This window comes from Electrona antarctica (genome assembly GCF_951216825.1).
Source record: "Electrona antarctica genome assembly, chromosome: 9".
Taxonomy (NCBI): domain Eukaryota; kingdom Metazoa; phylum Chordata; class Actinopteri; order Myctophiformes; family Myctophidae; genus Electrona; species Electrona antarctica.
The window spans coordinates 56,449,608-56,593,786 of NC_136790.1; the positions used below are offsets into that span (position 1 = coordinate 56,449,608).

General features: G+C 42.0%; 3 protein-coding genes across 3 annotated transcripts in view; all 3 read right to left on the minus strand.

The window, feature by feature from the left end:
- Positions 1–14,437: 14,437 nt before the first annotated feature.
- LOC306930085 (uncharacterized protein) lies at positions 14,438–15,742 on the minus strand (the record flags this gene model as incomplete). The annotated part of the gene is made up of 3 exons (XM_079510827.1): positions 14,438–14,536; positions 14,864–14,935; positions 15,647–15,742. Coding segments are annotated over 3 exons (267 nt in total), but the record flags the coding sequence as incomplete, so codon positions are not given.
- Positions 15,743–15,750: 8 nt separating this feature from the next.
- On the minus strand, positions 15,751–86,468 carry LOC306930086 (uncharacterized protein; the record flags this gene model as incomplete). Its single annotated transcript, XM_079510828.1, has 4 exons — positions 15,751–15,774; positions 85,065–85,211; positions 85,545–85,619; positions 86,334–86,468. The coding sequence occupies 4 exons, from the start codon at positions 86,466–86,468 to the stop codon at positions 15,751–15,753; spliced, it is 381 nt and encodes a 126-aa protein (XP_079366954.1).
- A 44,925-nt stretch (positions 86,469–131,393) lies between these two features.
- sptbn2 (spectrin, beta, non-erythrocytic 2) overlaps positions 131,394–144,179 on the minus strand; it is a gene marked incomplete at its 5' end in the record, with an annotated part of 172,449 nt that continues 159,663 nt past the window's right edge. Inside the window, 4 exons of the mRNA XM_079510831.1 lie at positions 131,394–133,064; positions 134,516–134,558; positions 135,332–135,505; positions 138,166–138,347. Coding sequence (XP_079366957.1) covers positions 132,810–133,064; positions 134,516–134,558; positions 135,332–135,505; positions 138,166–138,347 — 654 coding nt within the window. The 3' untranslated portion in view covers positions 131,394–132,809. The remainder of the gene's footprint in view (positions 133,065–134,515; positions 134,559–135,331; positions 135,506–138,165; positions 138,348–144,179) is intronic.

Genomic DNA, 144,179 nt, shown 5'->3' on the forward strand with positions numbered 1-144,179 from the left:
CTAAATGTCATTACATTACAGTCACGTTCTATAGTGGCACACATCACATTCCCAGGCAACACCCTCAGAGGGAGATGGTGCATAGTAGAAATTAATGGAAATAGTTTATCAGTGAAAGTGTGTGTGAAGGTGTGTAGGTGTGTGTTAGTGTCAGGATCGGAGAAGGACAGCTCTCCTCTGTTCCAGTCCAGCTGGACTCTGATCCTACAGGGTTTCTGCTCCACCGAGAGAGCAGTCGCCGACCCTGCTACATTTGCTGTGTATGTGCCATTCCTAAAGCCTAAACACCAAAACAAACCATTAACTGCATTGTTTATCTGGAAAGACTCTTCTAACACCCCCAGTTCCCAGGAGTTATTGTATCCAACTTCAATGTCCCAGCTATGAGTCCCTGAGTTAAATCCCTCAGAACCCTGGACCACGTGCAGGGAGTCCGGGTTGGTATACAGCTCTTCACGTACATCAACATCGTACAACACACTGGTCAGATCATCAGACAGGATGAATCCAGTATACTGGATGTTGGGATCCAGGATCACAGGAGTGTAGGAGACGATCTCCTTCATCTTGACCCAGGTTCTGAAGGTCAGGTTGCCCAGGTGTTTGGCCATGTCCATCACTACTTTTGAAACTGGCTGTGGATCTGGCAGTGTGCGCTGGACCTTTTCCACTGTGGTTTTATAGTTATGCAGGAATGAGATGTCATCTGCCTCGACATCTCTGATGGTGTTGGAAAGAGTCACCATTTCTCTGCACAGACTCTCAATCTTTTCCATCAACATCTGACTTTTCTGTTTCTCTTCCTCCCTCACCTCAGTGATTCTGGCCTTCTCTTCTTGATGTAGGTAATCCTGAATATTCTTGAAATGTTTCTTAATCTGTATCTCAGTGTGTTGGGCCTGCACCTTAATGTATTCTGCTGTTTGGTGATATCCTGCTTTAATCTCTTTAAGGTCCTCTAGTTTCTCCTCTAAGGCCTCCAGTGATTCCTGGAGGTCCTCTTTGAGTTGTTTTGCAGATTCGTAAATGGGTCTGAACTTATGTCCTGCATGTTTTTCAGAAACTTGGCACTCTAGGCATGCCAAATGTTCATCATCCAGACAGAACAGCCTGAGTTTCTCATCATGTAGAGGGCAGAGAACCTCAGAAATACATCTGTGACTTCTCTCCTCTAAGAAGTTCTCACACAGGTTATTCAACGCTAAGTTGATAGGAGGTTGATCTAGAGAGGAGTTTGTTTTGCAAACAGGACATGCCTTGTTCTGTGATGGTTTTCCTGTCCACCATTGCTGCATACAGGACTTGCAGAAGCTGTGGCTACAAGACAGGATAACAGGGTGTTTAAAGATGTCACGGCACACAGGACAGGTGAGTTCCTCTTCCTGCCGAGTCAAATAGGAATCCATGTTGTCAGTTACTTCCTCCTTTGGAATATCCCCTGCGGTTGACATGGCTGTAAGTCACCAGTGTTGCGTTGCGTTCTGTAGGGGAAACAACAATGTTAGCATTTAAAACGATTGCAAAAAGACAAACAGTGTCAGTCTTGGACACATTAGGTATAATCAAAGTTAGCTGTGACTGTACCCATAGTAGTAATTGTAGTAGTAGCAGTACTAGTAGATGGAAACCAGAATTTGAGCCCTTCAAAAAAATCACTGCAAGTCAATGAAGACAAGAATTATGAAATCATAAACATACCTGATAACTTCACCAAGTCCAGAAGAGAGAATTTCAGCTCTTAACAACAACACACATTAAAGTGAAGTGACACCAAATAAAACAGAGCCCTGCTAAATACTCACAGAGGAGGTCTGATGAGCCAATCAGAGTGGAGGGTGGGACACACCAACAATAGACAGAAACTGTATTGGAGAACTGTTGGTTAATAGCCCCTGCCCCCACTTAACCTAGACATTTCACACCTAGACAAACCCCCATCCAAGCCCATCAACAGTCATCAATCATCTACCATCCAGTTTCTGGACTGTTTCAGCACTAAGCTATGGCCCATTTCATTAGAATGGAATTCAATTCATCTGATATCAATTTGAATAGCCTGCCCACTTTGTTAACATCACGCTATGTAAATTCAATATAGTTCACCCAATGTGAGTAATTATACTGTAATACAACATGACAACAGTTCAGACAAATCCTCACCAGAAAGTGTATTTTAGAACTGCCTGAAGAAGGTCCAGAGGGACCGAAACGTTGCATTATTAAAAAAAAATATACCGAGCAGATACACAGTGTGCGGTGTATTTTCATTCCTTTCAGAACTGGCTTATCTAAAGGTGTTTATAACCTTTTATTAAGAAGAGAAAGTTACTACATTCATACTCTTCAAACCATGATGCAGAGGGGCTTAAACCAGGCAGATGAAATTAGACACTTTCTGTAGAAACCTTTTTGGTTTGTTAGGAGTGAAGCTCTGCTTCTCCAACTGATTTTTTATTTAAAAAGTAAAAAATATGGTGAATTGCTGACTGACATTATCATGAACACAGTATGCCAATAAAACACACACACACCACAAATCACCTTTTATCTGAATGTTTATTACAAGACAAAAATACAACATAAGTCATAAGTAAATACAGTGAAACTAAGTCTAGCAGCAAAGGGTAGCTGTTGCTGTGGTCCATGATACCACCCCTGACATTATTACAGCCTAGCCACACTGCCTACGTGCAAAAACTGTGCATGGGAAAAAGTTAAAAATAAACTATCAACAGTATACAATATAAAACAGTGATATCCAATACTGACATGAAAAAAACAGCCTGCTGGATTTACACTTAAGAGACATTTCCAACACCCATAAAAAGACTGGGAGGACAATTCTCTTTCTTTTTCTTGTTTCTTATCTAAATGTCATTACATTACAGTCACGTTCTATAGTGGCACACATCACATTCCCAGGCAACACCCTCAGAGGGAGATGGTGCATAGTAGAAATTAATGGAAATAGTTTATCAGTGAAAGTGTGTGTGAAGGTGTGTAGGTGTGTGTTAGTGTCAGGATCGGAGAAGGACAGCTCTCCTCTGTTCCAGTCCAGCTGGACTCTGATCCTACAGGGTTTCTGCTCCACCGAGAGAGCAGTCGCCGACCCTGCTACATTTGCTGTGTATGTGCCATTCCTAAAGCCTAAACACCAAAACAAACCATTAACTGCATTGTTTATCTGGAAAGACTCTTCTAACACCCCCAGTTCCCAGGAGTTATTGTATCCAACTTCAATGTCCCAGCTATGAGTCCCTGAGTTAAATCCCTCAGAACCCTGGACCACGTGCAGGGAGTCCGGGTTGGTATACAGCTCTTCACGTACATCAACATCGTACAACACACTGGTCAGATCATCAGACAGGATGAATCCAGTATACTGGATGTTGGGATCCAGGATCACAGGAGTGTAGGAGACGATCTCCTTCATCTTGACCCAGGTTCTGAAGGTCAGGTTGCCCAGGTGTTTGGCCATGTCCATCACTACTTTTGAAACTGGCTGTGGATCTGGCAGTGTGCGCTGGACCTTTTCCACTGTGGTTTTATAGTTATGCAGGAATGAGATGTCATCTGCCTCGACATCTCTGATGGTGTTGGAAAGAGTCACCATTTCTCTGCACAGACTCTCAATCTTTTCCATCAACATCTGACTTTTCTGTTTCTCTTCCTCCCTCACCTCAGTGATTCTGGCCTTCTCTTCTTGATGTAGGTAATCCTGAATATTCTTGAAATGTTTCTTAATCTGTATCTCAGTGTGTTGGGCCTGCACCTTAATGTATTCTGCTGTTTGGTGATATCCTGCTTTAATCTCTTTAAGGTCCTCTAGTTTCTCCTCTAAGGCCTCCAGTGATTCCTGGAGGTCCTCTTTGAGTTGTTTTGCAGATTCGTAAATGGGTCTGAACTTATGTCCTGCATGTTTTTCAGAAACTTGGCACTCTAGGCATGCCAAATGTTCATCATCCAGACAGAACAGCCTGAGTTTCTCATCATGTAGAGGGCAGAGAACCTCAGAAATACATCTGTGACTTCTCTCCTCTAAGAAGTTCTCACACAGGTTATTCAACGCTAAGTTGATAGGAGGTTGATCTAGAGAGGAGTTTGTTTTGCAAACAGGACATGCCTTGTTCTGTGATGGTTTTCCTGTCCACCATTGCTGCATACAGGACTTGCAGAAGCTGTGGCTACAAGACAGGATAACAGGGTGTTTAAAGATGTCACGGCACACAGGACAGGTGAGTTCCTCTTCCTGCCGAGTCAAATAGGAATCCATGTTGTCAGTTACTTCCTCCTTTGGAATATCCCCTGCGGTTGACATGGCTGTAAGTCACCAGTGTTGCGTTGCGTTCTGTAGGGGAAACAACAATGTTAGCATTTAAAACGATTGCAAAAAGACAAACAGTGTCAGTCTTGGACACATTAGGTATAATCAAAGTTAGCTGTGACTGTACCCATAGTAGTAATTGTAGTAGTAGCAGTACTAGTAGATGGAAACCAGAATTTGAGCCCTTCAAAAAAATCACTGCAAGTCAATGAAGACAAGAATTATGAAATCATAAACATACCTGATAACTTCACCAAGTCCAGAAGAGAGAATTTCAGCTCTTAACAACAACACACATTAAAGTGAAGTGACACCAAATAAAACAGAGCCCTGCTAAATACTCACAGAGGAGGTCTGATGAGCCAATCAGAGTGGAGGGTGGGACACACCAACAATAGACAGAAACTGTATTGGAGAACTGTTGGTTAATAGCCCCTGCCCCCACTTAACCTAGACATTTCACACCTAGACAAACCCCCATCCAAGCCCATCAACAGTCATCAATCATCTACCATCCAGTTTCTGGACTGTTTCAGCACTAAGCTATGGCCCATTTCATTAGAATGGAATTCAATTCATCTGATATCAATTTGAATAGCCTGCCCACTTTGTTAACATCACGCTATGTAAATTCAATATAGTTCACCCAATGTGAGTAATTATACTGTAATACAACATGACAACAGTTCAGACAAATCCTCACCAGAAAGTGTATTTTAGAACTGCCTGAAGAAGGTCCAGAGGGACCGAAACGTTGCATTATTAAAAAAAAATATACCGAGCAGATACACAGTGTGCGGTGTATTTTCATTCCTTTCAGAACTGGCTTATCTAAAGGTGTTTATAACCTTTTATTAAGAAGAGAAAGTTACTACATTCATACTCTTCAAACCATGATGCAGAGGGGCTTAAACCAGGCAGATGAAATTAGACACTTTCTGTAGAAACCTTTTTGGTTTGTTAGGAGTGAAGCTCTGCTTCTCCAACTGATTTTTTATTTAAAAAGTAAAAAATATGGTGAATTGCTGACTGACATTATCATGAACACAGTATGCCAATAAAACACACACACACCACAAATCACCTTTTATCTGAATGTTTATTACAAGACAAAAATACAACATAAGTCATAAGTAAATACAGTGAAACTAAGTCTAGCAGCAAAGGGTAGCTGTTGCTGTGGTCCATGATACCACCCCTGACATTATTACAGCCTAGCCACACTGCCTACGTGCAAAAACTGTGCATGGGAAAAAGTTAAAAATAAACTATCAACAGTATACAATATAAAACAGTGATATCCAATACTGACATGAAAAAAACAGCCTGCTGGATTTACACTTAAGAGACATTTCCAACACCCATAAAAAGACTGGGAGGACAATTCTCTTTCTTTTTCTTGTTTCTTATCTAAATGTCATTACATTACAGTCACGTTCTATAGTGGCACACATCACATTCCCAGGCAACACCCTCAGAGGGAGATGGTGCATAGTAGAAATTAATGGAAATAGTTTATCAGTGAAAGTGTGTGTGAAGGTGTGTAGGTGTGTGTTAGTGTCAGGATCGGAGAAGGACAGCTCTCCTCTGTTCCAGTCCAGCTGGACTCTGATCCTACAGGGTTTCTGCTCCACCGAGAGAGCAGTCGCCGACCCTGCTACATTTGCTGTGTATGTGCCATTCCTAAAGCCTAAACACCAAAACAAACCATTAACTGCATTGTTTATCTGGAAAGACTCTTCTAACACCCCCAGTTCCCAGGAGTTATTGTATCCAACTTCAATGTCCCAGCTATGAGTCCCTGAGTTAAATCCATCAGAACCCTGGACCACGTGCAGGGAGTCCGGGTTGGTATACAGCTCTTCACGTACATCAACATCGTACAACACACTGGTCAGATCATCAGACAGGATGAATCCAGTATACTGGATGTTGGGATCCAGGATCACAGGAGTGTAGGAGACGATCTCCTTCATCTTGACCCAGGTTCTGAAGGTCAGGTTGCCCAGGTGTTTGGCCATGTCCATCACTACTTTTGAAACTGGCTGTGGATCTGGCAGTGTGCGCTGGACCTTTTCCACTGTGGTTTTATAGTTATGCAGGAATGAGATGTCATCTGCCTCGACATCTCTGATGGTGTTGGAAAGAGTCACCATTTCTCTGCACAGACTCTCAATCTTTTCCATCAACATCTGACTTTTCTGTTTCTCTTCCTCCCTCACCTCAGTGATTCTGGCCTTCTCTTCTTGATGTAGGTAATCCTGAATATTCTTGAAATGTTTCTTAATCTGTATCTCAGTGTGTTGGGCCTGCACCTTAATGTATTCTGCTGTTTGGTGATATCCTGCTTTAATCTCTTTAAGGTCCTCTAGTTTCTCCTCTAAGGCCTCCAGTGATTCCTGGAGGTCCTCTTTGAGTTGTTTTGCAGATTCGTAAATGGGTCTGAACTTATGTCCTGCATGTTTTTCAGAAACTTGGCACTCTAGGCATGCCAAATGTTCATCATCCAGACAGAACAGCCTGAGTTTCTCATCATGTAGAGGGCAGAGAACCTCAGAAATACATCTGTGACTTCTCTCCTCTAAGAAGTTCTCACACAGGTTATTCAACGCTAAGTTGATAGGAGGTTGATCTAGAGAGGAGTTTGTTTTGCAAACAGGACATGCCTTGTTCTGTGATGGTTTTCCTGTCCACCATTGCTGCATACAGGACTTGCAGAAGCTGTGGCTACAAGACAGGATAACAGGGTGTTTAAAGATGTCACGGCACACAGGACAGGTGAGTTCCTCTTCCTGCCGAGTCAAATAGGAATCCATGTTGTCAGTTACTTCCTCCTTTGGAATATCCCCTGCGGTTGACATGGCTGTAAGTCACCAGTGTTGCGTTGCGTTCTGTAGGGGAAACAACAATGTTAGCATTTAAAACGATTGCAAAAAGACAAACAGTGTCAGTCTTGGACACATTAGGTATAATCAAAGTTAGCTGTGACTGTACCCTTAGTAGTAATTGTAGTAGTAGCAGTACTAGTAGATGGAAACCAGAATTTGAGCCCTTCAAAAAAATCACTGCAAGTCAATGAAGACAAGAATTATGAAATCATAAACATACCTGATAACTTCACCAAGTCCAGAAGAGAGAATTTCAGCTCTTAACAACAACACACATTAAAGTGAAGTGACACCAAATAAAACAGAGGCCTGCTAAATACTCACAGAGGAGGTCTGATGAGCCAATCAGAGTGGAGGGTGGGACACACCAACAATAGACAGAAACTGTATTGGAGAACTGTTGGTTAATAGCCCCTGCCCCCACTTAACCTAGACATTTCACACCTAGACAAACCCCCATCCAAGCCCATCAACAGTCATCAATCATCTACCATCCAGTTTCTGGACTGTTTCAGCACTAAGCTATGGCCCATTTCATTAGAATGGAATTCAATTCATCTGATATCAATTTGAATAGCCTGCCCACTTTGTTAACATCACGCTATGTAAATTCAATATAGTTCACCCAATGTGAGTAATTATACTGTAATACAACATGACAACAGTTCAGACAAATCCTCACCAGAAAGTGTATTTTAGAACTGCCTGAAGAAGGTCCAGAGGGACCGAAACGTTGCATTATTAAAAAAAAATATACCGAGCAGATACACAGTGTGCGGTGTATTTTCATTCCTTTCAGAACTGGCTTATCTAAAGGTGTTTATAACCTTTTATTAAGAAGAGAAAGTTACTACATTCATACTCTTCAAACCATGATGCAGAGGGGCTTAAACCAGGCAGATGAAATTAGACACTTTCTGTAGAAACCTTTTTGGTTTGTTAGGAGTGAAGCTCTGCTTCTCCAACTGATTTTTTATTTAAAAAGTAAAAAATATGGTGAATTGCTGACTGACATTATCATGAACACAGTATGCCAATAAAACACACACACACCACAAATCACCTTTTATCTGAATGTTTATTACAAGACAAAAATACAACATAAGTCATAAGTAAATACAGTGAAACTAAGTCTAGCAGCAAAGGGTAGCTGTTGCTGTGGTCCATGATACCACCCCTGACATTATTACAGCCTAGCCACACTGCCTACGTGCAAAAACTGTGCATGGGAAAAAGTTAAAAATAAACTATCAACAGTATACAATATAAAACAGTGATATCCAATACTGACATGAAAAAAACAGCCTGTTGGATTTACACTTAAGAGACATTTCCAACACCCATAAAAAGACTGGGAGGACAATTCTCTTTCTTTTTCTTGTTTCTTATCTAAATGTCATTACATTACAGTCACGTTCTATAGTGGCACACATCACATTCCCAGGCAACACCCTCAGAGGGAGATGGTGCATAGTAGAAATTAATGGAAATAGTTTATCAGTGAAAGTGTGTGTGAAGGTGTGTAGGTGTGTGTTAGTGTCAGGATCGGAGAAGGACAGCTCTCCTCTGTTCCAGTCCAGCTGGACTCTGATCCTACAGGGTTTCTGCTCCACCGAGAGAGCAGTCGCCGACCCTGCTACATTTGCTGTGTATGTGCCATTCCTAAAGCCTAAACACCAAAACAAACCATTAACTGCATTGTTTATCTGGAAAGACTCTTCTAACACCCCCAGTTCCCAGGAGTTATTGTATCCAACTTCAATGTCCCAGCTATGAGTCCCTGAGTTAAATCCCTCAGAACCCTGGACCACGTGCAGGGAGTCCGGGTTGGTATACAGCTCTTCACGTACATCAACATCGTACAACACACTGGTCAGATCATCAGACAGGATGAATCCAGTATACTGGATGTTGGGATCCAGGATCACAGGAGTGTAGGAGACGATCTCCTTCATCTTGACCCAGGTTCTGAAGGTCAGGTTGCCCAGGTGTTTGGCCATGTCCATCACTACTTTTGAAACTGGCTGTGGATCTGGCAGTGTGCACTGGACCTTTTCCACTGTGGTTTTATAGTTATGCAGGAATGAGATGTCATCTGCCTCGACATCTCTGATGGTGTTGGAAAGAGTCACCATTTCTCTGCACAGACTCTCAATCTTTTCCATCAACATCCGACTTTTCTGTTTCTCTTCCTCCCTCACCTCAGTGATTCTGGCCTTCTCTTCTTGATGTAGGTAATCCTGAATATTCTTGAAATGTTTCTTAATCTGTATCTCAGTGTGTTGGGCCTGCACCTTAATGTATTCTGCTGTTTGGTGATATCCTGCTTTAATCTCTTTAAGGTCCTCTAGTTTCTCCTCTAAGGCCTCCAGTGATTCCTGGAGGTCCTCTTTGAGTTGTTTTGCAGATTCGTAAATGGGTCTGAACTTATGTCCTGCATGTTTTTCAGAAACTTGGCACTCTAGGCATGCCAAATGTTCATCATCCAGACAGAACAGCCTGAGTTTCTCATCATGTAGAGGGCAGAGAACCTCAGAAATACATCTGTGACTTCTCTCCTCTAAGAAGTTCTCACACAGGTTATTCAACGCTAAGTTGATAGGAGGTTGATCTAGAGAGGAGTTTGTTTTGCAAACAGGACATGCCTTGTTCTGTGATGGTTTTCCTGTCCACCATTGCTGCATACAGGACTTGCAGAAGCTGTGGCTACAAGACAGGATAACAGGGTGTTCAAAGATGTCACGGCACACAGGACAGGTGAGTTCCTCTTCCTGCCGAGTCAAATAGGAATCCATGTTGTCAGTTACTTCCTCCTTTGGAATATCCCCTGCGGTTGACATGGCTGTAAGTCACCAGTGTTGCGTTGCGTTCTGTAGGGGAAACAACAATGTTAGCATTTAAAACGATTGCAAAAAGACAAACAGTGTCAGTCTTGGACACATTAGGTATAATCAAAGTTAGCTGTGACTGTACCCTTAGTAGTAATTGTAGTAGTAGCAGTACTAGTAGATGGAAACCAGAATTTGAGCCCTTCAAAAAAATCACTGCAAGTCAATGAAGACAAGAATTATGAAATCATAAACATACCTGATAACTTCACCAAGTCCAGAAGAGAGAATTTCAGCTCTTAACAACAACACACATTAAAGTGAAGTGACACCAAATAAAACAGAGCCCTGCTAAATACTCACAGAGGAGGTCTGATGAGCCAATCAGAGTGGAGGGTGGGACACACCAACAATAGACAGAAACTGTATTGGAGAACTGTTGGTTAATAGCCCCTGCCCCCACTTAACCTAGACATTTCACACCTAGACAAACCCCCATCCAAGCCCATCAACAGTCATCAATCATCTACCATCCAGTTTCTGGACTGTTTCAGCACTAAGCTATGGCCCATTTCATTAGAATGGAATTCAATTCATCTGATATCAATTTGAATAGCCTGCCCACTTTGTTAACATCACGCTATGTAAATTCAATATAGTTCACCCAATGTGAGTAATTATACTGTAATACAACATGACAACAGTTCAGACAAATCCTCACCAGAAAGTGTATTTTAGAACTGCCTGAAGAAGGTCCAGAGGGACCGAAACGTTGCATTATTAAAAAAAAATATACCGAGCAGATACACAGTGTGCGGTGTATTTTCATTCCTTTCAGAACTGGCTTATCTAAAGGTGTTTATAACCTTTTATTAAGAAGAGAAAGTTACTACATTCATACTCTTCAAACCATGATGCAGAGGGGCTTAAACCAGGCAGATGAAATTAGACACTTTCTGTAGAAACCTTTTTGGTTTGTTAGGAGTGAAGCTCTGCTTCTCCAACTGATTTTTTATTTAAAAAGTAAAAAATATGGTGAATTGCTGACTGACATTATCATGAACACAGTATGCCAATAAAACACACACACACCACAAATCACCTTTTATCTGAATGTTTATTACAAGACAAAAATACAACATAAGTCATAAGTAAATACAGTGAAACTAAGTCTAGCAGCAAAGGGTAGCTGTTGCTGTGGTCCATGATACCACCCCTGACATTATTACAGCCTAGCCACACTGCCTACGTGCAAAAACTGTGCATGGGAAAAAGTTAAAAATAAACTATCAACAGTATACAATATAAAACAGTGATATCCAATACTGACATGAAAAAAACAGCCTGCTGGATTTACACTTAAGAGACATTTCCAACACCCATAAAAAGACTGGGAGGACAATTCTCTTTCTTTTTCTTGTTTCTTATCTAAATGTCATTACATTACAGTCACGTTCTATAGTGGCACACATCACATTCCCAGGCAACACCCTCAGAGGGAGATGGTGCATAGTAGAAATTAATGGAAATAGTTTATCAGTGAAAGTGTGTGTGAAGGTGTGTAGGTGTGTGTTAGTGTCAGGATCGGAGAAGGACAGCTCTCCTCTGTTCCAGTCCAGCTGGACTCTGATCCTACAGGGTTTCTGCTCCACCGAGAGAGCAGTCGCCGACCCTGCTACATTTGCTGTGTATGTGCCATTCCTAAAGCCTAAACACCAAAACAAACCATTAACTGCATTGTTTATCTGGAAAGACTCTTCTAACACCCCCAGTTCCCAGGAGTTATTGTATCCAACTTCAATGTCCCAGCTATGAGTCCCTGAGTTAAATCCATCAGAACCCTGGACCACGTGCAGGGAGTCCGGGTTGGTATACAGCTCTTCACGTACATCAAAATCGTACAACACACTGGTCAGATCATCAGACAGGATGAATCCAGTATACTGGATGTTGGGATCCAGGATCACAGGAGTGTAGGAGACGATCTCCTTCATCTTGACCCAGGTTCTGAAGGTCAGGTTGCCCAGGTGTTTGGCCATGTCCATCACTACTTTTGAAACTGGCTGTGGATCTGGCAGTGTGCGCTGGACCTTTTCCACTGTGGTTTTATAGTTATGCAGGAATGAGATGTCATCTGCCTCGACATCTCTGATGGTGTTGGAAAGAGTCACCATTTCTCTGCACAGACTCTCAATCTTTTCCATCAACATCTGACTTTTCTGTTTCTCTTCCTCCCTCACCTCAGTGATTCTGGCCTTCTCTTCTTGATGTAGGTAATCCTGAATATTCTTGAAATGTTTCTTAATCTGTATCTCAGTGTGTTGGGCCTGCACCTTAATGTATTCTGCTGTTTGGTGATATCCTGCTTTAATCTCTTTAAGGTCCTCTAGTTTCTCCTCTAAGGCCTCCAGTGATTCCTGGAGGTCCTCTTTGAGTTGTTTTGCAGATTCGTAAATGGGTCTGAACTTATGTCCTGCATGTTTTTCAGAAACTTGGCACTCTAGGCATGCCAAATGTTCATCATCCAGACAGCACAGCCTGAGTTTCTCATCATGTAGAGGGCAGAGAACCTCAGAAATACATCTGTGACTTCTCTCCTCTAAGAAGTTCTCACACAGGTTATTCAACGCTAAGTTGATAGGAGGTTGATCTAGAGAGGAGTTTGTTTTGCAAACAGGACATGCCTTGTTCTGTGATGGTTTTCCTGTCCACCATTGCTGCATACAGGACTTGCAGAAGCTGTGGCTACAAGACAGGATAACAGGGTGTTTAAAGATGTCACGGCACACAGGACAGGTGAGTTCCTCTTCCTGCCGAGTCAAATAGGAATCCATGTTGTCAGTTACTTCCTCCTTTGGAATATCCCCTGCGGTTGACATGGCTGTAAGTCACCAGTGTTGCGTTGCGTTCTGTAGGGGAAACAACAATGTTAGCATTTAAAACGATTGCAAAAAGACAAACAGTGTCAGTCTTGGACACATTAGGTATAATCAAAGTTAGCTGTGACTGTACCCTTAGTAGTAATTGTAGTAGTAGCAGTACTAGTAGATGGAAACCAGAATTTGAGCCCTTCAAAAAAATCACTGCAAGTCAATGAAGACAAGAATTATGAAATCATAAACATACCTGATAACTTCACCAAGTCCAGAAGAGAGAATTTCAGCTCTTAACAACAACACACATTAAAGTGAAGTGACACCAAATAAAACAGAGGCCTGCTAAATACTCACAGAGGAGGTCTGATGAGCCAATCAGAGTGGAGGGTGGGACACACCAACAATAGACAGAAACTGTATTGGAGAACTGTTGGTTAATAGCCCCTGCCCCCACTTAACCTAGACATTTCACACCTAGACAAACCCCCATCCAAGCCCATCAACAGTCATCAATCATCTACCATCCAGTTTCTGGACTGTTTCAGCACTAAGCTATGGCCCATTTCATTAGAATGGAATTCAATTCATCTGATATCAATTTGAATAGCCTGCCCACTTTGTTAACATCACGCTATGTAAATTCAATATAGTTCACCCAATGTGAGTAATTATACTGTAATACAACATGACAACAGTTCAGACAAATCCTCACCAGAAAGTGTATTTTAGAACTGCCTGAAGAAGGTCCAGAGGGACCGAAACGTTGCATTATTAAAAAAAATATATACCGAGCAGATACACAGTGTGCGGTGTATTTTCATTCCTTTCAGAACTGGCTTATCTAAAGGTGTTTATAACCTTTTATTAAGAAGAGAAAGTTACTACATTCATACTCTTCAAACCATGATGCAGAGGGGCTTAAACCAGGCAGATGAAATTAGACACTTTCTGTAGAAACCTTTTTGGTTTGTTAGGAGTGAAGCTCTGCTTCTCCAACTGATTTTTTATTTAAAAAGTAAAAAATATGGTGAATTGCTGACTGACATTATCATGAACACAGTATGCCAATAAAACACACACACACCACAAATCACCTTTTATCTGAATGTTTATTACAAGACAAAAATACAACATAAGTCATAAGTAAATACAGTGAAACTAAGTCTAGCAGCAAAGGGTAGCTGTTGCTGTGGTCCATGATACCACCCCTGACATTATTACAGCCTAGCCACACTGCCTACGTGCAAAAACTGTGCATGGGAAAAAGTTAAAAATAAACTATCAACAGTATACAATATAAAACAGTGATATCCAATACTGACATGAAAAAAACAGCCTGCTGGATTTACACTTAAGAGACATTTCCAACACCCATAAAAAGACTGGGAGGACAATTCTCTTTCTTTTTCTTGTTTCTTATCTAAATGTCATTACATTACAGTCACGTTCTATAGTGGCACACATCACATTCCCAGGCAACACCCTCAGAGGGAGATGGTGCATAGTAGAAATTAATGGAAATAGTTTATCAGTGAAAGTGTGTGTGAAGGTGTGTAGGTGTGTGTTAGTGTCAGGATCGGAGAAGGACAGCTCTCCTCTGTTCCAGTCCAGCTGGACTCTGATCCTACAGGGTTTCTGCTCCACCGAGAGAGCAGTCGCCGACCCTGCTACATTTGCTGTGTATGTGCCATTCCTAAAGCCTAAACACCAAAACAAACCATTAACTGCATTGTTTATCTGGAAAGACTCTTCTAACACCCCCAGTTCCCAGGAGTTATTGTATCCAACTTCAATGTCCCAGCTATGAGTCCCTGAGTTAAATCCCTCAGAACCCTGGACCACGTGCAGGGAGTCCGGGTTGGTATACAGCTCTTCACGTACATCAACATCGTACAACACACTGGTCAGATCATCAGACAGGATGAATCCAGTATACTGGATGTTGGGATCCAGGATCACAGGAGTGTAGGAGACGATCTCCTTCATCTTGACCCAGGTTCTGAAGGTCAGGTTGCCCAGGTGTTTGGCCATGTCCATCACTACTTTTGAAACTGGCTGTGGATCTGGCAGTGTGCGCTGGACCTTTTCCACTGTGGTTTTATAGTTATACAGGAATGAGATGTCATCTGCCTCGACATCTCTGATGGTGTTGGAAAGAGTCACCATTTCTCTGCACAGACTCTCAATCTTTTCCATCAACATCTGACTTTTCTGTTTCTCTTCCTCCCTCACCTCAGTGATTCTGGCCTTCTCTTCTTGATGTAGGTAATCCTGAATATTCTTGAAATGTTTCTTAATCTGTATCTCAGTGTGTTGGGCCTGCACCTTAATGTATTCTGCTGTTTGGTGATATCCTGCTTTAATCTCTTTAAGGTCCTCTAGTTTCTCCTCTAAGGCCTCCAGTGATTCCTGGAGGTCCTCTTTGAGTTGTTTTGCAGATTCGTAAATGGGTCTGAACTTATGTCCTGCATGTTTTTCAGAAACTTGGCACTCTAGGCATGCCAAATGTTCATCATCCAGACAGAACAGCCTGAGTTTCTCATCATGTAGAGGGCAGAGAACCTCAGAAATACATCTGTGACTTCTCTCCTCTAAGAAGTTCTCACACAGGTTATTCAACGCTAAGTTGATAGGAGGTTGATCTAGAGAGGAGTTTGTTTTGCAAACAGGACATGCCTTGTTCTGTGATGGTTTTCCTGTCCACCATTGCTGCATACAGGACTTGCAGAAGCTGTGGCTACAAGACAGGATAACAGGGTGTTTAAAGATGTCACGGCACACAGGACAGGTGAGTTCCTCTTCCTGCCGAGTCAAATAGGAATCCATGTTGTCAGTTACTTCCTCCTTTGGAATATCCCCTGCGGTTGACATGGCTGTAAGTCACCAGTGTTGCGTTGCGTTCTGTAGGGGAAACAACAATGTTAGCATTTAAAACGATTGCAAAAAGACAAACAGTGTCAGTCTTGGACACATTAGGTATAATCAAAGTTAGCTGTGACTGTACCCTTAGTAGTAATTGTAGTAGTAGCAGTACTAGTAGATGGAAACCAGAATTTGAGCCCTTCAAAAAAATCACTGCAAGTCAATGAAGACAAGAATTATGAAATCATAAACATACCTGATAACTTCACCAAGTCCAGAAGAGAGAATTTCAGCTCTTAACAACAACACACATTAAAGTGAAGTGACACCAAATAAAACAGAGCCCTGCTAAATACTCACAGAGGAGGTCTGATGAGCCAATCAGAGTGGAGGGTGGGACACACCAACAATAGACAGAAACTGTATTGGAGAACTGTTGGTTAATAGCCCCTGCCCCCACTTAACCTAGACATTTCACACCTAGACAAACCCCCATCCAAGCCCATCAACAGTCATCAATCATCTACCATCCAGTTTCTGGACTGTTTCAGCACTAAGCTATGGCCCATTTCATTAGAATGGAATTCAATTCATCTGATATCAATTTGAATAGCCTGCCCACTTTGTTAACATCACGCTATGTAAATTCAATATAGTTCACCCAATGTGAGTAATTATACTGTAATACAACATGACAACAGTTCAGACAAATCCTCACCAGAAAGTGTATTTTAGAACTGCCTGAAGAAGGTCCAGAGGGACCGAAACGTTGCATTATTAAAAAAAAATATACCGAGCAGATACACAGTGTGCGGTGTATTTTCATTCCTTTCAGAACTGGCTTATCTAAAGGTGTTTATAACCTTTTATTAAGAAGAGAAAGTTACTACATTCATACTCTTCAAACCATGATGCAGGGGGGCTTAAACCAGGCAGATGAAATTAGACACTTTCTGTAGAAACCTTTTTGGTTTGTTAGGAGTGAAGCTCTGCTTCTCCAACTGATTTTTTATTTAAAAAGTAAAAAATATGGTGAATTGCTGACTGACATTATCATGAACACAGTATGCCAATAAAACACACACACACCACAAATCACCTTTTATCTGAATGTTTATTACAAGACAAAAATACAACATAAGTCATAAGTAAATACAGTGAAACTAAGTCTAGCAGCAAAGGGTAGCTGTTGCTGTGGTCCATGATACCACCCCTGACATTATTACAGCCTAGCCACACTGCCTACGTGCAAAAACTGTGCATGGGAAAAAGTTAAAAATAAACTATCAACAGTATACAATATAAAACAGTGATATCCAATACTGACATGAAAAAAACAGCCTGCTGGATTTACACTTAAGAGACATTTCCAACACCCATAAAAAGACTGGGAGGACAATTCTCTTTCTTTTTCTTGTTTCTTATCTAAATGTCATTACATTACAGTCACGTTCTATAGTGGCACACATCACATTCCCAGGCAACACCCTCAGAGGGAGATGGTGCATAGTAGAAATTAATGGAAATAGTTTATCAGTGAAAGTGTGTGTGAAGGTGTGTAGGTGTGTGTTAGTGTCAGGATCGGAGAAGGACAGCTCTCCTCTGTTCCAGTCCAGCTGGACTCTGATCCTACAGGGTTTCTGCTCCACCGAGAGAGCAGTCGCCGACCCTGCTACATTTGCTGTGTATGTGCCATTCCTAAAGCCTAAACACCAAAACAAACCATTAACTGCATTGTTTATCTGGAAAGACTCTTCTAACACCCCCAGTTCCCAGGAGTTATTGTATCCAACTTCAATGTCCCAGCTATGAGTCCCTGAGTTAAATCCATCAGAACCCTGGACCACGTGCAGGGAGTCCGGGTTGGTATACAGCTCTTCACGTACATCAACATCGTACAACACACTGGTCAGATCATCAGACAGGATGAATCCAGTATACTGGATGTTGGGATCCAGGATCACAGGAGTGTAGGAGACGATCTCCTTCATCTTGACCCAGGTTCTGAAGGTCAGGTTGCCCAGGTGTTTGGCCATGTCCATCACTACTTTTGAAACTGGCTGTGGATCTGGCAGTGTGCGCTGGACCTTTTCCACTGTGGTTTTATAGTTATGCAGGAATGAGATGTCATCTGCCTCGACATCTCTGATGGTGTTGGAAAGAGTCACCATTTCTCTGCACAGACTCTCAATCTTTTCCATCAACATCTGACTTTTCTGTTTCTCTTCCTCCCTCACCTCAGTGATTCTGGCCTTCTCTTCTTGATGTAGGTAATCCTGAATATTCTTGAAATGTTTCTTAATCTGTATCTCAGTGTGTTGGGCCTGCACCTTAATGTATTCTGCTGTTTGGTGATATCCTGCTTTAATCTCTTTAAGGTCCTCTAGTTTCTCCTCTAAGGCCTCCAGTGATTCCTGGAGGTCCTCTTTGAGTTGTTTTGCAGATTCGTAAATGGGTCTGAACTTATGTCCTGCATGTTTTTCAGAAACTTGGCACTCTAGGCATGCCAAATGTTCATCATCCAGACAGAACAGCCTGAGTTTCTCATCATGTAGAGGGCAGAGAACCTCAGAAATACATCTGTGACTTCTCTCCTCTAAGAAGTTCTCACACAGGTTATTCAACGCTAAGTTGATAGGAGGTTGATCTAGAGAGGAGTTTGTTTTGCAAACAGGACATGCCTTGTTCTGTGATGGTTTTCCTGTCCACCATTGCTGCATACAGGACTTGCAGAAGCTGTGGCTACAAGACAGGATAACAGGGTGTTTAAAGATGTCACGGCACACAGGACAGGTGAGTTCCTCTTCCTGCCGAGTCAAATAGGAATCCATGTTGTCAGTTACTTCCTCCTTTGGAATATCCCCTGCGGTTGACATGGCTGTAAGTCACCAGTGTTGCGTTGCGTTCTGTAGGGGAAACAACAATGTTAGCATTTAAAACGATTGCAAAAAGACAAACAGTGTCAGTCTTGGACACATTAGGTATAATCAAAGTTAGCTGTGACTGTACCCTTAGTAGTAATTGTAGTAGTAGCAGTACTAGTAGATGGAAACCAGAATTTGAGCCCTTCAAAAAAATCACTGCAAGTCAATGAAGACAAGAATTATGAAATCATAAACATACCTGATAACTTCACCAAGTCCAGAAGAGAGAATTTCAGCTCTTAACAACAACACACATTAAAGTGAAGTGACACCAAATAAAACAGAGCCCTGCTAAATACTCACAGAGGAGGTCTGATGAGCCAATCAGAGTGGAGGGTGGGACACACCAACAATAGACAGAAACTGTATTGGAGAACTGTTGGTTAATAGCCCCTGCCCCCACTTAACCTAGACATTTCACACCTAGACAAACCCCCATCCAAGCCCATCAACAGTCATCAATCATCTACCATCCAGTTTCTGGACTGTTTCAGCACTAAGCTATGGCCCATTTCATTAGAATGGAATTCAATTCATCTGATATCAATTTGAATAGCCTGCCCACTTTGTTAACATCACGCTATGTAAATTCAATATAGTTCACCCAATGTGAGTAATTATACTGTAATACAACATGACAACAGTTCAGACAAATCCTCACCAGAAAGTGTATTTTAGAACTGCCTGAAGAAGGTCCAGAGGGACCGAAACGTTGCATTATTAAAAAAAAATATACCGAGCAGATACACAGTGTGCGGTGTATTTTCATTCCTTTCAGAACTGGCTTATCTAAAGGTGTTTATAACCTTTTATTAAGAAGAGAAAGTTACTACATTCATACTCTTCAAACCATGATGCAGAGGGGCTTAAACCAGGCAGATGAAATTAGACACTTTCTGTAGAAACCTTTTTGGTTTGTTAGGAGTGAAGCTCTGCTTCTCCAACTGATTTTTTATTTAAAAAGTAAAAAATATGGTGAATTGCTGACTGACATTATCATGAACACAGTATGCCAATAAAACACACACACACCACAAATCACCTTTTATCTGAATGTTTATTACAAGACAAAAATACAACATAAGTCATAAGTAAATACAGTGAAACTAAGTCTAGCAGCAAAGGGTAGCTGTTGCTGTGGTCCATGATACCACCCCTGACATTATTACAGCCTAGCCACACTGCCTACGTGCAAAAACTGTGCATGGGAAAAAGTTAAAAATAAACTATCAACAGTATACAATATAAAACAGTGATATCCAATACTGACATGAAAAAAACAGCCTGCTGGATTTACACTTAAGAGACATTTCCAACACCCATAAAAAGACTGGGAGGACAATTCTCTTTCTTTTTCTTGTTTCTTATCTAAATGTCATTACATTACAGTCACGTTCTATAGTGGCACACATCACATTCCCAGGCAACACCCTCAGAGGGAGATGGTGCATAGTAGAAATTAATGGAAATAGTTTATCAGTGAAAGTGTGTGTGAAGGTGTGTAGGTGTGTGTTAGTGTCAGGATCGGAGAAGGACAGCTCTCCTCTGTTCCAGTCCAGCTGGACTCTGATCCTACAGGGTTTCTGCTCCACCGAGAGAGCAGTCGCCGACCCTGCTACATTTGCTGTGTATGTGCCATTCCTAAAGCCTAAACACCAAAACAAACCATTAACTGCATTGTTTATCTGGAAAGACTCTTCTAACACCCCCAGTTCCCAGGAGTTATTGTATCCAACTTCAATGTCCCAGCTATGAGTCCCTGAGTTAAATCCATCAGAACCCTGGACCACGTGCAGGGAGTCCGGGTTGGTATACAGCTCTTCACGTACATCAACATCGTACAACACACTGGTCAGATCATCAGACAGGATGAATCCAGTATACTGGATGTTGGGATCCAGGATCACAGGAGTGTAGGAGACGATCTCCTTCATCTTGACCCAGGTTCTGAAGGTCAGGTTGCCCAGGTGTTTGGCCATGTCCATCACTACTTTTGAAACTGGCTGTGGATCTGGCAGTGTGCGCTGGACCTTTTCCACTGTGGTTTTATAGTTATGCAGGAATGAGATGTCATCTGCCTCGACATCTCTGATGGTGTTGGAAAGAGTCACCATTTCTCTGCACAGACTCTCAATCTTTTCCATCAACATCTGACTTTTCTGTTTCTCTTCCTCCCTCACCTCAGTGATTCTGGCCTTCTCTTCTTGATGTAGGTAATCCTGAATATTCTTGAAATGTTTCTTAATCTGTATCTCAGTGTGTTGGGCCTGCACCTTAATGTATTCTGCTGTTTGGTGATATCCTGCTTTAATCTCTTTAAGGTCCTCTAGTTTCTCCTCTAAGGCCTCCAGTGATTCCTGGAGGTCCTCTTTGAGTTGTTTTGCAGATTCGTAAATGGGTCTGAACTTATGTCCTGCATGTTTTTCAGAAACTTGGCACTCTAGGCATGCCAAATGTTCATCATCCAGACAGAACAGCCTGAGTTTCTCATCATGTAGAGGGCAGAGAACCTCAGAAATACATCTGTGACTTCTCTCCTCTAAGAAGTTCTCACACAGGTTATTCAACGCTAAGTTGATAGGAGGTTGATCTAGAGAGGAGTTTGTTTTGCAAACAGGACATGCCTTGTTCTGTGATGGTTTTCCTGTCCACCATTGCTGCATACAGGACTTGCAGAAGCTGTGGCTACAAGACAGGATAACAGGGTGTTTAAAGATGTCACGGCACACAGGACAGGTGAGTTCCTCTTCCTGCCGAGTCAAATAGGAATCCATGTTGTCAGTTACTTCCTCCTTTGGAATATCCCCTGCGGTTGACATGGCTGTAAGTCACCAGTGTTGCGTTGCGTTCTGTAGGGGAAACAACAATGTTAGCATTTAAAACGATTGCAAAAAGACAAACAGTGTCAGTCTTGGACACATTAGGTATAATCAAAGTTAGCTGTGACTGTACCCTTAGTAGTAATTGTAGTAGTAGCAGTACTAGTAGATGGAAACCAGAATTTGAGCCCTTCAAAAAAATCACTGCAAGTCAATGAAGACAAGAATTATGAAATCATAAACATACCTGATAACTTCACCAAGTCCAGAAGAGATAATTTCAGCTCTTAACAACAACACACATTAAAGTGAAGTGACACCAAATAAAACAGAGGCCTGCTAAATACTCACAGAGGAGGTCTGATGAGCCAATCAGAGTGGAGGGTGGGACACACCAACAATAGACAGAAACTGTATTGGAGAACTGTTGGTTAATAGCCCCTGCCCCCACTTAACCTAGACATTTCACACCTAGACAAACCCCCATCCAAGCCCATCAACAGTCATCAATCATCTACCATCCAGTTTCTGGACTGTTTCAGCACTAAGCTATGGCCCATTTCATTAGAATGGAATTCAATTCATCTGATATCAATTTGAATAGCCTGCCCACTTTGTTAACATCACGCTATGTAAATTCAATATAGTTCACCCAATGTGAGTAATTATACTGTAATACAACATGACAACAGTTCAGACAAATCCTCACCAGAAAGTGTATTTTAGAACTGCCTGAAGAAGGTCCAGAGGGACCGAAACGTTGCATTATTAAAAAAAAATATACCGAGCAGATACACAGTGTGCTGTGTATTTTCATTCCTTTCAGAACTGGCTTATCTAAAGGTGTTTATAACCTTTTATTAAGAAGAGAAAGTTACTACATTCATACTCTTCAAACCATGATGCAGAGGGGCTTAAACCAGGCAGATGAAATTAGACACTTTCTGTAGAAACCTTTTTGGTTTGTTAGGAGTGAAGCTCTGCTTCTCCAACTGATTTTTTATTTAAAAAGTAAAAAATATGGTGAATTGCTGACTGACATTATCATGAACACAGTATGCCAATAAAACACACACACACCACAAATCACCTTTTATCTGAATGTTTATTACAAGACAAAAATACAACATAAGTCATAAGTAAATACAGTGAAACTAAGTCTAGCAGCAAAGGGTAGCTGTTGCTGTGGTCCATGATACCACCCCTGACATTATTACAGCCTAGCCACACTGCCTACGTGCAAAAACTGTGCATGGGAAAAAGTTAAAAATAAACTATCAACAGTATACAATATAAAACAGTGATATCCAATACTGACATGAAAAAAACAGCCTGCTGGATTTACACTTAAGAGACATTTCCAACACCCATAAAAAGACTGGGAGGACAATTCTCTTTCTTTTTCTTGTTTCTTATCTAAATGTCATTACATTACAGTCACGTTCTATAGTGGCACACATCACATTCCCAGGCAACACCCTCAGAGGGAGATGGTGCATAGTAGAAATTAATGGAAATAGTTTATCAGTGAAAGTGTGTGTGAAGGTGTGTAGGTGTGTGTTAGTGTCAGGATCGGAGAAGGACAGCTCTCCTCTGTTCCAGTCCAGCTGGACTCTGATCCTACAGGGTTTCTGCTCCACCGAGAGAGCAGTCGCCGACCCTGCTACATTTGCTGTGTATGTGCCATTCCTAAAGCCTAAACACCAAAACAAACCATTAACTGCATTGTTTATCTGGAAAGACTCTTCTAACACCCCCAGTTCCCAGGAGTTATTGTATCCAACTTCAATGTCCCAGCTATGAGTCCCTGAGTTAAATCCATCAGAACCCTGGACCACGTGCAGGGAGTCCGGGTTGGTATACAGCTCTTCACGTACATCAACATCGTACAACACACTGGTCAGATCATCAGACAGGATGAATCCAGTATACTGGATGTTGGGATCCAGGATCACAGGAGTGTAGGAGACGATCTCCTTCATCTTGACCCAGGTTCTGAAGGTCAGGTTGCCCAGGTGTTTGGCCATGTCCATCACTACTTTTGAAACTGGCTGTGGATCTGGCAGTGTGCGCTGGACCTTTTCCACTGTGGTTTTATAGTTATGCAGGAATGAGATGTCATCTGCCTCGACATCTCTGATGGTGTTGGAAAGAGTCACCATTTCTCTGCACAGACTCTCAATCTTTTCCATCAACATCTGACTTTTCTGTTTCTCTTCCTCCCTCACCTCAGTGATTCTGGCCTTCTCTTCTTGATGTAGGTAATCCTGAATATTCTTGAAATGTTTCTTAATCTGTATCTCAGTGTGTTGGGCCTGCACCTTAATGTATTCTGCTGTTTGGTGATATCCTGCTTTAATCTCTTTAAGGTCCTCTAGTTTCTCCTCTAAGGCCTCCAGTGATTCCTGGAGGTCCTCTTTGAGTTGTTTTGCAGATTCGTAAATGGGTCTGAACTTATGTCCTGCATGTTTTTCAGAAACTTGGCACTCTAGGCATGCCAAATGTTCATCATCCAGACAGAACAGCCTGAGTTTCTCATCATGTAGAGGGCAGAGAACCTCAGAAATACATCTGTGACTTCTCTCCTCTAAGAAGTTCTCACACAGGTTATTCAACGCTAAGTTGATAGGAGGTTGATCTAGAGAGGAGTTTGTTTTGCAAACAGGACATGCCTTGTTCTGTGATGGTTTTCCTGTCCACCATTGCTGCATACAGGACTTGCAGAAGCTGTGGCTACAAGACAGGATAACAGGGTGTTTAAAGATGTCACGGCACACAGGACAGGTGAGTTCCTCTTCCTGCCGAGTCAAATAGGAATCCATGTTGTCAGTTACTTCCTCCTTTGGAATATCCCCTGCGGTTGACATGGCTGTAAGTCACCAGTGTTGCGTTGCGTTCTGTAGGGGAAACAACAATGTTAGCATTTAAAACGATTGCAAAAAGACAAACAGTGTCAGTCTTGGACACATTAGGTATAATCAAAGTTAGCTGTGACTGTACCCTTAGTAGTAATTGTAGTAGTAGCAGTACTAGTAGATGGAAACCAGAATTTGAGCCCTTCAAAAAAATCACTGCAAGTCAATGAAGACAAGAATTATGAAATCATAAACATACCTGATAACTTCACCAAGTCCAGAAGAGAGAATTTCAGCTCTTAACAACAACACACATTAAAGTGAAGTGACACCAAATAAAACAGAGCCCTGCTAAATACTCACAGAGGAGGTCTGATGAGCCAATCAGAGTGGAGGGTGGGACACACCAACAATAGACAGAAACTGTATTGGAGAACTGTTGGTTAATAGCCCCTGCCCCCACTTAACCTAGACATTTCACACCTAGACAAACCCCCATCCAAGCCCATCAACAGTCATCAATCATCTACCATCCAGTTTCTGGACTGTTTCAGCACTAAGCTATGGCCCATTTCATTAGAATGGAATTCAATTCATCTGATATCAATTTGAATAGCCTGCCCACTTTGTTAACATCACGCTATGTAAATTCAATATAGTTCACCCAATGTGAGTAATTATACTGTAATACAACATGACAACAGTTCAGACAAATCCTCACCAGAAAGTGTATTTTAGAACTGCCTGAAGAAGGTCCAGAGGGACCGAAACGTTGCATTATTAAAAAAAAATATACCGAGCAGATACACAGTGTGCGGTGTATTTTCATTCCTTTCAGAACTGGCTTATCTAAAGGTGTTTATAACCTTTTATTAAGAAGAGAAAGTTACTACATTCATACTCTTCAAACCATGATGCAGGGGGGCTTAAACCAGGCAGATGAAATTAGACACTTTCTGTAGAAACCTTTTTGGTTTGTTAGGAGTGAAGCTCTGCTTCTCCAACTGATTTTTTATTTAAAAAGTAAAAAATATGGTGAATTGCTGACTGACATTATCATGAACACAGTATGCCAATAAAACACACACACACCACAAATCACCTTTTATCTGAATGTTTATTACAAGACAAAAATACAACATAAGTCATAAGTAAATACAGTGAAACTAAGTCTAGCAGCAAAGGGTAGCTGTTGCTGTGGTCCATGATACCACCCCTGACATTATTACAGCCTAGCCACACTGCCTACGTGCAAAAACTGTGCATGGGAAAAAGTTAAAAATAAACTATCAACAGTATACAATATAAAACAGTGATATCCAATACTGACATGAAAAAAACAGCCTGCTGGATTTACACTTAAGAGACATTTCCAACACCCATAAAAAGACTGGGAGGACAATTCTCTTTCTTTTTCTTGTTTCTTATCTAAATGTCATTACATTACAGTCACGTTCTATAGTGGCACACATCACATTCCCAGGCAACACCCTCAGAGGGAGATGGTGCATAGTAGAAATTAATGGAAATAGTTTATCAGTGAAAGTGTGTGTGAAGGTGTGTAGGTGTGTGTTAGTGTCAGGATCGGAGAAGGACAGCTCTCCTCTGTTCCAGTCCAGCTGGACTCTGATCCTACAGGGTTTCTGCTCCACCGAGAGAGCAGTCGCCGACCCTGCTACATTTGCTGTGTATGTGCCATTCCTAAAGCCTAAACACCAAAACAAACCATTAACTGCATTGTTTATCTGGAAAGACTCTTCTAACACCCCCAGTTCCCAGGAGTTATTGTATCCAACTTCAATGTCCCAGCTATGAGTCCCTGAGTTAAATCCATCAGAACCCTGGACCACGTGCAGGGAGTCCGGGTTGGTATACAGCTCTTCACGTACATCAACATCGTACAACACACTGGTCAGATCATCAGACAGGATGAATCCAGTATACTGGATGTTGGGATCCAGGATCACAGGAGTGTAGGAGACGATCTCCTTCATCTTGACCCAGGTTCTGAAGGTCAGGTTGCCCAGGTGTTTGGCCATGTCCATCACTACTTTTGAAACTGGCTGTGGATCTGGCAGTGTGCCCTGGACCTTTTCCACTGTGGTTTTATAGTTATGCAGGAATGAGATGTCATCTGCCTCGACATCTCTGATGGTGTTGGAAAGAGTCACCATTTCTCTGCACAGACTCTCAATCTTTTCCATCAACATCTGACTTTTCTGTTTCTCTTCCTCCCTCACCTCAGTGATTCTGGCCTTCTCTTCTTGATGTAGGTAATCCTGAATATTCTTGAAATGTTTCTTAATCTGTATCTCAGTGTGTTGGGCCTGCACCTTAATGTATTCTGCTGTTTGGTGATATCCTGCTTTAATCTCTTTAAGGTCCTCTAGTTTCTCCTCTAAGGCCTCCAGTGATTCCTGGAGGTCCTCTTTGAGTTGTTTTGCAGATTCGTAAATGGGTCTGAACTTATGTCCTGCATGTTTTTCAGAAACTTGGCACTCTAGGCATGCCAAATGTTCATCATCCAGACAGAACAGCCTGAGTTTCTCATCATGTAGAGGGCAGAGAACCTCAGAAATACATCTGTGACTTCTCTCCTCTAAGAAGTTCTCACACAGGTTATTCAACGCTAAGTTGATAGGAGGTTGATCTAGAGAGGAGTTTGTTTTGCAAACAGGACATGCCTTGTTCTGTGATGGTTTTCCTGTCCACCATTGCTGCATACAGGACTTGCAGAAGCTGTGGCTACAAGACAGGATAACAGGGTGTTTAAAGATGTCACGGCACACAGGACAGGTGAGTTCCTCTTCCTGCCGAGTCAAATAGGAATCCATGTTGTCAGTTACTTCCTCCTTTGGAATATCCCCTGCGGTTGACATGGCTGTAAGTCACCAGTGTTGCGTTGCGTTCTGTAGGGGAAACAACAATGTTAGCATTTAAAACGATTGCAAAAAGACAAACAGTGTCAGTCTTGGACACATTAGGTATAATCAAAGTTAGCTGTGACTGTACCCTTAGTAGTAATTGTAGTAGTAGCAGTACTAGTAGATGGAAACCAGAATTTGAGCCCTTCAAAAAAATCACTGCAAGTCAATGAAGACAAGAATTATGAAATCATAAACATACCTGATAACTTCACCAAGTCCAGAAGAGAGAATTTCAGCTCTTAACAACAACACACATTAAAGTGAAGTGACACCAAATAAAACAGAGCCCTGCTAAATACTCACAGAGGAGGTCTGATGAGCCAATCAGAGTGGAGGGTGGGACACACCAACAATAGACAGAAACTGTATTGGAGAACTGTTGGTTAATAGCCCCTGCCCCCACTTAACCTAGACATTTCACACCTAGACAAACCCCCATCCAAGCCCATCAACAGTCATCAATCATCTACCATCCAGTTTCTGGACTGTTTCAGCACTAAGCTATGGCCCATTTCATTAGAATGGAATTCAATTCATCTGATATCAATTTGAATAGCCTGCCCACTTTGTTAACATCACGCTATGTAAATTCAATATAGTTCACCCAATGTGAGTAATTATACTGTAATACAACATGACAACAGTTCAGACAAATCCTCACCAGAAAGTGTATTTTAGAACTGCCTGAAGAAGGTCCAGAGGGACCGAAACGTTGCATTATTAAAAAAAAATATACCGAGCAGATACACAGTGTGCGGTGTATTTTCATTCCTTTCAGAACTGGCTTATCTAAAGGTGTTTATAACCTTTTATTAAGAAGAGAAAGTTACTACATTCATACTCTTCAAACCATGATGCAGAGGGGCTTAAACCAGGCAGATGAAATTAGACACTTTCTGTAGAAACCTTTTTGGTTTGTTAGGAGTGAAGCTCTGCTTCTCCAACTGATTTTTTATTTAAAAAGTAAAAAATATGGTGAATTGCTGACTGACATTATCATGAACACAGTATGCCAATAAAACACACACACACCACAAATCACCTTTTATCTGAATGTTTATTACAAGACAAAAATACAACATAAGTCATAAGTAAATACAGTGAAACTAAGTCTAGCAGCAAAGGGTAGCTGTTGCTGTGGTCCATGATACCACCCCTGACATTATTACAGCCTAGCCACACTGCCTACGTGCAAAAACTGTGCATGGGAAAAAGTTAAAAATAAACTATCAACAGTATACAATATAAAACAGTGATATCCAATACTGACATGAAAAAAACAGCCTGCTGGATTTACACTTAAGAGACATTTCCAACACCCATAAAAAGACTGGGAGGACAATTCTCTTTCTTTTTCTTGTTTCTTATCTAAATGTCATTACATTACAGTCACGTTCTATAGTGGCACACATCACATTCCCAGGCAACACCCTCAGAGGGAGATGGTGCATAGTAGAAATTAATGGAAATAGTTTATCAGTGAAAGTGTGTGTGAAGGTGTGTAGGTGTGTGTTAGTGTCAGGATCGGAGAAGGACAGCTCTCCTCTGTTCCAGTCCAGCTGGACTCTGATCCTACAGGGTTTCTGCTCCACCGAGAGAGCAGTCGCCGACCCTGCTACATTTGCTGTGTATGTGCCATTCCTAAAGCCTAAACACCAAAACAAACCATTAACTGCATTGTTTATCTGGAAAGACTCTTCTAACACCCCCAGTTCCCAGGAGTTATTGTATCCAACTTCAATGTCCCAGCTATGAGTCCCTGAGTTAAATCCATCAGAACCCTGGACCACGTGCAGGGAGTCCGGGTTGGTATACAGCTCTTCACGTACATCAACATCGTACAACACACTGGTCAGATCATCAGACAGGATGAATCCAGTATACTGGATGTTGGGATCCAGGATCACAGGAGTGTAGGAGACGATCTCCTTCATCTTGACCCAGGTTCTGAAGGTCAGGTTGCCCAGGTGTTTGGCCATGTCCATCACTACTTTTGAAACTGGCTGTGGATCTGGCAGTGTGCGCTGGACCTTTTCCACTGTGGTTTTATAGTTATGCAGGAATGAGATGTCATCTGCCTCGACATCTCTGATGGTGTTGGAAAGAGTCACCATTTCTCTGCACAGACTCTCAATCTTTTCCATCAACATCTGACTTTTCTGTTTCTCTTCCTCCCTCACCTCAGTGATTCTGGCCTTCTCTTCTTGATGTAGGTAATCCTGAATATTCTTGAAATGTTTCTTAATCTGTATCTCAGTGTGTTGGGCCTGCACCTTAATGTATTCTGCTGTTTGGTGATATCCTGCTTTAATCTCTTTAAGGTCCTCTAGTTTCTCCTCTAAGGCCTCCAGTGATTCCTGGAGGTCCTCTTTGAGTTGTTTTGCAGATTCGTAAATGGGTCTGAACTTATGTCCTGCATGTTTTTCAGAAACTTGGCACTCTAGGCATGCCAAATGTTCATCATCCAGACAGAACAGCCTGAGTTTCTCATCATGTAGAGGGCAGAGAACCTCAGAAATACATCTGTGACTTCTCTCCTCTAAGAAGTTCTCACACAGGTTATTCAACGCTAAGTTGATAGGAGGTTGATCTAGAGAGGAGTTTGTTTTGCAAACAGGACATGCCTTGTTCTGTGATGGTTTTCCTGTCCACCATTGCTGCATACAGGACTTGCAGAAGCTGTGGCTACAAGACAGGATAACAGGGTGTTTAAAGATGTCACGGCACACAGGACAGGTGAGTTCCTCTTCCTGCCGAGTCAAATAGGAATCCATGTTGTCAGTTACTTCCTCCTTTGGAATATCCCCTGCGGTTGACATGGCTGTAAGTCACCAGTGTTGCGTTGCGTTCTGTAGGGGATACAACAATGTTAGCATTTAAAACGATTGCAAAAAGACAAACAGTGTCAGTCTTGGACACATTAGGTATAATCAAAGTTAGCTGTGACTGTACCCTTAGTAGTAATTGTAGTAGTAGCAGTACTAGTAGATGGAAACCAGAATTTGAGCCCTTCAAAAAAATCACTGCAAGTCAATGAAGACAAGAATTATGAAATCATAAACATACCTGATAACTTCACCAAGTCCAGAAGAGATAATTTCAGCTCTTAACAACAACACACATTAAAGTGAAGTGACACCAAATAAAACAGAGGCCTGCTAAATACTCACAGAGGAGGTCTGATGAGCCAATCAGAGTGGAGGGTGGGACACACCAACAATAGACAGAAACTGTATTGGAGAACTGTTGGTTAATAGCCCCTGCCCCCACTTAACCTAGACATTTCACACCTAGACAAACCCCCATCCAAGCCCATCAACAGTCATCAATCATCTACCATCCAGTTTCTGGACTGTTTCAGCACTAAGCTATGGCCCATTTCATTAGAATGGAATTCAATTCATCTGATATCAATTTGAATAGCCTGCCCACTTTGTTAACATCACGCTATGTAAATTCAATATAGTTCACCCAATGTGAGTAATTATACTGTAATACAACATGACAACAGTTCAGACAAATCCTCACCAGAAAGTGTATTTTAGAACTGCCTGAAGAAGGTCCAGAGGGACCGAAACGTTGCATTATTAAAAAAAAATATACCGAGCAGATACACAGTGTGCTGTGTATTTTCATTCCTTTCAGAACTGGCTTATCTAAAGGTGTTTATAACCTTTTATTAAGAAGAGAAAGTTACTACATTCATACTCTTCAAACCATGATGCAGAGGGGCTTAAACCAGGCAGATGAAATTAGACACTTTCTGTAGAAACCTTTTTGGTTTGTTAGGAGTGAAGCTCTGCTTCTCCAACTGATTTTTTATTTAAAAAGTAAAAAATATGGTGAATTGCTGACTGACATTATCATGAACACAGTATGCCAATAAAACACACACACACCACAAATCACCTTTTATCTGAATGTTTATTACAAGACAAAAATACAACATAAGTCATAAGTAAATACAGTGAAACTAAGTCTAGCAGCAAAGGGTAGCTGTTGCTGTGGTCCATGATACCACCCCTGACATTATTACAGCCTAGCCACACTGCCTACGTGCAAAAACTGTGCATGGGAAAAAGTTAAAAATAAACTATCAACAGTATACAATATAAAACAGTGATATCCAATACTGACATGAAAAAAACAGCCTGCTGGATTTACACTTAAGAGACATTTCCAACACCCATAAAAAGACTGGGAGGACAATTCTCTTTCTTTTTCTTGTTTCTTATCTAAATGTCATTACATTACAGTCACGTTCTATAGTGGCACACATCACATTCCCAGGCAACACCCTCAGAGGGAGATGGTGCATAGTAGAAATTAATGGAAATAGTTTATCAGTGAAAGTGTGTGTGAAGGTGTGTAGGTGTGTGTTAGTGTCAGGATCGGAGAAGGACAGCTCTCCTCTGTTCCAGTCCAGCTGGACTCTGATCCTACAGGGTTTCTGCTCCACCGAGAGAGCAGTCGCCGACCCTGCTACATTTGCTGTGTATGTGCCATTCCTAAAGCCTAAACACCAAAACAAACCATTAACTGCATTGTTTATCTGGAAAGACTCTTCTAACACCCCCAGTTCCCAGGAGTTATTGTATCCAACTTCAATGTCCCAGCTATGAGTCCCTGAGTTAAATCCATCAGAACCCTGGACCACGTGCAGGGAGTCCGGGTTGGTATACAGCTCTTCACGTACATCAACATCGTACAACACACTGGTCAGATCATCAGACAGGATGAATCCAGTATACTGGATGTTGGGATCCAGGATCACAGGAGTGTAGGAGACGATCTCCTTCATCTTGACCCAGGTTCTGAAGGTCAGGTTGCCCAGGTGTTTGGCCATGTCCATCACTACTTTTGAAACTGGCTGTGGATCTGGCAGTGTGCGCTGGACCTTTTCCACTGTGGTTTTATAGTTATGCAGGAATGAGATGTCATCTGCCTCGACATCTCTGATGGTGTTGGAAAGAGTCACCATTTCTCTGCACAGACTCTCAATCTTTTCCATCAACATCTGACTTTTCTGTTTCTCTTCCTCCCTCACCTCAGTGATTCTGGCCTTCTCTTCTTGATGTAGGTAATCCTGAATATTCTTGAAATGTTTCTTAATCTGTATCTCAGTGTGTTGGGCCTGCACCTTAATGTATTCTGCTGTTTGGTGATATCCTGCTTTAATCTCTTTAAGGTCCTCTAGTTTCTCCTCTAAGGCCTCCAGTGATTCCTGGAGGTCCTCTTTGAGTTGTTTTGCAGATTCGTAAATGGGTCTGAACTTATGTCCTGCATGTTTTTCAGAAACTTGGCACTCTAGGCATGCCAAATGTTCATCATCCAGACAGAACAGCCTGAGTTTCTCATCATGTAGAGGGCAGAGAACCTCAGAAATACATCTGTGACTTCTCTCCTCTAAGAAGTTCTCACACAGGTTATTCAACGCTAAGTTGATAGGAGGTTGATCTAGAGAGGAGTTTGTTTTGCAAACAGGACATGCCTTGTTCTGTGATGGTTTTCCTGTCCACCATTGCTGCATACAGGACTTGCAGAAGCTGTGGCTACAAGACAGGATAACAGGGTGTTTAAAGATGTCACGGCACACAGGACAGGTGAGTTCCTCTTCCTGCCGAGTCAAATAGGAATCCATGTTGTCAGTTACTTCCTCCTTTGGAATATCCCCTGCGGTTGACATGGCTGTAAGTCACCAGTGTTGCGTTGCGTTCTGTAGGGGAAACAACAATGTTAGCATTTAAAACGATTGCAAAAAGACAAACAGTGTCAGTCTTGGACACATTAGGTATAATCAAAGTTAGCTGTGACTGTACCCTTAGTAGTAATTGTAGTAGTAGCAGTACTAGTAGATGGAAACCAGAATTTGAGCCCTTCAAAAAAATCACTGCAAGTCAATGAAGACAAGAATTATGAAATCATAAACATAGCTGATAACTTCACCAAGTCCAGAAGAGAGAATTTCAGCTCTTAACAACAACACACATTAAAGTGAAGTGACACCAAATAAAACAGAGGCCTGCTAAATACTCACAGAGGAGGTCTGATGAGCCAATCAGAGTGGAGGGTGGGACACACCAACAATAGACAGAAACTGTATTGGAGAACTGTTGGTTAATAGCCCCTGCCCCCACTTAACCTAGACATTTCACACCTAGACAAACCCCCATCCAAGCCCATCAACAGTCATCAATCATCTACCATCCAGTTTCTGGACTGTTTCAGCACTAAGCTATGGCCCATTTCATTAGAATGGAATTCAATTCATCTGATATCAATTTGAATAGCCTGCCCACTTTGTTAACATCACGCTATGTAAATTCAATATAGTTCACCCAATGTGAGTAATTATACTGTAATACAACATGACAACAGTTCAGACAAATCCTCACCAGAAAGTGTATTTTAGAACTGCCTGAAGAAGGTCCAGAGGGACCGAAACGTTGCATTATTAAAAAAAAATATACCGAGCAGATACACAGTGTGCGGTGTATTTTCATTCCTTTCAGAACTGGCTTATCTAAAGGTGTTTATAACCTTTTATTAAGAAGAGAAAGTTACTACATTCATACTCTTCAAACCATGATGCAGAGGGGCTTAAACCAGGCAGATGAAATTAGACACTTTCTGTAGAAACCTTTTTGGTTTGTTAGGAGTGAAGCTCTGCTTCTCCAACTGATTTTTTATTTAAAAAGTAAAAAATATGGTGAATTGCTGACTGACATTATCATGAACACAGTATGCCAATAAAACACACACACACCACAAATCACCTTTTATCTGAATGTTTATTACAAGACAAAAATACAACATAAGTCATAAGTAAATACAGTGAAACTAAGTCTAGCAGCAAAGGGTAGCTGTTGCTGTGGTCCATGATACCACCCCTGACATTATTACAGCCTAGCCACACTGCCTACGTGCAAAAACTGTGCATGGGAAAAAGTTAAAAATAAACTATCAACAGTATACAATATAAAACAGTGATATCCAATACTGACATGAAAAAAACAGCCTGTTGGATTTACACTTAAGAGACATTTCCAACACCCATAAAAAGACTGGGAGGACAATTCTCTTTCTTTTTCTTGTTTCTTATCTAAATGTCATTACATTACAGTCACGTTCTATAGTGGCACACATCACATTCCCAGGCAACACCCTCAGAGGGAGATGGTGCATAGTAGAAATTAATGGAAATAGTTTATCAGTGAAAGTGTGTGTGAAGGTGTGTAGGTGTGTGTTAGTGTCAGGATCGGAGAAGGACAGCTCTCCTCTGTTCCAGTCCAGCTGGACTCTGATCCTACAGGGTTTCTGCTCCACCGAGAGAGCAGTCGCCGACCCTGCTACATTTGCTGTGTATGTGCCATTCCTAAAGCCTAAACACCAAAACAAACCATTAACTGCATTGTTTATCTGGAAAGACTCTTCTAACACCCCCAGTTCCCAGGAGTTATTGTATCCAACTTCAATGTCCCAGCTATGAGTCCCTGAGTTAAATCCATCAGAACCCTGGACCACGTGCAGGGAGTCCGGGTTGGTATACAGCTCTTCACGTACATCAACATCGTACAACACACTGGTCAGATCATCAGACAGGATGAATCCAGTATACTGGATGTTGGGATCCAGGATCACAGGAGTGTAGGAGACGATCTCCTTCATCTTGACCCAGGTTCTGAAGGTCAGGTTGCCCAGGTGTTTGGCCATGTCCATCACTACTTTTGAAACTGGCTGTGGATCTGGCAGTGTGCGCTGGACCTTTTCCACTGTGGTTTTATAGTTATGCAGGAATGAGATGTCATCTGCCTCGACATCTCTGATGGTGTTGGAAAGAGTCACCATTTCTCTGCACAGACTCTCAATCTTTTCCATCAACATCTGACTTTTCTGTTTCTCTTCCTCCCTCACCTCAGTGATTCTGGCCTTCTCTTCTTGATGTAGGTAATCCTGAATATTCTTGAAATGTTTCTTAATCTGTATCTCAGTGTGTTGGGCCTGCACCTTAATGTATTCTGCTGTTTGGTGATATCCTGCTTTAATCTCTTTAAGGTCCTCTAGTTTCTCCTCTAAGGCCTCCAGTGATTCCTGGAGGTCCTCTTTGAGTTGTTTTGCAGATTCGTAAATGGGTCTGAACTTATGTCCTGCATGTTTTTCAGAAACTTGGCACTCTAGGCATGCCAAATGTTCATCATCCAGACAGAACAGCCTGAGTTTCTCATCATGTAGAGGGCAGAGAACCTCAGAAATACATCTGTGACTTCTCTCCTCTAAGAAGTTCTCACACAGGTTATTCAACGCTAAGTTGATAGGAGGTTGATCTAGAGAGGAGTTTGTTTTGCAAACAGGACATGCCTTGTTCTGTGATGGTTTTCCTGTCCACCATTGCTGCATACAGGACTTGCAGAAGCTGTGGCTACAAGACAGGATAACAGGGTGTTTAAAGATGTCACGGCACACAGGACAGGTGAGTTCCTCTTCCTGCCGAGTCAAATAGGAATCCATGTTGTCAGTTACTTCCTCCTTTGGAATATCCCCTGCGGTTGACATGGCTGTAAGTCACCAGTGTTGCGTTGCGTTCTGTAGGGGAAACAACAATGTTAGCATTTAAAACGATTGCAAAAAGACAAACAGTGTCAGTCTTGGACACATTAGGTATAATCAAAGTTAGCTGTGACTGTACCCTTAGTAGTAATTGTAGTAGTAGCAGTACTAGTAGATGGAAACCAGAATTTGAGCCCTTCAAAAAAATCACTGCAAGTCAATGAAGACAAGAATTATGAAATCATAAACATACCTGATAACTTCACCAAGTCCAGAAGAGAGAATTTCAGCTCTTAACAACAACACACATTAAAGTGAAGTGACACCAAATAAAACAGAGCCCTGCTAAATACTCACAGAGGAGGTCTGATGAGCCAATCAGAGTGGAGGGTGGGACACACCAACAATAGACAGAAACTGTATTGGAGAACTGTTGGTTAATAGCCCCTGCCCCCACTTAACCTAGACATTTCACACCTAGACAAACCCCCATCCAAGCCCATCAACAGTCATCAATCATCTACCATCCAGTTTCTGGACTGTTTCAGCACTAAGCTATGGCCCATTTCATTAGAATGGAATTCAATTCATCTGATATCAATTTGAATAGCCTGCCCACTTTGTTAACATCACGCTATGTAAATTCAATATAGTTCACCCAATGTGAGTAATTATACTGTAATACAACATGACAACAGTTCAGACAAATCCTCACCAGAAAGTGTATTTTAGAACTGCCTGAAGAAGGTCCAGAGGGACCGAAACGTTGCATTATTAAAAAAAAATATACCGAGCAGATACACAGTGTGCGGTGTATTTTCATTCCTTTCAGAACTGGCTTATCTAAAGGTGTTTATAACCTTTTATTAAGAAGAGAAAGTTACTACATTCATACTCTTCAAACCATGATGCAGAGGGGCTTAAACCAGGCAGATGAAATTAGACACTTTCTGTAGAAACCTTTTTGGTTTGTTAGGAGTGAAGCTCTGCTTCTCCAACTGATTTTTTATTTAAAAAGTAAAAAATATGGTGAATTGCTGACTGACATTATCATGAACACAGTATGCCAATAAAACACACACACACCACAAATCACCTTTTATCTGAATGTTTATTACAAGACAAAAATACAACATAAGTCATAAGTAAATACAGTGAAACTAAGTCTAGCAGCAAAGGGTAGCTGTTGCTGTGGTCCATGATACCACCCCTGACATTATTACAGCCTAGCCACACTGCCTACGTGCAAAAACTGTGCATGGGAAAAAGTTAAAAATAAACTATCAACAGTATACAATATAAAACAGTGATATCCAATACTGACATGAAAAAAACAGCCTGCTGGATTTACACTTAAGAGACATTTCCAACACCCATAAAAAGACTGGGAGGACAATTCTCTTTCTTTTTCTTGTTTCTTATCTAAATGTCATTACATTACAGTCACGTTCTATAGTGGCACACATCACATTCCCAGGCAACACCCTCAGAGGGAGATGGTGCATAGTAGAAATTAATGGAAATAGTTTATCAGTGAAAGTGTGTGTGAAGGTGTGTAGGTGTGTGTTAGTGTCAGGATCGGAGAAGGACAGCTCTCCTCTGTTCCAGTCCAGCTGGACTCTGATCCTACAGGGTTTCTGCTCCACCGAGAGAGCAGTCGCCGACCCTGCTACATTTGCTGTGTATGTGCCATTCCTAAAGCCTAAACACCAAAACAAACCATTAACTGCATTGTTTATCTGGAAAGACTCTTCTAACACCCCCAGTTCCCAGGAGTTATTGTATCCAACTTCAATGTCCCAGCTATGAGTCCCTGAGTTAAATCCATCAGAACCCTGGACCACGTGCAGGGAGTCCGGGTTGGTATACAGCTCTTCACGTACATCAACATCGTACAACACACTGGTCAGATCATCAGACAGGATGAATCCAGTATACTGGATGTTGGGATCCAGGATCACAGGAGTGTAGGAGACGATCTCCTTCATCTTGACCCAGGTTCTGAAGGTCAGGTTGCCCAGGTGTTTGGCCATGTCCATCACTACTTTTGAAACTGGCTGTGGATCTGGCAGTGTGCGCTGGACCTTTTCCACTGTGGTTTTATAGTTATGCAGGAATGAGATGTCATCTGCCTCGACATCTCTGATGGTGTTGGAAAGAGTCACCATTTCTCTGCACAGACTCTCAATCTTTTCCATCAACATCTGACTTTTCTGTTTCTCTTCCTCCCTCACCTCAGTGATTCTGGCCTTCTCTTCTTGATGTAGGTAATCCTGAATATTCTTGAAATGTTTCTTAATCTGTATCTCAGTGTGTTGGGCCTGCACCTTAATGTATTCTGCTGTTTGGTGATATCCTGCTTTAATCTCTTTAAGGTCCTCTAGTTTCTCCTCTAAGGCCTCCAGTGATTCCTGGAGGTCCTCTTTGAGTTGTTTTGCAGATTCGTAAATGGGTCTGAACTTATGTCCTGCATGTTTTTCAGAAACTTGGCACTCTAGGCATGCCAAATGTTCATCATCCAGACAGAACAGCCTGAGTTTCTCATCATGTAGAGGGCAGAGAACCTCAGAAATACATCTGTGACTTCTCTCCTCTAAGAAGTTCTCACACAGGTTATTCAACGCTAAGTTGATAGGAGGTTGATCTAGAGAGGAGTTTGTTTTGCAAACAGGACATGCCTTGTTCTGTGATGGTTTTCCTGTCCACCATTGCTGCATACAGGACTTGCAGAAGCTGTGGCTACAAGACAGGATAACAGGGTGTTTAAAGATGTCACGGCACACAGGACAGGTGAGTTCCTCTTCCTGCCGAGTCAAATAGGAATCCATGTTGTCAGTTACTTCCTCCTTTGGAATATCCCCTGCGGTTGACATGGCTGTAAGTCACCAGTGTTGCGTTGCGTTCTGTAGGGGAAACAACAATGTTAGCATTTAAAACGATTGCAAAAAGACAAACAGTGTCAGTCTTGGACACATTAGGTATAATCAAAGTTAGCTGTGACTGTACCCTTAGTAGTAATTGTAGTAGTAGCAGTACTAGTAGATGGAAACCAGAATTTGAGCCCTTCAAAAAAATCACTGCAAGTCAATGAAGACAAGAATTATGAAATCATAAACATACCTGATAACTTCACCAAGTCCAGAAGAGAGAATTTCAGCTCTTAACAACAACACACATTAAAGTGAAGTGACACCAAATAAAACAGAGCCCTGCTAAATACTCACAGAGGAGGTCTGATGAGCCAATCAGAGTGGAGGGTGGGACACACCAACAATAGACAGAAACTGTATTGGAGAACTGTTGGTTAATAGCCCCTGCCCCCACTTAACCTAGACATTTCACACCTAGACAAACCCCCATCCAAGCCCATCAACAGTCATCAATCATCTACCATCCAGTTTCTGGACTGTTTCAGCACTAAGCTATGGCCCATTTCATTAGAATGGAATTCAATTCATCTGATATCAATTTGAATAGCCTGCCCACTTTGTTAACATCACGCTATGTAAATTCAATATAGTTCACCCAATGTGAGTAATTATACTGTAATACAACATGACAACAGTTCAGACAAATCCTCACCAGAAAGTGTATTTTAGAACTGCCTGAAGAAGGTCCAGAGGGACCGAAACGTTGCATTATTAAAAAAAAATATACCGAGCAGATACACAGTGTGCGGTGTATTTTCATTCCTTTCAGAACTGGCTTATCTAAAGGTGTTTATAACCTTTTATTAAGAAGAGAAAGTTACTACATTCATACTCTTCAAACCATGATGCAGAGGGGCTTAAACCAGGCAGATGAAATTAGACACTTTCTGTAGAAACCTTTTTGGTTTGTTAGGAGTGAAGCTCTGCTTCTCCAACTGATTTTTTATTTAAAAAGTAAAAAATATGGTGAATTGCTGACTGACATTATCATGAACACAGTATGCCAATAAAACACACACACACCACAAATCACCTTTTATCTGAATGTTTATTACAAGACAAAAATACAACATAAGTCATAAGTAAATACAGTGAAACTAAGTCTAGCAGCAAAGGGTAGCTGTTGCTGTGGTCCATGATACCACCCCTGACATTATTACAGCCTAGCCACACTGCCTACGTGCAAAAACTGTGCATGGGAAAAAGTTAAAAATAAACTATCAACAGTATACAATATAAAACAGTGATATCCAATACTGACATGAAAAAAACAGCCTGCTGGATTTACACTTAAGAGACATTTCCAACACCCATAAAAAGACTGGGAGGACAATTCTCTTTCTTTTTCTTGTTTCTTATCTAAATGTCATTACATTACAGTCACGTTCTATAGTGGCACACATCACATTCCCAGGCAACACCCTCAGAGGGAGATGGTGCATAGTAGAAATTAATGGAAATAGTTTATCAGTGAAAGTGTGTGTGAAGGTGTGTAGGTGTGTGTTAGTGTCAGGATCGGAGAAGGACAGCTCTCCTCTGTTCCAGTCCAGCTGGACTCTGATCCTACAGGGTTTCTGCTCCACCGAGAGAGCAGTCGCCGACCCTGCTACATTTGCTGTGTATGTGCCATTCCTAAAGCCTAAACACCAAAACAAACCATTAACTGCATTGTTTATCTGGAAAGACTCTTCTAACACCCCCAGTTCCCAGGAGTTATTGTATCCAACTTCAATGTCCCAGCTATGAGTCCCTGAGTTAAATCCATCAGAACCCTGGACCACGTGCAGGGAGTCCGGGTTGGTATACAGCTCTTCACGTACATCAACATCGTACAACACACTGGTCAGATCATCAGACAGGATGAATCCAGTATACTGGATGTTGGGATCCAGGATCACAGGAGTGTAGGAGACGATCTCCTTCATCTTGACCCAGGTTCTGAAGGTCAGGTTGCCCAGGTGTTTGGCCATGTCCATCACTACTTTTGAAACTGGCTGTGGATCTGGCAGTGTGCGCTGGACCTTTTCCACTGTGGTTTTATAGTTATGCAGGAATGAGATGTCATCTGCCTCGACATCTCTGATGGTGTTGGAAAGAGTCACCATTTCTCTGCACAGACTCTCAATCTTTTCCATCAACATCTGACTTTTCTGTTTCTCTTCCTCCCTCACCTCAGTGATTCTGGCCTTCTCTTCTTGATGTAGGTAATCCTGAATATTCTTGAAATGTTTCTTAATCTGTATCTCAGTGTGTTGGGCCTGCACCTTAATGTATTCTGCTGTTTGGTGATATCCTGCTTTAATCTCTTTAAGGTCCTCTAGTTTCTCCTCTAAGGCCTCCAGTGATTCCTGGAGGTCCTCTTTGAGTTGTTTTGCAGATTCGTAAATGGGTCTGAACTTATGTCCTGCATGTTTTTCAGAAACTTGGCACTCTAGGCATGCCAAATGTTCATCATCCAGACAGAACAGCCTGAGTTTCTCATCATGTAGAGGGCAGAGAACCTCAGAAATACATCTGTGACTTCTCTCCTCTAAGAAGTTCTCACACAGGTTATTCAACGCTAAGTTGATAGGAGGTTGATCTAGAGAGGAGTTTGTTTTGCAAACAGGACATGCCTTGTTCTGTGATGGTTTTCCTGTCCACCATTGCTGCATACAGGACTTGCAGAAGCTGTGGCTACAAGACAGGATAACAGGGTGTTTAAAGATGTCACGGCACACAGGACAGGTGAGTTCCTCTTCCTGCCGAGTCAAATAGGAATCCATGTTGTCAGTTACTTCCTCCTTTGGAATATCCCCTGCGGTTGACATGGCTGTAAGTCACCAGTGTTGCGTTGCGTTCTGTAGGGGAAACAACAATGTTAGCATTTAAAACGATTGCAAAAAGACAAACAGTGTCAGTCTTGGACACATTAGGTATAATCAAAGTTAGCTGTGACTGTACCCTTAGTAGTAATTGTAGTAGTAGCAGTACTAGTAGATGGAAACCAGAATTTGAGCCCTTCAAAAAAATCACTGCAAGTCAATGAAGACAAGAATTATGAAATCATAAACATACCTGATAACTTCACCAAGTCCAGAAGAGAGAATTTCAGCTCTTAACAACAACACACATTAAAGTGAAGTGACACCAAATAAAACAGAGCCCTGCTAAATACTCACAGAGGAGGTCTGATGAGCCAATCAGAGTGGAGGGTGGGACACACCAACAATAGACAGAAACTGTATTGGAGAACTGTTGGTTAATAGCCCCTGCCCCCACTTAACCTAGACATTTCACACCTAGACAAACCCCCATCCAAGCCCATCAACAGTCATCAATCATCTACCATCCAGTTTCTGGACTGTTTCAGCACTAAGCTATGGCCCATTTCATTAGAATGGAATTCAATTCATCTGATATCAATTTGAATAGCCTGCCCACTTTGTTAACATCACGCTATGTAAATTCAATATAGTTCACCCAATGTGAGTAATTATACTGTAATACAACATGACAACAGTTCAGACAAATCCTCACCAGAAAGTGTATTTTAGAACTGCCTGAAGAAGGTCCAGAGGGACCGAAACGTTGCATTATTAAAAAAAAATATACCGAGCAGATACACAGTGTGCGGTGTATTTTCATTCCTTTCAGAACTGGCTTATCTAAAGGTGTTTATAACCTTTTATTAAGAAGAGAAAGTTACTACATTCATACTCTTCAAACCATGATGCAGAGGGGCTTAAACCAGGCAGATGAAATTAGACACTTTCTGTAGAAACCTTTTTGGTTTGTTAGGAGTGAAGCTCTGCTTCTCCAACTGATTTTTTATTTAAAAAGTAAAAAATATGGTGAATTGCTGACTGACATTATCATGAACACAGTATGCCAATAAAACACACACACACCACAAATCACCTTTTATCTGAATGTTTATTACAAGACAAAAATACAACATAAGTCATAAGTAAATACAGTGAAACTAAGTCTAGCAGCAAAGGGTAGCTGTTGCTGTGGTCCATGATACCACCCCTGACATTATTACAGCCTAGCCACACTGCCTACGTGCAAAAACTGTGCATGGGAAAAAGTTAAAAATAAACTATCAACAGTATACAATATAAAACAGTGATATCCAATACTGACATGAAAAAAACAGCCTGCTGGATTTACACTTAAGAGACATTTCCAACACCCATAAAAAGACTGGGAGGACAATTCTCTTTCTTTTTCTTGTTTCTTATCTAAATGTCATTACATTACAGTCACGTTCTATAGTGGCACACATCACATTCCCAGGCAACACCCTCAGAGGGAGATGGTGCATAGTAGAAATTAATGGAAATAGTTTATCAGTGAAAGTGTGTGTGAAGGTGTGTAGGTGTGTGTTAGTGTCAGGATCGGAGAAGGACAGCTCTCCTCTGTTCCAGTCCAGCTGGACTCTGATCCTACAGGGTTTCTGCTCCACCGAGAGAGCAGTCGCCGACCCTGCTACATTTGCTGTGTATGTGCCATTCCTAAAGCCTAAACACCAAAACAAACCATTAACTGCATTGTTTATCTGGAAAGACTCTTCTAACACCCCCAGTTCCCAGGAGTTATTGTATCCAACTTCAATGTCCCAGCTATGAGTCCCTGAGTTAAATCCATCAGAACCCTGGACCACGTGCAGGGAGTCCGGGTTGGTATACAGCTCTTCACGTACATCAACATCGTACAACACACTGGTCAGATCATCAGACAGGATGAATCCAGTATACTGGATGTTGGGATCCAGGATCACAGGAGTGTAGGAGACGATCTCCTTCATCTTGACCCAGGTTCTGAAGGTCAGGTTGCCCAGGTGTTTGGCCATGTCCATCACTACTTTTGAAACTGGCTGTGGATCTGGCAGTGTGCGCTGGACCTTTTCCACTGTGGTTTTATAGTTATGCAGGAATGAGATGTCATCTGCCTCGACATCTCTGATGGTGTTGGAAAGAGTCACCATTTCTCTGCACAGACTCTCAATCTTTTCCATCAACATCTGACTTTTCTGTTTCTCTTCCTCCCTCACCTCAGTGATTCTGGCCTTCTCTTCTTGATGTAGGTAATCCTGAATATTCTTGAAATGTTTCTTAATCTGTATCTCAGTGTGTTGGGCCTGCACCTTAATGTATTCTGCTGTTTGGTGATATCCTGCTTTAATCTCTTTAAGGTCCTCTAGTTTCTCCTCTAAGGCCTCCAGTGATTCCTGGAGGTCCTCTTTGAGTTGTTTTGCAGATTCGTAAATGGGTCTGAACTTATGTCCTGCATGTTTTTCAGAAACTTGGCACTCTAGGCATGCCAAATGTTCATCATCCAGACAGAACAGCCTGAGTTTCTCATCATGTAGAGGGCAGAGAACCTCAGAAATACATCTGTGACTTCTCTCCTCTAAGAAGTTCTCACACAGGTTATTCAACGCTAAGTTGATAGGAGGTTGATCTAGAGAGGAGTTTGTTTTGCAAACAGGACATGCCTTGTTCTGTGATGGTTTTCCTGTCCACCATTGCTGCATACAGGACTTGCAGAAGCTGTGGCTACAAGACAGGATAACAGGGTGTTTAAAGATGTCACGGCACACAGGACAGGTGAGTTCCTCTTCCTGCCGAGTCAAATAGGAATCCATGTTGTCAGTTACTTCCTCCTTTGGAATATCCCCTGCGGTTGACATGGCTGTAAGTCACCAGTGTTGCGTTGCGTTCTGTAGGGGAAACAACAATGTTAGCATTTAAAACGATTGCAAAAAGACAAACAGTGTCAGTCTTGGACACATTAGGTATAATCAAAGTTAGCTGTGACTGTACCCTTAGTAGTAATTGTAGTAGTAGCAGTACTAGTAGATGGAAACCAGAATTTGAGCCCTTCAAAAAAATCACTGCAAGTCAATGAAGACAAGAATTATGAAATCATAAACATACCTGATAACTTCACCAAGTCCAGAAGAGAGAATTTCAGCTCTTAACAACAACACACATTAAAGTGAAGTGACACCAAATAAAACAGAGGCCTGCTAAATACTCACAGAGGAGGTCTGATGAGCCAATCAGAGTGGAGGGTGGGACACACCAACAATAGACAGAAACTGTATTGGAGAACTGTTGGTTAATAGCCCCTGCCCCCACTTAACCTAGACATTTCACACCTAGACAAACCCCCATCCAAGCCCATCAACAGTCATCAATCATCTACCATCCAGTTTCTGGACTGTTTCAGCACTAAGCTATGGCCCATTTCATTAGAATGGAATTAAATTCATCTGATATCAATTTGAATAGCCTGCCCACTTTGTTAACATCACGCTATGTAAATTCAATATAGTTCACCCAATGTGAGTAATTATACTGTAATACAACATGACAACAGTTCAGACAAATCCTCACCAGAAAGTGTATTTTAGAACTGCCTGAAGAAGGTCCAGAGGGACCGAAACGTTGCATTATTAAAAAAAAATATACCGAGCAGATACACAGTGTGCGGTGTATTTTCATTCCTTTCAGAACTGGCTTATCTAAAGGTGTTTATAACCTTTTATTAAGAAGAGAAAGTTACTACATTCATACTCTTCAAACCATGATGCAGAGGGGCTTAAACCAGGCAGATGAAATTAGACACTTTCTGTAGAAACCTTTTTGGTTTGTTAGGAGTGAAGCTCTGCTTCTCCAACTGATTTTTTATTTAAAAAGTAAAAAATATGGTGAATTGCTGACTGACATTATCATGAACACAGTATGCCAATAAAACACACACACACCACAAATCACCTTTTATCTGAATGTTTATTACAAGACAAAAATACAACATAAGTCATAAGTAAATACAGTGAAACTAAGTCTAGCAGCAAAGGGTAGCTGTTGCTGTGGTCCATGATACCACCCCTGACATTATTACAGCCTAGCCACACTGCCTACGTGCAAAAACTGTGCATGGGAAAAAGTTAAAAATAAACTATCAACAGTATACAATATAAAACAGTGATATCCAATACTGACATGAAAAAAACAGCCTGCTGGATTTACACTTAAGAGACATTTCCAACACCCATAAAAAGACTGGGAGGACAATTCTCTTTCTTTTTCTTGTTTCTTATCTAAATGTCATTACATTACAGTCACGTTCTATAGTGGCACACATCACATTCCCAGGCAACACCCTCAGAGGGAGATGGTGCATAGTAGAAATTAATGGAAATAGTTTATCAGTGAAAGTGTGTGTGAAGGTGTGTAGGTGTGTGTTAGTGTCAGGATCGGAGAAGGACAGCTCTCCTCTGTTCCAGTCCAGCTGGACTCTGATCCTACAGGGTTTCTGCTCCACCGAGAGAGCAGTCGCCGACCCTGCTACATTTGCTGTGTATGTGCCATTCCTAAAGCCTAAACACCAAAACAAACCATTAACTGCATTGTTTATCTGGAAAGACTCTTCTAACACCCCCAGTTCCCAGGAGTTATTGTATCCAACTTCAATGTCCCAGCTATGAGTCCCTGAGTTAAATCCATCAGAACCCTGGACCACGTGCAGGGAGTCCGGGTTGGTATACAGCTCTTCACGTACATCAACATCGTACAACACACTGGTCAGATCATCAGACAGGATGAATCCAGTATACTGGATGTTGGGATCCAGGATCACAGGAGTGTAGGAGACGATCTCCTTCATCTTGACCCAGGTTCTGAAGGTCAGGTTGCCCAGGTGTTTGGCCATGTCCATCACTACTTTTGAAACTGGCTGTGGATCTGGCAGTGTGCGCTGGACCTTTTCCACTGTGGTTTTATAGTTATGCAGGAATGAGATGTCATCTGCCTCGACATCTCTGATGGTGTTGGAAAGAGTCACCATTTCTCTGCACAGACTCTCAATCTTTTCCATCAACATCTGACTTTTCTGTTTCTCTTCCTCCCTCACCTCAGTGATTCTGGCCTTCTCTTCTTGATGTAGGTAATCCTGAATATTCTTGAAATGTTTCTTAATCTGTATCTCAGTGTGTTGGGCCTGCACCTTAATGTATTCTGCTGTTTGGTGATATCCTGCTTTAATCTCTTTAAGGTCCTCTAGTTTCTCCTCTAAGGCCTCCAGTGATTCCTGGAGGTCCTCTTTGAGTTGTTTTGCAGATTCGTAAATGGGTCTGAACTTATGTCCTGCATGTTTTTCAGAAACTTGGCACTCTAGGCATGCCAAATGTTCATCATCCAGACAGAACAGCCTGAGTTTCTCATCATGTAGAGGGCAGAGAACCTCAGAAATACATCTGTGACTTCTCTCCTCTAAGAAGTTCTCACACAGGTTATTCAACGCTAAGTTGATAGGAGGTTGATCTAGAGAGGAGTTTGTTTTGCAAACAGGACATGCCTTGTTCTGTGATGGTTTTCCTGTCCACCATTGCTGCATACAGGACTTGCAGAAGCTGTGGCTACAAGACAGGATAACAGGGTGTTTAAAGATGTCACGGCACACAGGACAGGTGAGTTCCTCTTCCTGCCGAGTCAAATAGGAATCCATGTTGTCAGTTACTTCCTCCTTTGGAATATCCCCTGCGGTTGACATGGCTGTAAGTCACCAGTGTTGCGTTGCGTTCTGTAGGGGAAACAACAATGTTAGCATTTAAAACGATTGCAAAAAGACAAACAGTGTCAGTCTTGGACACATTAGGTATAATCAAAGTTAGCTGTGACTGTACCCTTAGTAGTAATTGTAGTAGTAGCAGTACTAGTAGATGGAAACCAGAATTTGAGCCCTTCAAAAAAATCACTGCAAGTCAATGAAGACAAGAATTATGAAATCATAAACATACCTGATAACTTCACCAAGTCCAGAAGAGAGAATTTCAGCTCTTAACAACAACACACATTAAAGTGAAGTGACACCAAATAAAACAGAGCCCTGCTAAATACTCACAGAGGAGGTCTGATGAGCCAATCAGAGTGGAGGGTGGGACACACCAACAATAGACAGAAACTGTATTGGAGAACTGTTGGTTAATAGCCCCTGCCCCCACTTAACCTAGACATTTCACACCTAGACAAACCCCCATCCAAGCCCATCAACAGTCATCAATCATCTACCATCCAGTTTCTGGACTGTTTCAGCACTAAGCTATGGCCCATTTCATTAGAATGGAATTCAATTCATCTGATATCAATTTGAATAGCCTGCCCACTTTGTTAACATCACGCTATGTAAATTCAATATAGTTCACCCAATGTGAGTAATTATACTGTAATACAACATGACAACAGTTCAGACAAATCCTCACCAGAAAGTGTATTTTAGAACTGCCTGAAGAAGGTCCAGAGGGACCGAAACGTTGCATTATTAAAAAAAAATATACCGAGCAGATACACAGTGTGCGGTGTATTTTCATTCCTTTCAGAACTGGCTTATCTAAAGGTGTTTATAACCTTTTATTAAGAAGAGAAAGTTACTACATTCATACTCTTCAAACCATGATGCAGAGGGGCTTAAACCAGGCAGATGAAATTAGACACTTTCTGTAGAAACCTTTTTGGTTTGTTAGGAGTGAAGCTCTGCTTCTCCAACTGATTTTTTATTTAAAAAGTAAAAAATATGGTGAATTGCTGACTGACATTATCATGAACACAGTATGCCAATAAAACACACACACACCACAAATCACCTTTTATCTGAATGTTTATTACAAGACAAAAATACAACATAAGTCATAAGTAAATACAGTGAAACTAAGTCTAGCAGCAAAGGGTAGCTGTTGCTGTGGTCCATGATACCACCCCTGACATTATTACAGCCTAGCCACACTGCCTACGTGCAAAAACTGTGCATGGGAAAAAGTTAAAAATAAACTATCAACAGTATACAATATAAAACAGTGATATCCAATACTGACATGAAAAAAACAGCCTGCTGGATTTACACTTAAGAGACATTTCCAACACCCATAAAAAGACTGGGAGGACAATTCTCTTTCTTTTTCTTGTTTCTTATCTAAATGTCATTACATTACAGTCACGTTCTATAGTGGCACACATCACATTCCCAGGCAACACCCTCAGAGGGAGATGGTGCATAGTAGAAATTAATGGAAATAGTTTATCAGTGAAAGTGTGTGTGAAGGTGTGTAGGTGTGTGTTAGTGTCAGGATCGGAGAAGGACAGCTCTCCTCTGTTCCAGTCCAGCTGGACTCTGATCCTACAGGGTTTCTGCTCCACCGAGAGAGCAGTCGCCGACCCTGCTACATTTGCTGTGTATGTGCCATTCCTAAAGCCTAAACACCAAAACAAACCATTAACTGCATTGTTTATCTGGAAAGACTCTTCTAACACCCCCAGTTCCCAGGAGTTATTGTATCCAACTTCAATGTCCCAGCTATGAGTCCCTGAGTTAAATCCATCAGAACCCTGGACCACGTGCAGGGAGTCCGGGTTGGTATACAGCTCTTCACGTACATCAACATCGTACAACACACTGGTCAGATCATCAGACAGGATGAATCCAGTATACTGGATGTTGGGATCCAGGATCACAGGAGTGTAGGAGACGATCTCCTTCATCTTGACCCAGGTTCTGAAGGTCAGGTTGCCCAGGTGTTTGGCCATGTCCATCACTACTTTTGAAACTGGCTGTGGATCTGGCAGTGTGCGCTGGACCTTTTCCACTGTGGTTTTATAGTTATGCAGGAATGAGATGTCATCTGCCTCGACATCTCTGATGGTGTTGGAAAGAGTCACCATTTCTCTGCACAGACTCTCAATCTTTTCCATCAACATCTGACTTTTCTGTTTCTCTTCCTCCCTCACCTCAGTGATTCTGGCCTTCTCTTCTTGATGTAGGTAATCCTGAATATTCTTGAAATGTTTCTTAATCTGTATCTCAGTGTGTTGGGCCTGCACCTTAATGTATTCTGCTGTTTGGTGATATCCTGCTTTAATCTCTTTAAGGTCCTCTAGTTTCTCCTCTAAGGCCTCCAGTGATTCCTGGAGGTCCTCTTTGAGTTGTTTTGCAGATTCGTAAATGGGTCTGAACTTATGTCCTGCATGTTTTTCAGAAACTTGGCACTCTAGGCATGCCAAATGTTCATCATCCAGACAGAACAGCCTGAGTTTCTCATCATGTAGAGGGCAGAGAACCTCAGAAATACATCTGTGACTTCTCTCCTCTAAGAAGTTCTCACACAGGTTATTCAACGCTAAGTTGATAGGAGGTTGATCTAGAGAGGAGTTTGTTTTGCAAACAGGACATGCCTTGTTCTGTGATGGTTTTCCTGTCCACCATTGCTGCATACAGGACTTGCAGAAGCTGTGGCTACAAGACAGGATAACAGGGTGTTTAAAGATGTCACGGCACACAGGACAGGTGAGTTCCTCTTCCTGCCGAGTCAAATAGGAATCCATGTTGTCAGTTACTTCCTCCTTTGGAATATCCCCTGCGGTTGACATGGCTGTAAGTCACCAGTGTTGCGTTGCGTTCTGTAGGGGAAACAACAATGTTAGCATTTAAAACGATTGCAAAAAGACAAACAGTGTCAGTCTTGGACACATTAGGTATAATCAAAGTTAGCTGTGACTGTACCCTTAGTAGTAATTGTAGTAGTAGCAGTACTAGTAGATGGAAACCAGAATTTGAGCCCTTCAAAAAAATCACTGCAAGTCAATGAAGACAAGAATTATGAAATCATAAACATACCTGATAACTTCACCAAGTCCAGAAGAGAGAATTTCAGCTCTTAACAACAACACACATTAAAGTGAAGTGACACCAAATAAAACAGAGGCCTGCTAAATACTCACAGAGGAGGTCTGATGAGCCAATCAGAGTGGAGGGTGGGACACACCAACAATAGACAGAAACTGTATTGGAGAACTGTTGGTTAATAGCCCCTGCCCCCACTTAACCTAGACATTTCACACCTAGACAAACCCCCATCCAAGCCCATCAACAGTCATCAATCATCTACCATCCAGTTTCTGGACTGTTTCAGCACTAAGCTATGGCCCATTTCATTAGAATGGAATTAAATTCATCTGATATCAATTTGAATAGCCTGCCCACTTTGTTAACATCACGCTATGTAAATTCAATATAGTTCACCCAATGTGAGTAATTATACTGTAATACAACATGACAACAGTTCAGACAAATCCTCACCAGAAAGTGTATTTTAGAACTGCCTGAAGAAGGTCCAGAGGGACCGAAACGTTGCATTATTAAAAAAAAATATACCGAGCAGATACACAGTGTGCGGTGTATTTTCATTCCTTTCAGAACTGGCTTATCTAAAGGTGTTTATAACCTTTTATTAAGAAGAGAAAGTTACTACATTCATACTCTTCAAACCATGATGCAGAGGGGCTTAAACCAGGCAGATGAAATTAGACACTTTCTGTAGAAACCTTTTTGGTTTGTTAGGAGTGAAGCTCTGCTTCTCCAACTGATTTTTTATTTAAAAAGTAAAAAATATGGTGAATTGCTGACTGACATTATCATGAACACAGTATGCCAATAAAACACACACACACACCACAAATCACCTTTTATCTGAATGTTTATTACAAGACAAAAATACAACATAAGTCATAAGTAAATACAGTGAAACTAAGTCTAGCAGCAAAGGGTAGCTGTTGCTGTGGTCCATGATACCACCCCTGACATTATTACAGCCTAGCCACACTGCCTACGTGCAAAAACTGTGCATGGGAAAAAGTTAAAAATAAACTATCAACAGTATACAATATAAAACAGTGATATCCAATACTGACATGAAAAAAACAGCCTGTTGGATTTACACTTAAGAGACATTTCCAACACCCATAAAAAGACTGGGAGGACAATTCTCTTTCTTTTTCTTGTTTCTTATCTAAATGTCATTACATTACAGTCACGTTCTATAGTGGCACACATCACATTCCCAGGCAACACCCTCAGAGGGAGATGGTGCATAGTAGAAATTAATGGAAATAGTTTATCAGTGAAAGTGTGTGTGAAGGTGTGTAGGTGTGTGTTAGTGTCAGGATCGGAGAAGGACAGCTCTCCTCTGTTCCAGTCCAGCTGGACTCTGATCCTACAGGGTTTCTGCTCCACCGAGAGAGCAGTCGCCGACCCTGCTACATTTGCTGTGTATGTGCCATTCCTAAAGCCTAAACACCAAAACAAACCATTAACTGCATTGTTTATCTGGAAAGACTCTTCTAACACCCCCAGTTCCCAGGAGTTATTGTATCCAACTTCAATGTCCCAGCTATGAGTCCCTGAGTTAAATCCCTCAGAACCCTGGACCACGTGCAGGGAGTCCGGGTTGGTATACAGCTCTTCACGTACATCAACATCGTACAACACACTGGTCAGATCATCAGACAGGATGAATCCAGTATACTGGATGTTGGGATCCAGGATCACAGGAGTGTAGGAGACGATCTCCTTCATCTTGACCCAGGTTCTGAAGGTCAGGTTGCCCAGGTGTTTGGCCATGTCCATCACTACTTTTGAAACTGGCTGTGGATCTGGCAGTGTGCGCTGGACCTTTTCCACTGTGGTTTTATAGTTATGCAGGAATGAGATGTCATCTGCCTCGACATCTCTGATGGTGTTGGAAAGAGTCACCATTTCTCTGCACAGACTCTCAATCTTTTCCATCAACATCTGACTTTTCTGTTTCTCTTCCTCCCTCACCTCAGTGATTCTGGCCTTCTCTTCTTGATGTAGGTAATCCTGAATATTCTTGAAATGTTTCTTAATCTGTATCTCAGTGTGTTGGGCCTGCACCTTAATGTATTCTGCTGTTTGGTGATATCCTGCTTTAATCTCTTTAAGGTCCTCTAGTTTCTCCTCTAAGGCCTCCAGTGATTCCTGGAGGTCCTCTTTGAGTTGTTTTGCAGATTCGTAAATGGGTCTGAACTTATGTCCTGCATGTTTTTCAGAAACTTGGCACTCTAGGCATGCCAAATGTTCATCATCCAGACAGAACAGCCTGAGTTTCTCATCATGTAGAGGGCAGAGAACCTCAGAAATACATCTGTGACTTCTCTCCTCTAAGAAGTTCTCACACAGGTTATTCAACGCTAAGTTGATAGGAGGTTGATCTAGAGAGGAGTTTGTTTTGCAAACAGGACATGCCTTGTTCTGTGATGGTTTTCCTGTCCACCATTGCTGCATACAGGACTTGCAGAAGCTGTGGCTACAAGACAGGATAACAGGGTGTTTAAAGATGTCACGGCACACAGGACAGGTGAGTTCCTCTTCCTGCCGAGTCAAATAGGAATCCATGTTGTCAGTTACTTCCTCCTTTGGAATATCCCCTGCGGTTGACATGGCTGTAAGTCACCAGTGTTGCGTTGCGTTCTGTAGGGGAAACAACAATGTTAGCATTTAAAACGATTGCAAAAAGACAAACAGTGTCAGTCTTGGACACATTAGGTATAATCAAAGTTAGCTGTGACTGTACCCTTAGTAGTAATTGTAGTAGTAGCAGTACTAGTAGATGGAAACCAGAATTTGAGCCCTTCAAAAAAATCACTGCAAGTCAATGAAGACAAGAATTATGAAATCATAAACATACCTGATAACTTCACCAAGTGCAGAAGAGAGAATTTCAGCTCTTAACAACAACACACATTAAAGTGAAGTGACACCAAATAAAACAGAGCCCTGCTAAATACTCACAGAGGAGGTCTGATGAGCCAATCAGAGTGGAGGGTGGGACACACCAACAATAGACAGAAACTGTATTGGAGAACTGTTGGTTAATAGCCCCTGCCCCCACTTAACCTAGACATTTCACACCTAGACAAACCCCCATCCAAGCCCATCAACAGTCATCAATCATCTACCATCCAGTTTCTGGACTGTTTCAGCACTAAGCTATGGCCCATTTCATTAGAATGGAATTCAATTCATCTGATATCAATTTGAATAGCCTGCCCACTTTGTTAACATCACGCTATGTAAATTCAATATAGTTCACCCAATGTGAGTAATTATACTGTAATACAACATGACAACAGTTCAGACAAATCCTCACCAGAAAGTGTATTTTAGAACTGCCTGAAGAAGGTCCAGAGGGACCGAAACGTTGCATTATTAAAAAAAAATATACCGAGCAGATACACAGTGTGCGGTGTATTTTCATTCCTTTCAGAACTGGCTTATCTAAAGGTGTTTATAACCTTTTATTAAGAAGAGAAAGTTACTACATTCATACTCTTCAAACCATGATGCAGAGGGGCTTAAACCAGGCAGATGAAATTAGACACTTTCTGTAGAAACCTTTTTGGTTTGTTAGGAGTGAAGCTCTGCTTCTCCAACTGATTTTTTATTTAAAAAGTAAAAAATATGGTGAATTGCTGACTGACATTATCATGAACACAGTATGCCAATAAAACACACACACACCACAAATCACCTTTTATCTGAATGTTTATTACAAGACAAAAATACAACATAAGTCATAAGTAAATACAGTGAAACTAAGTCTAGCAGCAAAGGGTAGCTGTTGCTGTGGTCCATGATACCACCCCTGACATTATTACAGCCTAGCCACACTGCCTACGTGCAAAAACTGTGCATGGGAAAAAGTTAAAAAATAAACTATCAACAGTATACAATATAAAACAGTGATATCCAATACTGACATGAAAAAAACAGCCTGCTGGATTTACACTTAAGAGACATTTCCAACACCCATAAAAAGACTGGGAGGACAATTCTCTTTCTTTTTCTTGTTTCTTATCTAAATGTCATTACATTACAGTCACGTTCTATAGTGGCACACATCACATTCCCAGGCAACACCCTCAGAGGGAGATGGTGCATAGTAGAAATTAATGGAAATAGTTTATCAGTGAAAGTGTGTGTGAAGGTGTGTAGGTGTGTGTTAGTGTCAGGATCGGAGAAGGACAGCTCTCCTCTGTTCCAGTCCAGCTGGACTCTGATCCTACAGGGTTTCTGCTCCACCGAGAGAGCAGTCGCCGACCCTGCTACATTTGCTGTGTATGTGCCATTCCTAAAGCCTAAACACCAAAACAAACCATTAACTGCATTGTTTATCTGGAAAGACTCTTCTAACACCCCCAGTTCCCAGGAGTTATTGTATCCAACTTCAATGTCCCAGCTATGAGTCCCTGAGTTAAATCCCTCAGAACCCTGGACCACGTGCAGGGAGTCCGGGTTGGTATACAGCTCTTCACGTACATCAACATCGTACAACACACTGGTCAGATCATCAGACAGGATGAATCCAGTATACTGGATGTTGGGATCCAGGATCACAGGAGTGTAGGAGACGATCTCCTTCATCTTGACCCAGGTTCTGAAGGTCAGGTTGCCCAGGTGTTTGGCCATGTCCATCACTACTTTTGAAACTGGCTGTGGATCTGGCAGTGTGCGCTGGACCTTTTCCACTGTGGTTTTATAGTTATGCAGGAATGAGATGTCATCTGCCTCGACATCTCTGATGGTGTTGGAAAGAGTCACCATTTCTCTGCACAGACTCTCAATCTTTTCCATCAACATCTGACTTTTCTGTTTCTCTTCCTCCCTCACCTCAGTGATTCTGGCCTTCTCTTCTTGATGTAGGTAATCCTGAATATTCTTGAAATGTTTCTTAATCTGTATCTCAGTGTGTTGGGCCTGCACCTTAATGTATTCTGCTGTTTGGTGATATCCTGCTTTAATCTCTTTAAGGTCCTCTAGTTTCTCCTCTAAGGCCTCCAGTGATTCCTGGAGGTCCTCTTTGAGTTGTTTTGCAGATTCGTAAATGGGTCTGAACTTATGTCCTGCATGTTTTTCAGAAACTTGGCACTCTAGGCATGCCAAATGTTCATCATCCAGACAGAACAGCCTGAGTTTCTCATCATGTAGAGGGCAGAGAACCTCAGAAATACATCTGTGACTTCTCTCCTCTAAGAAGTTCTCACACAGGTTATTCAACGCTAAGTTGATAGGAGGTTGATCTAGAGAGGAGTTTGTTTTGCAAACAGGACATGCCTTGTTCTGTGATGGTTTTCCTGTCCACCATTGCTGCATACAGGACTTGCAGAAGCTGTGGCTACAAGACAGGATAACAGGGTGTTTAAAGATGTCACGGCACACAGGACAGGTGAGTTCCTCTTCCTGCCGAGTCAAATAGGAATCCATGTTGTCAGTTACTTCCTCCTTTGGAATATCCCCTGCGGTTGACATGGCTGTAAGTCACCAGTGTTGCGTTGCGTTCTGTAGGGGAAACAACAATGTTAGCATTTAAAACGATTGCAAAAAGACAAACAGTGTCAGTCTTGGACACATTAGGTATAATCAAAGTTAGCTGTGACTGTACCCTTAGTAGTAATTGTAGTAGTAGCAGTACTAGTAGATGGAAACCAGAATTTGAGCCCTTCAAAAAAATCACTGCAAGTCAATGAAGACAAGAATTATGAAATCATAAACATACCTGATAACTTCACCAAGTGCAGAAGAGAGAATTTCAGCTCTTAACAACAACACACATTAAAGTGAAGTGACACCAAATAAAACAGAGCCCTGCTAAATACTCACAGAGGAGGTCTGATGAGCCAATCAGAGTGGAGGGTGGGACACACCAACAATAGACAGAAACTGTATTGGAGAACTGTTGGTTAATAGCCCCTGCCCCCACTTAACCTAGACATTTCACACCTAGACAAACCCCCATCCAAGCCCATCAACAGTCATCAATCATCTACCATCCAGTTTCTGGACTGTTTCAGCACTAAGCTATGGCCCATTTCATTAGAATGGAATTCAATTCATCTGATATCAATTTGAATAGCCTGCCCACTTTGTTAACATCACGCTATGTAAATTCAATATAGTTCACCCAATGTGAGTAATTATACTGTAATACAACATGACAACAGTTCAGACAAATCCTCACCAGAAAGTGTATTTTAGAACTGCCTGAAGAAGGTCCAGAGGGACCGAAACGTTGCATTATTAAAAAAAAATATACCGAGCAGATACACAGTGTGCGGTGTATTTTCATTCCTTTCAGAACTGGCTTATCTAAAGGTGTTTATAACCTTTTATTAAGAAGAGAAAGTTACTACATTCATACTCTTCAAACCATGATGCAGAGGGGCTTAAACCAGGCAGATGAAATTAGACACTTTCTGTAGAAACCTTTTTGGTTTGTTAGGAGTGAAGCTCTGCTTCTCCAACTGATTTTTTATTTAAAAAGTAAAAAATATGGTGAATTGCTGACTGACATTATCATGAACACAGTATGCCAATAAAACACACACACACCACAAATCACCTTTTATCTGAATGTTTATTACAAGACAAAAATACAACATAAGTCATAAGTAAATACAGTGAAACTAAGTCTAGCAGCAAAGGGTAGCTGTTGCTGTGGTCCATGATACCACCCCTGACATTATTACAGCCTAGCCACACTGCCTACGTGCAAAAACTGTGCATGGGAAAAAGTTAAAAATAAACTATCAACAGTATACAATATAAAACAGTGATATCCAATACTGACATGAAAAAAACAGCCTGCTGGATTTACACTTAAGAGACATTTCCAACACCCATAAAAAGACTGGGAGGACAATTCTCTTTCTTTTTCTTGTTTCTTATCTAAATGTCATTACATTACAGTCACGTTCTATAGTGGCACACATCACATTCCCAGGCAACACCCTCAGAGGGAGATGGTGCATAGTAGAAATTAATGGAAATAGTTTATCAGTGAAAGTGTGTGTGAAGGTGTGTAGGTGTGTGTTAGTGTCAGGATCGGAGAAGGACAGCTCTCCTCTGTTCCAGTCCAGCTGGACTCTGATCCTACAGGGTTTCTGCTCCACCGAGAGAGCAGTCGCCGACCCTGCTACATTTGCTGTGTATGTGCCATTCCTAAAGCCTAAACACCAAAACAAACCATTAACTGCATTGTTTATCTGGAAAGACTCTTCTAACACCCCCAGTTCCCAGGAGTTATTGTATCCAACTTCAATGTCCCAGCTATGAGTCCCTGAGTTAAATCCCTCAGAACCCTGGACCACGTGCAGGGAGTCCGGGTTGGTATACAGCTCTTCACGTACATCAACATCGTACAACACACTGGTCAGATCATCAGACAGGATGAATCCAGTATACTGGATGTTGGGATCCAGGATCACAGGAGTGTAGGAGACGATCTCCTTCATCTTGACCCAGGTTCTGAAGGTCAGGTTGCCCAGGTGTTTGGCCATGTCCATCACTACTTTTGAAACTGGCTGTGGATCTGGCAGTGTGCGCTGGACCTTTTCCACTGTGGTTTTATAGTTATGCAGGAATGAGATGTCATCTGCCTCGACATCTCTGATGGTGTTGGAAAGAGTCACCATTTCTCTGCACAGACTCTCAATCTTTTCCATCAACATCTGACTTTTCTGTTTCTCTTCCTCCCTCACCTCAGTGATTCTGGCCTTCTCTTCTTGATGTAGGTAATCCTGAATATTCTTGAAATGTTTCTTAATCTGTATCTCAGTGTGTTGGGCCTGCACCTTAATGTATTCTGCTGTTTGGTGATATCCTGCTTTAATCTCTTTAAGGTCCTCTAGTTTCTCCTCTAAGGCCTCCAGTGATTCCTGGAGGTCCTCTTTGAGTTGTTTTGCAGATTCGTAAATGGGTCTGAACTTATGTCCTGCATGTTTTTCAGAAACTTGGCACTCTAGGCATGCCAAATGTTCATCATCCAGACAGAACAGCCTGAGTTTCTCATCATGTAGAGGGCAGAGAACCTCAGAAATACATCTGTGACTTCTCTCCTCTAAGAAGTTCGCACACAGGTTATTCAACGCTAAGTTGATAGGAGGTTGATCTAGAGAGGAGTTTGTTTTGCAAACAGGACATGCCTTGTTCTGTGATGGTTTTCCTGTCCACCATTGCTGCATACAGGACTTGCAGAAGCTGTGGCTACAAGACAGGATAACAGGGTGTTTAAAGATGTCACGGCACACAGGACAGGTGAGTTCCTCTTCCTGCCGAGTCAAATAGGAATCCATGTTGTCAGTTACTTCCTCCTTTGGAATATCCCCTGCGGTTGACATGGCTGTAAGTCACCAGTGTTGCGTTGCGTTCTGTAGGGGAAACAACAATGTTAGCATTTAAAACGATTGCAAAAAGACAAACAGTGTCAGTCTTGGACACATTAGGTATAATCAAAGTTAGCTGTGACTGTACCCTTAGTAGTAATTGTAGTAGTAGCAGTACTAGTAGATGGAAACCAGAATTTGAGCCCTTCAAAAAAATCACTGCAAGTCAATGAAGACAAGAATTATGAAATCATAAACATACCTGATAACTTCACCAAGTCCAGAAGAGAGAATTTCAGCTCTTAACAACAACACACATTAAAGTGAAGTGACACCAAATAAAACAGAGCCCTGCTAAATACTCACAGAGGAGGTCTGATGAGCCAATCAGAGTGGAGGGTGGGACACACCAACAATAGACAGAAACTGTATTGGAGAACTGTTGGTTAATAGCCCCTGCCCCCACTTAACCTAGACATTTCACACCTAGACAAACCCCCATCCAAGCCCATCAACAGTCATCAATCATCTACCATCCAGTTTCTGGACTGTTTCAGCACTAAGCTATGGCCCATTTCATTAGAATGGAATTCAATTCATCTGATATCAATTTGAATAGCCTGCCCACTTTGTTAACATCACGCTATGTAAATTCAATATAGTTCACCCAATGTGAGTAATTATACTGTAATACAACATGACAACAGTTCAGACAAATCCTCACCAGAAAGTGTATTTTAGAACTGCCTGAAGAAGGTCCAGAGGGACCGAAACGTTGCATTATTAAAAAAAAATATACCGAGCAGATACACAGTGTGCGGTGTATTTTCATTCCTTTCAGAACTGGCTTATCTAAAGGTGTTTATAACCTTTTATTAAGAAGAGAAAGTTACTACATTCATACTCTTCAAACCATGATGCAGAGGGGCTTAAACCAGGCAGATGAAATTAGACACTTTCTGTAGAAACCTTTTTGGTTTGTTAGGAGTGAAGCTCTGCTTCTCCAACTGATTTTTTATTTAAAAAGTAAAAAATATGGTGAATTGCTGACTGACATTATCATGAACACAGTATGCCAATAAAACACACACACACCACAAATCACCTTTTATCTGAATGTTTATTACAAGACAAAAATACAACATAAGTCATAAGTAAATACAGTGAAACTAAGTCTAGCAGCAAAGGGTAGCTGTTGCTGTGGTCCATGATACCACCCCTGACATTATTACAGCCTAGCCACACTGCCTACGTGCAAAAACTGTGCATGGGAAAAAGTTAAAAATAAACTATCAACAGTATACAATATAAAACAGTGATATCCAATACTGACATGAAAAAAACAGCCTGCTGGATTTACACTTAAGAGACATTTCCAACACCCATAAAAAGACTGGGAGGACAATTCTCTTTCTTTTTCTTGTTTCTTATCTAAATGTCATTACATTACAGTCACGTTCTATAGTGGCACACATCACATTCCCAGGCAACACCCTCAGAGGGAGATGGTGCATAGTAGAAATTAATGGAAATAGTTTATCAGTGAAAGTGTGTGTGAAGGTGTGTAGGTGTGTGTTAGTGTCAGGATCGGAGAAGGACAGCTCTCCTCTGTTCCAGTCCAGCTGGACTCTGATCCTACAGGGTTTCTGCTCCACCGAGAGAGCAGTCGCCGACCCTGCTACATTTGCTGTGTATGTGCCATTCCTAAAGCCTAAACACCAAAACAAACCATTAACTGCATTGTTTATCTGGAAAGACTCTTCTAACACCCCCAGTTCCCAGGAGTTATTGTATCCAACTTCAATGTCCCAGCTATGAGTCCCTGAGTTAAATCCCTCAGAACCCTGGACCACGTGCAGGGAGTCCGGGTTGGTATACAGCTCTTCACGTACATCAACATCGTACAACACACTGGTCAGATCATCAGACAGGATGAATCCAGTATACTGGATGTTGGGATCCAGGATCACAGGAGTGTAGGAGACGATCTCCTTCATCTTGACCCAGGTTCTGAAGGTCAGGTTGCCCAGGTGTTTGGCCATGTCCATCACTACTTTTGAAACTGGCTGTGGATCTGGCAGTGTGCGCTGGACCTTTTCCACTGTGGTTTTATAGTTATGCAGGAATGAGATGTCATCTGCCTCGACATCTCTGATGGTGTTGGAAAGAGTCACCATTTCTCTGCACAGACTCTCAATCTTTTCCATCAACATCTGACTTTTCTGTTTCTCTTCCTCCCTCACCTCAGTGATTCTGGCCTTCTCTTCTTGATGTAGGTAATCCTGAATATTCTTGAAATGTTTCTTAATCTGTATCTCAGTGTGTTGGGCCTGCACCTTAATGTATTCTGCTGTTTGGTGATATCCTGCTTTAATCTCTTTAAGGTCCTCTAGTTTCTCCTCTAAGGCCTCCAGTGATTCCTGGAGGTCCTCTTTGAGTTGTTTTGCAGATTCGTAAATGGGTCTGAACTTATGTCCTGCATGTTTTTCAGAAACTTGGCACTCTAGGCATGCCAAATGTTCATCATCCAGACAGAACAGCCTGAGTTTCTCATCATGTAGAGGGCAGAGAACCTCAGAAATACATCTGTGACTTCTCTCCTCTAAGAAGTTCTCACACAGGTTATTCAACGCTAAGTTGATAGGAGGTTGATCTAGAGAGGAGTTTGTTTTGCAAACAGGACATGCCTTGTTCTGTGATGGTTTTCCTGTCCACCATTGCTGCATACAGGACTTGCAGAAGCTGTGGCTACAAGACAGGATAACAGGGTGTTTAAAGATGTCACGGCACACAGGACAGGTGAGTTCCTCTTCCTGCCGAGTCAAATAGGAATCCATGTTGTCAGTTACTTCCTCCTTTGGAATATCCCCTGCGGTTGACATGGCTGTAAGTCACCAGTGTTGCGTTGCGTTCTGTAGGGGAAACAACAATGTTAGCATTTAAAACGATTGCAAAAAGACAAACAGTGTCAGTCTTGGACACATTAGGTATAATCAAAGTTAGCTGTGACTGTACCCTTAGTAGTAATTGTAGTAGTAGCAGTACTAGTAGATGGAAACCAGAATTTGAGCCCTTCAAAAAAATCACTGCAAGTCAATGAAGACAAGAATTATGAAATCATAAACATACCTGATAACTTCACCAAGTCCAGAAGAGAGAATTTCAGCTCTTAACAACAACACACATTAAAGTGAAGTGACACCAAATAAAACAGAGCCCTGCTAAATACTCACAGAGGAGGTCTGATGAGCCAATCAGAGTGGAGGGTGGGACACACCAACAATAGACAGAAACTGTATTGGAGAACTGTTGGTTAATAGCCCCTGCCCCCACTTAACCTAGACATTTCACACCTAGACAAACCCCCATCCAAGCCCATCAACAGTCATCAATCATCTACCATCCAGTTTCTGGACTGTTTCAGCACTAAGCTATGGCCCATTTCATTAGAATGGAATTCAATTCATCTGATATCAATTTGAATAGCCTGCCCACTTTGTTAACATCACGCTATGTAAATTCAATATAGTTCACCCAATGTGAGTAATTATACTGTAATACAACATGACAACAGTTCAGACAAATCCTCACCAGAAAGTGTATTTTAGAACTGCCTGAAGAAGGTCCAGAGGGACCGAAACGTTGCATTATTAAAAAAAAATATACCGAGCAGATACACAGTGTGCGGTGTATTTTCATTCCTTTCAGAACTGGCTTATCTAAAGGTGTTTATAACCTTTTATTAAGAAGAGAAAGTTACTACATTCATACTCTTCAAACCATGATGCAGAGGGGCTTAAACCAGGCAGATGAAATTAGACACTTTCTGTAGAAACCTTTTTTTATTTAAAAAGTAAAAAATATGGTGAATTGCTGACTGACATTATCATGAACACAGTATGCCAATAAAACACACACACACCACAAATCACCTTTTATCTGAATGTTTATTACAAGACAAAAATACAACATAAGTCATAAGTAAATACAGTGAAACTAAGTCTAGCAGCAAAGGGTAGCTGTTGCTGTGGTCCATGATACCACCCCTGACATTATTACAGCCTAGCCACACTGCCTACGTGCAAAAACTGTGCATGGGAAAAAGTTAAAAATAAACTATCAACAGTATACAATATAAAACAGTGATATCCAATACTGACATGAAAAAAACAGCCTGTTGGATTTACACTTAAGAGACATTTCCAACACCCATAAAAAGACTGGGAGGACAATTCTCTTTCTTTTTCTTGTTTCTTATCTAAATGTCATTACATTACAGTCACGTTCTATAGTGGCACACATCACATTCCCAGGCAACACCCTCAGAGGGAGATGGTGCATAGTAGAAATTAATGGAAATAGTTTATCAGTGAAAGTGTGTGTGAAGGTGTGTAGGTGTGTGTTAGTGTCAGGATCGGAGAAGGACAGCTCTCCTCTGTTCCAGTCCAGCTGGACTCTGATCCTACAGGGTTTCTGCTCCACCGAGAGAGCAGTCGCCGACCCTGCTACATTTGCTGTGTATGTGCCATTCCTAAAGCCTAAACACCAAAACAAACCATTAACTGCATTGTTTATCTGGAAAGACTCTTCTAACACCCCCAGTTCCCAGGAGTTATTGTATCCAACTTCAATGTCCCAGCTATGAGTCCCTGAGTTAAATCCCTCAGAACCCTGGACCACGTGCAGGGAGTCCGGGTTGGTATACAGCTCTTCACGTACATCAACATCGTACAACACACTGGTCAGATCATCAGACAGGATGAATCCAGTATACTGGATGTTGGGATCCAGGATCACAGGAGTGTAGGAGACGATCTCCTTCATCTTGACCCAGGTTCTGAAGGTCAGGTTGCCCAGGTGTTTGGCCATGTCCATCACTACTTTTGAAACTGGCTGTGGATCTGGCAGTGTGCGCTGGACCTTTTCCACTGTGGTTTTATAGTTATGCAGGAATGAGATGTCATCTGCCTCGACATCTCTGATGGTGTTGGAAAGAGTCACCATTTCTCTGCACAGACTCTCAATCTTTTCCATCAACATCTGACTTTTCTGTTTCTCTTCCTCCCTCACCTCAGTGATTCTGGCCTTCTCTTCTTGATGTAGGTAATCCTGAATATTCTTGAAATGTTTCTTAATCTGTATCTCAGTGTGTTGGGCCTGCACCTTAATGTATTCTGCTGTTTGGTGATATCCTGCTTTAATCTCTTTAAGGTCCTCTAGTTTCTCCTCTAAGGCCTCCAGTGATTCCTGGAGGTCCTCTTTGAGTTGTTTTGCAGATTCGTAAATGGGTCTGAACTTATGTCCTGCATGTTTTTCAGAAACTTGGCACTCTAGGCATGCCAAATGTTCATCATCCAGACAGAACAGCCTGAGTTTCTCATCATGTAGAGGGCAGAGAACCTCAGAAATACATCTGTGACTTCTCTCCTCTAAGAAGTTCTCACACAGGTTATTCAACGCTAAGTTGATAGGAGGTTGATCTAGAGAGGAGTTTGTTTTGCAAACAGGACATGCCTTGTTCTGTGATGGTTTTCCTGTCCACCATTGCTGCATACAGGACTTGCAGAAGCTGTGGCTACAAGACAGGATAACAGGGTGTTTAAAGATGTCACGGCACACAGGACAGGTGAGTTCCTCTTCCTGCCGAGTCAAATAGGAATCCATGTTGTCAGTTACTTCCTCCTTTGGAATATCCCCTGCGGTTGACATGGCTGTAAGTCACCAGTGTTGCGTTGCGTTCTGTAGGGGAAACAACAATGTTAGCATTTAAAACGATTGCAAAAAGACAAACAGTGTCAGTCTTGGACACATTAGGTATAATCAAAGTTAGCTGTGACTGTACCCTTAGTAGTAATTGTAGTAGTAGCAGTACTAGTAGATGGAAACCAGAATTTGAGCCCTTCAAAAAAATCACTGCAAGTCAATGAAGACAAGAATTATGAAATCATAAACATACCTGATAACTTCACCAAGTCCAGAAGAGAGAATTTCAGCTCTTAACAACAACACACATTAAAGTGAAGTGACACCAAATAAAACAGAGGCCTGCTAAATACTCACAGAGGAGGTCTGATGAGCCAATCAGAGTGGAGGGTGGGACACACCAACAATAGACAGAAACTGTATTGGAGAACTGTTGGTTAATAGCCCCTGCCCCCACTTAACCTAGACATTTCACACCTAGACAAACCCCCATCCAAGCCCATCAACAGTCATCAATCATCTACCATCCAGTTTCTGGACTGTTTCAGCACTAAGCTATGGCCCATTTCATTAGAATGGAATTCAATTCATCTGATATCAATTTGAATAGCCTGCCCACTTTGTTAACATCACGCTATGTAAATTCAATATAGTTCACCCAATGTGAGTAATTATACTGTAATACAACATGACAACAGTTCAGACAAATCCTCACCAGAAAGTGTATTTTAGAACTGCCTGAAGAAGGTCCAGAGGGACCGAAACGTTGCATTATTAAAAAAAAATATACCGAGCAGATACACAGTGTGCGGTGTATTTTCATTCCTTTCAGAACTGGCTTATCTAAAGGTGTTTATAACCTTTTATTAAGAAGAGAAAGTTACTACATTCATACTCTTCAAACCATGATGCAGAGGGGCTTAAACCAGGCAGATGAAATTAGACACTTTCTGTAGAAACCTTTTTGGTTTGTTAGGAGTGAAGCTCTGCTTCTCCAACTGATTTTTTATTTAAAAAGTAAAAAATATGGTGAATTGCTGACTGACATTATCATGAACACAGTATGCCAATAAAACACACACACACCACAAATCACCTTTTATCTGAATGTTTATTACAAGACAAAAATACAACATAAGTCATAAGTAAATACAGTGAAACTAAGTCTAGCAGCAAAGGGTAGCTGTTGCTGTGGTCCATGATACCACCCCTGACATTATTACAGCCTAGCCACACTGCCTACGTGCAAAAACTGTGCATGGGAAAAAGTTAAAAATAAACTATCAACAGTATACAATATAAAACAGTGATATCCAATACTGACATGAAAAAAACAGCCTGTTGGATTTACACTTAAGAGACATTTCCAACACCCATAAAAAGACTGGGAGGACAATTCTCTTTCTTTTTCTTGTTTCTTATCTAAATGTCATTACATTACAGTCACGTTCTATAGTGGCACACATCACATTCCCAGGCAACACCCTCAGAGGGAGATGGTGCATAGTAGAAATTAATGGAAATAGTTTATCAGTGAAAGTGTGTGTGAAGGTGTGTAGGTGTGTGTTAGTGTCAGGATCGGAGAAGGACAGCTCTCCTCTGTTCCAGTCCAGCTGGACTCTGATCCTACAGGGTTTCTGCTCCACCGAGAGAGCAGTCGCCGACCCTGCTACATTTGCTGTGTATGTGCCATTCCTAAAGCCTAAACACCAAAACAAACCATTAACTGCATTGTTTATCTGGAAAGACTCTTCTAACACCCCCAGTTCCCAGGAGTTATTGTATCCAACTTCAATGTCCCAGCTATGAGTCCCTGAGTTAAATCCCTCAGAACCCTGGACCACGTGCAGGGAGTCCGGGTTGGTATACAGCTCTTCACGTACATCAACATCGTACAACACACTGGTCAGATCATCAGACAGGATGAATCCAGTATACTGGATGTTGGGATCCAGGATCACAGGAGTGTAGGAGACGATCTCCTTCATCTTGACCCAGGTTCTGAAGGTCAGGTTGCCCAGGTGTTTGGCCATGTCCATCACTACTTTTGAAACTGGCTGTGGATCTGGCAGTGTGCGCTGGACCTTTTCCACTGTGGTTTTATAGTTATGCAGGAATGAGATGTCATCTGCCTCGACATCTCTGATGGTGTTGGAAAGAGTCACCATTTCTCTGCACAGACTCTCAATCTTTTCCATCAACATCTGACTTTTCTGTTTCTCTTCCTCCCTCACCTCAGTGATTCTGGCCTTCTCTTCTTGATGTAGGTAATCCTGAATATTCTTGAAATGTTTCTTAATCTGTATCTCAGTGTGTTGGGCCTGCACCTTAATGTATTCTGCTGTTTGGTGATATCCTGCTTTAATCTCTTTAAGGTCCTCTAGTTTCTCCTCTAAGGCCTCCAGTGATTCCTGGAGGTCCTCTTTGAGTTGTTTTGCAGATTCGTAAATGGGTCTGAACTTATGTCCTGCATGTTTTTCAGAAACTTGGCACTCTAGGCATGCCAAATGTTCATCATCCAGACAGAACAGCCTGAGTTTCTCATCATGTAGAGGGCAGAGAACCTCAGAAATACATCTGTGACTTCTCTCCTCTAAGAAGTTCTCACACAGGTTATTCAACGCTAAGTTGATAGGAGGTTGATCTAGAGAGGAGTTTGTTTTGCAAACAGGACATGCCTTGTTCTGTGATGGTTTTCCTGTCCACCATTGCTGCATACAGGACTTGCAGAAGCTGTGGCTACAAGACAGGATAACAGGGTGTTTAAAGATGTCACGGCACACAGGACAGGTGAGTTCCTCTTCCTGCCGAGTCAAATAGGAATCCATGTTGTCAGTTACTTCCTCCTTTGGAATATCCCCTGCGGTTGACATGGCTGTAAGTCACCAGTGTTGCGTTGCGTTCTGTAGGGGAAACAACAATGTTAGCATTTAAAACGATTGCAAAAAGACAAACAGTGTCAGTCTTGGACACATTAGGTATAATCAAAGTTAGCTGTGACTGTACCCTTAGTAGTAATTGTAGTAGTAGCAGTACTAGTAGATGGAAACCAGAATTTGAGCCCTTCAAAAAAATCACTGCAAGTCAATGAAGACAAGAATTATGAAATCATAAACATACCTGATAACTTCACCAAGTCCAGAAGAGAGAATTTCAGCTCTTAACAACAACACACATTAAAGTGAAGTGACACCAAATAAAACAGAGGCCTGCTAAATACTCACAGAGGAGGTCTGATGAGCCAATCAGAGTGGAGGGTGGGACACACCAACAATAGACAGAAACTGTATTGGAGAACTGTTGGTTAATAGCCCCTGCCCCCACTTAACCTAGACATTTCACACCTAGACAAACCCCCATCCAAGCCCATCAACAGTCATCAATCATCTACCATCCAGTTTCTGGACTGTTTCAGCACTAAGCTATGGCCCATTTCATTAGAATGGAATTCAATTCATCTGATATCAATTTGAATAGCCTGCCCACTTTGTTAACATCACGCTATGTAAATTCAATATAGTTCACCCAATGTGAGTAATTATACTGTAATACAACATGACAACAGTTCAGACAAATCCTCACCAGAAAGTGTATTTTAGAACTGCCTGAAGAAGGTCCAGAGGGACCGAAACGTTGCATTATTAAAAAAAAATATACCGAGCAGATACACAGTGTGCGGTGTATTTTCATTCCTTTCAGAACTGGCTTATCTAAAGGTGTTTATAACCTTTTATTAAGAAGAGAAAGTTACTACATTCATACTCTTCAAACCATGATGCAGAGGGGCTTAAACCAGGCAGATGAAATTAGACACTTTCTGTAGAAACCTTTTTGGTTTGTTAGGAGTGAAGCTCTGCTTCTCCAACTGATTTTTTATTTAAAAAGTAAAAAATATGGTGAATTGCTGACTGACATTATCATGAACACAGTATGCCAATAAAACACACACACACCACAAATCACCTTTTATCTGAATGTTTATTACAAGACAAAAATACAACATAAGTCATAAGTAAATACAGTGAAACTAAGTCTAGCAGCAAAGGGTAGCTGTTGCTGTGGTCCATGATACCACCCCTGACATTATTACAGCCTAGCCACACTGCCTACGTGCAAAAACTGTGCATGGGAAAAAGTTAAAAATAAACTATCAACAGTATACAATATAAAACAGTGATATCCAATACTGACATGAAAAAAACAGCCTGTTGGATTTACACTTAAGAGACATTTCCAACACCCATAAAAAGACTGGGAGGACAATTCTCTTTCTTTTTCTTGTTTCTTATCTAAATGTCATTACATTACAGTCACGTTCTATAGTGGCACACATCACATTCCCAGGCAACACCCTCAGAGGGAGATGGTGCATAGTAGAAATTAATGGAAATAGTTTATCAGTGAAAGTGTGTGTGAAGGTGTGTAGGTGTGTGTTAGTGTCAGGATCGGAGAAGGACAGCTCTCCTCTGTTCCAGTCCAGCTGGACTCTGATCCTACAGGGTTTCTGCTCCACCGAGAGAGCAGTCGCCGACCCTGCTACATTTGCTGTGTATGTGCCATTCCTAAAGCCTAAACACCAAAACAAACCATTAACTGCATTGTTTATCTGGAAAGACTCTTCTAACACCCCCAGTTCCCAGGAGTTATTGTATCCAACTTCAATGTCCCAGCTATGAGTCCCTGAGTTAAATCCCTCAGAACCCTGGACCACGTGCAGGGAGTCCGGGTTGGTATACAGCTCTTCACGTACATCAACATCGTACAACACACTGGTCAGATCATCAGACAGGATGAATCCAGTATACTGGATGTTGGGATCCAGGATCACAGGAGTGTAGGAGACGATCTCCTTCATCTTGACCCAGGTTCTGAAGGTCAGGTTGCCCAGGTGTTTGGCCATGTCCATCACTACTTTTGAAACTGGCTGTGGATCTGGCAGTGTGCGCTGGACCTTTTCCACTGTGGTTTTATAGTTATGCAGGAATGAGATGTCATCTGCCTCGACATCTCTGATGGTGTTGGAAAGAGTCACCATTTCTCTGCACAGACTCTCAATCTTTTCCATCAACATCTGACTTTTCTGTTTCTCTTCCTCCCTCACCTCAGTGATTCTGGCCTTCTCTTCTTGATGTAGGTAATCCTGAATATTCTTGAAATGTTTCTTAATCTGTATCTCAGTGTGTTGGGCCTGCACCTTAATGTATTCTGCTGTTTGGTGATATCCTGCTTTAATCTCTTTAAGGTCCTCTAGTTTCTCCTCTAAGGCCTCCAGTGATTCCTGGAGGTCCTCTTTGAGTTGTTTTGCAGATTCGTAAATGGGTCTGAACTTATGTCCTGCATGTTTTTCAGAAACTTGGCACTCTAGGCATGCCAAATGTTCATCATCCAGACAGAACAGCCTGAGTTTCTCATCATGTAGAGGGCAGAGAACCTCAGAAATACATCTGTGACTTCTCTCCTCTAAGAAGTTCTCACACAGGTTATTCAACGCTAAGTTGATAGGAGGTTGATCTAGAGAGGAGTTTGTTTTGCAAACAGGACATGCCTTGTTCTGTGATGGTTTTCCTGTCCACCATTGCTGCATACAGGACTTGCAGAAGCTGTGGCTACAAGACAGGATAACAGGGTGTTTAAAGATGTCACGGCACACAGGACAGGTGAGTTCCTCTTCCTGCCGAGTCAAATAGGAATCCATGTTGTCAGTTACTTCCTCCTTTGGAATATCCCCTGCGGTTGACATGGCTGTAAGTCACCAGTGTTGCGTTGCGTTCTGTAGGGGAAACAACAATGTTAGCATTTAAAACGATTGCAAAAAGACAAACAGTGTCAGTCTTGGACACATTAGGTATAATCAAAGTTAGCTGTGACTGTACCCTTAGTAGTAATTGTAGTAGTAGCAGTACTAGTAGATGGAAACCAGAATTTGAGCCCTTCAAAAAAATCACTGCAAGTCAATGAAGACAAGAATTATGAAATCATAAACATACCTGATAACTTCACCAAGTCCAGAAGAGAGAATTTCAGCTCTTAACAACAACACACATTAAAGTGAAGTGACACCAAATAAAACAGAGGCCTGCTAAATACTCACAGAGGAGGTCTGATGAGCCAATCAGAGTGGAGGGTGGGACACACCAACAATAGACAGAAACTGTATTGGAGAACTGTTGGTTAATAGCCCCTGCCCCCACTTAACCTAGACATTTCACACCTAGACAAACCCCCATCCAAGCCCATCAACAGTCATCAATCATCTACCATCCAGTTTCTGGACTGTTTCAGCACTAAGCTATGGCCCATTTCATTAGAATGGAATTCAATTCATCTGATATCAATTTGAATAGCCTGCCCACTTTGTTAACATCACGCTATGTAAATTCAATATAGTTCACCCAATGTGAGTAATTATACTGTAATACAACATGACAACAGTTCAGACAAATCCTCACCAGAAAGTGTATTTTAGAACTGCCTGAAGAAGGTCCAGAGGGACCGAAACGTTGCATTATTAAAAAAAAATATACCGAGCAGATACACAGTGTGCGGTGTATTTTCATTCCTTTCAGAACTGGCTTATCTAAAGGTGTTTATAACCTTTTATTAAGAAGAGAAAGTTACTACATTCATACTCTTCAAACCATGATGCAGAGGGGCTTAAACCAGGCAGATGAAATTAGACACTTTCTGTAGAAACCTTTTTGGTTTGTTAGGAGTGAAGCTCTGCTTCTCCAACTGATTTTTTATTTAAAAAGTAAAAAATATGGTGAATTGCTGACTGACATTATCATGAACACAGTATGCCAATAAAACACACACACACCACAAATCACCTTTTATCTGAATGTTTATTACAAGACAAAAATACAACATAAGTCATAAGTAAATACAGTGAAACTAAGTCTAGCAGCAAAGGGTAGCTGTTGCTGTGGTCCATGATACCACCCCTGACATTATTACAGCCTAGCCACACTGCCTACGTGCAAAAACTGTGCATGGGAAAAAGTTAAAAATAAACTATCAACAGTATACAATATAAAACAGTGATATCCAATACTGACATGAAAAAAACAGCCTGTTGGATTTACACTTAAGAGACATTTCCAACACCCATAAAAAGACTGGGAGGACAATTCTCTTTCTTTTTCTTGTTTCTTATCTAAATGTCATTACATTACAGTCACGTTCTATAGTGGCACACATCACATTCCCAGGCAACACCCTCAGAGGGAGATGGTGCATAGTAGAAATTAATGGAAATAGTTTATCAGTGAAAGTGTGTGTGAAGGTGTGTAGGTGTGTGTTAGTGTCAGGATCGGAGAAGGACAGCTCTCCTCTGTTCCAGTCCAGCTGGACTCTGATCCTACAGGGTTTCTGCTCCACCGAGAGAGCAGTCGCCGACCCTGCTACATTTGCTGTGTATGTGCCATTCCTAAAGCCTAAACACCAAAACAAACCATTAACTGCATTGTTTATCTGGAAAGACTCTTCTAACACCCCCAGTTCCCAGGAGTTATTGTATCCAACTTCAATGTCCCAGCTATGAGTCCCTGAGTTAAATCCCTCAGAACCCTGGACCACGTGCAGGGAGTCCGGGTTGGTATACAGCTCTTCACGTACATCAACATCGTACAACACACTGGTCAGATCATCAGACAGGATGAATCCAGTATACTGGATGTTGGGATCCAGGATCACAGGAGTGTAGGAGACGATCTCCTTCATCTTGACCCAGGTTCTGAAGGTCAGGTTGCCCAGGTGTTTGGCCATGTCCATCACTACTTTTGAAACTGGCTGTGGATCTGGCAGTGTGCGCTGGACCTTTTCCACTGTGGTTTTATAGTTATGCAGGAATGAGATGTCATCTGCCTCGACATCTCTGATGGTGTTGGAAAGAGTCACCATTTCTCTGCACAGACTCTCAATCTTTTCCATCAACATCTGACTTTTCTGTTTCTCTTCCTCCCTCACCTCAGTGATTCTGGCCTTCTCTTCTTGATGTAGGTAATCCTGAATATTCTTGAAATGTTTCTTAATCTGTATCTCAGTGTGTTGGGCCTGCACCTTAATGTATTCTGCTGTTTGGTGATATCCTGCTTTAATCTCTTTAAGGTCCTCTAGTTTCTCCTCTAAGGCCTCCAGTGATTCCTGGAGGTCCTCTTTGAGTTGTTTTGCAGATTCGTAAATGGGTCTGAACTTATGTCCTGCATGTTTTTCAGAAACTTGGCACTCTAGGCATGCCAAATGTTCATCATCCAGACAGAACAGCCTGAGTTTCTCATCATGTAGAGGGCAGAGAACCTCAGAAATACATCTGTGACTTCTCTCCTCTAAGAAGTTCTCACACAGGTTATTCAACGCTAAGTTGATAGGAGGTTGATCTAGAGAGGAGTTTGTTTTGCAAACAGGACATGCCTTGTTCTGTGATGGTTTTCCTGTCCACCATTGCTGCATACAGGACTTGCAGAAGCTGTGGCTACAAGACAGGATAACAGGGTGTTTAAAGATGTCACGGCACACAGGACAGGTGAGTTCCTCTTCCTGCCGAGTCAAATAGGAATCCATGTTGTCAGTTACTTCCTCCTTTGGAATATCCCCTGCGGTTGACATGGCTGTAAGTCACCAGTGTTGCGTTGCGTTCTGTAGGGGAAACAACAATGTTAGCATTATGAGTAGCAGTGGTGCTAGTAGTAATAGTTGTTTAATTACTATTATTCATTATTATTAATCAGGTTTGATACTGTTAAACTAACTTTGATTCTGTATATGTGGCCTATGATTTTCAAAGGGAATTGGGCGTTTTGTTGCACTCCGTTCCCATTTAAAACGATTGCAAAAAGACAAACAGTGTCAGTCTTGGACACATTAGGTATAATCAAAGTTAGCTGTGACTGTACCCTTAGTAGTAATTGTAGTAGTAGCAGTACTAGTAGATGGAAACCAGAATTTGAGCCCTTCAAAAAAATCACTGCAAGTCAATGAAGACAAGAATTATGAAATCATAAACATACCTGATAACTTCACCAAGTCCAGAAGAGAGAATTTCAGCTCTTAACAACAACACACATTAAAGTGAAGTGACACCAAATAAAACAGAGCCCTGCTAAATACTCACAGAGGAGGTCTGATGAGCCAATCAGAGTGGAGGGTGGGACACACCAACAATAGACAGAAACTGTATTGGAGAACTGTTGGTTAATAGCCCCTGCCCCCACTTAACCCCACTTAATCCATCATTCCAGTAAGCCAGCTAAAGTCTGTATTTACCCATTATCTTTATATTATATTTCTACTATTCCTCCTAGACTATTCTGGAAAACTGACCAAACTGTGGCTTTCTCGATCTGAAAAATGTATCCAATATATTTTACTTCATAATGTATTAACATATTTACCGGTAGCTGCCTTAATGCAACACAGCTCTGCTATATATAAATCAGCACAGTGAATTTGAGCCAATATAAGGAACAATAAAATACATTATTGTAAAGTCAATTTACACAAGACATGATATGTATACAATAAATGTGTCATTTTTGTATCACATAATTGTTTTTTCAATTCAATTTAAGCTTTATTGGCATGAGAAAACAAATGGATTGCCAAATCAAATGTAATAAAATCACGCTATCATACATCATCATACATCATATCATCTCATTCCGGCCAATAAGTTTGCACAAACACAAAAACTGGCCATTCATTGTCAATGGCATTTCATGTTTGTGTTGGGACAATGACATTCAATATCATTTCATTTAATGTTTGTGTTAGGATAAAGTTTGTGTTCAAAAGCTGGACAAGTGGACATAGGGGGGGGGGGGTAGCACCCATCAAAAATAAAAATAAAACTAATATAAGAAATGTAATACTTCAATGTGTAAAGAGTTTAAATTATAAAAGATGATGATGGTCATGATGATGAAGAGCTGAAGAGCATGTCTCTCCTCATCTGTGTGTATTTCACACCTAGACAAACCCCCATCCAAGCCCATCAACAGTCATCAATCATCTACCATCCAGTTTCTGGACTGTTTCAGCACTAAGCTATGGCCCATTTCATTAGAATGGAATTCAATTCATCTGATATCAATTTGAATAGCCTGCCCACTTTGTTAACATCACGCTATGTAAATTCAATATAGTTCACCCAATGTGAGTAATTATACTGTAATACAACATGACAACAGTTCAGACAAATCCTCACCAGAAAGTGTATTTTAGAACTGCCTGAAGAAGGTCCAGAGGGACCGAAACGTTGCATTATTAAAAGAAAATATACCGAGCAGATACACAGTGTGCGGTGTATTTTCATTCCTTTCAGAACTGGCTTATCTAAAGGTGTTTATAACCTTTTATTAAGAAGAGAAAGTTACTACATTCATACTCTTCAAACCATGATGCCGAGGGGCTTAAACCAGGCAGATGAAATTAGACACTTTCTGTAGAAACCTTTTTGGTTTGTTAGGAGTGAAGCTCTGCTTCTCCAACTGATTTTTTATTTAAAAAGTAAAAAATATGGTGAATTGCTGACTGACATTATCATGAACACAGTATGCCAATAAAACACACACACACCACAAATCACCTTTTATCTGAATGTTTATTACAAGACAAAAATACAACATAAGTCATAAGTAAATACAGTGAAACTAAGTCTAGCAGCAAAGGGTAGCTGTTGCTGTGGTCCATGATACCACCCCTGACATTATTACAGCCTAGCCACACTGCCTACGTGCAAAAACTGTGCATGGGAAAAAGTTAAAAATAAACTATCAACAGTATACAATATAAAACAGTGATATCCAATACTGACATGAAAAAAACAGCCTGCTGGATTTACACTTAAGAGACATTTCCAACACCCATAAAAAGACTGGGAGGACAATTCTCTTTCTTTTTCTTGTTTCTTATCTAAATGTCATTACATTACAGTCATGTTCCATAGTGGCACACATCACATTCCCAGGCAACACCCTCAGAGGGAGATGGTGCATAGTAGAAATTAATGGAAATAGTTTATCAGTGAAAGTGTGTGTGAAGGTGTGTAGGTGTGTGTTAGTGTCAGGATCGGAGAAGGACAGCTCTCCTCTGTTCCAGTCCAGCTGGACTCTGATCCTACAGGGTTTCTGCTCCACCGAGAGAGCAGTCGCCGACCCTGCTACATTTGCTGTGTATGTGCCATTCCTAAAGCCTAAACACCAAAACAAACCATTAACTGCATTGTTTATCTGGAAAGACTCTTCTAACACCCCCAGTTCCCAGGAGTTATTGTATCCAACTTCAATGTCCCAGCTATGAGTCCCTGAGTTAAATCCCTCAGAACCCTGGACCACGTGCAGGGAGTCCGGGTTGGTATACAGCTCTTCACGTACATCAACATCGTACAACACACTGGTCAGATCATCAGACAGGATGAATCCAGTATACTGGATGTTGGGATCCAGGATCACAGGAGTGTAGGAGACGATCTCCTTCATCTTGACCCAGGTTCTGAAGGTCAGGTTGCCCAGGTGTTTGGCCATGTCCATCACTACTTTTGAAACTGGCTGTGGATCTGGCAGTGTGCGCTGGACCTTTTCCACTGTGGTTTTATAGTTATGCAGGAATGAGATGTCATCTGCCTCGACATCTCTGATGGTGTTGGAAAGAGTCACCATTTCTCTGCACAGACTCTCAATCTTTTCCATCAACATCTGACTTTTCTGTTTCTCTTCCTCCCTCACCTCAGTGATTCTGGCCTTCTCTTCTTGATGTAGGTAATCCTGAATATTCTTGAAATGTTTCTTAATCTGTATCTCAGTGTGTTGGGCCTGCACCTTAATGTATTCTGCTGTTTGGTGATATCCTGCTTTAATCTCTTTAAGGTCCTCTAGTTTCTCCTCTAAGACCTCCAGTGATTCCTGGAGGTCCTCTTTGAGTTGTTTTGCAGATTCGTAAATGGGTCTGAACTTATGTCCTGCATGTTTTTCAGAAACTTGGCACTCTAGGCATGCCAAATGTTCATCATCCAGACAGAACAGCCTGAGTTTCTCATCATGTAGAGGGCAGAGAACCTCAGAAATACATCTGTGACTTCTCTCCTCTAAGAAGTTCTCACACAGGTTATTCAACGCTAAGTTGATAGGAGGTTGATCTAGAGAGGAGTTTGTTTTGCAAACAGGACATGCCTTGTTCTGTGATGGTTTTCCTGTCCACCATTGCTGCATACAGGACTTGCAGAAGCTGTGGCTACAAGACAGGATAACAGGGTGTTTAAAGATGTCACGGCACACAGGACAGGTGAGTTCCTCTTCCTGCCGAGTCAAATAGGAATCCATGTTGTCAGTTACTTCCTCCTTTGGAATATCCCCTGCGGTTGACATGGCTGTAAGTCACCAGTGTTGCGTTGCGTTCTGTAGGGGAAACAACAATGTTAGCATTATGAGTAGCAGTGGTGCTAGTAGTAATAGTTGTTTAATTACTATTATTCATTATTATTAATCAGGTTTGATACTGTTAAACTAACTTTGATTCTGTATATGTGGCCTATGATTTTCAAAGGGAATTGGGCGTTTTGTTGCACTCCGTTCCCATTTAAAACGATTGCAAAAAGACAAACAGTGTCAGTCTTGGACACATTAGGTATAATCAAAGTTAGCTGTGACTGTACCCTTAGTAGTAATTGTAGTAGTAGCAGTACTAGTAGATGGAAACCAGAATTTGAGCCCTTCAAAAAAATCACTGCAAGTCAATGAAGACAAGAATTATGAAATCATAAACATACCTGATAACTTCACCAAGTCCAGAAGAGAGAATTTCAGCTCTTAACAACAACACACATTAAAGTGAAGTGACACCAAATAAAACAGAGCCCTGCTAAATACTCACAGAGGAGGTCTGATGAGCCAATCAGAGTGGAGGGTGGGACACACCAACAATAGACAGAAACTGTATTGGAGAACTGTTGGTTAATAGCCCCTGCCCCCACTTAACCCCACTTAATCCATCATTCCAGTAAGCCAGCTAAAGTCTGTATTTACCCATTATCTTTATATTATATTTCTACTATTCCTCCTAGACTATTCTGGAAAACTGACCAAACTGTGGCTTTCTCGATCTGAAAAATGTATCCAATATATTTTACTTCATAATGTATTAACATATTTACCGGTAGCTGCCTTAATGCAACACAGCTCTGCTATATATAAATCAGCACAGTGAATTTGAGCCAATATAAGGAACAATAAAATACATTATTGTAAAGTCAATTTACACAAGACATGATATGTATACAATAAATGTGTCATTTTTGTATCACATAATTGTTTTTTCAATTCAATTTAAGCTTTATTGGCATGAGAAAACAAATGGATTGCCAAATCAAATGTAATAAAATCACGCTATCATACATCATCATACATCATATCATCTCATTCCGGCCAATAAGTTTGCACAAACACAAAAACTGGCCATTCATTGTCAATGGCATTTCATGTTTGTGTTGGGACAATGACATTCAATATCATTTCATTTAATGTTTGTGTTAGGATAAAGTTTGTGTTCAAAAGCTGGACAAGTGGACATAGGGGGGGGGGGTAGCACCCATCAAAAATAAAAATAAAACTAATATAAGAAATGTAATACTTCAATGTGTAAAGAGTTTAAATTATAAAAGATGATGATGGTCATGATGATGAAGAGCTGAAGAGCATGTCTCTCCTCATCTGTGTGTATTTCACACCTAGACAAACCCCCATCCAAGCCCATCAACAGTCATCAATCATCTACCATCCAGTTTCTGGACTGTTTCAGCACTAAGCTATGGCCCATTTCATTAGAATGGAATTCAATTCATCTGATATCAATTTGAATAGCCTGCCCACTTTGTTAACATCACGCTATGTAAATTCAATATAGTTCACCCAATGTGAGTAATTATACTGTAATACAACATGACAACAGTTCAGACAAATCCTCACCAGAAAGTGTATTTTAGAACTGCCTGAAGAAGGTCCAGAGGGACCGAAACGTTGCATTATTAAAAGAAAATATACCGAGCAGATACACAGTGTGCGGTGTATTTTCATTCCTTTCAGAACTGGCTTATCTAAAGGTGTTTATAACCTTTTATTAAGAAGAGAAAGTTACTACATTCATACTCTTCAAACCATGATGCCGAGGGGCTTAAACCAGGCAGATGAAATTAGACACTTTCTGTAGAAACCTTTTTGGTTTGTTAGGAGTGAAGCTCTGCTTCTCCAACTGATGTTTTATTTAAAAAGTAAAAAATATGGTGAATTGCTGACTGACATTATCATGAACACAGTATGCCAATAAAACACACACACACCACAAATCACCTTTTATCTGAATGTTTATTACAAGACAAAAATACAACATAAGTCATAAGTAAATACAGTGAAACTAAGTCTAGCAGCAAAGGGTAGCTGTTGCTGTGGTCCATGATACCACCCCTGACATTATTACAGCCTAGCCACACTGCCTACGTGCAAAAACTGTGCATGGGAAAAAGTTAAAAATAAACTATCAACAGTATACAATATAAAACAGTGATATCCAATACTGACATGAAAAAAACAGCCTGCTGGATTTACACTTAAGAGACATTTCCAACACCCATAAAAAGACTGGGAGGACAATTCTCTTTCTTTTTCTTGTTTCTTATCTAAATGTCATTACATTACAGTCATGTTCCATAGTGGCACACATCACATTCCCAGGCAACACCCTCAGAGGGAGATGGTGCATAGTAGAAATTAATGGAAATAGTTTATCAGTGAAAGTGTGTGTGAAGGTGTGTAGGTGTGTGTTAGTGTCAGGATCGGAGAAGGACAGCTCTCCTCTGTTCCAGTCCAGCTGGACTCTGATCCTACAGGGTTTCTGCTCCACCGAGAGAGCAGTCGCCGACCCTGCTACATTTGCTGTGTATGTGCCATTCCTAAAGCCTAAACACCAAAACAAACCATTAACTGCATTGTTTATCTGGAAAGACTCTTCTAACACCCCCAGTTCCCAGGAGTTATTGTATCCAACTTCAATGTCCCAGCTATGAGTCCCTGAGTTAAATCCCTCAGAACCCTGGACCACGTGCAGGGAGTCCGGGTTGGTATACAGCTCTTCACGTACATCAACATCGTACAACACACTGGTCAGATCATCAGACAGGATGAATCCAGTATACTGGATGTTGGGATCCAGGATCACAGGAGTGTAGGAGACGATCTCCTTCATCTTGACCCAGGTTCTGAAGGTCAGGTTGCCCAGGTGTTTGGCCATGTCCATCACTACTTTTGAAACTGGCTGTGGATCTGGCAGTGTGCGCTGGACCTTTTCCACTGTGGTTTTATAGTTATGCAGGAATGAGATGTCATCTGCCTCGACATCTCTGATGGTGTTGGAAAGAGTCACCATTTCTCTGCACAGACTCTCAATCTTTTCCATCAACATCTGACTTTTCTGTTTCTCTTCCTCCCTCACCTCAGTGATTCTGGCCTTCTCTTCTTGATGTAGGTAATCCTGAATATTCTTGAAATGTTTCTTAATCTGTATCTCAGTGTGTTGGGCCTGCACCTTAATGTATTCTGCTGTTTGGTGATATCCTGCTTTAATCTCTTTAAGGTCCTCTAGTTTCTCCTCTAAGACCTCCAGTGATTCCTGGAGGTCCTCTTTGAGTTGTTTTGCAGATTCGTAAATGGGTCTGAACTTATGTCCTGCATGTTTTTCAGAAACTTGGCACTCTAGGCATGCCAAATGTTCATCATCCAGACAGAACAGCCTGAGTTTCTCATCATGTAGAGGGCAGAGAACCTCAGAAATACATCTGTGACTTCTCTCCTCTAAGAAGTTCTCACACAGGTTATTCAACGCTAAGTTGATAGGAGGTTGATCTAGAGAGGAGTTTGTTTTGCAAACAGGACATGCCTTGTTCTGTGATGGTTTTCCTGTCCACCATTGCTGCATACAGGACTTGCAGAAGCTGTGGCTACAAGACAGGATAACAGGGTGTTTAAAGATGTCACGGCACACAGGACAGGTGAGTTCCTCTTCCTGCCGAGTCAAATAGGAATCCATGTTGTCAGTTACTTCCTCCTTTGGAATATCCCCTGCGGTTGACATGGCTGTAAGTCACCAGTGTTGCGTTGCGTTCTGTAGGGGAAACAACAATGTTAGCATTATGAGTAGCAGTGGTGCTAGTAGTAATAGTTGTTTAATTACTATTATTCATTATTATTAATCAGGTTTGATACTGTTAAACTAACTTTGATTCTGTATATGTGGCCTATGATTTTCAAAGGGAATTGGGCGTTTTGTTGCACTCCGTTCCCATTTAAAACGATTGCAAAAAGACAAACAGTGTCAGTCTTGGACACATTAGGTATAATCAAAGTTAGCTGTGACTGTACCCTTAGTAGTAATTGTAGTAGTAGCAGTACTAGTAGATGGAAACCAGAATTTGAGCCCTTCAAAAAAATCACTGCAAGTCAATGAAGACAAGAATTATGAAATCATAAACATACCTGATAACTTCACCAAGTCCAGAAGAGAGAATTTCAGCTCTTAACAACAACACACATTAAAGTGAAGTGACACCAAATAAAACAGAGCCCTGCTAAATACTCACAGAGGAGGTCTGATGAGCCAATCAGAGTGGAGGGTGGGACACACCAACAATAGACAGAAACTGTATTGGAGAACTGTTGGTTAATAGCCCCTGCCCCCACTTAACCCCACTTAATCCATCATTCCAGTAAGCCAGCTAAAGTCTGTATTTACCCATTATCTTTATATTATATTTCTACTATTCCTCCTAGACTATTCTGGAAAACTGACCAAACTGTGGCTTTCTCGATCTGAATGTATCCAATATATTTTACTTCATAATGTATTAACATATTTACCGGTAGCTGCCTTAATGCAACACAGCTCTGCTAGATATAAATCAGCACAGTGAATTTGAGCCAATATAAGGAACAATAAAATACATTATTGTAAAGTCAATTTACACAAGACATGATATGTATACAATAAATGTGTCATTTTTGTATCACATAATTGTTTTTTCAATTCAATTTAAGCTTTATTGGCATGAGAAAACAAATGGATTGCCAAATCAAATGTAATAAAATCACGCTATCATACATCATCATACATCATCTCATTCCGGCCAATAAGTTTGCACAAACACAAAAACTGGCCATTCATTGTCAATGGCATTTCATGTTTGTGTTGGGACAATGACATTCAATATCATTTCATTTAATGTTTGTGTTAGGATAAAGTTTGTGTTCAAAAGCTGGACAAGTGGACATAGGGGGAGGGGGGGGGGTAGCACCCATCAAAAATAAAAATAAAACTAATATAAGAAATGTAATACTTCAACGTGTAAAGAGTTTAAATTATAAAAGATGATGATGGTCATGATGATGAAGAGCTGAAGAGCATGTCTCTCCTCATCTGTGTGTATTTCACACCTAGACAAACCCCCATCCACGCCCATCAACAGTCATCAATCATCTACCATCCAGTTTCTGGACTGTTTCAGCACTAAGCTATGGCCCATTTCATTAGAATGGAATTCAATTCATCTGATATCAATTTGAATAGCCTGCCCACTTTGTTAACATCACGCTATGTAAATTCAATATAGTTCACCCAATGTGAGTAATTATACTGTAATACAACATGACAACAGTTCAGACAAATCCTCACCAGAAAGTGTATTTTAGAACTGCCTGAAGAAGGTCCAGAGGGACCGAAACGTTGCATTATTAAAAGAAAATATACCGAGCAGATACACAGTGTGCGGTGTATTTTCATTCCTTTCAGAACTGGCTTATCTAAAGGTGTTTATAACCTTTTATTAAGAAGAGAAAGTTACTACATTCATACTCTTCAAACCATGATGCCGAGGGGCAGAGAACCTCAGAAATACATCTGTGACTTCTCTCCTCTAAGAAGTTCTCACACAGGTTATTCAACGCTAAGTTGATAGGAGGTTGATCTAGAGAGGAGTTTGTTTTGCAAACAGGACATGCCTTGTTCTGTGATGGTTTTCCTGTCCACCATTGCTGCATACAGGACTTGCAGAAGCTGTGGCTACAAGACAGGATAACAGGGTGTTTAAAGATGTCACGGCACACAGGACAGGTGAGTTCCTCTTCCTGCCGAGTCAAATAGGAATCCATGTTGTCAGTTACTTCCTCCTTTGGAATATCCCCTGCGGTTGACATGGCTGTAAGTCACCAGTGTTGCGTTGCGTTCTGTAGGGGAAACAACAATGTTAGCATTATGAGTAGCAGTGGTGCTAGTAGTAATAGTTGTTTAATTACTATTATTCATTATTATTAATCAGGTTTGATACTGTTAAACTAACTTTGATTCTGTATATGTGGCCTATGATTTTCAAAGGGAATTGGGCGTTTTGTTGCACTCCGTTCCCATTTAAAACGATTGCAAAAAGACAAACAGTGTCAGTCTTGGACACATTAGGTATAATCAAAGTTAGCTGTGACTGTACCCTTAGTAGTAATTGTAGTAGTAGCAGTACTAGTAGATGGAAACCAGAATTTGAGCCCTTCAAAAAAATCACTGCAAGTCAATGAAGACAAGAATTATGAAATCATAAACATACCTGATAACTTCACCAAGTCCAGAAGAGAGAATTTCAGCTCTTAACAACAACACACATTAAAGTGAAGTGACACCAAATAAAACAGAGCCCTGCTAAATACTCACAGAGGAGGTCTGATGAGCCAATCAGAGTGGAGGGTGGGACACACCAACAATAGACAGAAACTGTATTGGAGAACTGTTGGTTAATAGCCCCTGCCCCCACTTAACCCCACTTAATCCATCATTCCAGTAAGCCAGCTAAAGTCTGTATTTACCCATTATCTTTATATTATATTTCTACTATTCCTCCTAGACTATTCTGGAAAACTGACCAAACTGTGGCTTTCTCGATCTGAAAAATGTATCCAATATATTTTACTTCATAATGTATTAACATATTTACCGGTAGCTGCCTTAATGCAACACAGCTCTGCTATATATAAATCAGCACAGTGAATTTGAGCCAATATAAGGAACAATAAAATACATTATTGTAAAGTCAATTTACACAAGACATGATATGTATACAATAAATGTGTCATTTTTGTATCACATAATTGTTTTTTCAATTCAATTTAAGCTTTATTGGCATGAGAAAACAAATGGATTGCCAAATCAAATGTAATAAAATCACGCTATCATACATCATCATACATCATATCATCTCATTCCGGCCAATAAGTTTGCACAAACACAAAAACTGGCCATTCATTGTCAATGGCATTTCATGTTTGTGTTGGGACAATGACATTCAATATCATTTCATTTAATGTTTGTGTTAGGATAAAGTTTGTGTTCAAAAGCTGGACAAGTGGACATAGGGGGGGGGGGGTAGCACCCATCAAAAATAAAAATAAAACTAATATAAGAAATGTAATACTTCAATGTGTAAAGAGTTTAAATTATAAAAGATGATGATGGTCATGATGATGAAGAGCTGAAGAGCATGTCTCTCCTCATCTGTGTGTATTTCACACCTAGACAAACCCCCATCCAAGCCCATCAACAGTCATCAATCATCTACCATCCAGTTTCTGGACTGTTTCAGCACTAAGCTATGGCCCATTTCATTAGAATGGAATTCAATTCATCTGATATCAATTTGAATAGCCTGCCCACTTTGTTAACATCACGCTATGTAAATTCAATATAGTTCACCCAATGTGAGTAATTATACTGTAATACAACATGACAACAGTTCAGACAAATCCTCACCAGAAAGTGTATTTTAGAACTGCCTGAAGAAGGTCCAGAGGGACCGAAACGTTGCATTATTAAAAGAAAATATACCGAGCAGATACACAGTGTGCGGTGTATTTTCATTCCTTTCAGAACTGGCTTATCTAAAGGTGTTTATAACCTTTTATTAAGAAGAGAAAGTTACTACATTCATACTCTTCAAACCATGATGCCGAGGGGCTTAAACCAGGCAGATGAAATTAGACACTTTCTGTAGAAACCTTTTTGGTTTGTTAGGAGTGAAGCTCTGCTTCTCCAACTGATTTTTTATTTAAAAAGTAAAAAATATGGTGAATTGCTGACTGACATTATCATGAACACAGTATGCCAATAAAACACACACACACCACAAATCACCTTTTATCTGAATGTTTATTACAAGACAAAAATACAACATAAGTCATAAGTAAATACAGTGAAACTAAGTCTAGCAGCAAAGGGTAGCTGTTGCTGTGGTCCATGATACCACCCCTGACATTATTACAGCCTAGCCACACTGCCTACGTGCAAAAACTGTGCATGGGAAAAAGTTAAAAATAAACTATCAACAGTATACAATATAAAACAGTGATATCCAATACTGACATGAAAAAAACAGCCTGCTGGATTTACACTTAAGAGACATTTCCAACACCCATAAAAAGACTGGGAGGACAATTCTCTTTCTTTTTCTTGTTTCTTATCTAAATGTCATTACATTACAGTCATGTTCCATAGTGGCACACATCACATTCCCAGGCAACACCCTCAGAGGGAGATGGTGCATAGTAGAAATTAATGGAAATAGTTTATCAGTGAAAGTGTGTGTGAAGGTGTGTAGGTGTGTGTTAGTGTCAGGATCGGAGAAGGACAGCTCTCCTCTGTTCCAGTCCAGCTGGACTCTGATCCTACAGGGTTTCTGCTCCACCGAGAGAGCAGTCGCCGACCCTGCTACATTTGCTGTGTATGTGCCATTCCTAAAGCCTAAACACCAAAACAAACCATTAACTGCATTGTTTATCTGGAAAGACTCTTCTAACACCCCCAGTTCCCAGGAGTTATTGTATCCAACTTCAATGTCCCAGCTATGAGTCCCTGAGTTAAATCCCTCAGAACCCTGGACCACGTGCAGGGAGTCCGGGTTGGTATACAGCTCTTCACGTACATCAACATCGTACAACACACTGGTCAGATCATCAGACAGGATGAATCCAGTATACTGGATGTTGGGATCCAGGATCACAGGAGTGTAGGAGACGATCTCCTTCATCTTGACCCAGGTTCTGAAGGTCAGGTTGCCCAGGTGTTTGGCCATGTCCATCACTACTTTTGAAACTGGCTGTGGATCTGGCAGTGTGCGCTGGACCTTTTCCACTGTGGTTTTATAGTTATGCAGGAATGAGATGTCATCTGCCTCGACATCTCTGATGGTGTTGGAAAGAGTCACCATTTCTCTGCACAGACTCTCAATCTTTTCCATCAACATCTGACTTTTCTGTTTCTCTTCCTCCCTCACCTCAGTGATTCTGGCCTTCTCTTCTTGATGTAGGTAATCCTGAATATTCTTGAAATGTTTCTTAATCTGTATCTCAGTGTGTTGGGCCTGCACCTTAATGTATTCTGCTGTTTGGTGATATCCTGCTTTAATCTCTTTAAGGTCCTCTAGTTTCTCCTCTAAGACCTCCAGTGATTCCTGGAGGTCCTCTTTGAGTTGTTTTGCAGATTCGTAAATGGGTCTGAACTTATGTCCTGCATGTTTTTCAGAAACTTGGCACTCTAGGCATGCCAAATGTTCATCATCCAGACAGAACAGCCTGAGTTTCTCATCATGTAGAGGGCAGAGAACCTCAGAAATACATCTGTGACTTCTCTCCTCTAAGAAGTTCTCACACAGGTTATTCAACGCTAAGTTGATAGGAGGTTGATCTAGAGAGGAGTTTGTTTTGCAAACAGGACATGCCTTGTTCTGTGATGGTTTTCCTGTCCACCATTGCTGCATACAGGACTTGCAGAAGCTGTGGCTACAAGACAGGATAACAGGGTGTTTAAAGATGTCACGGCACACAGGACAGGTGAGTTCCTCTTCCTGCCGAGTCAAATAGGAATCCATGTTGTCAGTTACTTCCTCCTTTGGAATATCCCCTGCGGTTGACATGGCTGTAAGTCACCAGTGTTGCGTTGCGTTCTGTAGGGGAAACAACAATGTTAGCATTATGAGTAGCAGTGGTGCTAGTAGTAATAGTTGTTTAATTACTATTATTCATTATTATTAATCAGGTTTGATACTGTTAAACTAACTTTGATTCTGTATATGTGGCCTATGATTTTCAAAGGGAATTGGGCGTTTTGTTGCACTCCGTTCCCATTTAAAACGATTGCAAAAAGACAAACAGTGTCAGTCTTGGACACATTAGGTATAATCAAAGTTAGCTGTGACTGTACCCTTAGTAGTAATTGTAGTAGTAGCAGTACTAGTAGATGGAAACCAGAATTTGAGCCCTTCAAAAAAATCACTGCAAGTCAATGAAGACAAGAATTATGAAATCATAAACATACCTGATAACTTCACCAAGTCCAGAAGAGAGAATTTCAGCTCTTAACAACAACACACATTAAAGTGAAGTGACACCAAATAAAACAGAGCCCTGCTAAATACTCACAGAGGAGGTCTGATGAGCCAATCAGAGTGGAGGGTGGGACACACCAACAATAGACAGAAACTGTATTGGAGAACTGTTGGTTAATAGCCCCTGCCCCCACTTAACCCCACTTAATCCATCATTCCAGTAAGCCAGCTAAAGTCTGTATTTACCCATTATCTTTATATTATATTTCTACTATTCCTCCTAGACTATTCTGGAAAACTGACCAAACTGTGGCTTTCTCGATCTGAATGTATCCAATATATTTTACTTCATAATGTATTAACATATTTACCGGTAGCTGCCTTAATGCAACACAGCTCTGCTAGATATAAATCAGCACAGTGAATTTGAGCCAATATAAGGAACAATAAAATACATTATTGTAAAGTCAATTTACACAAGACATGATATGTATACAATAAATGTGTCATTTTTGTATCACATAATTGTTTTTTCAATTCAATTTAAGCTTTATTGGCATGAGAAAACAAATGGATTGCCAAATCAAATGTAATAAAATCACGCTATCATACATCATCATACATCATCTCATTCCGGCCAATAAGTTTGCACAAACACAAAAACTGGCCATTCATTGTCAATGGCATTTCATGTTTGTGTTGGGACAATGACATTCAATATCATTTCATTTAATGTTTGTGTTAGGATAAAGTTTGTGTTCAAAAGCTGGACAAGTGGACATAGGGGGGGGGGGGGGGGGGTAGCACCCATCAAAAATAAAAATAAAACTAATATAAGAAATGTAATACTTCAACGTGTAAAGAGTTTAAATTATAAAAGATGATGATGGTCATGATGATGAAGAGCTGAAGAGCATGTCTCTCCTCATCTGTGTGTATTTCACACCTAGACAAACCCCCATCCACGCCCATCAACAGTCATCAATCATCTACCATCCAGTTTCTGGACTGTTTCAGCACTAAGCTATGGCCCATTTCATTAGAATGGAATTCAATTCATCTGATATCAATTTGAATAGCCTGCCCACTTTGTTAACATCACGCTATGTAAATTCAATATAGTTCACCCAATGTGAGTAATTATACTGTAATACAACATGACAACAGTTCAGACAAATCCTCACCAGAAAGTGTATTTTAGAACTGCCTGAAGAAGGTCCAGAGGGACCGAAACGTTGCATTATTAAAAGAAAATATACCGAGCAGATACACAGTGTGCGGTGTATTTTCATTCCTTTCAGAACTGGCTTATCTAAAGGTGTTTATAACCTTTTATTAAGAAGAGAAAGTTACTACATTCATACTCTTCAAACCATGATGCCGAGGGGCTTAAACCAGGCAGATGAAATTAGACACTTTCTGTAGAAACCTTTTTGGTTTGTTAGGAGTGAAGCTCTGCTTCTCCAACTGATTTTTTATTTAAAAAGTAAAAAATATGGTGAATTGCTGACTGACATTATCATGAACACAGTATGCCAATAAAACACACACACACCACAAATCACCTTTTATCTGAATGTTTATTACAAGACAAAAATACAACATAAGTCATAAGTAAATACAGTGAAACTAAGTCTAGCAGCAAAGGGTAGCTGTTGCTGTGGTCCATGATACCACCCCTGACATTATTACAGCCTAGCCACACTGCCTACGTGCAAAAACTGTGCATGGGAAAAAGTTAAAAATAAACTATCAACAGTATACAATATAAAACAGTGATATCCAATACTGACATGAAAAAAACAGCCTGCTGGATTTACACTTAAGAGACATTTCCAACACCCATAAAAAGACTGGGAGGACAATTCTCTTTCTTTTTCTTGTTTCTTATCTAAATGTCATTACATTACAGTCATGTTCCATAGTGGCACACATCACATTCCCAGTCAACACCCTCAGAGGGAGATGGTGCATAGTAGAAATTAATGGAAATAGTTTATCAGTGAAAGTGTGTGTGAAGGTGTGTAGGTGTGTGTTAGTGTCAGGATCGGAGAAGGACAGCTCTCCTCTGTTCCAGTCCAGCTGGACTCTGATCCTACAGGGTTTCTGCTCCACCGAGAGAGCAGTCGCCGACCCTGCTACATTTGCTGTGTATGTGCCATTCCTAAAGCCTAAACACCAAAACAAACCATTAACTGCATTGTTTATCTGGAAAGACTCTTCTAACACCCCCAGTTCCCAGGAGTTATTGTATCCAACTTCAATGTCCCAGCTATGAGTCCCTGAGTTAAATCCCTCAGAACCCTGGACCACGTGCAGGGAGTCCGGGTTGGTATACAGCTCTTCACGTACATCAACATCGTACAACACACTGGTCAGATCATCAGACAGGATGAATCCAGTATACTGGATGTTGGGATCCAGGATCACAGGAGTGTAGGAGACGATCTCCTTCATCTTGACCCAGGTTCTGAAGGTCAGGTTGCCCAGGTGTTTGGCCATGTCCATCACTACTTTTGAAACTGGCTGTGGATCTGGCAGTGTGCGCTGGACCTTTTCCACTGTGGTTTTATAGTTATGCAGGAATGAGATGTCATCTGCCTCGACATCTCTGATGGTGTTGGAAAGAGTCACCATTTCTCTGCACAGACTCTCAATCTTTTCCATCAACATCTGACTTTTCTGTTTCTCTTCCTCCCTCACCTCAGTGATTCTGGCCTTCTCTTCTTGATGTAGGTAATCCTGAATATTCTTGAAATGTTTCTTAATCTGTATCTCAGTGTGTTGGGCCTGCACCTTAATGTATTCTGCTGTTTGGTGATATCCTGCTTTAATCTCTTTAAGGTCCTCTAGTTTCTCCTCTAAGACCTCCAGTGATTCCTGGAGGTCCTCTTTGAGTTGTTTTGCAGATTCGTAAATGGGTCTGAACTTATGTCCTGCATGTTTTTCAGAAACTTGGCACTCTAGGCATGCCAAATGTTCATCATCCAGACAGAACAGCCTGAGTTTCTCATCATGTAGAGGGCAGAGAACCTCAGAAATACATCTGTGACTTCTCTCCTCTAAGAAGTTCTCACACAGGTTATTCAACGCTAAGTTGATAGGAGGTTGATCTAGAGAGGAGTTTGTTTTGCAAACAGGACATGCCTTGTTCTGTGATGGTTTTCCTGTCCACCATTGCTGCATACAGGACTTGCAGAAGCTGTGGCTACAAGACAGGATAACAGGGTGTTTAAAGATGTCACGGCACACAGGACAGGTGAGTTCCTCTTCCTGCCGAGTCAAATAGGAATCCATGTTGTCAGTTACTTCCTCCTTTGGAATATCCCCTGCGGTTGACATGGCTGTAAGTCACCAGTGTTGCGTTGCGTTCTGTAGGGGAAACAACAATGTTAGCATTATGAGTAGCAGTGGTGCTAGTAGTAATAGTTGTTTAATTACTATTATTCATTATTATTAATCAGGTTTGATACTGTTAAACTAACTTTGATTCTGTATATGTGGCCTATGATTTTCAAAGGGAATTGGGCGTTTTGTTGCACTCCGTTCCCATTTAAAACGATTGCAAAAAGACAAACAGTGTCAGTCTTGGACACATTAGGTATAATCAAAGTTAGCTGTGACTGTACCCTTAGTAGTAATTGTAGTAGTAGCAGTACTAGTAGATGGAAACCAGAATTTGAGCCCTTCAAAAAAATCACTGCAAGTCAATGAAGACAAGAATTATGAAATCATAAACATACCTGATAACTTCACCAAGTCCAGAAGAGAGAATTTCAGCTCTTAACAACAACACACATTAAAGTGAAGTGACACCAAATAAAACAGAGCCCTGCTAAATACTCACAGAGGAGGTCTGATGAGCCAATCAGAGTGGAGGGTGGGACACACCAACAATAGACAGAAACTGTATTGGAGAACTGTTGGTTAATAGCCCCTGCCCCCACTTAACCCCACTTAATCCATCATTCCAGTAAGCCAGCTAAAGTCTGTATTTACCCATTATCTTTATATTATATTTCTACTATTCCTCCTAGACTATTCTGGAAAACTGACCAAACTGTGGCTTTCTCGATCTGAAAAATGTATCCAATATATTTTACTTCATAATGTATTAACATATTTACCGGTAGCTGCCTTAATGCAACACAGCTCTGCTAGATATAAATCAGCACAGTGAATTTGAGCCAATATAAGGAACAATAAAATACATTATTGTAAAGTCAATTTACACAAGACATGATATGTATACAATAAATGTGTAATTTTTGTATCACATAATTGTTTTTTCAATTCAATTTAAGCTTTATTGGCATGAGAAAACAAATGGATTGCCAAATCAAATGTAATAAAATCACGCTATCATACATCATCATACATCATCTCATTCCGGCCAATAAGTTTGCACAAACACAAAAACTGGCCATTCATTGTCAATGGCATTTCATGTTTGTGTTGGGACAATGACATTCAATATCATTTCATTTAATGTTTGTGTTAGGATAAAGTTTGTGTTCAAAAGCTGGACAAGTGGACATAGGGGGGGGGGGGGGTAGCACCCATCAAAAATAAAAATAAAACTAATATAAGAAATGTAATACTTCAATGTGTAAAGAGTTTAAATTATAAAAGATGATGAAGGTCATGATGATGAAGAGCTGAAGAGCATGTCTCTCCTCATCTGTGTGTATTTCACACCTAGACAAACCCCCATCCAAGCCCATCAACAGTCATCAATCATCTACCATCCAGTTTCTGGACTGTTTCAGCACTAAGCTATGGCCCATTTCATTAGAATGGAATTCAATTCATCTGATATCAATTTGAATAGCCTGCCCACTTTGTTAACATCACGCTATGTAAATTCAATATAGTTCACCCAATGTGAGTAATTATACTGTAATACAACATGACAACAGTTCAGACAAATCCTCACCAGAAAGTGTATTTTAGAACTGCCTGAAGAAGGTCCAGAGGGACCGAAACGTTGCATTATTAAAAGAAAATATACCGAGCAGATACACAGTGTGCGGTGTATTTTCATTCCTTTCAGAACTGGCTTATCTAAAGGTGTTTATAACCTTTTATTAAACATGTGGCTAGGTGTAATGTGTCCACAGAAGACATGTAAATATGAAATAAATGATTAAACATGTAGCTAGGTGTAATGTTAGAGTCCACAGAAGACATGTAAATATGAAATAAATGCTTAAACATGTAGCTAGGTCTAATGTTAGAGTCCACAGAAGTGAACCTTTCAAGCCTGTTTTCTCAACTCGCTGTTTCTCTCTGCAAGACATTACTCTATAAGCCATATCTCCAAAACTGGTGGGTCAAACTGAACAACCAATATGTCCATTTGAAGCTATGATTCCCTGCTTTCACATGACATGAAAATAAACGGAATTTAAAAAAAGAAATCAAATGACTTAGCCGGTCACATTTAACCTGATCAATGTGACTTAAAGTTGCAATTATTAGTATTAGTATTATGTATTATTATTATTATGTATTAGTAGTATTACTATTATTATGATCATTAGTATGTGATTATTATTATTAATTGTGATATTCAAGACATGAATAATGTTATGTGCAACTACGCCCTCTTGATGCTATACGCTCTCATTCAGTATATGCAGCCAGCACTCGGTGTGATGACCACGCAGTATTATAATAAAGCCTATTGAACAGTCCGTTGTTGTTTACCTTCCAACCTACAAACACGAACATTACATTGGCGACGAGGAGTAAACGGTAATACACGCTGTGAAAAGAAAAAAAAAGAAGAAGAGAAACAGACGGACGAGGAGGAACAAAGGAGGCTAACGCTAACAGCTACAAACAAAGACGTCAAGCAGCATGTCTTTAGCGGCGCACACAGCTCTCCTACCTTTCGACACAGAAACGGATCCAAGCTCTGTTGGACCTCGCTGGACCAAAGGTTTGGAAATTATACAACTGCAATGAACATTACTGGAGATGCTAGGCAGAAAGCATTGTTGCTGCACATGGCAGGAGAACGTGTGCATGATATATATGACACGTTAGCAGCAGATGATGATGATTATGATGCCACAAAGCAGAAGTTATCTGGCTATTTCTCACCAAAGAAAAACGTTCAGTACCAAGTGTATGTCTTCAGAAAATCCATACAAGAACCAGGAGAGAATCTGGATGGATATCACACAAGGCTGAGGATGTTGGCTAAAAATTGTGAGTTTGCAGATGTTGATGCAGAAATTAAAACACAAATCATACAGAGCTGTGCATCATCCAGGCTACGCAGAAAAGCACTGAGGGAACCTGACCTGACACTAGCATTGCTTCTTGACCATGGAAGGACACTGGAACTGTCTGAGATGCAAGCATCAGGCATAGAAAGAGGCACTGCAGCTACAGTCAACGCACTGGATCAACAAAAGCATCAAAAGAGCAGCAGATGGCCTGAAAAACGTTCCACTTCCAACAACCAATGCAGAAACTGTGGAGGTAAATATCCCCATGATGGTGAATGCCCTGCTAAAAATAAAGAATGCAGAGCCTGTGGAAAATTGAACCATTTTGCAAGTCAGTGCCGTTCTACATATACAAACAAAGACACAAAGCGACCACAACACAAATTCAGACGCGACCCGAAGAAAGTCCATCACATCACAAAGACTGCACCAGATGAGCATACAGAGCACAACTCATCCAGCAGCGATGATGCCTATGTTTTTGCAGTAGATGAGAACAATATTTCAGATTTGCCACAGACCCAAGTCATGCTGAATGGAAGTAGCATGTCTGTTTTGATTGATTCCGGAGCGTCAGCAAACTGTATCAGCGAGATAAGTTTTGACAAACTGATGCCACGTCCGCAACTCAGCTCTACTACAACCAAGATCTACCCCTTTCGCTCCAATGTCCCACTGCCTGTGAGTGGTGAGTTCAAGTGCAGCGTGGAAAGAGGACAGAAGATGGCACAGTGCACATTCTTTGTGATTAAAGGTGACTGTTTTAATGTTTTGAGCTACAAGACGTCCAAAGCACTGGGTCTGATTAAAATAATCACAACTGTATCATCCACACCACAGTGTTCCACAGTTGCAGATGAGCTGGTCGCAAGCCATCCTGAGCTGTTTCAAGGAATTGGAAAGCTGAAAGACTGTCTGATAAAACTGCACATAAATCCTGACGTTAAACCCACATGTCAACCACATCGACGAGTGCCATTCCACATCCGCCAGAAGGTTGAGGATGAGCTTCGTAAATTGGAGACAGATGACATCATTGAGGAGGTCACTGGCCCCACACCATGGGTCTCACCTATTGTTGCGGCTCCCAAGCCTAAAGCCCCAGACAAGGTCAGAATCTGTGTTGACATGCGCCAAGCTAACACGGCCGTAGAAAGAGAACGTCACATCACTCCCACCATGGATGACGTGGTGCACGAGTTAAACGGAGCAACTATGTTCTCCAAATTGGATCTGAGAGCTGGATACCACCAGCTAGAGCTACATCCAGACAGCAGGTACATAACCACATTCACAACTCACCTGGGACTAAGGCGCTACAAACGCCTGAGTTTCGGAATATCTTCTGCTGCTGAGGTGTTCCAGAACGCCATATGCCAAGCACTGCAAGGTCTCTGTGGTGTGAAGAACCTCAGCGATGACATCATAGTCTATGGTGCCTCCCAGACTGAACATGACGACAACCTCCGAGCGCTGTTTAAGAGACTCAAAGAAAGCGGTCTCACACTCAATCGTGAAAAATGTGAGTTCAACAAATCCAGGCTCGAGTTCTTTGGTTTCGTGTTCTCTGCAGAAGGAGTTTCAGCGGATCCCAAGAAGGTCGCTGCAGTCCACCATGCTACAGACCCCCAGACTCCAAGCGATATCAAAAGTCTGTTAGGCATGACCAACTACTGTTCCAGATTCATAAAGGACTTCTCCTCCATCTCAGAACCACTACGCAGACTCACCAGAAAGGACACACCATGGACATGGGGTCCTGAGCAGCAAGGTTCACTACAGGCACTGAAGGACAGTCTAACCAGCGACACTGCTATGTCATACTTCTACCCAGGCAGAGAGACTGAACTGATTGTGGATGCTAGCCCTGTCGGACTGGGTGCAATCCTCTGCCAAAAAGATGAAAAAGGGGTGAAGTACATCATTGCATATGCTAGTCGGTCTCTAAGTGATGTCGAGAGGAGATACTCACAGACAGAAAAGGAAGCCCTGGCCATTGTGTGGAGTTGTGAGCACTTCCACTTGTACATTTATGGTCATCCTTTAACTCTGGTGACTGATCACAAAGCACTGGAAATCATATGGAACAATCCCAGATCGAAACCACCTGCAAGGATCGAGAGATGGGGACTGAGGCTTCAGCCCTACAACTTCAAGGTTCAATACAGAAAGGGTGCTGACAATCCAGCTGACTATATGTCTCGTCACCAGAGTTGGGGTCCGTTACTCAAAAAAGTAATACACTACATATTACACATTACTTTTGAAAAAGGTAATGCCTTACTTTACTTTATTACTCCCTGGAGAAAGTAACTTAGTTACACTACTCGTTACATTACTTTTGCGTTACTCCATAAAATCGCCTGAGATGCATTGTCACATAATTTACCACCACTTAACAAATCTTTAAAATCCTAATAAGGAGGACATACACAAGATCTTTCTTTATGCTCTTTACCAGGTTGTGGAGGAATAAAACAAAATGGGCCTTTCCAAAACGGTCTAGTGCAGTGGTTCTTTTGACCTTGTAAAACGTTTTCTATGCAAACTTCTAATTAATTCTTTAAGTACATTGTACATGTTATGTAACAGTGACAGCAGTGGCTTTCAATCAGTGGTCCGTGGACCACCAGACACCAGTGAGCCTTGAGGGTGTTCCAGTGGTCCCCAGCTAAATGATGGAGAGTTGGTAACCAAATGGACACTCATTAGATATTTAACCCTTATATCTTTAACTCTTGATAGTGTAAAATGAAACCAAATCCATTTGGTATGATATATGGTATGATATGAAAATGGTTGAAAACCACTGTACCACAGGTTCTCTAGGCAAATATTAACCCAAAACATATTCAAATAAAATAATGAGACTGAGAGAAATCAGTAGCCTATATGTTCACAGTGCTTTAGGATCCCTTTCTTTATGATGTAGAGTTCCCTGCTCCATTGCTCATTAAATGTAGTTTTTCATTTCGGCATATTTGGTTTATTCATCTCTGCATTAACTAACTAGCGAGTGATTGTGAGAGCACACATTCTACAACAAACAAACCGACCCTCCCACTGGCAGTGTTGCCAAACTTGCCAGGTTTTGGGAGAGAAACAAGCAGCCATGTCTATGAAAACAAGCCCAAAAGAAGCCTGACTGGGCAATTTTATAAAACAAGCCCAAAGTCGCTTATATAATAAGCGGACATGGCAACACCCCAACGTCTGCTCTGTCTCTGTTTATGACAGTGGGAGTGAGTGTGGCCGGCTCGATTGTGGAGCTGAGCAGCGCTGCGGAGATTTTAATCCCGAGACAACGTAAATGAGTTGACAGTTATGACACAAGCACTGTATATCACAAAAAACGGACAATGATGTGTCCAGCCAGAGGTTGAGGTGGGAGGGAGGACGACAGGTGGGTCTAAAACCGGACGTCTGGCCACCCTACGAGTCCACCATGACAGTAACAAAAAGTGCTGTGCTGCTGCTGATCTGACACCGGTTTGAAATGTTCTAGTCCGCGACTCCGCTAGTGCGTTGCCAGCACACCATTAGTGTTCATTCAACTCATCTCCGTTGTGTGCATTATTCTCCAAAGCAACACTGCTGAAAGCAGCCACATGACGCAAGTAACGAGTAACTGCAGCGCTACAGCGACCAGTAACTGTAATGTGATTATCAATTTGGAGGAGGAGTGTCGTTATATTACTCGTTACCGACCAAAGTAGTGTGATTACAGTAACGAAATATTCCGTTACTCGTTACACCCAACTCTGCTCGTCACCCGATCCCTTCTGATAAAATTGAAAGCACACGCGCAGCAAAAGTGGCTGAGGAGTATGTGAACTTCGTTGTGAGCCATGCAACACCCACAGCCATGACACTCACAGAGATCAAGACGGAGACACTGAAAGACTCAATCCTGCAAGAGGTCAGTGAATGCATCAGACAAGACACATGGCACAAAATTGACCAGTCACGTCATGCTGACACACTTAAACAGTTCAAACGAGTGAGCAGTGAACTGACAACTTCACATGACTCAGATGTCATACTACGGGGCACAAGAATAGTGATTCCCACTGCCCTACAGGAGAAAGTGATACAGCTAGCCCATGAAGGACATCAGGGCATCGTCAAGACAAAAGCACTACTCAGGACCAAAGTATGGTTTCCTGACATTGATCGCAGAGCAGAGGCAGCAGTACACAACTGTCTCGCATGTCAAGCAAACACACCAGTTGCACACGCTGAGCCACTAAAAATGTCAGCTCTACCAGATATGCCATGGCATAGCGTGAGTGCAGACTTCTATGGACCACTTCCAACTGGAGAGTACCTGCTCGTCATCGTCGATGAGTACACACGCTACCCAGTTGTCGAGATTGTGAGATCAACTTCAGCTAACACAGTGATTCCAGTCATGGACAAAGTCTTCTCCATGCTCGGGATTCCTCGGATTCTAAAAACTGACAATGGTCCCCCGTTCAACGGTGGCCAGTTCTCCCAGTTTGCAGTTTATCTAGGATTCCATCATCGCAAGATCACACCACTGTGGCCCCAAGCCAACGCTACAGCTGAAAGATTCATGCGAACACTGGGCAAAGCCATTCGTGTTGCCAACACTCAAGGAATACACTGGAAGCAGCACCTGAACATCTTCCTGCGTGAGTACAGATCCACACCTCACAGCACAACAGAGTGCTCACCTGCTGAACTGTTATTCCAACGCAAGATGTTCACAAAGATTCCATCATTCACTCACACTGCAAGCAACAGTTCAGACACGGCAGTGAGAGTGAAGGATGACAAGGCTAAAGCCAGGATGAAATCTCATGCGGACTCTAATCGTCATGCAAAACCACACACACTCACTCCTGGTGACACTGTACTTCATCGTCAGCCCAAACAAAACAAGCTCACCACACCGTACAACAGCAAGCCATACACTGTGACTACAACCAAAGGCTCCATGGTGACAGCTTCCAGAGGAGGGCACTCCATCGTCAGGAATTCATCATTCTTCAAAAAGGTAGCTCCAGAACTACTGTACATCCCGGTGGATCCTGATGGCGATGATCGAGAATACGGTGATGCATCTACAAACACCACACCACCAACACAGAGACATTCCCCACCACTCGCACCAAGGTATCCCACACGACACAACAGACGTCCTCCCACTTACCTACAGGACTATACATAGTATGTGTGTGAACTGATGCCCCTTTGATGGTAAGTGTGCATTTGGGAAAAGAAAAATGTTGTGCACTTAAAAAAAAGAAAAAAGGAATGGAAAGAATGTCATGTGATTGATTTATTGAAATTTGAAATTGATGGTGATAGTTTGATGTTCTTATAAGAAGACACTTTTTGAAATACACCTGCAGTATTGTGTTTGAAGGGTTATTGTTTTCAGGCTTATGGTGAATAGGCTAGAAATACTTGACAATACTGTTTAAGATAGATTTGCCATATTCATACAATGAGTAATAGGTATAATTCTAAGGGTATGTTCAGTACTTGAGACAAGGTTTGACATGTTTATTTGCTTGCACTATATTTTGGATATTGTATAAACAAAAGAAAAAAAAGAAAAGAGCAATGTGATATTCAAGACATGAATAATGTTATGTGCAACTACGCCCTCTGTTGGACACATACATATAGAGGCACTTGATGCTATACGCTCTCATTCAGTATATGCAGCCAGCACTCGGTGTGATGACCACGCAGTATTATAATAAAGCCTATTGAACAGTCCGTTGTTGTTTACCTTCCAACCTACAAACACGAACATTACATTAATGTGTGTGTTTTGTGTTTGAAGGATTTTGTTACTCAGTCAGACGTCACCGTCACACACACACACACACTTGATTGATTGATTGAAATATTTATTAACAGTTTGCAGAATTACAGTACATTTCAAGCACAAACTCAATACAAAGACTGTTAACTGTGAGTGGACGACCCAATTAAGCATTACACTTGTTTACAAGAGGGTCCACTATGTTCAATTCATCAAAACATTTAGAGATGTACAGATAGACACTACTATATAGTCAAAGAACAGAACAGGAATTCATCATAAAGGAGGTAAAAAGGGAAAAGAAACATCTACAGTGAGGTGAAAAGGGGGGGGGGTTCAGATTTTACGGGGGCCAGTCGAATTGCAGCCGTCCGTAGGTGCCCTTTGAGAGCGGTTTTGAAGGAGTCAAGGGATTTACATGTCTTAATGACTGTTGGTAGGGCGTTCCACATTTTGGTGGCATAGGAGCGAAAATTATTTAGTCCCTTGTTTGTGCCGAATCTGGGTTGTACATGGTTTGTTGCACTCCCTCTGGTGTTGTGGGTGTGGACTTTGTTAACATTAAGGAAGTATTTAGACAGGTACATGGGTATCTTGGTGGTGTATCGAATCTTGTGGACCAGACCCATTGCAAGATGCTGTACTCTGTCGTCGACAGCCTGTCAAAGTGGGCAGGGGTGAGGTGGGTTCGGGGGGTGAGGCCAAGTAGGAGCCTGACCAGTTTGTTTTGGGAGGTCTGGAGCCTTGTTTTAAGGGCCTTTGAGGTGCTGTGGTACCAAGAGGTGCATGCATAGTCAAAGAAACCTTGTACGAGGGCTCCTGTTAAGGTCTTCAAGGTGTTTTTGTTGACCAGTGAGGAGATCCTGTAAAGGAATCTTGTTCTTTGATTTACTTTTTTGATTACGTTGGTGGCCCATTTTATCACCGGAAAGATTAGCCTCCAGGATGGAACCTAGGTAGGTCATTTCATATTCGTGTGATAACACACACACACACACATACACATACACACACACATACACATACACACACACTTTGCTTTGGTGCTCAACCGCTTCGCATATGGAGTATACGGGGTACGAATATGTACGTACCTGGCTGATAACGTCCCATAGCTGGGGGAGGATACATCCGCCCGATAGCTTCTCTGCCTTACGTTGTGACCAGGCTCTTCTTTTCGCAGAAAAGTAAGCCTGGGACCGAGGCTAGTATGAACAGGTTTTCGTTGCTGTTTTTTTTGTGCATAAATCAGTGCTATTGAACACCCTTTACATCTCTGTGTTGTTTCGAAATATTGAACCAATGGAAAGTAGTTAAAACACTTGGGACAAATCCTCTTAACTCCATTGGACCCTCAAAATGTCTGCTAAAGCAACTAACTCCACCACCTCTCCCCCTCTCAGTAATTGACAATATATAAAGTTACAACACCAACTTTGATGAGGCTGTATTGCTTTGTTTTAAAAATATAAGGTTTTCTTAATTTCCTGGAAAATGTATATTTTTTCATTTCCTGAAAAATGAACATTTTGGAGTTATGAGGTTTCCTCCCGACAGCAGAGATATGATATTTTATATTATTCTGTATATTAATTAATGTTAATGTTGTTCTCAGGCAACCTATCAGAACTGTCCTCCAAGCTCCACCCACCAGCTAGACTCCACCTACCAGACTCTCAACCCAAACACCATGGATGACAACACAGTGTACTCTACTGTCACACCTACACACACTTAGACACACCCACACATAGACACACCTACTGTCACACCCACACACACTTAGACACACCCACACATAGACACACCTACTGTCACACCCACACACACTTAGACACACCCACACAACGCAGTGTACTCTACTGTCACACCTACACACACACACACACACACACACACACCTACTGTCACACCCACCCACACTGTCACACCTACACACACATAGACACGCATGCACGCACACAAGCGCGCACGCACGCACACACACACACACACACACACACACACACTATTTGTTTTTTGTTCAAATGATTTTCAGAAATTTACAAAAGAAAGAAAAAAGAAATATTCACAGAAAAGAGTATTACATGTTTGGGGGGGGGGGGGGGTTGCCTTTATTGATAGATTTTGCGGTGGTTGGATGGGGGAGGGGGAGAGAGATGGGGGGGGTTGCCTTTATTGATAGATTTTACAGTAGTTAGACAGGAGAAGGGGAGAGAGATGGGGGGAGGTTGCCTTTATTGATATATTTTACAGTAGTTAGACAGGAGAGGGGGAGAGAGATGGGAGGGGGGGTTGCCTTTATTGATAGATTTTGCGGTGGTTGGATGGGGGAGGGGGAGAGAGATGGGGGGTTGCCTTTATTGATAGATTTTACAGTAGTTAGACAGGAGAGGGGGAGAGAGATGGGGGGAGGTTGCCTTTATTGATAGATTTTGCGGTGGTTGGTTGGGGGAGGGGGAGAGAGATGGGGGGGGGTTGCCTTTATTGATAGATTTTACAGTAGTTAGACAGGAGAGGGGGAGAGAGATGGGGGGGTTGCCTTTATTGATAGATTTTACAGTAGTTGGACAGGAGAGGGGGAGAGAGATGGGGTGGGGGCTCCTCACTGGCAGGTGAGTCAGTATATGATACAACAGTACGTCCTCCCGGTGGGGGCTCCTCACTGGCAGGTGAGTCAGTATAGGGTACAACAGTATGTCCTCCCGGTGGGGGCTCCTCACTGGCAGGTGAGTCAGTATAGGGTACAACAGTATGTCCTCCCGGTGGGGGCTCCTCACTGGCAGGTGAGTCAGTATAGGATACAACAGTACGTCCTCCCGGTGGGGGCTCCACACTGGCAGGTGAGTCAGTATAGGATACAACAGTACGTCCTCCCGGTGGGGGCTCCTCACTGGCAGGTGAGTCAGTATAGGATACAACAGTACGTCCTCCCGGTGGGGGCTCCTCACTGGCAGGTGAGTCAGTAGGATACAACATGTCCTCCCGGTGGGGGCTCCTCACTGGCAGATGAGTCAGTATAGGGTACAACAGTACGTCCTCCCGGTGGGGGCTCCTCACTGGCAGGTGAGTCAGTATAGGATACAACAGTACGTCCTCCCGGTGGGGGCTCCTCACTGGCAGGTGAGTCAGTATAGGATACAACAGCAGTGACAACAAAGAAAGTGTGTGTGTGGGGGGGGGGGGGGGGGGGGGATAATTGGGAGAACACTGGGTAAAATAATTGGCTACTCTTAAAAAAAAAAATAAGAAGAATCATCAATACAATATTCAGTCATAACATAAATACTAGGAATGCACTGATATTTACTTTTTACTGACGGTTTCCAGTAATGTTTATCTTTGCTTATACAGTTGAGTTCTCTATGATACACATATATGCAAATATGATGTTTAGGCTTCAGTAAATAATAAGATAGATCAATATGATGTTTAGGCTTCAGTAAAAAATAAGATAGATGAAGTACTTTTTATTTTTAATTCCTTTTATTCTGTGTTGATACGTTTTCATAGCGATGGTGTTGATGTTTTATCTATTTTTTAATTGGCAAATACATTTCACCCTTTTTTACTGTAAAGTATTTTTCAAGGTTTGACAATAAAGTGTTTTTGATTCTGATTCTGTGATTGGTTCTTCAAATTAATAAATTAAGGATGTTTATTTATTTATGTTGTTGCTTTTGTCTTTACTGATAGGGTACAGCAGGGCTGATCTAGCAGTAGATCACAAAGGCTGTGCAGGTATAGATCACATGACATGCCCCTAAAGAAGATTTAATTAAAACATAATAAGAATTAAAATAATATATATATATTCTTTTTTTTGGCATATGCCACTTAAATTAAGGTGGCTTGATTTATTTACATCAAAAGGGCATGTCAGCTCAAACCCACAAGTCAACATTTTGTTTTAAGATAATAATAATAATAATAATAAAACTTTATTTGTATAGCACCTTTCATGACATGAAATGCAGCTCAAAGTGCTTTACAGAGCAATGAAGAGAGAAAAAAAGAAAAGAAAAGCAAGGCATAAACATTAAAAAACAAGAGCAGTAATGCAATACAGTGAGGACATGAATAACAAAAGAAATTAAAAAAACAAATCAATTAAAAGCAAGGGTGTAGAAGTGGGTCTTGAGCTGTGCTTTAAAAATGTCTACAGAGGCTGCCTGTCGAAGGTACAGTGGGAGTTTGTTCCACGCCGTCGGCCCGTAGAAGCAAAAAGTTGCTTCCCCGTATTTTTTAGTTGCCATTTTTTTTGGCAAAGCGAGCAGGCCAGCAGTGGAAGACCTTAGGGGGCGGTTTGGGACATATTTAGGCAGGCAGTCATGTACGTAGGAAGGTGCGAGACCATTTAGAGCTTTATAAACAAGTAAAATAATTTTAAAATCAATCCTAAAAACAACCGGAAGCCAGTGCAATGAAGCCAAAACTGGAGTAATATGTTCTCTCATCTTAGTTCTAGTTAAAACTCTGGCTGCTGCATTTTGGACAAGTTGTAATCTGTCAGTTGTTTTCTTAGGCAGTCCAGAAAAAAGTGCATTGCAGTAATCAAGCCGAGAAAAAACAAAGGCGTGGATTAGCGTTTTTGCATCGTCCAATGACAAATAGGCTCTGATTCGTGCAATATTTCTAAGATGAAAAAAGGCTATAAAAAGATGTTATATAGGTATTGATTTTGTATTCATCCTTATAGGGCCCCAAATCACACCTATTTTCACACTGTATTTCAAACACAAAGTGTTATTCTTTTTTATACATATTTACATATTTTGTACTGCCTGTCATAATTTCCCTCCCTATCTGTATTGGACAGTATTAAAGAGTGTTGCTGTGCACAAAAACGTTGGTAGCATTACAAATTAAATACAAAGAAACCTATTCCATTTCTCCCCCTCTATTTCCCATTCCAAGTGCATTTGTCTATATGTAACGACAGCTCTGCTATATTCCAACATTACATATTTAAACTATTTTCAGTGGTATACATTTTTTTTCGGTGGGTAGATCTTGTAGATCTTGTTGAGCTGGTAATTTTGAAAGTAGCTCTCACGTCAAAAATGTGTGGGCAGTAATTAGACAGGAAAGGGGGAGAGAGATGGAGGGGGAAAGACATGCGGCAAAGGCTGACGGGCTCGGGACTCGAACCGGCGGCACGCCGTCAGGTGCCTGGACCGCTCAGCCACGGTCCAGGCCAATTATGAATCTGTTTAATGCAATGATTCTCAAACCGTAACTGCATCGAAAAATCGATTCCAATTTCAAGACTGGAAGTATATTGATGTAAAAAGCAAGTACGTCGTAACGTCCTCAAAGGAAAACAAGATGAGGCCTCAAATAATAGAAAAGGGGGCACGGTGGCACAGTTGGTAGTGCTGTCGCCTCACAGCTAGAAGGTCCTGGGTTCAATTCCCGCTCGGGACGCTGTGGGTGCTGGCGGCGTGTTTCCTCCTCCACGTCATCAGTGCCCATACCCAAGGCGGGGTTGGTGAAAGGGCCTTTCTGTGTGGAGTTTGCATGTTCTCCCCGTGTCCCCTAGGGTAGGTACACTCACAAAAAACATGCAGTAATCCTGGTCTTACTGCCCCCCGCTGGCCAGCCGAATAACGTGTTCCTTCCACGCGCTACGTCCAACCTGGGAAAGTCCCCCCTGTCCGGTGTAAAGGAGCAACTTGGACACTCAGGCATGAAGGAAGCACGAGTTCAGTCCGTTGCTCTCCCCATGTCCCCCATATATGGGGACTAGGTTGGCGGAGGGTGTGTAGAGCCCAGGATCACATTAGATAATTGACACAGGGGTGAAAAATGCGTTACAAAATCGTGGGATAAAAAAATATTTAAAATAATAATAATAATAGAAATGATGAAAGGCAGCCGATTTTGAGGAAAATGCATTGACCTCAATTCCAAATATTGCCAATTATTATTTATCATTCTCCACTCCATTCTACTGATGGTAACAGTTAGAGATGTCCCGATATCGGTATCAGAAAAGTATCGGTATCGGCCCTTATTTGCCAAATCGGGTCATATCGTATCGGCTAATATTCCAGTCTAACCATAACTGAATGCCATTTTTTTTACTATTTAAAATCAAAGTCAAAGTCGTACGATTTGACACACGTTACCGCAGTGAAATTTGTTCACCGCATTTGACCCATCTCTTGGAGCGGTGAGCCGCAGCCGTGCCGCGCTCGGGAATCATTTGATTAGTTGATTTGACCCCCCAATCCAACCCATTGGTGCTGAGTGCCAAGCAGGGACTGACCCCCCCAATCCAACCCATTTATGCTGAGTGCCAAGCAGGGACTGACCCCCCCAATCCAACCTATATATGCTGAGTGCCAAGCAGGGAGGCATTGGGTCCCATTTTTACAGTCTTTGGTATAACCCGGCCGGGGATCGAACCCCGACCTCCCAGTTTCAGGGCAGACACTCTAACCACAAGGCCACTTTCTGAATAGTTCAAATAGCTGATCTACAAGCTCACAACGTGTCGATGTAGATTGGCTAGTTGAACTAAAATGGCAAATAAATTGTCATAAAGGGGTAAGGGGTGGGCGGTGGCACAAGATAGGGCCCTACGGGCTCCATTTCCGTCACCGCTAAACCCCTTATCCCTAAACTTCTTTGCCTTTTTTTTTTTTTTTTACTATTTTGCAAAACATTGTTGAATAGTTAAAATGGCCAGTCTACAAGCTCACAGCGTGTCAATAGAGTAGTAGATTGGCTAGTTGAAATATTCAAAAATGATTTTCAAAATAGTAAAAAAAGGCAAAAATAAGTTTAGGAATAAGGGGTTTAGCATGGACGAAAAAAGAGCCCGGAGTGTTTGATTGTACTGTTTACATTTCTTTTTTTTTAACCTTTTATTTATTGCTTTTGACAAAATGAGGTACAAACAGGTACAGTATAATCCAATTCATGTCAAAAGTATTTTATTGTATTTTTTCCCTTTGTGCTCTTACACTCCCCCCCCGCCCACCCTTGGTCCAACATACAACGTGCAACATACAACAAAAAACAACAACATACAATTACAAACAAAAAGACAAGATCAAAAACAAAACAAATAATAGTTATGATGTACTGTTTACATTTCTGCCAATGAAGTAATCAATCAATCAATCAATCAATCAATCAGGTTCAAAGTCTTTGTTTTAAATGAATATAATGTAAAAAGTTTAGGCTGAGAATACTGCCCACACAGGGTACTTCCTGTGTAGATTTCATGAGAAGCGTTAGCTTCCTGTCTGTTTGTGGTCATGTGAACAGTTTCACAGCATCAGGTTCACATGTGGTCAACATGCGGCCCGAGGGCCACGGCCCGGTCCCTGGAGCATCTCAATACATCTAAAAAAATCAACCCCCAGAGTACACCACAGTGATACATACAGCTGATTAAAAAAATAGTAATCAAATACAAAAAATCATCCACTTTCAATATAATTCCACACTATACGATTTAGCTGACCGGTCTTTGCTTATGACAGTTGCACGCACGCACGCACGCACGCACAGGATGTTAAAGAGCTGTATTCTTTCTAAACTGACAGTCATCTAGTTTCTGTGGTTACTGAGAAAGAGAAGTTTACTTTAAAGAGGAAGAGGTTTATCCACCGCCACACCTCGGATGTACTGAGACAGTAGCACAGCTGAGAGAGAGACAGTAGCACAGCTGAGAGACAGACAGTAGGACAGACAGACAGACAGACAGACAGACAGACAGACAGACAGACAGACAGACAGACAGACAGACAGACAGACAGAGCTGATCAACAACATGGAGAATCGCGTAAAGATGCTGCTGTTGTTGTTCTGTGGTGTTTTCATGACCTCTGTCCACACTGTGAAATGGACCGATGTACCTGTGGAACCGGGACAGAACGCCACCCTGAACTGTTCTCTCGACCTGGATGGTATCTTCTGGCACATGGAGCTAGTGGGAGTAAAGCGTGTTCCCATCCTGAGAACATACAGTAAAGTTACCACGGGCGCTACATATTTCAATAAGACTTTCAAAGCCAGGTACTCTGTGGAGCCAGGGAACCGTCTGGTCATTCACAACCTGACTGTGGAAGACATGAAATATTACTACTACTACTGCACTGCTACACCTACACTAAAAAATTACGCCACCTTTGAAATGTTCCGTCTCGTCTCTGGTAAGCATGACAAGCTTCCTGTCATTTAACTAGAGCTTGTACTTCTATGCACTGGAACTGGCCATTATAAAATCGTCAAGGTGCCGGCCGGGGGGGCCACTGTAGAACCGTTCCATTTTGATGATTTAAAAAAAGTTAGATTAAATTGCAAAGCTTCTTGGCGAGTAACACACTTCTGAAATTGTCAATTTCTCATATTATTCCTTTTAAATGTTTTCAGCTGGTGTTCTGCCAACCGGAACCTCTGAGTGCCCTGAGGAAGTTGACAGGAATCCTGAGGCTCCCTTTTGGCCCAACGGTCCTCTCACCTTGGTGTCTCTGGCTCTCAACGTCCTTCTGATCACAGCACTAACAGGTCTGTACTAACACAAGGCCAACTTCACTGATCACAGCACTAGCATGTCTGTACTAACACAAGGCCAACTTCACTGATCACAGCACTAGCAGGTCTCAATATACAACTTAAACACACAGGTCAGAATAGGGTTCATATTTAAACACACAGGTCAGAATAGGGTTCATATTTAAACACACAGGTCAGAATAGGGTTCATATTTAAACATACAGGTCAGAATAGGGTTCATATTTAAACACACAGGTCAGAATAGGGTTCATATTTAAACACACAGGTCAGAATAGGGTTCATATTTAAACACCCAGGTCAGAATAGGGTTCATATTTCATACTATACATTTGTGACCAGATTTGACTGAGGGGCTGTCATCGTGCAGCCTCCAGCTTTTCACCAGAGGAGGAAAAACTGAATTTATTTGATCCAAAATGAGTTAATATCACAGGCAGACTCTGCACTACTAGAGCATGTCTGGAATAAATGAGTTAATATCACAGGCAGACTCTGCACATACTAGAGACTAGACTCTGCACATACTAGAGACTAGACTGCACATACTAGAGACTAGACTCTGCACATACTAGAGACTAGACTGCACATACTAGAGACTAGACTGCACATACTAGAGACTAGACTCTGCACATACTAGAGCATGTCTGATGCAATGTCAGAGCTGAAATCGACATGTAAATATGAAATAAATGCTTAAACATGTAGCTAGGTGTAATGTTAGAGACCACAGAAGACATGTAAATATGAAATAAATGCTTAAACATGTAGCTAGGTGTAATGTTAGAGACCACAGAAGACATGTAAATATGAAATAAATGCTTAAACATGTAGCTAGGTGTAATGTTAGAGTCCACAGAAGACATGTAAATATGAAATAAATGCTTAAACATGTAGCTAGGTGTAATGTTAGAGACCACAGAAGACATGTAAATATGAAATAAATGCTTAAACATGTAGCTAGGTGTAATATTAGAGACCACAGAAGACATGTAAATATGAAATAAATGCTTAAACATGTAGCTAGGTGTAATGTTAGAGACCACAGAAGACATGTAAATATGAAATAAATGCTTAAACATGTAGCTAGGTGTAATGTTAGAGTCCACAGAAGACATGTAAATATGAAATAAATGCTTAAACATGTAGCTAGGTGTAATGTTAGAGACCACAGAAGACATGTAAATATGAAATAAATGCTTAAACATGTAGCTAGGTGTAATATTAGAGACCACAGAAGACATGTAAATATGAAATAAATGCTTAAACATGTAGCTAGGTGTAATGTTAGAGACCACAGAAGACATGTAAATATGAAATAAATGCTTAAACATGTAGCTAGGTGTAATATTAGAGACCACAGAAGACATGTAAATATGAAATAAATGCTTAAACATGTAGCTAGGTGTAATATTAGAGACCACAGAAGACATGTGTAACGTGTGATCTGCGTTGTGTTGTGGAATAATGAAGTTCCGGACGACTTCTCTCTTTGTTGACACTGCAGTTTAATCTGGTAAATACACAGACGTATCTGGTCAGTTTCTGTCTGTGTAACACACCCAATCCTCAGCACGTCATGGGCATGTCTCATGTTAGACTGACCAAATCAATAAACATACAGCACAGATTTCAATGAAATAACAACACAATGTACCTGGTAAATACACAGACGTATCTGGTCAGTTTCTGTCTGTGTAACACACCCAATCCTCAGCACGTCTATAACAGAATTAACAGTGTGACCAAGAGCATGTTTTTAGAACAACTAGTATTCATCACAGTATCACAGTAAACATACAGACTCTTGTTGAAAATATAGTGTGCTGAGGAACACATCTTACCATGGGCATGTCTCATGTTAGACTGACACCACTCTAAACGTGGACACCAGTGTTATTCAATGAGGCGCCGCCCACTAACCAATAAGAAACGTCATTACTGATGGAGCAAGTGGAACCCACTAAACTCTGTTACACATGCAAATATGAAATAAATGCTTAAACATGTAGCTTGGTGTATGTTAGAGACCACAGAAGACATGTAAATATGAAATAAATGCTTAAACATGTAGCTAGGTGTAATGTTAGAGACCACAGAAGACATGTAAATATGAAATAAATGCTTAAACATGTAGCTAGGTCTAATGTTAGAGTCCACAGAAGTGAACCTTTCAAGCCGGCCTGTTTTCTCAACTCGCTGTTTCTCTGCAAGACATCACTCTATAAGCCATATCTCCACAACTGGTGGGTCAAACTGAACAACCAATATGTCAATTTGAAGCTATATGATTCCCTGCTTTCACATGACATGAAAACGAAAATTAAAAAAATAAATCAAATGACTTAGCCGGTCACATTTAACCTGATCAATGTGACTTAAAGTTGCAATTATTAGTATTAGTATTATGTATTATTATTATTATTAATGTGTGTTTTGTGTTTGAAGGTTTTTGTTACTCAGTCAGACGTCACCGTGTGTCCACTGGAAACCCCTCCCTCACTGACGTTAGTACACACACACACACACACACACACACACACACACACACACACACACACACACACACACACACACTTTGCTTTGGTGCTCAACCGCTTCATATGGAGTATATGGGGTACGAATATGTACGTACCTGGCTGATAGCGCCCCATAGCTGTGGGGTACGAATATGTACGTACCTGGCTGATAGCGCCCCATAGCTGGGGGGTACGAATATGTACATAGCCTACCTGGCTGATAGCGTCCCATAGCTGGGGGGTACGAATATGTACATACCTGGCTGATAGCGTCCCATAGCTGGGGGGTACGAATATGTACATACCTGGCTGCTAGCGTCCCATAGCTGGGGGGTACGAATATGTACTTACTTAGCAAAAAGAGTTAACATGTTATTAACACTGTATGAACATGTTTTCGTTGCTGTTCTTGAGGTTTTTGATTTTCTTTTGGCATAAATCAGTGCTATTGCCTATTGAACACCCTTTACGTATGTGTGTTGTTTAGAAAATATTGAACCAATGGAAATCCTCTTAACTCCATTGGACCCTCAAAACTCCTCTCCCCCTCTCATGGAAGTAATTATTGACAATATATCAAGTTACAACACCAACTTTGATGAGGCTGTATTGCTTTGTTTTAAAAATATAAGGTTTTCTTAATTTCCTGAAAAATGTATATTTTTTAATTTCCTGAAAAATGAACATTTTGGAGTCATGAGGTTTCCTCCCGACAGCAGAGATATGATATTTCATATTTTATATTATACTGTATATTAATGTGTCGTTAATGTTGTTCTCAGGCAACCTATCAGAACTGTCCTCCAAGCTCCGCCCACCAGCTAGACTCCACCTACCAGACTCTCAACCCAAACACCATGGATGACAACGCAGTGTACTCTACTGTCACACCCACACACACTTAGACACACCCACACATAGACACACCTACTGTCACACCCACACACACTTAGACACACCCACACAGACACACCCACACAACGCAGTGTACTCTACTGTCACACCTACACACACCCACACACACACACACACACACACACACACACACACACACACACACACACACCCACACTTAGACACACCCACACACATAGACACACCTACACCCACCCACACTGTCACACACCTACACACACACACACACACACACACATCCTGTTCACACATTCTTTTTTTATTTTTTTGTTCAAATGATTTTCAGAAATTTACAAAAGAAAGAAAAAAGAAAATATTTACAGAAAAGAGTATTACATGTTTGTTTGTTGTTTTTTTTTTTGGGGGGGGGTGCCTTTATTGATAGATTTTGCGGTGGTTGGATGGGGGAGGGGGAGAGAGATGGGGGGGTTGCCTTTATTGATAGATTTTACAGTAGTTAGACAGGAGAGGGGGAGAGAGATGGGGGGGGTTGCCTTTATTGATAGATTTTACAGTAGTTAGACAGGAGAGGGGGAGAGAGATGGGGGGGGGGTGCCTTTATTGATAGATTGTACAGTAGTTAGACAGGAGAGGGGGTGAGAGATGGGGGGGGGTTGCCTTTATTGATAGATTTTACAGTAGTTAGACAGGGGAGGGGGAGAGAGATGGGGGGGGGGGTTGCCTTTAATGATAGATTGTACAGTAGTTAGACAGGAGAGGGGGAGAGAGATGGGGGGGGTTGCCCCTATTGATAGATTTTACAATAGTTAGACAGGAGAGGGGGAGAGAGATGGGGGGGGGTTGCCTTTATTGATAGATTTTACAGTAGTTAGACAGGAGAGGGGGAGAGAGATGGGGGGGGTTGCCTTTATTGATAGATTTTGCGGTGGTTGGACGGGGGAGGGGGAGAGAGATGGGGGGGAGACACGCAGCAAGGGTCGTCGGGATCGGGACTCGAACCCGCGACACGCTGTCAGGCTAGGTGCCTGGACCGCTAGGCCGGCCCAGGCCTTAAATGTTGTTTGCAATTAGCAATTAGCCCTTTATTAAATCCCACCCCAAAAAGTGATTGTCCAATCCAGGTGAGTCAGTATAGGATACAACAGTACGTCCTCCCGGTGGGGGCTCCTCACTGGCAGGTGAGTCAGTATAGGGTACAACAGTGTGTCCTCCCGGTGGGGGCTCCTCACTGGCAGGTGAGTCAGTATAGGGTACAACAGTATGTCCTCCCGGTGGGGGCTCCTCACTGGTAGGTCAGTCAGTATATGATACAACAGTACGTCCTCCCGGTGGGGGCTCCTCACTGGCAGGTGAGTCAGTATAGGGTACAACAATATGTCCTCCCGGTGGGGGCTCCTCATTGGCAGGTGAGTCAGTAGGATACAACATGTCCTCTCGGTGGGGGCTCCTCACTGACAGGTGAGTCAGTAGGATACAACATGTCCTCCCGGTGGGGGCTCCTCACTGGCAGGTGAGTCAGTATAGGATACAACAGTATGTCCTCCCGGTGGGGGCTCCTCACTGGCAGGTGAGTCAGTATAGGATACAACAGTATGTCCTCCCGGTGGGGGCTCCTCACTGGCAGGTGAGTCAGTATATAGGATACAACAGCAGTGACAACAAAGAAAGTGTGTGTGGCGGGGGGGGGGGGGGGGGGGGTAATTGGGAGAACAAATGGGTAAAATAATTGGCTACTCTTAAAAAATAAATAATAATAAGAATCATCAATACAATATTCAGTCATAACATAAATACTAGGAATGCACTGATATTTACTTTTTACTGACGGTTTCCAGTAATGTTTATCTTTGCTTATACAGTTGAGTTCTCTATGATACACATATATGCAAATATGATGTTTAGGCTTCAGTAAATAATAAGATAGATCAATATGATGTTTAGGCTTCAGTAAATAATAAGATAGATGAAGTACTTTTTATTTTTAATTCCTTTTATTCTGTGTTGATACGTTTTCATAGCGATGGTGTTGATGTTTTATCTATTTTTTAATTGGCAAATACATTTCACCCTTTTTTACTGTAAAGTATTTTTCAAGGTTTGACAATAAAGTGTTTTTGATTCTGATTCTGTGATTGGTTCTTCAAATTAATAAATTAAGGATGTTTATTTATTTATTTTGTTGCTTTTGCCTTTACTGATAGGGTACAGCAGGGCTGATCTAGCAGTAGATCACAAAGGCTGTGCAGGTATAGATCACATGACATGCCCCTAAAGAAGATTTAATTAAAAAATAAGAAGAATTAAACAAATATATATATATTCTTTTTTTTGGCATGAGCCACTTAAATTAAGACCGCTATCATTTATTGAAAAATTAGGATCTAATTCACGCCAGCATTTTTTTAATTTGAGCTCTTATTTTGAAAATCCGCCATTTCCGGTCCACAACCGGTAGTCCTACGTTAGGAGTTTTCACACAGCTGGATGGGCCTTGTTTACAGTGTGAATCCAGGCCGGAGCTCCGGAGAGCTCTAGATTGTCAGCTCTGTGCCGTCAAAGAAACGCTGTTTTGACCAAAAATGCCATCTGGGACAAGGAATAGGAGTTACAGGCGATTGAAAGAAATGGATAGAATGGATGCTTATGGCGACGACGATCTAAGATGGGCGATCCAGTTCTGTGCTAACAACACAGCTAGCTAACCGGCTAACGTGAGTAGCATTTTGCCTCGAGCAATCGAACGCGCTATAAAAGCTCAATTGCCGGAGGCCGTCGGCAATGGCGATAAGCGTCACTATCAAAATTAGGCTTCAATTGACTTTAATCGTCGGCAATGGCGCGGAGGGTGTTAAGGTGGCTTGATTTATTTACATCAAAAGGGCATGTCAGCTCAAACCCACAATTCAACATTTTGTTTTAAGATGTTATATAGATATTGATTTTGTATCCATCCTTATAGGGCCCCAAATCACACCTTTATAGAAAGTGTATTTCAAACACAAAGTGTTATTCTTTATATATATACATATTTACATATTTTGACAGCAGCAACTGCCTGTCATAATTTCCCTCCCTATCTAAGTATGTATTGGACAGTATTAAAGAGTGTTGCTGTGCACAAAAACGTTGGTAGCATTACAAATTAAATACAAAGAAACCTATTCCATTTCTCCCCCTCTATTTCCCATTCCAAGTGCATTTGTCTATATGTAACGACAGCTCTGCTATATTCCAACATTACATATTTAAACTAATTTCAGCAATGGTATACATTTTTTTTCAGTGGGTAGATCTTGTAGATCTTGTTGAGCTGGTAATTTTGAAAGTAGCTCTCACGTCAAAAATGTGTGGGCAGTAATTAGACAGGAAAGGGGGAGAGAGATGGAGGGGGAAAGACATGCGGCAAAGGCTGACGGGCTCGGGACTCGAACCGGCGGCACGCCGTCAGGTGCCTGGACCGCTCAGCCACGGTCCAGGCCAATTATGAATCTGTTTAATGCAATGATTCTCAAACCGTAACTGCATCGAAAAATCGATTCCAATTTCAAGACTGGAAGTATATGTAAAAAGCAAGTACGTCGTAACGTCCTCAAAGGAAAACAAGATGAGGCCTCAAATAATAGAAAAGGGGGCACGGTGGCACAGTTGGTAGTGCTGTCGCCTCACAGCTAGAAGGTCCTGGGTTCGATTCCCGCTCGGGACGCTGTGGGTGCTGGCGGCGTGTTTCCTCCTCCACGTCATCAGTGCCCATACCCGAGGCGGGGTTGGCGAAAAGGGCCTTTCTGTGTTTCCCCGTGTCCCCTAGGGTAGGTACACTCACAAAAAACATGCAGTAATCCTGGTCTTACTGCCCCCCCCTGGCCAGCCGAATAACGTGTTCCTTCCACGCGCTACGTCCAACCTGGGAAAGTCCCCCCTGTCCGGTGTAAAGGAGCAACTTGGACACTCAGGCATGAAGGAAGCACGAGTTCAGTCCGTTGCTCTCCCCATGTCCCCCATATATGGGGACTAGGTTGGCGGAGGGTGTGTAGAGCCCAGGATCACATTAGATAATTGACACAGGGGTGAAAAATGGGTTACAAAATCGTGGGATATTTTTTTTTTAAATAATAATAATAATAGAAATGAATAGAAAGGCAGCCGATTTTGAGGAAAATGCATTGACCTCAATTCCAAATATTGCCAATTATTATTTATCATTTCACTCCATAGCTGCATTCTACTGATGGTAACAGTTAGAGATGTCCCGATACTGTATCGGTATCAGAAAAGTATCGGTATCGGCCCTTATTTGCCAAATCGGGTCATATCGTATCGGCTAATATTCCAGTCTAACCATAACTGAATGCCAGTTTTTTTACTATTTCAAATCAAAGTCAAAGTCGTACGATTTGACACACGTTACCGCAGTGAAATTTGTTCACCGCATTTGACCCATATCTTGGAGTGGTGAGCCGCAGCCGTGCCGCGCTCGGGAATCATTTGATTAGTTGATTTGACCCCCCAATCCAACCCATTGATGCTGAGTGCCAAGCAGGGACTGACCCCCCCAATCCAACCCATTGGTGCTGAGTGCCAAGCAGGGACTGACCCCCCCAATCCAACCCATTGGTGCTGAGTGCCAAGCAGGGACTGACCCCCCAATCCAACCCATTGGTGCTGAGTGCCAAGCAGGGACTGACCCCCAATCCAACCCATTGATGCTGAGTGCCAAACAGGGACTGACCCCCCCCAATCCAACCCATTGATGCTGAGTGCCAAGCAGGGACTGACCCCCAATCCAACCCATTGATGCTGAGTGCCAAGCAGGGACTGACCCCCCAATCCAACCCATTGGTGCTGAGTGCCAAGCAGGGACTGACCCCCCCCAATCCAACCCATTGGTGCTGAGTGCCAAGCAGGGACTGACCCTCCCAATCCAACCCATTGGTGCTGAGTGCCAAGCAGGGACTGACCCCCCCAATCCAACCCATTGGTGCTGAGTGCCAAGCAGGGACTGACCCCCCCAATCCAACCCATTGGTGCTGAGTGCCAAGCAGGGACTGACCCCCCCAATCCAACCTATATATGCTGAGTGCCAAGCAGGGAGGCATTGGGTCCCATTTTTACAGTCTTTGGTATAACCCGGCCGGGGATCGAACGCCGACCTCCCAGTTTCAGGGCAGACACTCTAACCACAAGGCCACTTTCTGAATAGTTCAAATAGCTGATCTACAAGCTCACAATGTGTCGATGTAGATTGGCTAGTTGAACTAAAATGGCAAAATAAATTGTCATAAAGGGGTAAGGGGTGGGCGGTGGCACAAGATAGGGCCCTACGGGCTCCATTTTCGTCACCGCTAAACCCCTTATCCCTAAACTTCTTTGCCTTTTTTTTTTTTACTATTTTGCAAAACATTGTTGAATAGTTAAAATGGCCAGTCTACAAGCTCACAGCGTGTCAATAGAGTAGTAGATTGGCTAGTTGAAATATTCAAAAATGAAATTAGCATGAAATATACAAAGATGAAATTAGCATGGACGAAAAAAGAGCCCGGAGTGTTTGATTGTACTGTTTACATTTCTTTTTTTTTTAACCTTTTATTTATTGCTTTTGACAAAATGAGGTACAGTATAATCCAATTCATGTCAAAAGTATTTTATTTTATTTTTTCCCTTTGTGCTCTTACACTCCCCCCCCGCCCACCTGGTCCAACATACAACGTGCAACATACGACAAAAAAACAACAACATACAATTACAAACAAAAAGACAAGAACAAAAACAAATCAAATAATAGTTATGATGTACTGTTTACATTTCTGCCAATTAAGTAATCAATCAATCAATCAATCAATCAGGTTCAAAGTCTTTGTTTTAAATGAATATAATGTAAAAAGTTTAGGCTGAGAATACTGCCCACACAGGGTACTTCCTGTGTAGATTTCATGAGAAGCGTTTGTGGTCATGTGACCAGTTTCACAGCATCAGGTTCACACGTGGTCAACATGCGGCCCGAGGGCCACGGCCCGGTCCCTGGAGCCTCTCAATACGGCCCCCGTACGTACGGCCCCCGAGGGCCACGGCCCGGTCCCTGGAGCCTCTCAATGCGGCCCCCGTACGTACGGCCATCCTCAAAGGACAACAAATCAACCCCCAGAGTACACCACAGTGATACATACAGCTGATTAAAAAAATAGTAATCAAATAAAAAAGATCATCCACTTTCAATATAATTCCACACTATACGATTTAGCTGACCGGTCTTTGCTTATGACAGTTGCACGCACGCACACACACACGCACGCACGCACGCACGCACGCACACACAGGATGTTAAAGAGCTGTATTCTTTCTAAACTTCTGTGGTCACTGAGAAAGAGACTCAGTGGAGGCTTGACTGATGTCGAAATTTACTTTAAAGAGGAAGAGGTTTATCCACCGTCACACCTCGGATGTACTGAGACAGTAGCACAGCTGAGAGAGAGACAGTAGGACAGCTGAGAGAGAGACAGTAGGACAGACAGACAGACAGACAGACAGACAGACAGACAGACAGACAGACAGACAGACAGACAGACAGAGCTGATCAACAACATGGAGAATCGCGTAAAGATGCTGCTGTTGTTGTTCTGTGGTGTTTTCATGACCTCTGTCCACACTGTGAAATGGACCGATGTACCTGTGGAACCGGGACAGACCACCACCCTGAACTGTTCTGTGGACCAGACTAATATCTTCTGGCACATGAAGCTACTGGGAGGAGATCCTGTTCCCATCCTGAGAACATACAGTAGAATTACTACGGGCGCTAGATATTTCAATAAGACTTTCAGAGCCAGGTACTCTGTGGAGCCAGGGCACCGTCTGGTCATTCACAACGTGACTCTGGAAGACATGAAATATTACTACTGCACTGGTACACTAAATAACGCCACCTTTGAAATCTTCCGTCTCGTCTCTGGTGAGCATGACAAGCTTCCTGTCATTTAACTAGAGCTTGTACTTCTATGCACTGGAACTGGCCATTATAAAATCGTCAAGGTGCCGGACGGGGGGGCCACTGTAGAACCGTTCCATTTTGATGATTTTAAAAAAGTTAGATGAAATTGCAAAGCTTCTTGGCGAGTAACACACTTCTGAAATTGTCAATTTCTCATATTATTCCTTTTAAATGTTTTCAGCTGGTGTCCAACCAGAACCAACCAGATCCTGGATCCAGGATCCTGATCTGCCAACCGGAACCCCCTTTTGGCCCAGCGGTCCTCTCACCTTGGTCTTGGTGTCTCTGGCTCTCAACGTCCTTCTGATCACAGCACTAACAGGTCTGTACTAACACAAGGCAAACTTCACTGATCACAGCACTAGCAGGTCTCAATATACAACTTAAACACACAGGTCAGAATAGGGTTCATATTTAAACACACAGGTCAGAATAGGGTTCATATTTAAACACACAGGTCAGAATAGGGTTCATATTTAAACATACAGGTCAGAATAGGGTTCATATTTAAACACACAGGTCAGAATAGGGTTCATATTTAAACACACAGGTCAGAATAGGGTTCATATTTAAACACACAGGTCAGAATAGGGTTCATATTTAAACACACAGGTCAGAATAGGGTTCATATTTCATACTATACATTTGTGACCAGATTTGACTGAGGGGCTGTCATCGTGCAGCCTCCAGCTTTTCACCAGAGGAGGAAAAACTGAATTTATTTGATCCAAAATGAGTTAATATCACAGGCAGACTCTGCACTACTAGAGCATGTCTGGAATAAATGAGTTAATATCACAGGCAGACTCTGCACATACTAGAGACTAGACTCTGCACATACTAGAGACTAGACTCTGCACATACTAGAGACTAGACTCTGCACATACTAGAGCATGTCTGATGCAATGGCAGAGCTGAAATCGACATGTAAATATGAAATAAATGCTTAAACATGTAGCTAGGTGTAATGTTAGAGACCACAGAAGACATGTAAATATGAAATAAATGCTTAAACATGTAGCTAGGTGTAATGTTAGAGACCACAGAAGACATGTAAATATGAAATAAATGCTTAAACATGTAGCTAGGTGTAATGTTAGAGACCACAGAAGACATGTGAAATAAATGCTTAAACATGTAGCTAGGTGTAATGTTAGAGTCCACAGAAGACATGTAAATATGAAATAAATGCTTAAACATGTAGCTAGGTGTAATGTTAGAGTCCACAGAAGACATGTAAATATGAAATAAATGCTTAAACATGTAGCTAGGTGTAATGTTAGAGACCACAGAAGACATGTAAATATGAAATAAATGCTTAAACATGTAGCTAGGTGTAATGTTAGAGACCACAGAAGACATGCAAATATGAAATAAATGCTTAAACATGTAGCTAGGTGTAATGTTAGAGACGACAGAAGACATGTAAATATGAAATAAATGCTTAAACATGTAGCTAGGTGTAATGTTAGAGACCACAGAAGACATGTGAAATAAATGCTTAAACATGTAGCTAGGTGTAATGTTAGAGTCCACAGAAGACATGTAAATATGAAATAAATGCTTAAACATGTAGCTAGGTGCAGAGCCGGACTTACCGTTGGGCTAGGGTGGGCTGAAGCCCGGGGGCCCCCGACTAGGGGGGCCCCAAAAAAAAAAAAAAAAAAATATATATTTTTTTTTTTTTTTTTTTTTAATTATAAAATTGTAAAGTGAAATCCAATTCAAGTGAAATGTGTGTATTGTTATTGTATTTAGTTGTATTATGGTTAAACCATTGAGAGCTTCTGCCTGCCTGCCTCTCTTTTTAGGGGCCTGGGTACCCCAAAATCAAAACAAAATAGCCCACATTTTTTTCGGCCTCGCGGCTGCGCCGCTCGGCCAAATCGCAGGACGCGCGGCTTCGCCGCGCGCCCCAAGGGGGGCCCTCAAATTTGCTCCAGCCCGGGGGCCCTCAGCAAGGTAAATCCGGCTCTGGCTAGGTGTAATGTTAGAGACCACAGAAGACATGTAAATATGAAATAAATGCTTAAACATGTAGCTAGGTGTAATGTTAGAGACCACAGAAGACATGTGAAATAAATGCTTAAACATGTAGCTAGGTGTAATGTTAGAGTCCACAGAAGACATGTAAATATGAAATAAATGCTTAAACATGTAGCTAGGTGTAATGTTAGAGACCACAGAAGACATGTAAATATGAAATAAATGCTTAAACATGTAGCTAGGTGTAATGTTAGAGACCACAGAAGACATGTAAATATGAAATAAATGCTTAAACATGTAGCTAGGTGTAATGTTAGAGACCACAGAAGACATGTGAAATAAATGCTTAAACATGTAGCTAGGTGTAATGTTAGAGTCCACAGAAGACATGTAAATATGAAATAAATGCTTAAACATGTAGCTAGGTGTAATGTTAGAGTCCACAAAAGACATGTAAATATGAAATAAATGCTTAAACATGTAGCTAGGTGTAATGTTAGAGACCACAGAAGACATGTAAATATGAAATAAATGCTTAAACATGTAGCTAGGTGTAATGTTAGAGACCACAGAAGACATGCAAATATGAAATAAATGCTTAAACATGTAGCTAGGTGTAATGTTAGAGACGACAGAAGACATGTAAATATGAAATAAATGCTTAAACATGTAGCTAGGTGTAATGTTAGAGACCACAGAAGACATGTAAATATTAAATACATGCTTAAACATGTAGCTAGGTCTAATGTTAGAGTCCACATAAGTGAACCTTTCAAGCCGGCCTGTTTTCTCAACTCGCTGTTTCTCTGCAAGACATCACTCTATAAGCCATATCTCCACAACTGGTGGGTCAAACTGAACAACCAATATGTCAATTTGAAGCTATATGATTCCCTGCTTTCACATGACATGAAAACGAAAATTAAAAAAATTAATCAAATGACTTAGCCGGTCACATTTAACCTGATCAATGTGACTTAAAGTTGCAATTATTAGTATTATGTATTATTATTATTATTAATGTGTGTGTTTTGTGTTTGAAGGTTTTTGTTACTCAGTCAGACGTCACCGTGTGTCCACTGGAAACCCCTCCCTCACTGACGTTAGTACACACACACACACACACACACACACACACTTTGCTTTGGTGCTCAACCGCTTCATATATGGAGTATACGGGGTACGAATATGTACGTACCTGGCTGATAGCGCCCCATAGCTGGGGGGTACGAATATGTACGTACCTGGCTGATAGCGCCCCATAGCTGGGGGGTACGAATATGTACATAGCCTACCTGGCTGCTAGCGTCCCATAGCTGGGGGGGGTACGAATATGTACATACCTGGCTGATAGCGTCCCATAGCTGGGGGGTACGAATATGTACATACCTGGCTGATAGCGTCCCATAGCTGGGGGGTACGAATATGTACTTACTTAGCAAAAAGAGTTAACATGTTATTAACACTGTATGAACATGTTTTACGTTGCTGTTTTTGAGGTTTTTTGATTTTTTTCCTTTTGGCATAAATCAGTGCTATTGCCTATTGAACACCCTTTACGTATGTGTGTTGTTTAGAAAATATTGAACCAATGGAAAGTAGTTAAAACACTAGGGGCAAATCCTCTTAACTCCATTGGACCCTCAAAATGTCTGCTAAAGCAGCTAACTCCTCCCCCTCTCATGAAAGTAATTATTGACAATATATCAAGTTACAACACCAACTTTGATGAGGCTGTATTGCTTTGTTTTAAAAATATAAGGTTTTCTTAATTTCCGGAAAAATGTATATTTTTTCATTTCCTGAAAAATGAACATTTTGGAGTTATGAGGTTTCCTCCCGACAGCAGAGATATGATATATTTTATATTATACTGTATATTAATGTGTCGTTAATGTTGTTCTCAGGCAACCTATCAGAACTGTCCTCCAAGCTCCGCCCACCAGCTAGACTCCACCTACCAGACTCTCAACCCAAACACCATGGATGACAACGCAGTGTACTCTACTGTCCCACCCACACACACTTAGACACACCCACACATAGACACACCCAAACACACATAGACACACCTACTGTCACACCCACACACACTTAGACACACCCACACAGACACACCCACACAACACAGTGTACTCTACTGTCACACCTACACACACCCACACATAGACACACCCACACTTAGACACACCCACACACATAGACACACCTACACACACATAGACACGCATGCACGCACATAAGCGCGCGCACACACACACACACACACACACACACACACACACACACACACACACACACACACACACACACACACAGGGTCGTGACCCACTGTGAGGACCAGTTGCTGACAGTAAACATCCTGTTCACACATTCTTTTTTATTTTTTTGTTCAAATGATATTCAGAAATTTACAAAAGAAGGGGGGGGGGGGGGGGTTGCCTTTATTGATAGATTTTACAGTAGTTAGACAGGATAGGGGGAGAGAGATGGGGGGGGTTGCCTTTATTGATAGATTTTACAGTAGTTAGACAGGAGAGGGGGAGAGAGATGGGGGGGGGGGTTGCCTTTATTGATAGATTTTACAGTAGTTAGACAGGAGAGGGGGAGAGAGATGGGGGGGGGTTGCCTTTATTGATAGATTTTGCGGTGGTTGGATGGGGGAGGGGGAGAGAGATGGGGGGGGGAGACACGCAGCGAGGGTCGTCGGGATCGGGACTCGAACCCGCGACATGCTGTCAGGCTAGGTGCCTGGACCGCTAGGCCGGCCCAGGCCTTAAATGTTGTTTTTGGCAACTGCCATCCCCTGCAATTAGCCCTTTATTAAATCCCACCCCAAAAAGCGATTGTCCAATCCAGGTGAGTCAGTATAGGATACAACAGTACGTCCTCCCGGTGGGGGCTCCTCACTGGCAGGTGAGTCAGTATTTGATACAACAAAGTGACAACAAAGAAATTGTGTGTGTGACAGGGGGGGGGGAGATAATTGGGAGAACAAATGGGTAAAATAATTGGCTACTCTTAAAAAATAAGAAGAAGAAGAATCATCAATACAATATTCAGTCATAACATAAATACTAGGAATGCACTGATATTTACTTTTTACTTATGGTTTCCAGTAAGGTTTATCTTTGCTTATACAGTTGAGTTCTCTATGATACACATATATGCAAATATGATGTTTAGGCTTCAGTAAATAATAAGATAGATCAATATGATGTTTAGGCTTCAGTAAATAATAAGATAATTCCTTTTATTCTGTGTTGATACGTTTTCATAGCGATGGTGTTGATGTTTTATCTATTTTTTAATTGGCAAATACATTTCACCCTTTTTTACTGTAAAGTATTTTTCAAGGTTTGACAATAAAGTGTTTTTGATTCTGATTCTGTGATTGGTTCTTCAAATTAATAAATGAAGGATGTTTATTTATTTATTTTGTTGCTTTTGCCTTTACTGATAGGGTACAGCAGGGCTGATCTAGCAGTAGATCACAAAGGCTGTGCAGGTATAGATCACATGACATGCCCCTAAAGAAGATTTAATTAAAAAATAAGAAGAATTAAAAAAATATATATATATTCTTTTTTTTGGCATATGCCAAATTATTTACATCAAAAGGGCATGTCAGCTCAAACCCACAATTCAACATTTTGTTTTAAGATGTTATATAGATATTGATTTTGTATCCATCCTTATAGGGCCCCAAATCACACTCTCATAGAAAGTGTATTTCAAACACAAAGTGTTATTCTTTTTTATATATATACATATTTACATATTTTGACAGCAGCAACTGCCTGTCATAATTTCCCTCCCTATCTAAGTATGTATTGGACAGTATTAAAGAGTGTTGCTGTGCACAAAAACGTTGGTAGCATTACAAATTAAATACAAAGAAACCTATTCCATTTCTCCCCCTCTATTTCCCATTCCAAGTGCATTTGTCTATATGTAACGACAGCTCTGCTATATTCCAACATTACATATTTAAACTATTTTCAGCAATGGTATATATTTTTTTTTCGGTGGGTAGATCTTGTTGAGCTGGTAAATTTGAAAGTAGCTCTCACGTCAAAAATGTGTGGGCACCCCCGGGGTACAGTAATTAGACAGGAAAGGGGGAGAGAGATGGAGGGGGAAAGACATGCGGCAAGGCTGACGGGCTCGGTCAGGTGCTCGGTCAGGTGCCTGGACCGCTCAGCCACGGTCCAGGCCAATTATGAATCTGTTTAATGCAATGATTCTCAAACCGTAACTGCATCGAAAAATCGATTCCAATTTCAAGACTGGAAGTATATTGATGTAAAAAGCAAGTACGTCGTAACGTCCTCAAAGGAAAACAAGATGAGGCCTCAAATAATAGAAAAGGGGGCACGGTGGCACAGTTGGTAGTGCTGTCGCCTCACAGCTAGAAGGTCCTGGGTTCGATTCCCGCTCGGGACGATGTGGGTGCTGGCGGCGTGCTTCCTCCTCCACGTCATCAGTGCCCATACCCGAGGCGGGGTTGGCGAAAAGGGCCTTTCTGTGTGGAGTTTGCATGTTCTCCCCGTGTCCCCTAGGGTATGTACACTCACAAAAAACATGCAGTAATCCTGGTCTTACTGCCCCCCCCCCCCTGGCCAGCCGAATAACGTGTTCCTTCCACACGCTACGTCCAACCTGGGAAAGTCCCCCCTGTCCGGTGTAAAGGAGCAACTTGGACACTCAGGCATGAAGGAAGCACGAGTTCAGTCCGTTGCTCTCCCCATGTCCCCCATATATGGGGACTAGGTTGGCGGAGGGTGTGTAGAGCCCAGGATCACATTAGATAATTGACACAGGGGTGAAAAATGGGTTACAAAATCTAACCAGCGATCCCACACAGGGGTAAGGGGTTGACACTATGCCAGTCTAACCAGCGATCGCACACAGGGGTAAGGGGTCGACACTATGCCAGTCTAACCAGTGATCCCACACAGGGGTAAGGGGTTGACACTATGCCAGTCTAACCAGCGATCCCACACAGGGGTAAGGGGTTGACACTATGCCAGTCTAACCAGTGATCCCACACAGGGGTAAGGGGTCGACACTATGCCAGTCTAACCACCGATCCGACACAGGGGTAAGGGGTCGACACTATGCCAGTCTAACCAGCGATCCCACACAGGGGTAAGGGGTTGACACTATGCCAGTCTAACCAGCGATCCCACACAGGGGTAAGGGGTTGACACTATGCCAGTCTAACCAGTGATCCCACACAGGGGTAAGGGGTCGACACTATGCCAGTCTAACCACCGATCCGACACAGGGGTAAGGGGTCGACACTATGCCAGTCTAACCAGCGATCCCACACAGGGGTAAGGGGTCGACACTATGCCAGTCTAACCAGCGATCCCACACAGGGGTAAGGGGTCGACACTATGGCAGGTAAATAAAATGTTGGGGCATGTGGAGTTTGCTTTGGAGTTGCCTAAACTGCAAGTGTGTGTTTGAGTGAGGAGTCTAATATAAACACAACACGAGATATATAGCTAGATAGCTATAAACACAACACCAGATATATAGCTAGATAGCTATAAACACAACACGAGATATATAGCTAGATAGCTATAAAACACAACACGAGATATATAGCTAGATAGCTATAAACACAACACCAGATATATAGCTAGATAGCTATAAACACAACACCAGATATATAGCTAGATAGCTATAAAGCACAACACCAGATATATAGCTAGATAGCTATAAACACAACACAAGATCACAACACTGGTATCGGTATCCGGTATCTGCAGGGACGAATACTTTTCATAATCCTCATGGGGGCCCGTGTCCTGCGTGTCTGCATGTGTACAAGGGGACAGGCAACGCGGTCCACCCCCCACCACCCCGGACAGTGAGGAAAACAGACGTGTTAAGGTGCCAGACTTGGATGGTTAGAGCGGCACGATTACATACAAAGTCAATGCAAGACGAGAATTGTGCGAAAGGGCGCGACCTGATGCGGCACAAACGGGACGAACCGAGGCGAATATATATTCAGGTCCAATTCCTCATGGGGGCCGAGATCCCTGGTCCAATTCCTCATGGGGGCCCTGGCCCCCCGGCCCCTACGTCACTGGGTATCTGTATCGGCTAACACAAATTGTGGTATCGGGATCGGGAACGAATAGTGTAATAGTGTAATAGTGTATTGGGACAGTGTGTACTCAAATGTTTTGCTGTAAAACACCCAGTTAAAATCTCCTTATGGACGGCACCATCCCTTTCAAGCAGGGAAACTGCAAAACAAACTAAATAGCTTGACAGTCATGACTCATGAGCATTGAGTTCATATGTAACATCATGTAATGTCTAGTGTTGTAGTGCTGAAGGTCTCCACGTATTCGTCGACTCGGTCTGGTCTCTAGACTCGCACGTAATTTGACTCGGACTTGACTCTGTCTCGGACCGTTCAAGGGAGTCGGGACTCTGCCCCCACTAGTCCACTCGAGTCACAGTAATGCAATGAAATACATTTATTATAGCCGTACTCATGTTATCGACATTAACATTTAGTAGAACATAATTTACAGCAAAAAAAATAAAAAAACACAATAAAACTGTCTTTGATTAAACCATGTTTTATTATTCCTAATATTAGATGTAGAGATACACAAGTCAACAAACAGTTTCCAACTGGTAAAATGAGAACGCTCCACAGCACACTGACATCGTGTGGAAATGGTCTGTCATTACAGACACGTACCTGAAAATGAACAGCGGTTTATAGTCGCGATAAGTTGCATTAGTAACAGTAGTAAGTATACTCAATAACAGTAGCAAGAATGAGAATAGCAATTAATTCATAACAGTAGTGGAATTATTAACAACTCTGAGTGACTCACTGAGGAATGGAGCAGACATTCAAAGAAAAGGCCATGAGAGATGAAGGTATAGGAGGTGAACTCTAGGGGGCGCTATCAGCACAGATATGAAACTAAAGAGATGCCTCGTTGGCCGCTGCACTTCGTAGGAGCGACCTCATTGGCCGCTGCAGTCTGTTGGAGCGACGTGTATCGCATCGAAGGAGGAAGTGAATTAAGCGGAAGTGCTGAAGGCACGCTGCGTCGCTGCCACTCAAGTGACTATACTGGCCAATCACAGCGCGTCTTTTCCGGGACTTATCAATTTAATTCAAAGGAGCTTTATTGGCATGACCAAAAACAAAACGTTTACATCGCCTCCGATTGGCCACCCGGACGTCCCCTTATATGGCGCACGCGGAAGCTATGCTTCCACATGCGTCTCGCTTCTTCTCGAGATAACACGCTGCAGAGCCGAAGGAGGAGTCTACCTTTCTATGTCTATGGAGATACAGACCACCCAGAGCCGAAGGAGGAGTCTACCTTTCTATGTCTATGGAGATACAGACCACCCAGAGCCGAAGGAGGAGTCTACCTTTCTCAAGGTAGACGTATGGGGTCAAGAGTTAATGTCCCGGTCAGTCTGGAGGTCATTGGGGTCAAGGTCAATCATCATTCACCCAAACGCAGCTGGTTCTCAAACTGAGGTCCAGGGACCCTCGTGGCCGGGGGGTCCAAATGGCCCCCCTTTGCAGATCTGTAACACAGAGTGTACACACGGGTCCATTTGGTTCCACTGGTACACTCTGAGTTACAGGTAATAATAAAAAAATCAGACCCGTCGGCACTGAGTGGTGCTGTACTGTACTGTAGTACTGTAGCCTACTAGTGAACGCATTGACACATGTGAACAGCAGCGGGCATCAGAGGGGCGACAGTACTTCAGTCCATAGTCACATGACCCCCCCCCCCCCCCCCCCCCCAGTGACCACTAGAGGCCGCCAACACAGCAGACACTAGACGTCAACTCAAGGCCCAGACGCCAGGCTGTCTGACATTTAAATTAAACGCTGGTTAATAAATACAGCTTTCTGATTCGGAGGAGAAAAAAATAAAACACGTTCTCACAGTTTGGGCGGAACAACATTCTAAGGCGTTACGATATCCTCAACGATTTAAATTTACTGTGGGACCATTAAGTAACTCGTCTAACTGTTGTTATTGTTTGTTTTCTAATATCACTTTATCTAAAACCCTTTTTTCTTTCACCTTTAGTGACTTCCCAGCCGTGCTACTGTATGTGACAATGATCTGATGCGGTGAATGGATGCCATGCTGTTGTCTGCCAGGGCAGTGACAATGATCTGATGCGGTGAATGGATGCCATGCTGTTGTCTGCCAGGGCAGTGACAATGATCTGATGCGGTGAATGGATGCCATGCTGTTGTCTGCCAGGGCAGTGACAATGATCTGATGCGGTGAATGGATGCCATGCTGTTGTCTGCCAGGGCAGTGACAATGATCTGATGCGGTGAATGGATGCCATGCTGTTGTCTGCCAGGGCAGTGACAATGATCTGATGCGGTGAATGGATGCCATGCTGTTGTCTGCCAGGGCAGTGACAATGATCTGATGCGGTGAATGGATGCCATGCTGTTGTCTGCCAGGGCAGTGACAATGATCTGATGCGGTGAATGGATGCCATGCTGTTGTCTGCCAGGGTTGGGAAGCTTCGCTGTTCATCCGACATGTAATCCATTACAAAGCCGTGTGTTCGGTAGTAATAAATAACGCTGCAAAACTCAACAATGTACATTCGTTGGATTACTTTCACGTTCGTAAGCAGCCTATACCGAATGAAACCAAGCTGTTAAGATGTCATAATTGTTCTGTCATCAGCAACCATTTCCACGTGTCAAATTATCTTGAAATCAGAAGTGTCTTTCAAGCACAGCAGACCAGGCAGGCAATGGTGTTTTTTTGTTCTTTTTTTCTTACAAATATACAGTTTTTCTTTGTTAGGTTTTTTTTTTGTTCTGGTTGTTGAACGATGATATTTCTGTAATCCCATTACATTATACTCACAGTTAAACCCCCGACCCTGCTTACAAGTCACATGGTTTTATTACGGCGAAACGTCATCGGCGTGGAAGAGAAAGTTTGGAACCTACAAGTCACGCCACGTTACACAAGATTAGAAAAAAACGTCCAACACGACAGTCTGTGTCTTTGACACACTGAGAAACAGTCCGTTAGCTCACTGCCAGGCGCTACGGTTCAGAAACATTCATTTTTTTCCCTTCTTTTTTTTTGTATTTAAGGACCATTTGAATAGAGAGGGAAGACTTGGGGAACACCTCACAGTAAACTCCACCATTATAGGTAAATTCTCGGCCGATGTTTGCCGTTATCGGCCAATATCAGTATCGGAAAATAAAGCTGACATTAACCGATGGCAGTAGCCGATATTTATCTGTTGAGGATAAGCATGTATACATTTTGCGTTGGCTGAGTTGGTGTGTTGGTTATCTTTGGACTACCAAGCTGTAGATTCTATGTTGGTGTGTTGGTTATCTGCAGCCTACCAAGCTGTAGATTCTATGTTGGTTATCTGCAGTCTACCAAGCTGTAGATTCTATGTTGGTTATCTGCAGCCTACCAAGCTGTAGATTCTATGTTGGTTATCTGCAGTCTACCAAGCTGTAGATTCTATGTTGGTTATCTGCAGTCTACAAAGCTGTAGATTCTATGTTGGTTATCTGCAGTCTACCAAGCTGTAGATTCTATGTTGGTGTGTTGGTTATCTGCAGTCTACCAAGCTGTAGATTCTATGTTGGTGTGTTGGTTATCTTTGGACTACCAAGCTGTAGATTCTATGTTGGTGTGTTGGTTATCTGCAGCCTACCAAGCTGTAGATTCTATGTTGGTGTGTTGGTTATCTGCAGTCTACCAAGCTGTAGATTCTATGTTGGTGTGTTGGTTATCTGCAGTCTACCAAGCTGTAGATTCTATGTTGGTGTGTTGGTTATCTTTGGACTACCAAGCTGTAGATTCTATGTTGGTGTGTTGGTTATCTGCAGCCTACCAAGCTGTAGATTCTATGTTGGTTATCTGCAGTCTACCAAGCTGTAGATTCTATGTTGGTTATCTGCAGCCTACCAAGCTGTAGATTCTATGTTGGTGTGTTGGTTATCTGCAGTCTACCAAGCTGTAGATTCTATGTTGGTGTGTTGGTTATCTGCAGTCTACCAAGCTGTAGATTCTATGTTGGTTATCTGCAGTCTACCAAGCTGTAGATTCTATGTTGGTGTGTTGGTTATCTGCAGCCTACCAAGCTGTAGATTCTAAAACATGTATTTCTTGTATTGAAGATGCATTTGTTTCCCTGGCAGCACAAAAAGGGGAAATAAAAACAACAAAAACTAAATATATTTATATGGGTATCACATCAATATCGGTATCGGCCAAGAATTTCCATACGGGTGCGTTCCCTACCGTGGTCACACTGTAGAGTTTAAATACGGGTGCGTTCCCTACCGTCGTCACACTGTAGACTTTAAATACAGGTTCGTTCCCTACCGTCGTCACACTGTAGAGTTTAAATCAACACTGTGGATCTTGGTTAGCCTTATTTACGTGTCGTGCGGTGGTGTCGCTCGCGTGTGAAAACGGTTTCTCCCCTCTGCGTCCGAACGTACGTACGTGGTCACAAAGACCAATCGTTCTTCACCACACACTCAACTAAACACTTCCACTTCCACATCCCCTCACCCTCTAAGCCCCCTGACCCCCCCCCCCTACACCTGCAACCAGACCCCTGAACCCTCTGTCGACCCCTGAACCCTGTCGACCCCTGTCGACCCTGAACCCTGTCGACCCCTGAACCCTCTGTCGACCCCTGAACCCTCTGTCGACCCCTGACCCCTCTGTCGACCCCTGAACCCTGAACCCTCTGTCGACTGACGCGTTCACACGGGCAGAAACCGTCTACCATTCATCGTCAATGGAAGCACAGCAGCGACGTGAAGATGATGCAAAGATACAGACTACCATTCATTGTCAATGGAAACACAGCGACATGAATTAAAGATACAAAGATACATGCAACGTTTGCAGCTGCTACAAAAGTTGAGCTGGTTTTTAACTTCAGCTGCAAAGACACAAAGCTACGACTACGCCGCGTAGCTTTGCATCTTTGGCCTCTGCCCGACCCGTGTGATTGCAGCACGAGACTCACATCCACAGATCCTCCATTCCCTAAAACCTCAGGTAGAAGAAAAAAAAAAAAAAAAAAAAAAAAGGGGAAAAAAAGAAACAACGACATGCAAAGAAAAGCCAGATGTCTGCGTAAGAATCTTAGGTTTGTGTGTCTGGGAATTGTTGTTGTGTGTATTTACTATTCACTGTAAGAAAAGGAAGCATCCGATTACCAACGTACCTCTGATCAAGAAATAACAAGCGTGCAAAAAATCCACAGCACCACAACTCGCGCACACACTCACACACTCACACGCGCACACACACACTCGCATACACACACACACACACTAGAAAACTAATCTCCTTTGCTTTTTATACAGAAATAAGGAATGTCAAAAAAAATCAATCAAGCAGAAACAGATCACTGAATAACAAATCGTGAAATACAGGCAAAATTAAGAGAGACGAAATTAAAAAATAAAACCTTTTTTTAAATATATAGATAATTTTCTCCCCGTGGCGATCGCTGCCCACTGACTGCTAACCAGAAACACGTGTTCAACATTTTATTGGTTTTTCTTTCTTCCTCCAAAAACACCCCAATAAACTGTTCAATAAACTGTTCAATAAACTGTTCAATCCTGGAAAATAAAATCAACAACAAACAAACACACAAACAAAATGGAAACGATACATTTGGAGGCGGAGCCCAAACAGTGTCCACTAGTTCAATCAAAAACAGATTCATAATAACTACTCATATCGTTTTATCAAACCTGCAATAGATAAAAGATAAATAATAATAATGATGATAATAATTATTATAACAGCAATAATATCTTGTAGGGGGGTTAATAACATCAATACCAAAACAAAAATATAAATCCATGTGGTCCTTTTAATTCTTTATCCCCAGGAGAACAAAATAAAAGATAAGATTTGCGAAAAGGACGCTTTAATTAAATCATTCATTTTTTTTTTTTACTTTTCTGTTTTTTTGGTCATTAGTGACACGGCATCAAAACAACATGGCTGCTAAACCGCCGACTCACACTCCCGCTGCTCAACCACAAAACACCCCCAATCTACAAGCTCACGCCGCCACGCAGAGCGGCGCGGTGGCGAACTTGGAGATCGTTGTATTCCCTCGGCGAGCAGCGTAGAGCCGGCGTCGTTTAAAATGGACTCGTTTGAGAGTTAAATAAAAACACAGACATTTTGAATTGGAAAAAATAAATCAAAGCAGGTCGAAAGAGAGAGGCCTCTTCACCGTCCTAAAGGTTACCGCTAGAACCACCCACACACACGCGCACGCACACACACACACACGCACGCACATACACACACACAAACGTACACGCACGCACGCGCACATGCACACACACACACGCACATACACGCACATGCACACTCCCGTTAAAACACTCCTTTTTCCTCGTCGGCTTCTTTCAAAAAAACCATCTCAGCTACTTCAGGCTTCAGGAGGAGGCGTGGCTTCAGGAGGAGGCGTGGCTTCAGGATGAGGTGTGGCTTCAGGAGGAGGCGTGGCTTCGGTTTGTTTTGTTTTGTTTCCTCATTCGTCAGATTTTTTTGCAGCCGAGTGTCAGAGGAGGAGAAATTAAACCACAGACGGAATGTAGAATGGAGAGAGAGAGAGAGAGAGAGAGAGAGAGAGAGAGAGAGAGAGAGAGAGAGAGACAGAGAGAGAGTAAAGTAAATAAGGGTCTAGCTAAGCCACACAGCCGTTGCCAACGGCTCCCCCTGGTGGAGCGGCGCGGTGCTGCGAGCGATGTGGAGAATATGACGACGAGAGAACCTTCCTTTTCTGACCTCCTTTTTTCAGTTTGTTGGAATTATTCACGAATAATAATAGTTTTTTCACCCGGTGGATATTTCCCCCCCCCCCGTTTTCCTTTCTTCTCTTCTTTAAACAAACGAACCAAACGGGGGAGGGTGTTTTTTTTCTATTTTATTTCTTCTTGCCAAAGAAGCTGAACCTCTTCTCGCGGTCCTTATCCTTGCCCTCCTTGTTGCGCATGGTGACCCCTCCCCCCGCGGAGCCCCCCTCCCCCCCGCTGGGGGAGGAGATGGGGGGCATGGTCATGGCTCGGCTCAGCGCTTTAGGACCCATGGGGGAGTCGGGCGCCGCCCCTACTCCGCCTCCTCCTCCTCCTCCTGATTGGATGGAGATTCCGATGGAGCGAATCCACGAGCTCATCTCCACCTTTCAGCCACACGGGAATGAATTAAAATAACCTAGTTAGTGTTTCCTCACACAAAAGGGTTAATGAATGTGGGTACGAAAATGTACATAGATGGCACAAAAAGAGTTAATAGTATTTGTAGTAGATACCAGTAGCACAATTTGAATTTTTCATCCTACAAGGCCAGAAAGTCTGTGTGTTTGAATAGAGGGTTTGACTGCATTGTTGAATTCCTACAATGACCATGATGCTTTGCTGCACTGCCCCTCCTTGAGAGGAGAGGGGGGGATGAACTAGTGATCAATGACATCCCTGAAACATGTAGAATAAATGAACTAGTGATCAATGACATCCCTGAAACATGTAGAACTAGAAAAAGTGCCCTTCTGGGCACAGGTCTCCACCAGGAGGATAGGACTGTGTGATGTTTGGCAAAATGTTTAGGAGTAATATAAACATGTTTTTTTGTTTGTTTGTTTTTTGCAACAATTTCTTCATTTTGTTGAGGAAATGCAGAGCCAGATCACTCATAGCATCTCTGAGGATAGAATTCTGGATGAGCAGGACATGTGCAGCACTCCTGAAAACTTTGGAAGGCAATGTTAGCCAATCAGTGTAGAATCTGAGAAATCCAACAGACTCGTCTTGATCACATGACTACAGAGATCGTGTGTACCGATTTGCGTGAGATTTGGATGAAATCTGTGCGACTAACATAAGCAATGTGTTTAGCAGAAATCGGCCTCATGGTGGCGCTATAACCGGCAGATGTGGAGGGATGCAGGGAAAATGTTTTTCCATGGCCTCTAGGGAGTGCGCATACATAAGTTGTATACAGATTGATGCAGTTATAGCTAAAAACAGGAATTGGCCTGTTATAGCGCCACCATGAGGCTGATTTGGAAAATAATGAGTGGCATGTCGTCCTCGGCCTAGTGGAAATGTGCGTGTATAATTTCACGGAAATTGCACACTGTTTTTGTGATTTGTGGCATTTTGTTCGAAACGGACCATTCATGTGAGCTTTGGAAGCCAATATTAGCCAATCAGGATGGAAGATGGGAAATGGTGCAAATCCGTGTTGATCACATGACTATGTAGATAGTGTATACCGAATTGTGTGATGTATGGATAAAATGTGTACGGGTAATCTACAGAAATGTGTTTTGCCTAAATCGGCCTCATGGTGGCGCTATAACAGGCCGTTGAGGAATATTTGGGGCAGAGGTTCATCGTTGGCATCCATGGAGTATGTGTGCACAGTTTGGCATGGATCGGGCCAACGGTACCGGAGATTAGCTGATAACGGACGGACGGAAGGACGGACGGACGGACGGACGGAAGGAAGGACACACACACACACGGACGGAGTGCAAAACATACTCTCTCCCCATGCCTTCGGCCTGGTGGAGACAATAAATGAACTAGTGATCAATGACATCCCTGAAACATGTAGAATAAATGAACTCACCTCATCCTTGGCCTGGAACAGGAACTCTTTACCGTCTCCCAGCCTGCAGACACACGGTTGGAACAATGAGCCCACCGACGTAAAAACAACACATCATCATCATCATCATCATCATCCTACTATACTGGACACCAGGGGTGTCCAAATGGGGACCATATTAGAACAAAATGTACCTTCAGATTTAAACGATTCTATTTAACTATCATCATCAATATTTAATATCAATGGTCTTTTGTCAGGTGTGTGCTGTGAACAAAAAGTGTATCTCAGCCTTATGTCACATTAACACATGTAACCAAGCAAGGTAAAAAAAAAAAAAGAAGAAGAAAAAGAAAGAAATACAATACGTTTAGAAAATGTTTCAGATGAAGAAAAAAAAAAGATGATTTGAATCAAATATTTAGGAAAAGTCATGGAAGGGGAACCTTCTGAGAGCTTCACGGGGCAAAGATAATGAACTTAAAAATCTCAGAATGGGTCAGAAAGACCTCCCAGACACTCTAGTGTTAGCCTGGGGTTCACCTCTGCTTTCTATGGCATCGGCAGCATGTGTGTGCGTCAATTTAACAAAGGTGCAGACGACCAGAAATCAGCAGAGAGTGATTGACATTTGCGCTACTCTATGCCAAATTGAAGTGGACTCGGCCCCAGATCTTTTTTTTCTACCTGGAAATAAAAACGAGGTTTCCGAGGCTACTCTAGTGTTAACTTGTCACTTCACTATCATCTCTCTCTCTCCCCTCTCTCTCTCCCCCTCCCTCCCTACCCTCCATATCTCTCCCCGCCCCCCTCTCCCCCTCCCCCCTGTCCTCCTACCTGAGCTTGAAGACGTGTTTCCTCTTCTTGTAGTCGTTAGCCACCTCACACACAGCCTCGTCCAGGCTGATGGGAACCTCTCCGTGGTACGGGAGGCCGTTGCTGGCGCTCTTGTTGTCCTTGTAGAAACCCATGCTGCCTCTTCTGAGGACACAGTACACGTTCTGCCACGACCTGGGAGGGGGGGAGGGGGGATGGGGAGAGAGGGGGGAGGGACATGAGAGTCAGTAGGGCTGTCACGATTATTGTCACGACATTTAACATGACAGTTAATTGTCAAACAAATAATTATGTCATTCAGCTCACCTGGTAGCTGTTTATTATAATTATTTTAATTATTGTAACCTGGTAGCAGCCTTCTGGCTGTGTTCATAATTATGTTAATTGTCCTCACCTGGTAGCAGCCTTCTGGCTGTGTTTATAATGATGTTAATTGTCCTCACCTGGTAGCAGCCTTCTGGCTGTGTCTATAATGATGTTAATTGTCCTCACCTGGTAGCAGCCTTCTGGCTGTGTTTATAATGATGTTAATTGTCCTCACCTGGTAACAGCCTTCTGGCTGTGTTTATAATGATGTTAATTTTCCTCACCTGGTAGCAGCCTTCTGGCTGTGTCTATAATGATGTTAATTGTCCTCACCTGGTAGCAGCCTTCTGGCTGTGTCTATAATGATGTTAATTGTCCTCACCTGGTATCAGCCTTCTGGCTGTGTTTATAATGATGTTCATTGTCCTCACCTGGTAACAGCCTTCTGGCTGTGTTTATAATGTTAATTATTGTCACCTGGTAGCAGCCTTCTGGCTGTGTTTATAATGATGTTAATTATTGTCACCTGGTAGCAGCCTTCTGGCTGTGTTTATAATGATGTTAATTATTGTCACCTGGTAGCAGCCTTCTGGCTGTGTTTATAATGATGTTAATTGTCCTCACCTGGTAGCAGCCTTCTGGCTGTGTTTATAATGATGTTAATTATTGTCACCTGGTAGCAGCCTTCTGGCTGTGTTTATAATGATGTTAATTGTCCTCACCTGGTAGCAGCCTTCTGGCTGTGTATATAATGATGTTAATTGTCCTCACCTGGTAGCAGCCTTCTGGCTGTGTCTATAATGATGTTAATTGTCCTCACCTGGTAGCAGCCTTCTGGCTGTGTCTATAATGATGTTAATTGTCCTCACCTGGCAGCAGCCTTCTGGCTGTGTTTATAATCATGTTAATTGTCCTCACCTGGTAGCAGCCTTCTGGCTGTGTTTATAATCATGTTAATTATTGTCACCTGGTAGCAGCCTTCTGGCTGTGTTTATAATTATTGTCACCTGGTAGCAGCCTTCTGGCTGTGTTTATAATTATGTTAAATATTGTCACCTGGTAGCAGCCTTCTGGCTGTGTTTATAATCATGTTAATTATTGTCACCTGGTAGCAGCCTTCTGGCTGCGTTTATAATCATGTTAATTATTGTCACCTGGTAGCAGCCTTCTGGCTGTGTTTATAATGATGTTAATTATTGTCACCTGTTAGCAGCCTTCTTGCTGTGTTTATAATGATGTTAATTGTCCTCACCTGGTAGCAGCCTTCTGGCTGTGTTTAGAATGATGTTAATTGTCCTCACCTGGTAGCAGCCTTCTGGCTGTGTTTATAATGATGTTAATTGTCCTCACCTGGTAGCAGCCTTCTAGCTGTGTCTATAATGATGTTAATTGTCCTCACCTGGTAGCAGCCTTCTGGCTGTGTTTATAATGATGTTAATTGTCCTCACCTGGTAGCAGCCTTCTGGCTGTGTTTATAATGATGTTAATTGTCCTCACCTGGTAGCAGCCTTCTGGCTGTGTTTATAATCATGTTAATTGTCCTCACCTGGTAGCAGCCTTCTGGCTGTGTCTATAATGATGTTAATTGTCCTCACCTGGTAGCAGCCTTCTGGCTGTGTCTATAATGATTTTAATTGTCCTCACCTGGTAGCAGCCTTCTGGCTGTGTTTATAATGATGTTAATTGTCCTCACCTGGTAGCAGCCTTCTTGCTGTGTTTATAATGATGTTAATTATTGTCACCTGGTAGCAGCCTTCTGGCTGTGTTTATAATGATGTTAATTATTGTCACCTGGTAGCAGCCTTCTTGCTGTGTTTATAATGATGTTAATTATTGTCACCTGGTAGCAGCCTTCTGGCTGTGTTTATAATGATGTTAATTATTGTCACCTGGTAGCAGCCTTCTGGCTGTGTCTATAATGATGTTAATTGTCCTCACCTGGTAGCAGCCTTCTGGCTGTGTCTATAATGATTGTAATTGTCCTCACCTGGTAGCAGCCTTCTTGCTGTGTTTATAATGATGTTAATTATTGTCACCTGGTAGCAGCCTTCTGGCTGTGTTTATAATGATGTTAATTATTGTCACCTGGTAGCAGCCTTCTGGCTGTGTTTATAATTATGTTAATTGAGTACCACAGACAAATAACAGTCTAAGTCCACACTATTGATCCATAATATATAAATGATAGATAAGGGTTCAGGACACCGAGGCCTTTTCATGGAGGGGTCAGTCTGAAATTTGGACTTAGACTGTTTTTCGTCTGTGGTACTAATTGTCCTCACCTAGTAGCAGCCTTCTTGCTGTGTTTATAATGATGTTAATTATTGTCACCTGGTAGCAGCCTTCTGGCTGTGTTTATAATGATGTTAATTATTGTCACCTGGTAGCAGCCTTCTGGCTGTGTTTATAATGATGTTAATTGTCCTCACCTGGTAGCAGGCTTCTGGCTGTGTTCATAATCATGTTAATTGTCCTCAACTGGTAGCAGCCTTCTTGCTGTTTATTATAATCATGTTAATTGTCCTCACCTGGTAGCAGCCTTCTTGCTCAGCGACTCCATCTCGTGTTTTCGATAGAGCATTCCCTCCAGCATGTCGGGGTCGGACTCGGCCCCGCCCCCCCGGCCGGGCAGCGTGGCCGACGGCTCCAGACGGGACGAGGCGATGCCGCTGTCCCGACCGGGACCGTTCACCGACTCCGTCTCTGAGCCCTGAGGGGGGGACGGAACACAGTCAGACTCTGGGAGGGGTCAGAACACAGTCAGGCTCTGGGAGGTGTACACAGTCAGGCTCTGGGAGGTGAACACAGTCAGGCTCTGGGAGGTGAACACAGTCAGGCTCTGGGAGGTGAACACAGTCAGGCTCTGGGAGGTGAACACAGTCAGGCTCTGGGAGGTGAACACAGTCAGGCTCTGGGAGGGAGGGGTCAGAACACAGTCAGACTCTGGGAGGGGTCAGAACACAGTCAGACTCTGGAAGGGGTCAGAACACAGTCAGACTCTGGGAGGGAGGGGTCAGAACACAGTCAGGCTCTGGGAGGTGTACATACAGAACACAGTCAGGCTCTGGGAGGGAGGGGTCAGAACACAGTCAGGCTCTGGGAGGGAGGGGTCAGAACACAGTCAGGCTCTGGGAGGGAGGGGTCAGAACACAGTCAGGCTCTGGGAGGGAGGGGTCAGAACACAGTCAGGCTCTGGGAGGTGTACATACAGAACACAGTCAGGCTCTGGGAGGGAGGGGTCAGAACACAGTCAGGCTCTGGGAGGTGTACATACAGAACACAGTCAGGACACCAACTCTTAATCGTCAGACTGGTAGAAGAAGTAAGTGTCAAGCCAATTTATAACATGGTTGTTGTGAGCCGCTGGTGATGCGCTCTGTGGAACTATTACTGTCTGAATTTCACTTATTGTGAGTTTATAGTCACTATAGTTTATAAACTATATAAACTATAGTTTCACTGACTATAAACTATAGCCAATCGGTGGCTAGAAGAGACATTCCTAGTGGACAGAGGAGTCAAAGCAGCCAATCAGAACCATGGATGAGAAGCTGATGATGGCTTTGCAGTGACGGTAGCATCTGAACTATATGTAAATCACGTAGGGGATTACATCTGTAGGATTACATCTGGAGGATTACATCTGGACAACACATACAACCATGTAGGATTACATCTGTAGGATTACATCTGTAGGATTACATCTGGACAACACATACAACCATGTAGGATTAATTCTACATGGTGGTAACAGTACTTTAACTGAAGGTAATTCTACATGGAGGTATCACTACTTTCACTTCAGCAACAGGTGGGATTACGTCGTTCACAACACTGAGAATATGGATGATCAACGACAACAAACCAACCTTAGTGATAGTGTGGTTAAAGGCTTTCTTTAAGAACTGGGTTGAGCAGCATCGAGTCAACAGGGTGAGCACACACACGAGCACGCACACACACACGAGCACGCACACACACACACACACACACACGAAACGCACACACACGCGCATGAAACGCACACACACACACACACACACACACACACACACACACACACACACACACACACACACACACACACACACACACACACACACACACACACACACACTTAGTCTTTGAACACATTCCCATCCTCACAGCCACACATAGAACACCAGGTACTGGCGGTAGATCTACAACCTTGCAACAAGGTTGCGTATCGTGAGGATCGAGCTTGTAGATCAGATATTATCAGAACGAGACACCAACCAAGTATACATCAGCCTTAGCTCTCGTCTAAAACGTTTTGAATTTTAGGAATTCAGCAAACACTCTTAATCCAGAGCGTTTTACAGTGAGTAAGAAGAACACCACATGGTAATACATCAAATAACATAGAAACAGTCATCAAGGATCATATTAAAGCAAGCTGAGTGTCACTTCAGAAGACACAGTACAATAAACACTAATATGTCGTGAGTCGCGACAGCAGCAGAAAAGGCTCTTCCAGGTCTGGGGAATTCTGTCCTTTTCTCTACTAGAACAACTCCCTTTCCCTTACATATCTTTACACTTTACACATATTTACACTTTACACATCTTTACACTTTACACATCTCTACACTTTACACATCTCTACACTTTACACATCTCTACACTTTACACATCTCTACACTTTACACATCTCTACACTTTACACATCTTTACACTTTACACATCTCTACACTTTACACATCTCTACACTTTACACATCTTTACACTTTACACATCTTTACACATCTTTACACTTTACACATCTCTACACTTTACACATCTTTACACATCTTTACACTTTACACATCTCTACACTTTACACATCTCTACACTTTACACATCTTTACACTTTACACATCTTTACACATCTTTACACTTCTCTACACCAGTCTGTCTCTACTAGAATAACTCCCTTTCCCTCTACACATCTTTACACTTTACACATCTCTACACTTTACACATCTTTACACTTTACACATCTCTACACTTTACACATCTCTACACTTTACACATCTCTACACTTTACACATCTTTACACTTTACACATCTTTACACATCTTTACACATCTTTACACTTCTCTACACCAGTCTGTCTCTACTAGAACAACTCACTTTCCCTCTACACATCTTTACACATCTCTACACGTCTCTACACATCTTTACATCTCTCTTTCTATACTAGGACACTACGCCAGGGGTGTCGAAACCTTTTTTCAAAGGGGTCCATAATAGAAAATATAAAAAACAAAGGGCCAACTACATTACCAAATATAACCAGACGTGCAAGGTTTAAAAAAAAAGAAATAAAATAGCCTTTCTTCCCCTTCAGAATGAGACAACAAGGAAGGAGGAATCAAGGAAAAAATGTCTTTTAACTCATGACAGTTTTCTGAAAACCCTCTGTTTCTATGTCAGTGGTTCTCAACCTTTTTCATGTCAAGGACCCCCAGAATTATCTGTATTTGGCCGCGGACCCCCGTCTGAAAGATGTTGTGCCAGGGACTCCCCCAGAAGCAAAGATTTGCTCTGGAAGAATATATATTCAAAGATTTGTGCCACATTTTCAAGGTTTTTCAAAAATAACAAGCTATGAGCTATGAGCTAAAGCATGACATAATGCTTAAAACACCAAAAGGGGTTCCTGTCCTGAATGGGTTAAAGGCGTGTTAACGCCGGCCCGAACCCCAACATGTGACCTTAAAGAGAGTCACCCATTGGCCGAGGGAGATGTTACCATCTGACCCTCTAGCCTAAAGAGAGTCACCCATTGGCTGGGGGAGATGTTACCATCTGACCCTCTAGCCTACAGAGAGTCACCCATTGGCTGGGGGAGATGTTACCATCTGACCCTCTATAAAGAGAGTCACCCATTGGCCAGGGGAGATGTTACCATCTGACCCTCTAGCCTACAGAGAGTCACCCATTGGCCAGGGGAGATGTTACCATCTGACCCTCTAGCCTACAGAGAGTCACCCATTGGCCAGGGGAGTTGTAACCATCTGACCCTCTAGCCTACAGAGTCACCCATTGGCCGAGGGAGATGTTACCATATATATTGACAGAGGCTATGAGCTGCACTTGCACTAATTAATCGAATATGGATATTTACATCACACCAAAGTCAAGTTCAGAGGATACAACACCTGGGGTGGGAGGGGAGGAGAGGGGGAGGGGGGATGCTACAGGACCAAAAAAAACACAGACCACTCAGGACAACAAGCTGGCATCGACCAGTTAACACCTATATCACCACACAGCCACAAGGGGTCACTGTCCTGCACTCCTGTCCTCCTGGTAACAATTAGAAGCCACACGGCGGCTGAGAGAATGAATGCGCGCCATGCCTGGCATTATGCAGCCAATCAGCATGCAGCTTTATGACTGCAGCCAATCAGCATGCAGCTTTATGACTGCAGCCAGTTAGCATGCAGCTTTATGACTGCAGCCAGTTAGCATGCAGCTTTATGACTGCAGCCAGTTAGCATGCAGCTTTATGACTGCAGCCAGTTAGCATGCAGCTTTATGACTGCAGCCAGTTAGCATGCAGCTTTATGACTGCAGCCAGTTAGCATGCAGCTTCACATTAAGCTATATGACGCTGCAGCCAGTTAGCATGCAGCTTTATGACTGCAGCCAGTTAGCATGCAGCTTCACATTAAGCTATATGACGCTGCAGCCAGTTAGCATGCAGCTTTATGACTGCAGCCAGTTAGCATGCAGCTTCACATTAAGCTATATGACGCTGCAGCCAGTTAGCATGCAGCTTCACACAAAGCAATGGAGAGAGAGAGATCGTCGTCTCACAGCGGCTGACTAGGAGCAGAGAGCGATGTTATCGACCCATAGTCACCAGTAGGTTGCTTGTCAAGACCATCTTATTGACCTACTGCAAGTATACTGGTCGTCTTGATAAGCAACCTACTGGTGACTATCAGTTGATTTTCATTTAGAATCTGCTACTGCGATTGGCCAGGAGCAAGAGCGCACAGCGGTGATGGGCGGAGCAGAGGGACATGAGGAGGAAGGGGAGGAGGAACCGTACGCGGAGATGGGCGGAGCAGAGGAGGAAGGGGCGTGGTTTCAGTACTCACACGCTCCGTGGTGTGTTTGGGCTTACACACACGCTTAGGCTCCACTTTCTTTCCCGCTGACAACGACAGCGATAACGACAGCTGGTAGAAATGCAACAGGAGATTGTTTACATAACGTAGACGGAACGTGTTCTGATCCAGAACTAGGTGATTGTTTACATAACGTAGACGTAACGTGTTCTGATCCAGAACTAGGTGGTTGTTTACATAACGTAGACGGAACGTGTTCTGATCCAGAACTAGGTGGTTGTTTACATAACGTAGGCGGAACGTGTTCTGATCCAGAACTAGGTGATTGTTTACATAACGTAGGCGTAACGTGTTCTGATCCAGAACTAGGTGGTTGTTTACATAACGTAGACGGAACGTGTTCTGATGCAGAACTAGGTGATTGTTTACATAACGTAGACGGAACGTGTTCTGATCCAGAACTAGGTGGTTGTTTACATAACGTAGACGGAACGTGTTCTGATCCAGAACTAGGTGTAAGACCACAGGTTGACACACAGGACTACACGGTGCTACGACCACAGAGATCCACACGCACAACGTATCAGCTGTGCTCTTAGAACAGAACACAACGTATCAGCTGTGCTTTTAGAACAGAACACAACGTATCAGCTGTGCTCTTAGAACATAACACAACGTATCAGCTGTGCTCTTAGAACAGAACACAATGTATCAGCTGTGCTCTTAGAACAGAACACAACGTATCAGCTGTGCTCTTAGAACAGAACACAACGTATCAGCTGTGCTCTTAGAACAGAACACAACGTATCAGCTGTGCTCTTAGAACAGAACACAACTTATCAGCTGTGCTCTTAGAACAGAACACAACGTATCAGCTGTGCCATGTTTATCATCCTGCACTGCGTGAAAAGAGGAGTTAACGGGAAATTATGGGCACTGTATTTTCCCCGTAAACCTCAAGTTTAGCAGCATATACAGTTAATATACGGTAATATACGGGTGTGATGGTACAATTCGGGAGTTTACGGGAGTTTGTTGGAAAGTTTAACGGGAGTTTCCTGTAATATACACCTCCGTCTTCCAAGCTTTTTGCGCAGTGCTGAGCGGCAAGGACGGAGTTCTCCGTTCAATCAATTAGTAACGCCCAGCGCTCAGGACGGAGATTGATCAAAAGGACGGAGGTTATTGATATCAAAACCGATCGCATCGCTCCACAGGCTGGGAAAATGTTCCCCCCCCCATTTTAGCCGACGAGAAATCTTAAAACGTGAATAACTCTTGATCTAAATCATTCCGTCCAATTCTAAGAAAAGATTATGTGTTAGACGGCGCTAGTCGCGTTAGAATTAATCATACCTCCCGTTGTTGTCGATCGCCTCTAGAGTGTTTTGGCTACATTTAGCTACTTCAGCCACATCCGGGATAACATCTGGTCCGTCGCTAAATGTGCTCCGCTGCTA